General features: G+C 42.4%; 7 protein-coding genes across 12 annotated transcripts; 4 read left to right on the top strand and 3 right to left on the bottom strand.

The window, feature by feature from the left end:
- Positions 1-9781: 9781 nt before the first annotated feature.
- On the bottom strand, positions 9782-10327 carry LOC306929955 (malignant T-cell-amplified sequence 1-like; the record flags this gene model as incomplete). The annotated part of the gene is made up of 1 exon (XM_079510693.1): positions 9782-10327. One exon carries the CDS (start codon positions 10325-10327, stop codon positions 9782-9784), a length of 546 nt encoding a protein of 181 aa, XP_079366819.1.
- Positions 10328-11254: 927 nt separating this feature from the next.
- On the top strand, positions 11255-11647 carry LOC306929954 (cytochrome b5-like; the record flags this gene model as incomplete). Its single annotated transcript, XM_079510692.1, has 1 exon — positions 11255-11647. The coding sequence occupies one exon, from the start codon at positions 11255-11257 to the stop codon at positions 11645-11647; it is 393 nt and encodes a 130-aa protein (XP_079366818.1).
- A 21401-nt stretch (positions 11648-33048) lies between these two features.
- On the bottom strand, positions 33049-35779 carry btg2 (B-cell translocation gene 2). Its single transcript, XM_079510141.1, has 2 exons — positions 35292-35779; positions 33049-34559 (listed from the first exon to the last, which is right to left on the bottom strand). Exons 1-2 carry the CDS (start codon positions 35455-35457, stop codon positions 34210-34212), a joined length of 516 nt encoding a protein of 171 aa, XP_079366267.1. The 5' UTR covers positions 35458-35779; the 3' UTR covers positions 33049-34209.
- A 7005-nt stretch (positions 35780-42784) lies between these two features.
- Positions 42785-54770, top strand: LOC306929551 (LETM1 domain-containing protein LETM2, mitochondrial-like). Its single transcript, XM_079510126.1, has 12 exons — positions 42785-42943; positions 46535-46604; positions 47302-47592; positions 49103-49265; positions 49723-49866; positions 50097-50237; positions 50571-50774; positions 52013-52132; positions 52644-52763; positions 53044-53148; positions 53332-53409; positions 53553-54770. The coding sequence occupies exons 2-12, from the start codon at positions 46558-46560 to the stop codon at positions 53604-53606; spliced, it is 1467 nt and encodes a 488-aa protein (XP_079366252.1). The 5' UTR covers positions 42785-42943; positions 46535-46557; the 3' UTR covers positions 53607-54770.
- Positions 54771-60911: 6141 nt separating this feature from the next.
- Positions 60912-91171, top strand: LOC306929952 (alpha-2-macroglobulin-like; the record flags this gene model as incomplete). Its single annotated transcript, XM_079510690.1, has 26 exons — positions 60912-60981; positions 61181-61233; positions 64040-64207; positions 64342-64569; positions 68170-68233; positions 68415-68560; positions 68744-68893; positions 69561-69681; positions 69971-70067; positions 71879-72104; positions 72204-72330; positions 74793-74914; positions 75015-75066; positions 79920-80003; positions 82250-82426; positions 82602-82683; positions 83026-83182; positions 83468-83542; positions 84381-84549; positions 84733-84923; positions 85562-85774; positions 85886-86004; positions 86574-86664; positions 86799-86867; positions 88949-89054; positions 89910-91171. 26 exons carry the CDS (start codon positions 60912-60914, stop codon positions 89954-89956), a joined length of 3204 nt encoding a protein of 1067 aa, XP_079366816.1. The 3' UTR covers positions 89957-91171.
- Positions 91172-92747: 1576 nt separating this feature from the next.
- Positions 92748-105986, top strand: tctn1 (tectonic family member 1; the record flags this gene model as incomplete). Of its 2 annotated transcripts, none has more annotated exons than XM_079510121.1 (15): positions 92748-93001; positions 96131-96234; positions 96834-96954; positions 98806-98939; positions 100317-100453; positions 100532-100637; positions 100943-101055; positions 101164-101184; positions 102247-102381; positions 102608-102733; positions 103522-103610; positions 103849-103986; positions 104457-104610; positions 105292-105423; positions 105840-105986. In XM_079510121.1, the coding sequence occupies exons 1-15, from the start codon at positions 92796-92798 to the stop codon at positions 105984-105986; spliced, it is 1863 nt and encodes a 620-aa protein (XP_079366247.1). In that variant the 5' UTR covers positions 92748-92795. The 2 variants fall into 2 exon arrangements, with proteins under 2 accessions (XP_079366247.1, XP_079366246.1); XM_079510120.1 differs by having other exon boundaries at positions 96128-96234.
- Positions 105986-125799, bottom strand: hvcn1 (hydrogen voltage-gated channel 1). Of its 5 annotated transcripts, none has more exons than XM_079510132.1 (7): positions 125703-125799; positions 123107-123244; positions 122502-122701; positions 114463-114567; positions 112651-112882; positions 111895-112007; positions 105986-109758 (listed from the first exon to the last, which is right to left on the bottom strand). In XM_079510132.1, the coding sequence occupies exons 3-7, from the start codon at positions 122673-122675 to the stop codon at positions 109696-109698; spliced, it is 687 nt and encodes a 228-aa protein (XP_079366258.1). In that variant the 5' UTR covers positions 122676-122701; positions 123107-123244; positions 125703-125799; the 3' UTR covers positions 105986-109695. The 5 variants fall into 5 exon arrangements, with proteins under 5 accessions (XP_079366258.1, XP_079366262.1, XP_079366259.1 ...); XM_079510136.1 differs by having other exon boundaries at positions 123107-123275; positions 125703-125752; XM_079510133.1 differs by lacking the exon at positions 125703-125799 and adding an exon at positions 125234-125356.
- Between the last annotated feature and the right edge of the window lie 208 nt (positions 125800-126007).

The raw sequence follows: 126007 nt of genomic DNA, 5'->3' as shown, positions 1-126007 counted from the left end.
CTTTTCCCCTCACTGTATATGTTTCTTTTCCCTTTTTACCTCTATGATGAATTCCTGTTCTGACTATATAGAAGTGTCTATTTGTACGTCTCTAAAGGTTTTGATGAATTGAACATGGTGGACCCTCTTGTAAACAAGTGTAATGCTTAATTGGGTCGTCCACTCACAGTTAACAGTCTTTGTATTGAGTTTGTGCTTGAAATGTACTGTAATTCTGCAAACTGTTAATAAATATTTCAATCAATCAATCAATTCTTACATGTTCAAATATAATGCATAAATATACTCCTGTTGACCCCTGATGGTTTCCTGCTCACCAAAAGTGCCCCACTAATATGATTGGAACGCGCGCACACACACACACACACACACACACACACACACACACACACACACACACACACACACACACACACACACACACACACACACACACACACACACACACACACACACACACACACACACACGCCAATTGAGGAAAAAGTACATCTATTCGAAAAGATTTTGAGACTCCCATTCTTATGGGAGCAAAATGTGATAGTATATCATCACATTCAATTCAAGCGGGCCCCTTTATCCATATTTTATAGGTTGGCTATTCAAAAATAGCAGATATACAAGCTCACAGCGTATCACTTTGTCCTGCGCTCGGAGTGTGTACATCTGCTAGATTTGAAAAATCTTGAAAAAAGTTTTTTTTTTTTTAAATATTTGTTTTATTTTGCATTTGTTAACACAAATCTTCTCTTCTTGTGGCCCTTGTCATTTTTTTCATTTATATATTTGTGGCCAAATATATAATTATCATTTTTGGGGGTTCTTGACATGAAAGTTTGAGAACCACTGAGTTTGACAGTAGAATCGTTTGGATATAGGCCTACTGTAAAATAAACATGTTGATTTCAAATATAATTTATGCTAAAAAATTCACCAGTGTTTGAGTCAGCCAAGTCATCCTGATTCATTGTTGGGTGGGTGTGAGACATACAGTACAGCTTGGCCAATAGCTTAAAGCAGGGGTGGGCAACTGGCGGCCCGGGGGCCACATGTGGCCCCCACCTTCACTTAATGTGGCCCTCAGGTGAATGTCAGAATACTGATATAATATTGGTTTCAGCTGTTACAACATGCAAACATGACCTGCTTTAATTACTTCAGTCTAAATTAGTAGCTCATTGCTCAACACAAGTATAATTAAAGGCATTACATATTCCAATTCATACATTATACATTGCATATTCCAATTCAAAAATAGCAAAAGAAATATTCAAGATTTCAATTTGAATATAGCAAAAATAGCCGATCTACAAGCTCAAAACGCGTCGCAGCGCGACGCGTTTTGAGCTTGTAGATCGGCTATTTTTGCTACGACAGTAATGTATGGCCCTAGGGAGTGAGTGTGGAAATATAGTGGCCCTCTCCATCGTCAAAGTTGCCCACCCCTGGCTTAAAGCTTTACCATTCACATGTAATTCAGTCAGTAAAGTAGTGCATACGGATGGTGGCTACCATTCACATGTAATTCAGTCAGTAAAGTAGTGCATACGGATGGTGGCTACCATTCACATGTAATTCAGTCAGTAAAGTAGTGCATACGGATGGTGGCTACCATTCACATGTAATTCAGTCAGTAAAGTAGTGCATACGGATGGTGGCTTGTTGTCATCTTATTGTCATTAAAAGTGACTCATCTCTTTGTTTGAACACTATGTTGTCAACTGGACCGAAACTGGTTCTTGAGTGATGCCAATGCCATAGAAAAAACATGTTCGGTTCTAGAAAGAAGTCTAAGTTTGTGTGTGTGTGTGTGTGTGTGTGTGTGTGCGCGTGTGTGTGTTTTTGCGAGTGTGTCACAAGTGTGCTTATTATTGAGGCCCTCCTATATACAGGTTTAATGTTTGTTTTTAGTTCAATGTTATGCCATTGGCAATGAAGGGAACATGTATGTCATCTTGTCCCTAACACAAACATTAAATGCCATTAACAATAAAGAGAATTTAATGTTTGTTTTGTAACCGTTTGTTTTATATCACCATTACATCACCTAATCATAGCAACATGAGTTAGACTCATGTTGCCCCTCACTTCACACGGGTGTGATTTTTTTTAAATATCAAATCAACTATTGCGCATGAGTGGGATTGAACCCCAGTGTCACTCCACCTACTCTTATTTTTGAAGAAAGAGGGTGCCCAGGACCAGAGGAAAACATGTTTTGTTCTCTACTGCTCAAAAGGGTTCCACGCTGACTGTACCGGATTGACTGCAGCCGTTAAGTGAACAACGATAAAATTGCACGGACAAAACGTGCCCCTCCACTCCTGCTGTCGCCCGCAGATCTTATACATGACACTTCAGTGGTAATGTAGTTTAATGATGTTGTGATCATTATCTGGTTGTGTCCTGTATCCCACTGTCAATTGTTGTGTTTTCATTTGTGAGTCAACACTAGCCTAGTGTTGTATTGTTATACACAAAGTATTGTATATTTACATCATTACCATCCATCAATAGCCCAGTTAATTCATGTCATTCAGTCATTGTGAGTCTACATGCAGCAAACATCATGTGATTAGCATTATAACAGTCCATTCCGGCCCCATCAAGCACACCAGTGAAACGAATGAAGAACAGGCTACTTTGTTTCAACCAGTGGTGGAAGAATCACTCATCTTTTTGGAATGTGGCCTATATGAATAGCCTAATTTACATCTGGCAAAACCTATGTCAGCCAATGACAATGACCTCATTCTGGCGATGGGATGAGACAAGAATGAATACCACCACCACCTTATTTTTGGTTTTCTAGTCTTGATGATTGGTACAAAAAAATAATAATAATACCACATTGTTTTACTCCCACTATGAGGCCTAGGGTAGAGGGCCTAGGGTAGAGGCAAATCTAGTACCTCCCCCTTAGTTTCCGAGGCAAGAACACATCTTAAGTCAGTCTCTCACACCACCACAAATCACCACCACAAGCCAAGAAAATCCAACTAATAATGGATAAAAAGGCACTTGACGATGCTTACCTAGATGCTGAGGTGAACTTTATAAATGGCAAAATCGACCATCTCTCAGAGCAACACACCAGCAAGAAGCAGCTGTCGGGCAAGAATTCAAACTCCACCATTCGAATCAAGGGAGGGTCAGCCAAAAAGCGTATGGAAAACTGGTATAACCATTTTAAAAATCTTCTTGGTAAGGAGGCCAAACTTCCAGAAGACTGCACTCTTCCGAGTGTACAGGTTTCAGAGACGCTGAACATCAATACATCCCCATTTACCATCAATGAAGTTATAGCAGCCACCAAACAATTGAAGTCATCTAAAGCTTTTGGTCCGGATAATATTCCAGCATTGATCTGGATAAATAAGCAATTCCAATATCTATTGCTCAATCTCTGCAATCATACCTTCAACACATTCAAGGCACCGACTATATGGCATAAAAACCAGATCATCCCAACACCTAAGAAAGGAGACCTCTCAGCCAATAATTATAGAGGAATTTCCTTAATGCCAATTGCTGCAAAACTTTACAACAAACTCATCCTTAATCGTCTTATCCCCTTCGTTGAGCCTCTACTACGAAACAATCAAAACAGATTTAGATGTGGTAGATCCACTTTGAGTCAAATCCTATGCTTACGTAGGGTTTGTGATAGATTGTACTCGGTGTTCCATTAAGAGTACTGCACTGACTGTTATGTGATCGACTGCTCATGCCTGTGGATTCATTCTGATACGTTACCCAGTAAACTGAACCTGCAACTACAATCTACTCCAGTGTGTTGTCTGTGTATTATTATAAAGAACCCAACTCACGAAGTATAACATGGTGTTAGAAGTGGCTGAATCTTCACTCGATGCGCGCCGATCTCACAGAGAGTTATAAAGACCCAGCGGATCTGCGGAACGAGTGAGGAACACTGTTGTGTTTGTTGTTGTAAACGCTAGCCTAGCATTAGCATCTGAAGACGGGGCAGTGGAGCTAAAACTCCCGGGACAAGATGGAGCAGCTCAAACCACCGTCGTCTCTACTACTCACTGGAAACCTGGCTGAAAATTGGCGCAGGTGGGAACAGCGTTTTCAACTATATATGACAGCCACTGGAGCTATTGGAAAGGATGAGAAAATTAAAGTTGCCATACTGTTACACACTGTTGGTGAAGATGCTTTGGATGTGTTCAACACGTTCACATTTGATGACGGTGATGATAAGAAAATGGATACAATCCTCAAGGCATTTGAAACATATTGCAGCCCACAAAAAAATGTTGTTTTTGAAAGACACCAGTTCTGGTCTCATGCCATGGCAGATGGGATGCCAGTGGACAAGTTTGTCACAGAACTGCGCCAGAAGAGCAAAAGCTGTGAGTTTGGAATAAGTGACACTGACATGATAAGGGATAAACTGGTGTTCAGCTTGACTAATGCCTCTCTGAAAGAAAGGCTACTGAGCGTCAGAAGCTGCAAGGAGCCAGATGCAAGCCATGACAACACATGCTGTGGGTGAGTCACATGTGCAAGCCATGAATAGAGCCCCAGCTCACACAGAGAGGGGGAAATTCTACAATGACAGGAAGACGGAAAAGAGAAACAGAGAGTGGAGCGCGTACTGCAACAAGTGTGGGAGAACACATGAACCGTGTCCTGCGTATGGTGCGGTATGCCACAAGTGTAACAAGCAGAACCATTTTGCGAAGATGTGTGCCACACCAGCTGACAGGACGGGCACACCACCTAACAGAACAGTGACAATACGTGGTGTCCATGACCTTGAGACTGAGGTAGATGTACACTCGCTGTTTATAGGTACTGTGTCGTGTGTGGAAGTGAATGCAGTCACTAAAAGTAAAGACACCGCATGGTACACTATGGCCAGTCTTATGGATGTCCCGGTCAAATTCAAGATTGACACAGGGGCGGATGGAAACGTGCTGCCTATGTCTGGGACTGTGTCGCTGGTCTGTGAAACTGCTAAGGCTAAAGCCAAGCTTGATTTCTATGTGATCAACCAGTCAGCCGTGCCAATCATGGGCAGAGAAGCAAGTGAGGAACTGCGGCTTGTCAAAATAATCGATGCACTTGAGAAGAGACCTCCAGCACCTAAAGCGGAGCCGAGGAGAACGCCAGCCACAAGAGAGGAGTTGCTGGAGATGTTTCCATCAGTTTTCACTGGGCTGGGTGAGTTCCCGGGTGTACATCACATACACATTGACCCAGCAGTTACACCTGTGGTACATGGATGCAGGAAGATTCCTCTTGCTGTCATGGACAGGCTGAAGGTCACACTGCGACACCTAGTGGACGCAGATGTAATAACCCCTGTAAATGACCCAACAGAATGGGTGAGCAGTTTGATGGTCACAGAGAAGAAGAACGGATCACTGAGGGTGTGCTTGGACCCCCGTGACCTCAACAAGGCCATAAAGAGGCAACATTACTCCATTCCCACTCCAGAAGATGTCCGCTGCAAGCTAGCAGGGAAATCCATCTTCACCATTCTGGATGAGAAGGATGGATATTGGCAGGTGAAACTGGACGAGCTGTGTACATTCAACACACCATGGGGCCGGTACCGCTTTAAGAGACTGCCATTTGGCATTAAATCAGCCAGCGAAGTGTTTCAGCAGAAGAACTGTGAGACCTTTGGCAACATTGAAGGCGTAAATATCATAGCAGATGACATGATAATCGCTGCGTCATCAGACAGAGAGCATGCTGAAATCCTCCAGCAAGTCATGGAGAGGGCACAAGCTGCAAATGTCAAATTCAACAAGGACAAAGTCCAGTTCAAAGTCAACACAGTGAGATACAGGTGCCACATTATCACCCCAGAGGGCGTTAAGCCGGATGACGCAAAGGTGACAGCCATGGCCAACATGCCGGCACCAGAAGACAAGCAAGGTGTACAGAGACTGTTAGGCATGACAAGATACTTGGCCCAATACATTCCAGGGGAGGCTACGATAACGGCCCCTCTGCGACAGATGCTAAAGAAGGATGCTGCGTGGCAGTGGGCCCACGAACATGATGCAGCTCTGGAAAGCCTGAAGGTTGCTCTGATTCGGGCCCCAAGTCTCAAGTTCTATGACCAGCACAAACCCTTGACAATCCAGGCAGATGCATCAAAGGATGGACTGGGGGCGTGTCTTCTGCAGGAAGGCTGCCCGCTGAGCTATGCCTCCCGAGCACTGTCAGACACAGAGCAAAACTATGCTCAAATTGAAAAGGAACTGTTGGCGATTGTGTTTGCAGCCAAGCGGTTCCACCAGTACATATATGGGAAGACAGTGTCTGTGCAGTCGGATCATAAGCCCCTTGAGGTCATCTTTAAGAAGCATCTGAGCAAAGCACCAGCCAGACTACAGCGGATGCTTCTCCAGTTGCAGTGCTATGATCTTGAGATTACATACACCCCAGGAAAGGACATGCATGTTGCCGACACGCTCTCCCGGGCGGTGGTGAAAGGGCAAGTTGATGACCTCACTGAGAACCTGTTCGAGGAGAAAGTGGTGTACGCGATAGAGGCCACAGATGCTTTGAGTGAAAACATGCTCAAGCAACTCCAGGAAGCAACTGCAGCAGACAAAGTATTACAGGCAGTGTTACAAGCACACCAGAAGGGCTGGCCACAGAGAAGACAACGCTGTGACGGCATATTACACCAGTACTGGCCGATGCGTCACACAGTGTGCATCAAAGATGGTGTAGTAATGACAGCAGACAAGATCATCATTCCTCAAAGCATGAGAGCAGTCATCATGGATAAATTACACCTGGCGCACCAAGGTGCCCAGCGAATGAAAGCCCATGCCAGGAAGATCCTGTACTGGCCGGGAATGGGCCAAGACATAGAGAAGAAGGTAGAAATGTGTGCCACGTGTCAGCAAATGCAGCCACAAAACCAAAGAGAACCTCTCCAGTCACATGTGGTACCAGAACTGCCATGGTCGAAACTGGGGACTGACATATTTGAGCTGCATGGCCAATCCTATCTCGTGATTGTAGACTACTTGACTAAGTATCCGGAAGTGCTCAACCTGCCAGACAAGACTGCCCACTCAGTCATACAAAAGATGAAGTCGGTCTTTGCCAGACATGGGATCCCCAAGGAATTGGTGAGTGACCACGTTCCTTTTGCAAGCTATGAGATGCAGAAGTTTGCTGCAGAATGGGGCATCAAGCTCACACACTCTATCCCCGGATACCCACAGTCCAATGGACTTGCAGAGAATATGGTCAAAACTGTGAAACGTGCACTGAAGAAAGCAGCAACAACAGGGATTGACCAACATCTGGTTTTGCTGTCACTGAGAAACACACTGGTGACAGGCCTAGATGTCTCCCCAGCACAGATGTTAATGGGACGTGTCCTGAGAAGCCCGCTGCCGTGCACTAGCGCAGTGTTGCGACCATCCACCCCAAGAGACATCCACGACAGACTCAGGCACCTGCAGACACAACGGGAGCAGTACTACAATGTAGGAACTAAGCCGCTTCCTGAGCTGACTCCTGGAGATGCAGTACACATGAAGACGAGGCAAGGCTGGAAGCCTGCTGTCGTATTGAGCAAGAGAGTAGAGCCACGCTCTTACAGTGTGGAATCTCCGGCAGGCGTGATCTTCAGGAGGAACAGACGTCATCTGAGGACCATTCATCCGAGCCTGCTTGGAGATGCTGATGCTGAGTACGTCGACCACCCAGAGACTCTGTGGGACGTGCCACCTGCCCCTGAGGCCCAGCAGGGCCAGGCCGGCCGGTCCAGCACGAGCGACTCCCCTACAGGCCGCACCAGATCGGGGAGGGCCGTCGTTCCACCTGTACGGTACAGAGACTATGTCCTGAGCCAACGCTGAAGGTTGTGCTCCACCGGTGGGCCATGTTCTGGAACCTCTGGCCCCACGCAAAACACCAACCCGCTGACATACACATAAAGTTAATACAAGTGACTTACTCTTTTACCAAAGGTTTCTTTTGTTTTTTTTGCCAGATCCTCCTTTTCTTTTTTTTGTTTATTGTTGTTCTGCTAAGTTAAAAAAAAGAAAAAAAAAGAAAGAAAGTAAGGAAGTGGAATAACTGTTCTGATAAGAATTTGAATGTGAACTTCTTTGCTATCTTGTTCAGCATTAACAAAGTTAAGCTTCTCCTTAAGAAAGGGGGATGTGATAGATTGTACTCGGTGTTCCATTAAGAGTACTGCACTGACTGTTATGTGATCGACTGCTCATGCCTGTGGATTCATTCTGATACGTTACCCAGTAAACTGAACCTGCAACTACAATCTACTCCAGTGTGTTGTCTGTGTATTATTATAAAGAACCCAACTCACGAAGTATAACAGGGTTATTGAGGAATCACAGCTCTGCAACATCAATCTCGCACTAGTCTTTGTTGATTTCTCAAAGGCTTTTAATTCAGTGGACAGAGCCAAAATGTTTGAAATTCTTAAATTATATGGTATCCCCGACAAAATGATCAATGCCATACAAGTTCTATATACAAATACCTCAGCGATCATCCTTACTCTTGACGGAGAAACACCCTCATTCCCCATCGTTGCTGGCATTCTCCAAGGCGACACACTTGCCCTGTTTATATTTATTATTGTTGTTGATTATGTTCTTCGTATGTCAGTTGATACTATCAATGATAAGGGCTACCAACTAAACCCTAGGAGAAGCTCTCGTCATCCTGCTAAATACCTAACCGACACTGACTTCGCTGATGACATCGCGCTTATCAGTCAATCATTGGAATACGCTCAGGCTCTCCTTCAGTCTCTTGAGCAGGCCTCCAACTGTGTTGGTTTTTATCTCAACAAGAAGAAAACGGAATACGTAAAGATATGCAAATCCAACAATAACCACATTATAAAAACACTTAACAACACTCCTCTGAAACAGGTTGATGACTACAAGTATTTGGGTTCATATATATCTTCTTCCCAAAAGGACTTTCAAACTAGGAAGGGTATGGGCCTGGTCAGCCTGCAATGACATGCATAAGATATGGTCATCCCAGCTTAGTAAGATGTTAAAAGTAAAAATATTTAGGACGACCGTTGAGCCGATTCTACTCTATGGCTCCGAGATATGGGATGGCACTTACACCTGCCTTCTAATGAGAGCGCAAAATCTGTCTTGGAAGAGTCACCCATCGACTAATCTAATATACGGCAACCTTCCCTGTGTTTCTTCACTAGTCCGATCCAGAAGAACACAGTTTGCCGGCCACTGCTACAGAGCTGACAATGAGGTTATATCTTCCCTTCTTCTCTGGAGTCCTGCCTCAAAGCAGACCAGAGGTAGAAAACTGTTGTTCCCTGATGTCTTCGCTAGGGACACAGGCATCAGTAAGCAAGAACTGGGATGGCAATGAAGGAGCGGGAAGTCTGCCGTGTTATTGTGAAATCCACGATCTCGACCGCGGTCGAAAAATGATGATGATGATGATGAGGCCTAGCTGCAGGATTTCTGGAGGAACACCCTACTCGTGCGTGGCCACTTTTGGGGGGAAAACAGTGTAGTACGTAGTACACATTGCATGGGTCTTTCACGCACACCGCACAGACAAGGAAGCACAGTCAGCAAGAGCAGCCGACAAACTGAAGCAATCACATAATTGTGGCATCTTTTGAAGGGAATTTATGAAGGCAATTACAGTCAAATCGCATGGAGTATCCTTGGCCTACACCACAGGGAGCAAAGTTTTACACTGATCGGTCCAGCGGTGCCTGAGATTAGATGTTCAGTCTCAGACTATTGTCACATCAATTAGACATCTTCATGTGCCACAATCCGTCATTAAGATAGTGAACATTCTCAATTCCGATTCCCTTGTTGACTTTCTCGATGTTTTCCGCAGACATCTTCATCAGTCCAACACAGAGTGCATGCTGTTTGCCCTCCGCAGTGATGCCAACTACCGTGTCCACAGTGGCGGGCTGGAGTTTAGCTCCCGGGGATGTCAGTCCCGGGCACATAATGTTGGCTCCACTTAAGACAAATTTGATGGCCCCTTTGTCTACTTGCTGGTATGGAAGTATGAACGGATATTTATGCAGCAGTCTGAGAGTTGGGTAGAACGGTCCTTCCCTCTGTCTGAAGAAAAGCAGCTCCCCGTTCACTGTTAGGATTTCAATGTGTTCGTGGCATCTCACTATTTTGACCGGGTCCTTTTTTGGCATAATTTGGTTGAGCCATGCCTCGATTTTGGGGAACTGCTCCAACAGCTGGTTCTTGATCCCTTTGATAACTGATGACTTCAGCTGAATGCAGTTGGAAACGTTTTCCTTCTCATCAAACTTTTTAAACATCCTTGATCATGTTCAACACGGTTCAATGAACTCCCCCATGGCTTCATCACACTTATTAAGTCACGCTGACTGCAAGGAGAATCCATATTTGGTTACAAGAATCGTCCGGATGATGTGTCCGGAGTGTCCGGATTATGCCCAAATATGGACATATCTCATGTGACATTACAAATAGACTATTTATTGGCTGCGAGCTACCAATTGACGGTTACACATAGTTCTGATGCCCCCAAAAATCAGAATGCTCCCCTATATTCAGCTATTAGTGTCTATTTTTGTCCTACACAAACATCAACTTCCCATTGACAATGAATGGACAATTTTACATCATAGTGTCTGAGCAAATATACATCAGTGTCTATTTTAAATCATGATGCTGTACGATGATAAGAGCGCCCCTCACTTCACACGGGTGCGATTTTTTCTTTCCAAGTGAATGTGTGTGACTGGGTGAATGTGAAATACATACGTAAAAGTGCTTTGGAGACTTTGTCCATTTCCTCAACAGACAGACAGATGATTATCCTCTTCCAAAGTTATGCCATGGATGGATATGGATGTCTACACATCACAGTGACATCACGTCTACATCACGCCAAATCGTATAAAGGGAACACTTTTGTCTCTGGAGGATTAGCAGAAGACAGCCATCAATCTATCCGCTTAGGATAACCCTCTCAGCAGACAGCTGTACAAATTGGCTGATAATAGTATGCCGACTCTCGACAAGTGTTTGCTGCCACACTATATTGATCTAAACCTGAGGCCTACCCTACAGACGTTAGTAGTATACCACGACCACAAGTGAACTCAACTCATTTTTATTGTCACATGTTTAATGATAGTCAAAATTTGGTGGAATTCTTTGTCGTATGAGCGCAAAAACGTAATGTCAAAAACGTGTTAAGAACCGAGTTACACAGTGCGATGGGTCCAATCAACAGCATCAGCGGAAGTCGTGTAACTCGTTACACTCTCGAAGAAATTCGATCACACAACGCGAGCGATGATGCGTGGCTCGTCATCCATGACAAGGTGTATGACATCACAGACTTCCTTGAGGAGCATCCTGGGGGTAAGGAGGTTTTGCTGGAGCTGGCGGGCACGGATGCCACAGAGGGATTTGAGGATGTCGGTCATTCCACCGACGCTCGAGGGATGCTGGAGCAGTACTACGTTGGGGAGGTGCTTCGTACGGATGTCGAAAAGGACAAGCAGAGACCAGGAGAGTCCAGTATTAGTAGGAGCTCCTCCTGGTGGTTGATATCTGCTATCGTTGCAGCTGTTGTGGCGCTCATGTATGGCTATTACGCATGTTAGAACCACCGGTTCTCATCGTGGGGTTCGAGGACCTCCAGGGGTTCTTGATGGGGTTCCACGGGGATAAAGGTCCTTGCAGACTGGACACGTTTTTTCGGAAAACCGGCGGAAAAACGCTGCTAAAAATCAGAAAAACGCAGCAGCGTGCAAGGACCTTAAATGAATGATAGTTGGGAACCAAATGGACCCCTATCGGTACTGTAACTCTGAGAAACCCAAACCGAGGACATATTAATAAACAATATTTTTGTTGTTGTTTTGTTTTGTTTTGTTTCTCTTTTTTGTCTTTCTTTCTGTTTTGGATTGTCTTATGAACAGTGGTGGGAAGCAACTGGAAAATAATTGATAAAGTACGTTTAAAGTACTGTACTTAAGTAACATTTTTAGTTTTTTTCCCTTTACTGGAGTATTTCCAATTTCCAATACTTTTACTTCTTCATAACATCTCAGAGACAAATATTCTAGGCCTACTTTTAAATCTACTTTGTGTGTGTGTGTGTGTGTGTGTGTGTGTGTGTGTGTGTGTGTGTGTGTGTGTGTGTGTGTGTGTGTGTGTGTGTGTGTGTGTGTGTGTGTGTGTGTGTGTGTGTGTGGAGAGAGAGAGAGAGAAGTGCCCGGCTGTAGAGCACCGAGTCGTTACCAATGGAGGTTGGAGATCCATGCCCCAACCGGCCCCAATATGGAGTTCTGTGTCAGGCATGACCAAATATGAATCTCAATGTGACATCATGGAATCTATAGGGGAGGGGGATTAGGCTCATTACTGTATAGTTCCACTGGCAGAGCCATTTTTCCAGAGCATTTTGTGGTGCTTCTGGACAACTGTGTATCTGGCTGACTTGACACCAGGCACGAACTCTTCCCGAGTTACGTGGATTACAGACGTACGTACAGACAGGCAATTTTCAAAAGATTTTGAAAGGTGCCGATCATATTATCTCTCCTCCACAGGCCTCTCTGCACTGGCTCCAGGTTAAATACAGAAAATAATTTAAAATTCTCCTTGCCTTCAAAGCTCTCAATGGTGAGGCACCATGGCCTTTTAAAGAGCTCATCAAGCCTTAACAACCTGCCAGAACTGTAGCTAGATTGCTTTTCTTGGCACTCAAAGTCGCTTTACAAAAACAGAACAAAATATAAACATGTTTATTTGTTTGTGTGTGTGTGTGTGTGTGTGTGTGTGTGTGTGTGTGTGTGTGTGTGTGTGTGTGTGTGTGTGTGTGTGTGTGTGTGTGTGTGTGTGTGTGTGTGTGTGTGTGTGTGTGTGTGTGTTTGACGCGACTTGGCCTATTGTAGCGCCACCATGAGGCTGATTTGAAAACTGTCAAGTGGCATTTCTTCCTCAGCCTAGTAGTGGGAATAGGCCTGCACAGTTTCACCGCAATCAGACGCTGCGTTGCGGAGTTGTGGCAATTTGTACAAAACGGGTACAAAACGGGCTACTCCTGAAAACTTTAGAAGCCAATCGTAGCCAATCAGGATGGATAATTATGAGAAATCAAACAAATCACATGATCACATGACTATGGAGAGCATGTGTACCGATTTGCGTGAAATTTGGATAAAATCTGAAGGAGTAATATTAGAAAATGTGTTTTACATATGTCGGCCTCCTGGTGGCGCTATAAAGAGCAGATGTGAAAAATTCCAGGCAAAGGTTTTTCCTTGGCCTCTAGGTAGTGTGCATACATGGTTTTACACAGATCAGTGCAGTTATATAGGTAAAAACACAAATCGGCCAGTTATAGTGCCACCATGAGGCTGAGTTGAAAATATTCAAGTGGCATTTCTTCCTCGACCTAGTGGGAATGTGCGTGCAAAATTTCACGGAAATCACACCATGTGTTCATGATTTGCAGCATTTTGTTTGAAACGGAGCACTCCTGCGAACTTTGGAAGCCAATCTTAGCCAATCAGGATGGAGTCTGAAAAATCTGAAAGACCTGTTTCGTTGAATGGCTCTAGAGAGACTGTGTACCAATTTGCGTAATGTTTGGACAAAATCTGTAGGTGTACTGTCAAAACATTTGTTTTGCACAAAGCGGCCTCCTGGTGGCGCTATAACAGGCCAATGTGAAAACTTTGGCTCTGGCATTCAGGGAGTGTGTGTGCAGAGTATGGCTGCGATCAAGCCAACGGTGCCAGAGATTAGCTGTTCACAGACGGACGGACGGACGGACGGACACACGGACGGACACACGGACGGACGGACGGAGTGCAAAACATACTCTCTCCCGATGCCTTCGGCCTGGTGGAGACAAAAAGTGCCCCTCGGGGCACAGGTCTCCACCAGGGCAGGTCGGGTTGTGGCCTCCTGGTGGCGCTATAATAAGCCAATGTGAAAAGGGTGCCATTTCTTCTTACGCCTTTGATGGCAATTGGATGATTTGAGGCATTTTGTTCCAATAATAAGCCATAAGTCAATAAGCCATTGGCTTGTTATAGCCAGTGCTATAATAAGCCAATGTGAAAAGGGTGCCATTTCTTCTTATGCCTTTGATGGCAATTGGATGATTTGAGGCATTTTGTTCCAAAAATGTGTTTTGCAAAAATCCACCTGTTGGTGGTGCTATAACAGGCCAATGTGAAAAGGGTGGGATATATCCCTCAGCCTAGTAGGAACCATAGAGTATAAAGAAGGATAGAGACCGAACTGGAGCGTTAGCCCCGCCCCCCGCTATTCATTTCAGTGGAAGTTGCTCAGTTTTGAAGCACCCGGAAGACTTCCGGAAGTATAATTATAACTCAATGGCTCGAGCGAGCGGAAGTTTAGCCTAGCCCCGGACCTCAATTTTTGAGTGGTGTAAACCACTCCTACAACTGGCTTTGTTGTGCAGAAAAAATGAGCATGGTTGCTATGTTCACCCTGTTCACCCGGGTGTGATTTCATTACGTGAAATCACAGGGTGAACATAGCAACCATGCTCATTTTTTCTGCACTAACAAAGCCAGTTGTAGGAGTGGTTTACACCACTCCTACAACTGGCTTTGTTGTGCAGAAAAAATTAGCATGGTTGCTATGTTCACCCTGTTCACCCGGGTGTGATTTCATGGCTTTGTTAGTCTGTGCATAAAAAATGAGCATGGTTGCTATGTTCACCCTGTTCACCCGGGTGTGATTTCATTACGTCAGACATGATTTCATTACGTCAGACAGGCTATCTGCACGTGCCTGGTAACAACTGATGTGGTATTTAAGAAATTGAGTGCCCTCCAACCCCACAAGGCCACTGGCCATGACAATATTCCCTCCAAATTTCTCAGAGACTCAGCCATCTCTATAGCTCCAATCATCACCCACATAGTAAACCTCTCCATCAAACAGGGACAGGTCCCCCAAGATTTCAAACTGGCCAAAGTAACCCCCTTGCACAAGAAATGGAGTAAATTAGACCCCGGCAACTACCGCCCTATTTCTATTCTATAAGCTCCATCTCGAAAGTGATGGAAAAAATTGTCTATGAACAGGTTGAAAAGTATCTTGCCACAAATAAATTAATGTATGAGTTACAATCTGGCTTCAGAACATCCCACTCCACTGACACATGCCTTCTCTATTTGAGCGACCACATCAAACATGAGGTGGATGCTGGCAAATACTGCGGCATGGTCATGCTGGACCTCCAAAAGGCTTTTGACACCGTGAACCACTCCATACTGGTTAACAAGCTAAAAGCAATTGGTTTCGATAGCATCAGTGAGCTGGATGCAATCCTACCTGGAGGGGAGAGAACAGATGGTGGAGGTGAATGGAACACTGCCCCCCCCCCCCCCCCCCCCCCCCCTCCTAGTGAGCTGTGGCATTCCACAAGGAAGCATACTAGGGCCTTTACTGTTCCTAATATATGTAAACGACATGACATCAGCTTGTGACTGCAACTTGTTCCTGTCGCAGATGACTCGGCACTGCTAGTCTCAGACAGGAACAAACTGCAGGTTGAAAGGCCCTCAGCTCTGAACTCGGTAGAATCTGCACCTGGCTCGCTGATAACAAACTATCTTTACACCTGGGAAAAACTGAATCCATTCTCTTTGGATCTAATAGTAATCTCAGCAAGGCAAATGGCTTCTTGGTTAGAGTGGGTGACAATGTTATCACACGTAAAGATGAAATTACCTACCTCCATTCAGGTTCCATCCTGGAGGCCAATCTTTCCGGTGGCCACCAACGTAATCAAAAAAGTCAACCAAAGAACAAGATCTCCTCACTGGTCAACAGGGCTGGACTGGGACAAAAATTCGGCCCGGTCATTTTCGCGTGAATTTGGCCCAGACCGGCCCACCACAACCAGCGCGCAGATATCAGAAACTCTACCACCCACTCCGTCGAGGCACACACACACAAACAAGCCCTAATACCACCACTTTTACAGAACAACATAAATTATACAAACAGTGCCGGTTCTAGGCGTTTAGTGGCCCTAAGCAACATAATATTATGTGCCCCCTCCAGAAAAATCTGTACATTTCCCATGAAAATGCTTCAATCTGGTGCACTTTGAGATCAAAATTAAGAGGTTAGATCAGGCCGCCAGTTGATATTAACCTGTGGGCCGCATTAGGTGAAGGTGGGGGCCACATGTGGGGGCCCAGTGTGGAGGGATGGTATGACAGACTGACTGGTATAAACAGTGCCCCCAGTGGGGAGGGATGGTATGACAGAGAGACTGGTATAAACAGCGTCCCCAGTGGGGAGGGATGGTATAAACAGCACCCCCAGTGTAGAGTGATGGTATAAACAGCGCCCCCAGTGGGGAGGGATGGTATGACAGACTGACTGGTATAAACAGCGCCCCCAGTGGGGAGGGATGGTATGACAGAGAGACTGGTATAAACAGCGCCCCCAGTGGGGAGGGATGGTATGACAGAGAGACTGGTATAAACAGCGCCCCCAGTGGGGAGGGATGGTATGACAGACTGACTGGTATAAACAGTGCCCCCAGTGGGGAGGGATGGTATGACAGACTGACTGGTATAAACAGTGCCCCCCAGTGGGGAGGGATGGTATGACAGAGAGACTGGTATAAACAGCGTCCCCAGTGGGGAGGGATGGTATGACAGACTGACTGGTATAAACAGCGTCCCCAGTGGGGAGGGATGGTATGACAGACTGACTGGTATAAACAGCGTCCCCAGTGGGGAGGGATGGTATAAACAGCACCCCCAGTGTAGAGGGATGGTATAAACAGCGCCCCCAGTGTAGAGGGATGGTATAAACAGCGCCCCCAGTGTAGAGGGATGGTATAAACATCCCTCAACTGTAGACTGGGGGCCACATGTGGCCCCCAGCCTACAGTTGATATTAACCTGCGGGCTGCATTAAGTGAAGGTGGGGGCCACATGTGGCCCTCAGGCCGCCAGTAGCCCATGTATGGGATAGGGGATACATTAAAAAAAAAAAAAAAAATCTTCTCCCTGTGATGTGGCCCCCTCAGTGGTTGTGGCCCTAAGCGACCGATTATACCGCTTATGCCTAGAACCGGCCCTGGATACAAACCAACAGACAACTACACAACCCTTTGTAGAGGGTTTATTTGTCACTCACTGATACAGGTACAGTGAAATTATCATGATAGTACTGGCAGAATGGCAGCACGCCCGGACCTTTCCTGGTGGCCTGCCGCCTATTGGCCGGCCTGTTTTTTTTATTTATTTTTTAAAATCATGGCGGCCCCCTACGGTCGCGGCCCACCGGGAAAATGCCCGGTATGACCTGTGGCCAGTCCAGCCCTGCTGGTCAACAAAAACACCTTGAAGACCTTAACAGTAGCCCTCGTACAAGGTTTCTTTGACTATGCATGCACCTCCTGGTACCACAGCACTGGTCAGGCTCCTACTTGGCCTCACCCCCCGAACCCACCTCAACCCTGCCCACTTTGACAGGCTGGAATGGCTTAGGGTCGACGACAGAGTACAGCATCTTGCAATGGGTCTGGTCCACAAGATTCGATACACCACCAAGATACCCATGTACCTGTCTAGATACTTCCTTAATGTTAACGAAGTCCACACCCACAACACCAGAGGGAGTGCAACGAACCATGTACAAACCAGATTTGGCACAAACAAGGGACTAAATTATTTTCGCTCCTATGCCACCAAAATGTGGAACGCCCTACCAACAGTCATTAAGACATGCAAATCCCTTGACTCCTTCAAAACCGCTCTCAAAGGGCACCTACGGACGGCTGCAATTCGAAACTGGCCCCCGTAAAATCTGAATCCCCCCCACCGCCCACTCCTTTTTCCCCTCACTGTATAATGTTTCTTTTCCCTTTTTACCTCCTTTATGATGAATTCCTGTTCTGTTCTTTGACTATATAGAAGTGTCTATTTGTACGTCTCTAAATGTTTTGATGAATTGAAATAGGTGGACCCTCTTGTAAACAAGTGTAATGCTTAATTGGGTCGTCCACTCATAGTTAACAGTCTTTGTATTGAGTTTGTGCTTGAAATGTACTGTAATTCTGCAAACTGTTAATAAATATTTCAATCAATCAAAATTCAATCAATCAAGTGGCGTCATCTTTAAATGGTCCATTTTGAGGGCTTAGGGGGCATTTTTGAGCTTGGCATACAGCAGATTTGGATTCAGCACACCTTAATACCCCTAAAAAACATGTATGCCATATATTAACACGATTTGCCTTCAGCACATTTTCTGAAATCCTGCCTTTACTATAACGAGATATGGGCTTCACAGGCGGCTCCATTTATAAAGAATCTGCGTTGGCCGGGAATCGAACCCGGGTCAACTGCTTGGAAGGCAGCTATGCTCACCACTATACCACCAACGCTTGCCATTAGAGTCAGCATACAAGTTTGCTTAATAACATATCACCACGTATCTTGGGTTTATAAAATAGTTGTGGGTTCATATTAAAAAAAACAATCAATCCGCTGGTTTATTTTATAAACATGAACACATTAGTGATTGAAGATGGTTTGTACCGAGGTCAGGGTCAGGAATGTACTGATTACCACCGCTGGATGGCAGCATTATACGAGGTTAGTGATGTATCGATTCGTTACCACTCAGAGCCATGTTACCACCGCTAGGCGGCAGTACAGCACTGCACATCTTAGCTGTATTGTGAGGTTTAATATAGGGCAAAGCAAAAGGAAAGTCACAGTTTGTTTGTAGTGTATTATGTATAACTAATGTATCAGACTGATCGTATTCAAAGTAAGTGCACTTATTATTGTTATTGGTATGTATTGTCCCACCATATAGACGACCAACATGACATCACCACTTCCCAGGTAGATAACACTGGAGAGGAGACATCATTGATTGATTGATTGATTGAAGAATTTATTAACAGTTTGCAGAATTACAGTACATTTCAAGCACAAACTCAATACAAAGGCTGTTAACTGTGAGTGGACGACCCAATTAAGCATTACACTTGTTTCCAACAGGGTCCACCATGTTCAAATCATCAAAACATTTAGAGACGTACAAATAGACACTTCTATAGACAGAACAGGAATTCATCAAAAAGTTCATAAGTAACTGTGCGGCAGCATCGCATTTCTGGAAAAACTCTGATATTGTTATTGACTATTAGAACACTTGTATACTTTATAATATTGTGAAAACGTTCTACCCGGAAATATGTTTCTGATTAATTGAAAATGGTGGACCCTATTGTAAACAAGTGTAATGCTTTATGGTGTCGTCCCACGTACAGTAAACAGTTTTTGTATTGAGTTGTGCTTGAAATGTACTGTAATTCTGCAAACTGTTAATACATCATTCAATCAATCAATCAAACCTGTTTGTTTACAAACATTCAATCTGTCTGATGGTTTATATGGGGTGGGCTAGTAATATACACATGGACGACAGACAATCACGACATTATATTATATAAAGTCTGTCTGTCTGTAGCCTAGAAATACCAAGGCCTCTCTCTACCTACTGTCTTAAATGTTCTTGTAGAGTGTAGACTATAGGGATAACAGTGAAATAGGTGGAGAACTAGAAAGGTCGCAATTTAAAAAAATTGCAAAGTGTGGTTGCCGCAGTGGCTTACATATGCCCCTCCCACTGATATTTCCAGTCAATTACAATGTCGCGTCACCCCTGCGATCATGCATAAGTAATTCGGAGGGGATTTATCCCCCAAAAATCATGTTTTTGCGACAAACGGTTACATTTCTCGCATTTGCGGCGCCCCCTATGGATGGAAATGGAATTGCTTTTGGAACTTGGTTGATTGAACCACCCGCGACATGCGATTAAAATTTGGGACGACGACGATTTGGGACCCCTGCGATCATGCATAAGTAATTCGGAGGGGATTTATCCCCCAAAAATCATGTTTTTGCGACGACGATTACGGCCGAACGATACGAAGTACCAAAATTCTGCAGTTGGTATTTTAATTGGATGGGTCCGGAGATCATGTGTGCCGACTTTTGTGAGATTTGGACAAAATCTGTAGGAGGAGGAGCCAAAAGTGTGTTTTGGAGAAAATTCAAATTTGCAGGATTTTTTTCCCCAGGTCGAAAATGGGCGTGGCCTATATGTGGAAATGCATCATGACCCAAGGAATCCATGGAAAAATAAATTTAGATTTTACGACTTACGGTTCAAGAGTTATAGGGAAAAACGCAAAATCATGTTTCTGCAAGAAACGGTTACATTTTTCGCATTTGCGGCGCCCCCTATGGATGAAAATGGAATCGCTTTTGGCTTTTGGTTGATTAAACCACCCGCGACATCTGGACATTCCGTTTCTTGATTTTAGGCATTTTTTGTAAAATAGGCCCCTCCCACTAACTTCGGACGACGATTAAGGCCGAACGATACGGACAAAAAATTTTCAAAAAATCTGAAAAAAATTGAAACGCAGTCCGATAGGTCCAGAGATCATGTGTACCGATTTCTGTGAGATTCGGACAAAATCTGTAGAATCAGAAAATAAAAGTGTGTTTTGAAGAAAATTCAAAATGGCGGAACAATAATTTTGATTGTACAACCTATGGTTCAAGAGTTATACGCCAAAACATAAAGTGGGCTTCCCCATTATAAGTCTATGGAGAACTAATTAATTAATCATCAATTAAACTATACAACGGATCTCTTAGCAAAATACAAGCACACGATTCCCGATGAAGCCGGTCGATTTGACATATGGCTTGAGTGTGTGCGGCAAAAACTGTGGGAGGAGTAGTGCGTCAAAGTTTCCAAATGATCAATAACAATAGTCTGGTTGCCCTGTTAGGGCAACCACACTAATTAGGTGGAGACCCCCCCCACCCCCCCACACACACACACACACACACACACACACACACACACACACACACACACACACACACACACACACACACACACACATGGTCCCCTGGGGGGGTTCTCAACCCCACGTTGAGAACCACTGCCGGGTTTTTGGGTGGGTGATTTAAAAAAATACATACAGACAAGTTGGAGACAACAATAAGATCATAATCATGAATACAAAAAGAAACTGCCTGGTAAACAAAACATTGAATGAATGAATGGTTTATTTCGATCTTATGCAGTACATTACAAGATGAATGTTTTAAACTCATATGACATGATCGAAAAGGTATAGGCGGAAGCTGGGAGCTTATTAGTGCCTATCCTTAATACATTGTACAGTTGTAAGAGGAATTTAAAATGAAAACAAAAACAAAACAAAAAACAAAGACAAAGACAAACAAAAAACAAAAAAACAAAAACAAAAACAAAAACAAAAACAAAAAACAACAAAAAACAACTAACAAACAAACAGTCAGCGAAGAAGAAACACATTATTGAACACAGTAATCAAACAGTACAAAAATAAAACTCAAGCAGTTAAATCAATAATGCTTCATTCACTTTTGTATTTGTCCAATATAGCATTTTTGAGCCTTTTTTTGAATTGTATAATGTTTTTACTTTGTTTAATTGTATCCGGCAGGTCATTCCATAGTTTCACCCCGCGAACGGAGATACACATACTTTTCAGTGTGGTACTAACACTAGGTTGTTTGAAGTTTAGTACCCCTCTCAGCTCATACCTCCCGTCCCTATCCCTGAACCAATTTTGGATGTTATCTGGAAGAAGTTTCTGTCTGGCTTTATATAATATTTGTGCTGTTTTGTGGTCTATTAAATCAAAGAATTGTAATGTGTGTGAGTTCAAGAAGAGTTGATTGGTGTGTTCGTGAAATCCTACATTGTTGACTAATCTTATTGCTTTTTTCTGCATTATGTTTATTTGTTGAAGGTTACTTCTGTAAGTATTACCCCACACCTCCACACAATAGGTGAGATATGGTGTAATTAAGGTGCAGTACAGAGTGTTCATAGAGTCAAAGTTTAGAACGTGTCTTGTTTTGCCCAAGATACCAATGCTTCTCGCTAGTTTAGAGCGGATGTAAGTTATGTGAGGTTTCCAGGAAAACTTATGATCTATTATCACCCCTAAAAATTTGTTGTCAAATACTCTTTCTAATATAATACTATCGATCTTTAACTCAATATGCGTATTCATCAATGTTTTTTGATTGCCGAAGACCATGTATTTGGGTTTTTTTAGATTAAGTGAAAGTTTATTTTGATCAAACCATTTTTTGAATTTGTCCAGTTCAGTTGAGACCACCTCAAGTAGCTCTTGAATGTTCTCTCCTGAGCAAAATATATTAGTGTCATCAGCAAAAACGACGAATTTCATTATACTTGAAGCCCTACATATATCATTAATGTATAATATAAACAGTTTCGGCCCCAGTATTGAGCCCTGCGGCACCCCGCACGTGATAGGTGAGCAGTTTGATCTGTGCTCACCCATCTGAACATATTGTTGTCTATTTGTTATGTAACTTCTTAACCAATTTAGTCCTACCCCTCTAATTCCGTATCTCTCCATTTTTTTAATCATTATTTCGTGGTCAATCGTATCAAATGCCTTTTTGAGGTCAATGAACACTCCTACTGCATAGTTTTTGTTATCAACTGAGCTGGTTAGATCCTCTGTTAAATCAATTAGAGCCATTGATGTTGATCGATTTGTACGGAACCCATATTGACTATCCGTCAGTAACTGATGTTTGTCGATAAAGCTGTTTAACCGTACGTCAAAAAGTTTTTCGATAATTTTTGAGAATTGGGGCAGTTGTGCTTGAAATGTACTGTAATTCTGCAAACTGTTAATACATCATTCAATCAATCAATCAAACCTGTTTGTTTACAAACATTCAATCTGTCTGATGGTTTATATGGGGTGGGCTAGTAATATACACATGGACGACAGACAATCACGACATTATATTATATAAAGTCTGTCTGTCTGTAGCCTAGAAATACCAAGGCCTCTCTCTACCTACTGTCTTAAATGTTCTTGTAGAGTGTAGACTATAGGGATAACAGTGAAATAGGTGGAGAATTAGGTGGAGACCCCCCCCCCCCCCCCACACACACACACACACACACACACACACACACACACACACATGGTCCCCTGGGGGGGTTCTCAACCCCACGTTGAGAACCACTGCCGGGTTTTTGGGTGGGTGATTAAAAAAAATACATACAGACAAGTTGGAGACAACAATAAGATCATAATCATGAATACAAAAAGAAACTGCCTGGTAAACAAAACATTGACAGGACAAAGAATATCTCTAAATTCTTCACAATGTGTATGTACGTTAATTTAGTCAGGGAATTCTCTGCAGGGAATTGAATGCCAGTGGTGGAATAAATCTGAGAGGGCACATGATTTGGTACATTTGTACAGTCTCAGGGTTAAAGAACCGTTCCATCTAGGTGGGCCCCAGTGGGCCCCAAACCAGAAGTTGAGAAACAGTGGGTTACCACACACTACAAAGATAAGTAGCATGAGCTATAGGGGAGCTTTGTAAATAAAGACAGATAGGCAAGTCAACTCAAGCATGCAAGTCACAATGGTGTGTGAGGGCTTATACATCTCAAAGCTGCATGAGAAAGAAGACTAGGCTACTGATTGTGTGAAGATAGTGACAGGAAGCATAATAATGAATCTAAAGCTTACAATAGGCAGCAACAAGTCTCTCTTTGGATTCTAAAGAAATGCAAAAATTAAAAATTAAAATTCATTTACAATTTGAGAGCAAGTGACAAACAGTTGAGTGAATGAGTTTTTGATGAGTTTTTGATGAATTGAACATGGTGGACCCTCTTGTAAACAAGTGTAATGCTTAATTGGGTCGTCCACTCACAGTTAACAGTCTTTGTATTGAGTTTGTGCTTGAAATGTACTGTAATTCTGCAAACTGTTAATAAATATTTCAATCAATCAATCAATCAATGAGTATTGTTTTATACCTTTTAACCTACCCTACTTCTACGCCACTACAATTATGTTGCAGCTTTAGTTATTGGTTTGTTAAATCAAGCTAGCGCATATGGCGTCAAATCAACAGCAGTCCTGAGCTAGCCGGAATACATTCTAAAAGAGGATGAACAAATTGACACAGAGAACAGATATGCCTTTGCTCTTTAGTCCATGGCCGAGAGCAGTGTGTTTATTTTCACTTCCTTATATACACAGATCACACGATCACGTGACCGGTATCAGGTCACGTGCTCTCAATAAAGGTATACAGGCAATTAATGATCATACATTCCAACATGGTTACTTACAGATTTAGATCATTAGTACAAATCATACATCAAGTGATGTTTGAAAAATCAGTCCCACCTTTACATTCTGCACATTACAGACAGTTGAGTGATGAACACATTTACAATATTTACCTGTGAAATGGACCATTCTGGCTAATGAGTCATTTTACATGCTATGATGCTAGGCTACTGTAATTCATATTTTGATGCCAATATGTTTGTAATTTTACCCAAGTAGAATTTTGATGGCAGGGCATTTACTTTTAACAGAGTGTTTATTTAAGTAAAACATCCCAGTGCTGCTTTCAGCTCTGGACATTCATTCAAAATGAGACGCACTGATAAAAAGTCTGACAGTCAAACTTGCAAAGAGGCAAAGAAAACTGTGTTTTTCTCCTGTTGAATGGTCATAATTATTCTACTGCTGCCATGCTCCACCTCTCTGTTTTGTTTATGTGTGGGAGGGGGGGCACTCAGGCACTTGGGGGTCCCACCCTGCATGCCCCTGTTGGGCTCAAAGGAGGAGCAGATGGCAGGGTTAAGCCTGGTCTATATTTTGTCATACCATGGTGTCGCTCACCCCAAAGACTACAATCTCATGTGTGGCATCAAGTGGAGCCAGAGTTGCCATGTCCGCTTATTTAAGCGACTTTGGGCTCGTTTTTCTTTTGTAAATATTGGTAGTTGCGTGTTTTTTGGGCTTGTTTCTAAAGTGTAGTTGCTTATTTGGGCTTGCTTGTTTTTAAATTATTATTATATACCAGTGTATGTGTCCCTATACCCCATCTGAAAATATGTTGTACCAGGCCAGTAAGTGCTCCTGTGTCCTAGTAATTTATTTTGGGCTTGTTCTGGTTGCTTTTTTCTCTCACAAAATCTGGCAACACTGAGCAGAGTGGGTTGGGGAGAGGATGGGGGGGCAATAAAGTGTAAACATGTATAAAACCCACAGACAGACATAAACCACTTTCAACATGTGAGGTGGGTGTATAGTAGGGCTGTCTTTTTTATGTTAATCTTGCTTCTTGCCATATCCAACCTGGGAGAAACACCCTGGACAGGCCAGAGACATGACTAGCATAACACCAGTTATTTGTTGGGGTGACAACAGTTCGGTGTGACTTTACCTGCCACCAAAACAATGCTACTTTACTCTATGGGTTGAATGAATACTTCAGCCATTCACGTGGTGAATACACACATGAGCAGGAAATCACCTGAGACTGCACTCAAAAGACCAAATAAAAGTACCATTACATTTACGATTGAACTGCCAGACATGGAGAGAAGAGAACAATACATTTCCAATTCAACAGGTATTCTGTGAAGACTGCTCAGTGTGTCGCTCCTTTGTTATGTAAGCACGGCGGGTAGATATCTTTGTTTCAGTAGGTTCTGTGCAAAGTACAGACACACACTGTCCTGTATGCAGATCACCATTACTATCAGTGATGGACTCAACCCTGGTAAAAGTGTAGATACGTATTCCTGGTGAAATATGACTCAAGTTAAGGTACAGGTTAAGTACAGATTACATGCTTTTAGAGTTAGGGTGAAAATAGCATATCTACAAGACATAGATACGTGGTTAATTCAGAATGTATGTTTCCTCTTCTATAAATGTAGTGGAGTCTAAACTAAAATATCTCTCAATAGTCTAAAAAAAAATCACACCCGTGTGAACTGAGTGGTGCAACTACACATTTATTGTTATAGTTACTGTACATTAGAACCAGGAAAGCATGTGTCTGTGGATGTCAGTGACGTCACATACTAACCATAGCAACCATGCTCGTTTTTTTGGTTGCTAACCATATAGCGACCATGCTCGTTTTTTTGGTACGAACAAACACGGGTACACGGGTACACGGGTACACGGGTACAAAGCCAGTTGTTGGAGTGGTTTGCACCACTCAAAAATAGCCAGTGCAGGTGTTCTCAACCTGTATCGAGCTCTGAACCTTCTCCTGTCTCAAAGAGTCAGCTGAAGTACCCCCTATGACTTTAATTTCTGCACAATATGAATACATTGTGACAAAATAGCAGATAGGAAAATGACACCATAGTAGACTATATGATGTCTGTTTCCTCCTTTGTCTTTCCACAAATTAACTATGTTGTTAAGCACTTATATAACACTATAAACCATATAACATGTGTATGTCTGTAGTGAAAATAAAAGATCTACATACTCACAACACATTGTTTATAGTTTATATATCGTTTATGCAAAACTGATCTGTTTAACTGATTATAGTGGTTAATGTGTTATGTGATTTTTGTGGTACACTAATGTTTGTACATGTATTTGTAGCTAGTATAAGTAGGGACCTGCTAATCTACTAATTCTAATTCTACTCTACTATTCTACTCTATTCTAATTCTCATTCTACTAATACTCATTCTACTGCAGTTCTTACCTGCAAAGGTAAACATACAAGCTGAAGAATTGAGGTTTGTTTGTCACTACACAATGACAAGGATAAAAACCAAGATAAGACTAGAAAAAGTGCCCTTCTGGGCACAGGTCTCCACCAGGAGGATAGGAGTGTGTGTGATGTTTGGCAAAAAGAGTGATATAAACATGTTTGTTTGTTTTTTCATTGTGTTGAGGAAATGCAGAGTCAGATCACTCATAGCATCTCTGAGGATAGAATTCTGGATGAGCAGGACATGTGCAGAATTGCTCTGTTATAGCGCCACCATGAGGCTGGTTTGGAAAATAAATTGTGTCATGTCGTCCTCAGCCTAGTGGAAATGTGCGTGTATAATTTCACGGAAATTGCACACTGTGTTTGTGATTTGTGGCATTTTGTTCGAAACGGACCAATCATGTGAGCTTTGGAAGCGAATCTTAGCCAATCAGGAAGGAAGATGGGAAATGGTGCAGATCCGTGTTGATCACATGACTATGGAGATAGTGTATACCGAATTGTGTGATGTATGGATAAAATGTGTACGAGTAATCTACAGAAATGTGTTTTGCCTAAATCGGCCTCATGGTGGCGCTATAACAGGCCGTTGAGGAATATTTGGGGCAGAGGTTCGTCGTTGGCATCCACGGAGTGTGTGTGCAAAGTTTGGCATGGATCGGGGCAACGGTGACGGAGATTAGCTGGTAACAGACGGACGGAAGGAAGGAAGGAAGGAAGGAAGGACGGACGGACGGACGGACGGACGGACGGACGGACGGACGGACGCACACACACACACACACACACACACACACACGCGGACGGAGTGCAAAACATACTCTCTCCCCATGCCTTCGGCCTGGTGGAGACAATAAGAAGAAGCCTTCAGCAGTAGCAACATCTGCGTAACAATAAAAGGGAGCGGTAAAAACAAAACGTATGCTTATACGTATGGCATATAAATATGGCATAACCATAATGTGCAAGATACATTGTACATACTATAGCAGCAATGGCAACCGTTACCTTGTGTTAACGTATGTACTGTACTATAACAGCAGTGGTAACATCAACATTTAACAACATACAAAATTACTGTCATGATGAGCATGATATGTGCACCTATTCCTTGTATATGTAAAATGTACAATGAGCAGTCTGTACAGGAATGACTGCAGTTTATTGTGCCAAAATACAAATCTTGTTTATTTTTCCTGTCTTTGTTTGTTTAGTTTCTCTTTTAATAATAATAATAATAATAATAATAGTAATGTAAACGATATGGTGGATGTTGTAAATGTAAATGGACACTGGCATGGTCCTTTAAGGTCAATATGCTCAAGGGTCAACCAGCCGAGACCTTAATGTTTGTGGTTGTATATGTTTGGCTGGTCTGTGCGTGGCTTGGGGGGAGGGTGTAGAGGAGATTGTTTTGGTGCTAGGGGGGAGTCCCCTCCCCCTGCTGTGAGCTCATCTGAGGCAAATATTGTACTCTTTTACTCAACTACAATTATTTGAAAACATTAACTGCAAGATATGTTTTGTCCTAACAATAATCTTAACCTACAGTTAAGATTATTGTTAGGACAAAACATACACTCAAGTCCTATTTTATACTTTACTTCAATCTTGCATATTTGCACATTTTGCCAATACTACCATATTATCTTAGTTGACTTTTGTACTACTTACTCAAATGGCATTTTCTTCTTCCACCACTGGTTTGGGAGGTCGGTGGTTTGGAAGAGGGTGTAGTAGGGGTTGTAATCTATACCAGTGGTTCCCAAACCTTTTAGTTTGAGATCCAAAAAGAGAAATTCGACACCTCGCCCCCAGGACCCAAACTAGTGAAAATGGCACATATACAAGCTCAAAACTTGCCACGGATGTGATGCGTTGTGAGCTTATAGATTACTATCACTAAAATGTCTTTTAGGAAATGGGGGGGGTATTTACTCCCAGGACCCATAAAATGAGCCCACGTCACGACCCACAAATGGGCCCTCCTGACCCAGAGTGTTTGGGAAAACACTGGTCTGGAGGAGATTGTTTTGGTGGCTTGGGGGGAGGGGGAGGACGGAGTCCTCCTCCCTAGCAGCTGCTCCGAGACTACGGGAAGGGACAGAGGTCCCTCCCAGCATGCATCACACACACTGCAGACAATACCAGCTTTGTGGTGGGTCGGGAGGGGTGGCGGCGAGGGGGTGAGGGAGACGACTGATCAGAGATTTGGCAAACAGCTGCTAATAAATACCATAAAATGTCACCCACCGCCTGGTGTCACCTCTGTATGTGTGACACTTCCGCGTTTACAGCCATTGTCATATACCGACTGTACCAGCTACTGTAAAGAAGCTTTGAAGCTATTTCAACACTGTGTGTGTGTGTGTGTGTGTGTGTGTGTGTGTGTGTGTGTGTGCGCGCGCGCACGAACATGTCTGTGCTTTTTCAGGAAATATAGTTATTATTTCATTCATAAGCCCTAACCACTTTCAGCTTCAGCATTATTCAAAAATGGCATCTATGCATTGTGAGCTTGTAGACTGGCTATTTCTGTACGCTCAACCCTTAAGGGTCCATTTGGTTCCTATGAGGTCCCCCTGGAGCCTCCTCAAGGTCCCCTGGGGGTCCCTGGACCCCACATTCAGAACCGGTGCTTTTATAGTGTGTGAGTGCAGTGCATGTTTGAGCAGGATACGTTCAAGAAAGTTTTAATGAAACAAATACCAAAAAAATATTTCAGATTGTGTTGACATGGCCTGGGTTTTGATCCAATTTAAATACTCTTTTGGTAGGAGTGTGTGCGTGCCACTTTTGAGGGATTAGTTGGCTTATGTTGAGCAACAAGTGACAACACTGCAGGAAGTGTCACTGGCCCTGGGCGAGGGAAGGGCCAATGACAAAGAAATATAGATGAAGGAGGAGGGGCTGGTGGGGGAGGGGGTCTCTTCTTGCAAAATGCTGCTTCAGAGAGAGAGAAAGAGAGAGAGAGAGATTTTGTTGAGTTAAACGCAAGGCTTGTTGAATCAAGCCTTTCTAACGGTGCAGTTGAGTCAGCTCAACATTATGACATTAGAAAACACTACATCACATTGTTTATTCAGCATAAGCATATCAGTATGTAATATTGAATGCACAATTCCTTCAATAGTTTGAAGTAGCGATATGTTAGCAATATGTTTGAAGTACATGAGCTGCTTCCAAGTCATCTTGTCTAATCTCAAGTAGACAGTATTTAAACAGATTAAACATTCCATATTGTAGCTGTTGAAATAGTAGGCTACCCACTACTAGACAGATCCATGTACTGTATTTACTGTTTTTATGATATGATTTAGGCTTATGTGGTGTAAACCTTTATCTGTTATCTGTACCGATCCACTTTCATCAGCGTAAGCATACAAATATACTGCACCAGGGTTTCTGCTTTATCACTGTATGCCTAGTGATACCAGATGCAACTGTTGTTGACATAATGTTTTATTGTGTACTTACTCTTATCACACTCTGTTCCTTTTTATTCATTTACATTGAGACACACTTATCCTTTCAATATTAAAACCTTTTAACAATATAAAAATGCCAATCTACAAGCTCACGTGCCACGTTGTGACGCTTGTACTTCAAAGTACTTCATTTTTCCTTTCAGAAACTTATTTTGTGCAGTAGTTAAAAAGACAACAAAGATTCACAATACATAGATACACAGATGCTATAAAAGAGATAAAACCTACTTTTAAAACTAGTAAAAGCATATTAAAATCCATATGGAGCAATTCTATAAGTACTGTAGGATGGTGATGAAGTACTGTAGGTGATAACTTTGCATAAGTGTCACGTTGCTGCGCGTTGTGAGATCGGCTTTTACGCAACACTATTGTATAAGGTATTATTTTATGAAAAACATAAAATGTTAAATTATGAAGATACAAGGTCTTACAGCAGCGATATGTTAGCAGCAACCTGTTGAATAAATACTCATCTGTGTGCTAAAGTAAAAAAAGGCTATATATAAGTCATGTATATAGCCTATCCCTGATTTTCTCACTGCTGTAACTTGTAGCCCAAACAAAGTAGTATTTCCCTGTGGGAAATCAAGGGAGTGGAGGAGAGAGAAGAAAGTGAAGAGACAGTCTGCCTGGATACTGGGATCTTGCCGTCAACCAATCAGCTTGCAGGCTGCTCTCCAGTGTTTTGACAGTCTCTAGCAGCTGCCTGGGGGTCACAGAGCAGACCATTCATTGTCAATGGAGCATTTAACCCCCCCCCCCCCCCCCCCCCCCCCCCCCCAGCCCCAGACAAGCATGGCTGCCTGGCTGGCTGCTGGGGAAGTGATTTCTTTCTGTTTGTGGGGGATGTTCCATTCTACACAGAGGGGGGATGTGATTTTCTTTATTTTGGGGGGAAGTTCCATTCTACACAGAGGGGGGATGTGACGATACACTTCTTAGTTAGTGAACATTTAACTGAACAGCCATTGAAGAAGTACTCAATGTTTACTTAAGTAAAAGTAGCATTAATCCATCTAATCTGATCTAAATGCCTACTTAAATACCCAACGTACAAACAAAATGGATTGATTTATTGAATACTTTACTAACAGTTTGCGAAAAGTACAGAGGTACAGTTATACAAGGATGCTAAAAGGATTACACAAAAAGCCCAGGTGGCTTTTTTCCATTGTGGTCCTATGTATTCAATTGATTTCAAGTTTTTAATTTTTAATAGCTAAAATAATTTTAATAATTAATAATTTGAATAGCTAAAAACTCAAATACAGTGCCTGAATAAATGTTAGTTACTTTCTATTTAATTAATTTAGTTATTTTTATGTACTTTAATGTTTTACTATTTACTTTAAGCTGCTGTAGTTTTAGTTAGCTACTTTTTGTTACTTTAGTTTCAGTTCATTCTAGTTACTGTAGTTACTTTTAAGCTGCTGGTTGGTTTGCTTTCAGTGAATCAACCCTATGATTTTATCCCAACTTCACTGCTGACCCCCCACTGCTGGCCTCCAAATGCCCCCCATTACAGGATGAACCCCAGGGGCAGCCAGCAGGGCCTTTTTACACCTATTATTTTATACTCCAGTACCATGGTGTCGCTTGCCCACAGGGTTTGTTGATGCAAAAGTTACCCAAAACCTCTCAAGACAGATCCAAAAAGAAAAAAAGGGGGAAAATGTAATATTCATATCTGCTGTTGGGCAGAAACCAACTATGTTGAAAATATTAACCTCTCGGGAAGAAAAAAAAGCCTCATCAAAGTTAGCATTTAATATATATTGTCACTTGAATGACATATTATCATCACTTTACCCAAATACATCTCAAGTGGAGTTAGATGTTAGATGTTTTTCAGCCTCTAATGTGGAGATTGTTATTTTGTCCATTTATTAGAATTAATTTGAACGACAGTTTTAGGATCCAATGGCGTTAGGTTGTCATAAACGATTTTTTAATACTTTATTATTATTATTTATTATTTTGACTGTCTTGTTGTGAAGTCCCTTGAATAACAGTGTGGTTTCCATGTGGATCTGAGTTAGCCTCGCATAGCCAGCCTTCAATTTGCCGTTGCAATGCATATTGCCCCAAATATCCACGCAGTGATATTAGTATGGCTACGCGAGGCTTGATCCGAGTGTCATTTGTCGGTGACAGACATCATTCATCTATGATAGTGGTTCCCAAAGGGGTCATTGGGGGAGGAGGAGGGGGGTTCCAGGGGGTCCCAGCTAAATGATTGATAGCTAGGAACCAAATGGATTTGTAGGGACATGTCAGTAACTGAGTGTACAAATGGAACGCTCTCAAAAGTGAAGGGGTCCATGGCTTAATGCATACCAAAGTGGGGTCCTTGACATGTCATAACTTTGCTCTGGTAGAACTTGTTAACCCAACATGTCACCCAACAGTGAGGCTCAATGTAGTCTACACAACCTAAACCTGGCAGAAAAATCTACATTTACGCTTCTTGTGTATTTGAATTATCATGGCAATAACACAATTATGCTTTGTGTTTTGTAATATACATACTGAATTGTGAACAGAAAAAAGCTCGAGTAAACATTCACACGACTGCCAACACTGTAGACATGCATGTATTAAAAGGCAAGCGAGATACAATTTCATTATAGGATTTACTCAACTGTATCAGCATTCTTCCTAGTTAGGCATTTCGTCCTAAATGACCAAATGTTTGAGAGTTCAAGGGTTCTTATAACACTGATAATAATTAAACCTCGACATTCAAGTATGCAAAGATTCTAGCATTAAAATGAATGCAGGCATAGTTCTCAATATCAAATGAAATTCAACCATGTGCTTATTGTGGGAAATTAAGTCAAGCAAAACATTCAATTCACTTTCAATTCATATTCAGTTTATTGTAACAAAAACTGTAAAAAATAACTGTACAAGTCTATACAGAAACCCATTGCAAAAATGTACAATAAATGCATACTAACTCATTACAAAAATATACAATAAATGTATACCGAGCTTCAAACAGCTTACAAAACTAAAATGTTTTCAGTTCCTAGAAAGGTAAATGGACTGTTCAACAGGCCAGTTAAAATGCTACAAGGACTCAACACCCATCATATGATGTAGTATAAAGCCAGTATTTGAGACGATAGGCCAACAACACTGACCAACCCACCAACCACTTCAGACTTCAGTTAGAATATAAACCACCTTACCAGCCTCAACTGTGAAAATGGTTTGCTTTTAACATTGCTCAGCGAAATGAGCAGATCTTGTAGATCTGCAAATTTTGTTGAAATGTTCACCCTAGTGTTCATGTAGGAATTCAGATGGGAAAGTCCAAACCTGTGGGCATGTCCCATACAAAGTAGTACCCATACATCCCACTGTAAAACCCTCAGTGCTAGTTTATCAATTTGTACTCAGTCACAAATGTGATCTTGGAAATGTACCTGAACAAAACCCCAGTTCTGACTGGTTTTCAAAAACATTCACATCTGCCAAAAAGCTGTATTTCTATCATGGCGGTTATTGCACCTTGAGAACACCATTTTACACAGCCATGGCAGCTAGATTTAGTGCTCAAGTGCTCACATTACAGGACTGGTTCTCAATGTGGACCAGGGGGTCCACAGCTAAATGATGATAGCTAGGGACCAAATGGACACTCATGGAACCTTGACTTGGGTCTGTAACTGTTAAGTATAATAAGAATGGAACTAAATGTTCCCGTAAGGTCCATTTGTACACTCAAGAGTTAAAATAATTACAATTTCTAAACGTGTTAATCAAATGGAGGTCTGTGGCTTAATGCATATTAAAATGGGGGTCCTTGAAATGTAAAAACGGTTGAGGCTACATGTCCAGAGCCACTGGCAGTGCAAAGTAAGCCTGTAAAACAGCCAAACGTCTGAAAAGTCTTAAGTCTAGTGCCAGTCTCCAGTGCTACTAATCAAACAGGAGTAGGTAGGAGGTCAGAGGTCGTCAGAGGTGTCATGGTAGTGCAGTGACATTAGCCCGTTGGCCCGGCTCACGTTAGCTGGACACCTTTACCATCAGGTTCTTCGGGGGGCTATTGCGGCCACTCATCAGAAAGTGGTTCTTACAGTACGACAGGTCGGCCCGGAGGGCCGGTGGTGAGGGCGCTGGGCCGGACTCGTACAACACGCAGATGGAGCCGTCCTCGCCAATGCGATAGGAGACCTCGTTAGGGTCCACCCACAGCGTGAGTTCCCGGGGTAAGAGGTTGAATAGCTCCTCGACCGTGATTCCGATGTGGTGGGCGGCCCGGCCGATCAGGGGGTCCATTTCGTGGTTGATGCGAATGCAGCGGTAGCCGGAACCCTTCTGGGGTCTCTCTGGGAACCAGTGGTGCTGGTAGCGTTCTAAAAAAATACAACCAAAAAAAAAAAAACTATCAGCAAGTATTCTAAGTAGGCAACCAATTGCATTAGAATGAACACTTACAGAATGTCTCCAATTCATGCAAAACATTAAAGCTAGGTCACCAATCACAATTTGCATATGTTGAGGAGGGATGGCTAATGCAACATGGGGACTGGGGGGGCAATGTGTCCTTGAGGGGGTCCTATATGGACGGTGGGGGGGGGGGGGGCAGCTAAATGACATCACATAATGACAATAAAATTGGAGGTAATTCACATCAAAATGGTTTAAAGGGTTATCTGCCTACGTGCAAATGTGTTGCTGCAAAGTTGTTATTGGAATTTGGGCCTACTGTGTTGAGCTTGTAGATCCGTTTCAAATGGGGTTAAAATGATATTTTGAGGGGGGCCTCCAAAGGACCGACTGAACCCCGCATGAGAACCAATGCTTTAGAAATAACATACCAGGCAGTATGATATAAATGAATACCTAGGCCTACTGGTCTAGACAGAGAACCAATATGGGTCCATACCCAAATGGACCCCATGTAGATAAGACCCTGCCTTACCCTTTATACAAAGAACATTATAGTTGGGTAAAAGCTAAGGGCTAGCCTTTACCAAGCGATACGGTGTCGTATCAAATGGGGGTCCATGGCCTTTAATGACATTGGCATTGAAATAATCACTGCTACAAATTGAGCTTTTGGTGTCAGGGAACATTGTACCGACCTGAAAGTGAGTTCTGGAGACAGTCTTTGAAGACCTGCAGTTGGTTCTCGTTCAGACAACCTCTGGTCCTCAGCAGTCTGGACACGAAGCCTGCGGCCGCCGACACCTCCGGAACCATCTGGGTCCTACAAGATCCGGACGACGATCCTCCATCACGGTGCTCCATCGTCTGCTCCGTTTATAGTTCCGATCCAAACGTAGAAAAGGCCGCTTTGAGACGTCAACGACGTGATTGTTTTTCAGGCCGAAAGGAGCTGCTTGCTTGGGTAGATCCAGTTCCAGCCGACGACGATTGATATGTAATACCGGTAAATCAGTTGGAATCAAAAAGTCTAATTCTAAAGGAAACTGTCCTGCTTCTAAAATAAATTCGTATTTGGCTTGTGTTCCGTTCCGTCCACACTGTGGATGCGGGTCCGAATAAGAGCAGATGTGAGATGGTTGCCAGCCAGGCTGTTTATTTATAGGGCCTGAACGTCCTGTGGGCCGCAGGGGAGTTATTGTCTTCCCTCCCGTGAGCGACGGGCGATCGAGCCAATCCGCTTACTCCCTCTTTCATCACGCTGGTCCCGCCCCGTTCCGAGCACTTCCAAATATGGCAATTGACGTCAGCACTACTTGCTGCTATCGCCTAGGAACCCGTGACGTCAATGACCGAAAATGACTGCTAGTGCCTATCAATTGGGCTATAATGTTTTTGTCCCAACAATGGCCTGTAGCCTACTATATTGTATAACACATCTTATTTTGATTTGATTATATAAAACGGTGAATAGGCTACTTATTATCAACTGATTATATATTTTAATATATAAGACCAGCAGGTTTAGGTTTATAGTACCATTGTTTATCACTAGGACACCAATCTACACTGTCTGTCTATAAACGGCTCAGTCTTCCCTCTTATGTAGAACTAGAAATGGAACCAAATCGATGAGTTACATACTAGTCTCGAGACTAGTCTCTCAAGACAGACTGTTGACTAAGGAAAAGCGCCCTCTTTCCTTTGTTTCCTTTGTTTTGCCAATGGGTACCTTAGAGTAGGCTACTACCCATTGCTCGAGACAGACTGTTGACTATGGAAAATAGGGCGCTGTTTCTCCTTTTTTGCCGATGAGTCCCCGGACCCATCTTTGAGAACCAGTGACCAGTAATATAACCAACATTTACATTTGAACTATATTTATCTACATTTGCTAAGGCGTTATTGCAGGGACGAATAGTTTTCATAATCCTCATGGGGGCCCGTGCCGCCCCCATGAGATGCGGCACAAACGGGACGAACCGAGGCGAATATAATATTCATGTCCAATTCCTCATGGGGGCCGAGATCCCTGGTCCAATTCCTCATGGGGGCCCTGGCCCCCCGGCCCCCACAGACTCTACGTCACTGCCTTATTGAACTCGTACTTTATATTTGTATAACACACTTTACCAATATCCCAAAGCCATAAATACCTAAATATTTTGCGATGAATATTGAATACTGTAGGCCTATTTATTGAGTGGTGTAAACCACTCCTACAACTGGCTTTGTTAGTTTACGTGTCTGTCTGTTTGTCTGTCTGTCTGTTGGTTGCTATGGTCACCCAGTTCACACGGGTGTGATTTCATTACGTCACACATTAAGTCAGACCACAGCTGATCAGTCTATATAAGACCTTACACCACTCAGTTCACACGGGTGTGATTTTATTATTATTAACAACAATACCAATAATAATAATAATAATAATAATAATAATAATAATAATAATAATAATAATAATAGTAGAAAACGGAAAATATTAAAATAGTTTAAGACTTGATGCAATCCTACCTGGAGGGGAGGGAACAGATGGTGGAGGTGAATGGAACACTGTCCCCCCCCTCCCAGTGAGCTGTGGCGTTCCACAAGGGAGAATATTAGGTTGTTCTGTTCCTACTAGGTTGTTCTGTTCCTAATATATGTTAACGACATGACTTCAGTTTGTGACTGCAACTTGTTCCTGTTCGCAGATGACTCGGCACTGCTAGTCTCGGACAGGAACAAACTGCAGGTTGAAAAGGCCCTCAGCTCGGAACTCGGTAGAATCTGCACCTGGCTCGCTGATAACAAACTATCTTTACACCTGGGAAAAACTGAATCCATTCTCTTTGGCTCTAATAGTAATCTCAGCAAGGCAAATGGCTTCTTGGTTAGAGTGGGTGACAATGTTATCACACGTAAAGATGAAATTACCTACCTAGGTTCCATCCTGGAGGCTAATCTTTCCGGTGATAAAATGGCCACCAACGTAATCAAAAAGGTCAACCATAGAACAAGATTCCTTTACAGGATCTCCTCACTGGTGACAAAAACACCTTGAAGACCTTAACAGGAGCCCTTGTACAGGGTTTCTTTGACTATGCATGCACCTCCTGGTACCACAGCACCTCAAGGGCCCTTAAAACCAGGCTCCAGACTTCCCAAAACAAACTGGTCAGGCTCCTACTTGACCTCGCCCCCCGAACCCACCTCACCAGTACAGCATCTTGCAATGGGTCTGGTCCACAAGATTCGATACACCACCAAGATACCCATGTACCTGTCTAGATACTTCCTTAATGTTAACAAAGTCCACACCCACAACACCAGAGGGAGTGCAACGAACCATGTACAACCCAGATTCGGCACAAACAAGGGACTAAATTATTTTCGCTCCTATGCCACCAAAATGTGGAACGCCCTACCAACAGTCATTAAGACATGCGAATCCCTTGACTCCTTCAAAACCGCTCTCAAAGGGCACCTACGGACGGCTGCAATTCGAAACTGGCCCCTGTAAAATCGGAATCCCTCAAACACGGACGCAAGGACAACACAAGAGACGGTCGCGGCCACACAGCCAACTCAAGGTACAGCCACTGAGCCGACTTTTCCCTCACTGTATATGTTTCTTTTCCCTTTTTACCTCCTTTATGATGAATTCCTGTTCTGTCCTTTGTCTATATAGAAGTGTCTATTTGTACGTCTCTAAATGTTTTTGATGAATTGAACATTGTGGACCCTATTGGAAACAAGTGTAATGCTTAATTGGGTCGTCCACTCACAGTTAACAGCCTTTGTATTGAGTTTGTGCTTGAAATGTACTGTAATTCTGCAAACTGTTAATACATTTTTCAATCAATCAAAAGTGTATGTGAAGTTGAACTTCCCAGAAGTCCCCATAGCACTTAATTCGCAATACAACAGTGACACCTGGTGGTGGAGATGGAAAACACTATAAACCAAATAAAAATCTAAATGTAGGCTATAAAATATAAATAGAGCACTTCCCATCAAAGGTGTACAGATGAAAAGTATGTCACAAATAAACAAACAAACAAACAAACGGATGAAAGCAGATTCATATAGGGAATAAACTAGGGAGTAAAACAAGATAAAAACAATGGAAATGAAATGAAATGATTACTATATTTACCCAGGGTATCTGGGCTAAGCTCAAGAACTTGTTTCCAGCCAGGCCCTGCTCATAGAACATTTCATCGTAGTGGTTCAATGCCTTGTTCAAGGGCACTTCAGCGGTGGTAATTTTAACGTGTCGGACCGCTGATTCGAACTGGCGACCTTCCGGTATCTGAGCTTAGCCCAAATACCCTGGGTAAATATAGATTTCATTTCATTTCATTTCAAGACCGCTCCGCAATCCGTTCGGCCACCGCTGGAACAAATTAATTAGGAAATAGTTGCTTCGCCAGCAAGGGCCAGGTGGAAAGTAATTACTAACAAAGTACATGTACTCAAGTCAATTTGCAGATAGTATTTTCACTTTTTCTATGCCCGTATACTTTTACTTCTACTCAATATACATCTCAGAGGCAAATATTAGGCCTAAACATTTACTCCACTACAATTATTTGAAAACTTTAGTTACTTTTGTGGATTATTATTATTATTATTATTATTATTATTATTATTATTATTATTATTATTATTATTATTATTATTATTATTATTATTATTATTTATTTATTTTACTTTACAAAACATAGGCTACATGAACCACTTCAGCCCTATTTAAATGCTGGCTATTTGAAATTAACCAATCTACAAGCTCTGCACAACACATTGCGATGGGACTGCATACAGCCTGCTACTTTTAGTATAATTTGGACTCAGACTTGTAATGTGTGTTTCTACATTGCAGTATTGATACTTTTACTTAAGTAAAAAATGTGAGTACCTTTTCCACCACTGGCAAGAACCAACTGGACTTGTTCATATTCAGTTGCGTTTTATAATGTCCTCTTCTCGTTGTACACATACAAACAATGTACACATTGTATACATATTGAATGGTGTATTGTAAATTATTATATTGTATACATTTATTATTTTATATTCCCCACAAAATACCAACCTATATTTAATAGGGTTGGAAGAAAACATAATTATACTACCCAGTCCCATATCCACCCTCTGGACTCCGGAAGCCAACAGGCTTCTTTAGTTTAAAGAGGGACATTTGGTATATCGTTTTTTTTATTGGCCTAAAATAGTGTCTATATACTTAACTGTACATACATTCATGAATCCACTTGCTGACCGGCTGTCCGTATTGAGGAATTTTTTATATAGGGGATATACTGTGACCTTTAGAAGGCAAGATTTTCACATTTTCATTATGCTTTATGTAGCTCCCTGGATCAGCAAACACAGGAAGGCAGTTCAAACTTTGCCCCAAAACACCCTGGACAACACCCCAAGCATTCTACACTATTCTCTCTTCTGGCTCTCAAAGTGTGGATTGACCTCTGAGATTTCCCATTCCATCAGAACTTCACACTCAATCTCCATTTTCCACCACTGTCTGGCCTACCTCACCCCCCTAGCACTCACCTCTTTCCTGACACCTTATACTCTACCCCCCTCTGTAGGGACTACAGTTGTATCACTTCTTGTTGTCTATTTTGATGGCTCGTTATGCAGATGTATGTTGGTTACTTTTTCCACACCACACGTTATTTAGATAGACATGATTTAGGGCTCCATTTTCGTCACCACTAAACCCCTTATCCCTAAACTTCTTTGCCTTTTTTTTTTTTTTTTTTTACTATTTTGCAAAACATTTTTGAATAGTTAAAATGGCCAGTCTGCAAGCTCACAACGTGTCAATGTAGATTGGCTAGTTGAACGATTCAAAAATGTTTTTCAAAATAGGCAAAAAAGGCAAAGAAGTTTAGGGATAAGGGGTTTAGCAGTGACGAAAATGGAGCCCTTTTAGACTTTAGAAGTTTAGACAGATGCTAGGTTTGATGTTTACCTGGTATCCTAGTTAATTTGTAGTACACAATACTTTCCCTACGTTTTCTTTTTCAGAAGCATCTTGTCACATCACAGGTTTACACACAGGTATAAAGAATTGGGTGAAAAGAAGGGGAGGGCATGAGAGAGCAGGGAGAAAAGAAAGAAAAAACGAGAAAATGTCAAGGATAAGCAAAAATCTAAGATATATAAATATAGGCCTACTGTATCACACATACCAGTAGCATTATCAGGGCTGGTATATGTACATGACGTTAGAGAAGACATATTGGTGCATGAGGTCAGATACAAAGGTGGTGGCACCTTGGTAGGTACAGCAGCAGGTATTTACAACTTTGTTTTTTTTTCAACCAACTTTCACGTTTTAGGTTGTTATTAGAGAAAGTAAAAGATGAGTAGGCCTATATGTTTTTTTCATTTGACAGGGGGGCGGGGGCATATTCGAACATGGGGCTAAATACGTCTCTCTCTTTTTTTTTTTTTTCAAGATTTTACGCAGATTTCTTTATTAACATTTACTATAGTAGACCACAGGAAATTACATCTGGTCACAAAAGATCACAGCATCTACTGAATGTGAAGGTAGAGGTACGAGGGGGATGCCATACTGTGTGTCGTAGGCTCAATGTCAGTTTGTTACCTCACCCTTCATATTCAATAGATCCCGTGATCTTTTGTGGCCAGGTGTAATTTATTGGGGTCTAGTAGGACTATAGTAAAATATAAAAAAATAAATCACGATATTCTTTGGTAATAAAAATACATATTTAGCCCCATGTTCGAATAAATAGCTAAAATTGCTAAAACTAAAGAAAGCAGCAAATGAAAAAAAAGTAACACTCACTCATCTTCTACTTTCTCTAATAACCACCAAAAACATGAACCTTGTTTGAAAAAAACTAAAGTTGTCCTTTGGTGCAAAAGAGTATCAACGTATTTGTCAGGTTCAACCACATTTTTGATAGGATCCAAAAGGAAGCACGCACATTTCAGAAAGCTCTACAGGTTCTGAACAAAAAAATACGTACAATGAGAAAGAAGGGTTGTCTTCACACTGTGTATCTGCTCCCAGGAAACTTTTATTAAATAAACAACGTTTCGACCCTTCCGGGTCTTCGTCAGAGCAGGTGGCATACAGTACAGGTGGACGAAGACCCGGGAAGGGTCAAAACGTTGTTTATTTGATTGGGAGCACAGTGTGCAGACAACCCTTCTTTCTCAACCACATTTTTCACAGGTAAATCCACATGGTGATGGTACGAGCAGTAACTACCACAGGTAGGTTATCAATGACAGGGCCGGTGGTCAGGCCTGATTGATTCATACAGTAGGCTAGTATTGATTAGTAGGCCTACCGGTAGCTCTTTGTAGTTCTCTGTTGACCTGGGATAATTTATTCTGATCACATCAGACACACATCCCCTAGTTACCTAGTAGATCAGCACGATACAAAAACAGTGTTCACAAACGTGCATACCGGTAACTCCCCTGACTGATTTATTATTTGATTCATGCATACATTCCTTCAGTCATTTAATTTGACAAATTAAAATACCATACACAGATAATATGCATATGGTACCCTAGCCTAGTAAAGTCGCATTGCAGTCCTGCAGTCTTGGCTGCAGTGCAGAGGAGGCAGGAATAAGGTGTAGGCCTAGATCTGGCCTACTGTGTAGGTTGTAAAATGAGTGATGAAATGTAATATATCTTAATCAAAAAGTAAAAATCATAAAGTGTGAGTCTCTCAGTGCTCTAGTCTAGGATTAAAGGATTGTGATTTGTTTGTAGAATAGAATAGATGCTTCATTGCTTAGTATAGTTCAGTTGGATGCAACGTGACACCCTCCTGTATCAAGGGCAGACCCCACTCTGAGGAGGACCACGCCTACTGCCATTTTGATTGGCCGAGAGCGCTGTCTGTCATCCTTTACGTCCACACGTTTGCTCGCCGCACGAGACGCAGGGCGGGGTGTGTTCTAATTTATGATTCGACCGTACGATAGGAGGAGGGCGGGGTGGATTCTAATTTATGATTCGTCCGTACGACGGTGTCACGCGCCAAAACACAGCAGATCTACAAGTTCACAACGTGTTGCGTCCGCGACGCGTCGTGAGCTTGTAGATCTACTAAATTCGGAGCTGGTAGATCGGCTGTCATCGGTGGTGTTCGGCTGTTTTCGAATATAGGCGTGGTCTGTAGTCTGTTCCTTCGAGAAGTTGCTGTGTGACATTGTGCAGTGTGCGTTCATGACAGTAAAGGACGTGGTGGAAATTTACCGGCCAAAGTGAATACTAAAATTGGCTTTTCATGACGAATAAAACGCAACAAGTTTAAAAACAACAACCCGACAACGTTTCTTAGGTAAGTTGTGTTCATTTATTTGAGCAGTTTGATTTAAATCGCTTTACCGTTGTTTTCATATCAAAACGCAGGGTTGAATTGGGTTTTATGAAAGTTCACGGAGTTCGTCTTGAATTTATGTAATGGTTGATTGATTGCTCGTTCGTTACACAACGGGTTAAGTCGCGGTCGGTTGTGATTTAGTTGATTTTATTTATTTATTTATTATTTGTGGCATCAACAACAACAGGCACAGTGCATCGTGACAGGACGTTCACGTGTCTGTTTTTATTATTCAGTATATTCACGTAGCATAGAGCTTACACGTGAGCCGATATCTCGTGGACCTGTCGCCAATGGTGTGCATCCTCATGCCACCACCGGGGGCGCTGTTTCATAGTAATTCACACAGTATGCAGGGAGCCGCATGACAGACTGATTGATTCAATGAATGAATAGTATACATACTTTGCAAAAACTAAATGAACTGCCTAAACTGATTCATCGGGTTATTTGGTGTGGCTACCCATTGTGCAGAAAAAGAAAAAAATTGGTATGATTTGATTGAACTGTACTTGTACTGTAAGTGATATTCTTTGTAAAATGAGTGTTGGCTTCCCATAGTAATCTGTGTGATGGCGGGTCTCCCCATCCATTCTGGTGTACCTGAATTTACATCAGGAGAGAGAACTTTGACAGAATTCAGAATATAAGTGATTAAACAAAGACATGGGCAGACATTTTGGAATTGGAACTTTACTGACTGAAGATTGTGAAGAAATTGGTTTGACCCACCTGAAATTATATATATTTTGAGTTTATTGAAGAGCTGGTGAGACCCCTGCTAATGAACAAACACACACTTTGAATTGGCAAGAACTAAGTGAAACTGATTACTGATGGCAGATGCAACCTGTGGGGTTGGTGTGTGTGACACTGTGTGGTGGGTGAAAAATAAACAAATAGAATCCATGTGATGTGAGTGACTATTCTCACATGCTGTGACGCTTTTAATTGATTTGACAGCTTTATCCCCAATGTTGCACAGAGATGCACCCAATACAATCAACTATCACTTAATTTTAAAACCACTTAATGAAGGTGGTTTAACGTGCACGTTCATGCACACACATGTATACTGTATCTATTTTTTATCAGGATATGAGATAATTATTTTATTGCTAGGCAGGCACACGTGTTCTCATCGTGGTGCCCGGGGACCAGCAGGGGTCCAAATGGAACCGTTATGGGTCTATCTCAGTGTGCACAAATGGACCCTTGCAGGTTTTGTTGCATTGTTTTACACTCTCAGAGTTGCATTAACACTGAAGATTTTACAGTGTAGTTTTGGGTGTACACTGTAAAAAATAAATGGTATAAAATGGGAGTCTTTGGCCTAATGCGTATCAAACTGGGGGTGTGAACTGTGAAATTAAAAAGTAGACTCAATGGCTTAGCACACCTTTCAACAGAACATGATAAACGTCTATGTGGACATTTGAAAACAAATATTTTAATTGTGGTGAAACCTGGGACAGCTGTGTTTTACTGACAGACACAAAGCTTGTAACGGGGACAATCCTGAACGTCTGGTCTTCACACTTAAACCTGGTCCTGCTTTTTCAAAAATGGTTAAAAATGACCTGCCTTATAGGGACACAAGTCCTGTTGAAAGTGGTTAACATAGTTAACAGCTGCAGGTAGTAAAGGACAAGAAGTGGGCCACTGCCTTGCAGCCAAGTGTTGCTAGCACAGAGGGTGTGGTTTCACACTGCAGAACATTCTGTAATAATGACCTGCAAGGAATCTGGACTCCAGCCAACAGACTAGTCTGATCCTATTCCCGGCCAATGACAGCATACAATAGAGCACTACACTGAGGTATTGTATAATAGTAGTAAATTATACCGTAACATTTTTATAGCAATCTTTTCAATGGCGAATACACTAAAGTAAACATCATTCAGAAAACCAAACTTATGGGTATCAAATAGAGCCCGACCGATGCCAAATGTTTGATTCCTAGACCACATATTACAGATGTTTTGACTGATATATTGTCAGAAAATGTAATGTAAGTTAAGTTTCCAAATCTATTCGAAAAAACAAAACATGGATGTTTCTTTGCAAAACATATTATTTTATTTATTGTTCGTCAGAGCGGTCAGGTCACTGCTTCTCTTATTTGTATTTCTATTGCTTGCTGCTGGATATTGATACACTCCTAATTTGGGAATTTTAATGTGTTTTGTCACATTTATTAATCTGTACTCCTGAGTCCTGTTGCAATGCACAATCCATTGACAATAAATGAGATGTCTGTTTGTGTTATAGTTATACCTCTACTGGGTAGTTCTAGTAACATGGCAGTTCCAGTTTCTAAAAGACAAGTGTATGGTAAATGAAAGGTGATTTAAAAAAAAAAACATCGGGTCACATCTGTGAATTAATGACCGATTTAAAAATAAATACAAAAACAAGCAACAGAGCAAATCATTCCTGAGTTTCCTCATTCTCAGGTCCTTAAGATATTGTGACCATCTATTGATTTATTAACTCATCTTTTGATTAACTCATCTTGACACCACAATCTTTAACCTTCCGTTGGCCATCATAACAATTTACAATTAAAGTGCATAAGTGCTCTATAAACAAGGCAAAGGCACGTTCCCACCCATCCGAGGGGGGACTTTGCTGCTTCAGTGGTGTCACTCTGGCTTACATGTTGTAAACAAACAAACAAAGCCAGGTCATCTCCCTGCTTCCTGCCCTTCACAAACAACAAATTGACACCAGCAGCCAAACAAGACAAATGTACCAGTGGTACCACCGTACCACCAATCTTGTACATTTTCTGTACTGAATTTAGGCCATGAGTTGCCTATGGAGTATTGTATCACCCCTGGGGGAGGGGAAATTCCTCACACGGCAGATGATTCATTCAGAGATTAAGGGCAGTATTATGCATATCTTAAGTACCAGGTCTTATTACTTAACTTAAGACCTGGAGGCGTGATCAATGCCATTTGGCTATTCTGAGTGGCCAAACAGCATTGACCATGCCTCCAGGTCTTAAGTTAAGTAATAAGACCTGGTACTTAAGACACGCATAATACTGCCCTAAGTGTCTTGCTCAGGGACCCTTTAACTGTTAAAGGGTCCTGTTAAAGTTTAACACGTAGAAACCAGAAAAGCAGACAAACCTGTCTTACTTCTGCTGTATCATTCTGTTTTGTCTTGTTCTGAAGGTAGGCTACCGTAATTAAGGTAATTAGACTTGGGCGGAGGGGTGTCTTTTCTGTATTCAGCAAGCAGGCATTGCGGGTTAAGGGTTAAGTGTCTTGCTCAGGGGCACTTTGAGCCAAGGGTCAAACCGGTGACCTACTGATAATAACCAGATAGTGTCTCTGCACATTGCTATTGCACATTGCTGCCCAAAATAGATACATTGAATTTACAGCACAATCTATAGTGTTAGAGGATTATAACCCTTTTTATATTATGTGATACTTTTTGAAAAGGTTTTGTGTTTATGTTTTGTAATGTCAACCATAACATCAGACTGACAACGCATACTTGAACTGACTGTTATATGAATCTTTTAACCTCCAGGACCTTTAGACCTGCTCCCCACCATGGCTGTGTTTGGATCCCAAGTCCTGGTAGCTGTGAGTCGTTCAAGGTAAAAGACTTCAGCCACAACAGTAAAATCCTCAGAGTTAATTTAACTTGGAGTGTACAAACTATTTGCACAAGACTCAATGGTTGAATTAATATTCTCTGGTGTCCTGCATTTTGTTTTATAATTACATTTTGGGTCATGGGTGGGATGGCCGACTTGGAAGTATTAGAATTTTACACTGACTAGGTGCTGGTATGGTGTTGGGTAAATTCCAAGGGGAAATGCTTCTGAAGCGTTCTACTCCAAAATAAGTGCTAATAATGAGACAACACGTACTACTGGCTACACTGTAGCACTTTATTAGCTATGGCCAAATTGTCCATGCATATTTACTAGTAATAAATGATAGGTGGCATTTGGTGTTATCTGAAATGTACATTTCGTTTTGGTATGCAATGAATTATAATTATAGGGTTTAATGATTGTTTTACTTTTTTCTTCTTTCATTTGTTCTCCTAGTTTATTGGTTGAACTTGCATGAATGATGCTTGACATGTGGTGTCGTTAGCTGAACTAATGCTAACACTTGTTGCACGCCTGTGTCACGCACCGAAATCTCTGTGTGAATACACGTGTGTGTGTGTGTATATATATATATATATATATATATATATATAAACATATCGGCTATTTTTGGTGCATAACAAAGTATAACGGGGCTTTAATGCTTGTCTGTTTTTGTTTGTTTTTCTCACAGGGGGTCACATTTAATCTCCAGACACCAGCACCATGCGCGTCTCATGTCCGTGTCTCAAAGTGGTCCACTGTCTGAGACTATCACACAGCACCGTAGACCAGTTAACTGGACCGCACCACCTTCACAGAACCACAGACCTCAAGTGTTTGGACCCACCACTACAGAGGCTCATCGACATCATCTAGGCTACGCTCCAGTGCGCTTCTTCCACCGGTCATATGACAGGCTGGACGAGGCCAAGCCCACCCCCCCACAGACCGAAGCATCGGCCAGCAGCGGTGCCGTTGACAGGTAGGCCTGTGACAATTATCACAACAAAACCGTTATAGGTGAAGGCGCGCTCTACTCAGCGAGTCAAGTGGAGTCTCTGTAGCTGATGGGTGCAGATTCTTGAAGATCAATGGAAAAAGGGGAATATCCACACTCTCTTAATAAAGTTTGAGTTTCTTTATTTCATGAAATCACATGCAGCAGCAGTCCACCTAGAGAAACGAACACGTTTCGGCACACAGGCCTTCCTGTGTGCCGGAGTTTGAAACGCTGAGGAAGGCCTGCGTGCCGAAACGTGTTCGTTTCCACTGCTGCTGCATGTGATTTCATGAAATAAAGAAACTCAAACTTTATTAAGAGTGGGGATATTCCCCTTTTTCCTGTGACAATTATCCCCATTCTAAAAAGGCCTTCTAAATCAGTGTAGTTCTCACACGTTTTCATGCCAAAATGATTGCCAAATGTATTTGGCCATGGACCCCCATCTGAAAATGTGGTGTGCCGCAGGGACCCCCAGAAGAGAAGACGTGTGTTAAAAATGTGCAATTTTAGTTTGACAAGCAAAAGGCAAACAAGTAATTTAGACGTGTGTGTGTGTGTGTGTGTGTGTGTGTGTGTGTGTGTGTGTGTGTGTGTGTGTGTGTGTGTGTGTGTGTGTGTGTGTGTGTGTGTGTGTGTGTGTGTGTGTGTGTGTGTGTGTGTGTGTGTGTGTGTGTGTGTGTGTGTGTGTGTGTGTGTGTGTGTGTGTGTGTGTGTGTGTGTGTGTGTGTGTGTGTGTGCGATTAAACTGTGATATCGTTAATCTCAATAATTAGTCTCCACAGGAATCCGCGATTCTGCGCTCACGGAATTTACAGCTGATTTCAAAGCCGTCCGTGGAATTCTCGACCACCCGCGGAATAGTGGAATATAACATGACAAAGTTACTTATTACTACCAGTAGGTAGTCTAGGTACTATAATAGGGATTTGTACATGGTGAGGTGTCTGACAACACTTTATTATTTATGTGTTGTGTTTATTTATGTCCTGAGGGGACATAAATAAGGCGCGGACCGAAACGACGGTCCGTCCTCTAAAAGATTCCTTCTGAAACGGAATCTGTATAAATGGTTCCTACTGAATCCATGTCCTGACAATGACAAATTGACACTGCTAAAGCAGAAAAGAATAAATATTACACCCACATGAAGTATCCTCTAGTCTAAACTGTAGTTACTGTGGGCAGGGTTTGAATGACAACCTTTGCAACCAAAACAAATAAAACATGAATAATAATAATCGATCCCCAAAAATGATTATTGGAATCTTTGATTATTATGACTCATCCATAATTACAATTAATTGTATCTATTATCAAGAAATGGCTTGATAACTGGTCATTTTAGGTTAAATAAATTAATGTCCGGAATATTAACTAAGCCGCGGAATCAAGGATTGTTGTCTGCTGAATTAGGAATGTTCGCAGCGGAATCAAGACTTTTTTTCTGCGGATTCCTGTGGGGACTAAACAATACATTCCTTTTTGCCAGGCTGTTGGTGGAGGCCAGGAAGCCTTTGAGTAAGAGGATTGTGGAGGAGCTACAGCATTACTACAATGGCTTCAGACTGCTGGCTATAGACACCAAAATCGCATCCAGCATGGTCTGGAGGTTACTGCACGGACACAACCTCACCAGGAGAGAGCGTAGACGAGTAAGTAACACATTTTATTTATTAAATGCTATTTATTTTGGCAACCATAGAAATATGCACGTAGATACCTCATTGGAGCTGTGCAAGATCGTGACTGCCATATTGGTGCGGTCTATTGAAGCAGGGGGACTCTACACAATAAAATTCATAACTCACTGAACTGTCAACCGATTTTAATGCAGTTTGTTTTAACAAATGTCAGACGTGTAGTTTTATGAGGCAGCATTTTAACCGGAAACACATGTGACCCCTTCACATGTTTTTCCGGTTCAAATCTGCGGCTTAGTCAATCAAATTAATTTGAATAAAAACAGCGAACGGGGTATAATACCACCCTCTGAAGACTGGGACTGGAGTTGTGCCTTTTGACCCCGTCTGTTTGGTCAGAGTTAAAGTAGGAGTCATTTGGACAGGAACAGTAATGTCTTTAATGTCATTGTATTTTTTGTGTCTCCAGTTTATGAGGACCTGTGCAGATCTGTTCCGTCTGGTTCCCTTCACGGTCTTCATCATCGTTCCCTTCATGGAGTTCCTCCTGCCCGTCTTCCTCAAACTCTTCCCTGAAATGCTGCCGTCCACCTTTGAGACAGAGTCCAAGAAGGTATGTTGATCGCCAGGGGTCTGTACTTGGATCCCTCCTATTTTCCCCTCCTTGTCAAAAATCGCCAATCCACAAGCTCGCTACGCGCCGCAATGCGACGTGAGCTCGTAAATGGTCTATTTTGGCAGTATGTTCGGTTTGTTTGACATTCTGGCTGTATTTTGAAATCATAAATTAGGATCAGAATCTGAAATGAAACACTGGATTTGTGTTTGTCTTTGCATGGTCAGGAGGAGAAGCAGAAGAAGGGTCTGGCTGCTAAGCTGGAGCTGGCCAAGTTCCTCCAGGAGACCATCACTGAGATGGCCAGTAGGAACAAGGCCCAGGCGGTGGGAGACGAGACCAACCGCTTCTCCAGCTACGTCCAGAAGGTCAGTCTGCACCTGACTGTCTGCATATGAACACACACTACACCCAAAAAACAAACAAACCAAACCAAAAACATTATTTACCGAAAGTTACTTGTCTTTATGTCTCTCCCTGCTATTTGGATGACTTGAGCCTAATTTATACACTTGTATTCATACGACGGTGTGGCTTGCTGATGCAAATATAGATCTTATTTAATTGTGTAATCATACTGAAATTGCTAATAGATTTTCAAAAGACTTGAGTGTCCCAATATCATCAGGTACAGGGCAGATATGAGTCCCACACATGTACAACTGTAGACAAACTGTGTGTGTGTGTGTGTCATGTTCCAGGTGCGTCACACAGGGGAGCAGCCTTCCACCCGTGACATTGTGCAGTTCTCCAAGCTGTTTGAGGATGAGCTGACTCTGGAGCATCTGGAGCGCAGCCAGCTGGTGGTGCTGTGTAAGCTGCTGGAGCTGCAGCCCATAGGAACCAACAACCTGCTGCGCTTCCACCTGCTCATGAAGCTCAGGAGCATCAAGGCTGACGATGAGGTGAGAGCAACCACTCGGAACAGCTGCAGCAACACGTGTGAGCTTGTAGATCTGGTGTTTTTGACACGGGACAACTTGGCTGTACAACAGCCAGATGACCAGAGATCTCTTGCTCCTAATATTAACGTCTGGTGACATCTACATTTAATGAGTAAGCTATAACGTCACTGAACCAAGGGAATCTACCAACGCGCCTCAAGCCTGGAACTGTTGGTCTGGTGCATCACAGGAACAAGGAGTGGACACTGGAGCAGCGCAGACATTTTAAGCCTTTTATTAGGTGCTGGTATACAAAAACGACTAACGTGGGTTTGTTACGCTGGGTTTCTCCGTTGTCTGTACATTGAATTTGTATTCAATGTATCGTTAGATGGAGATCTCTGGTTGTCTGGCTCCACAAGTCTGCTTTTTGTAAAAAACAAAACAAAAAAGTCGGCTGTCTACTTTCACTGTGCTGGTACATAGTGTATCTCCTATGTGCACATAAACGTTGAGATGCACTTGTAAAGAACCTCACCCCAGAGGCTCTGTTTTCATTTTAAATGTGAAGCTTTGGTAGACTAGACTTAACAATTACGCACAATATCCTTAATCTTGATTTATACTTCCTTGTGTCTGTGTCGTTCGTAAATAGCAGCTCAACAAGCTCACAATGTAATGCATCGTGATAAATTGTGAGCTTGTAAATCGGCTATTGCTGTGGCGCGCATCCAAGTTTAAATCATTAACATTCATGTCTGCAGACGTAACCAAGAGGTAGAAAGGAACAAGGTGTTCTTTCTTGACTTGATACGGCACAGTTATATAACTCTGTGTAGTCTGTGTACTTGTAATACTATACATCGGAGGGACAAATGTCCCCACAAGACCCAAGAGTAGTAGAATTTCAGAAATAGACATTGTGAGGATCATTTTCCTGGACCTCTCAAAATAAATGGTTGTGTTAATGGTCATCAATGTTTAGAGTTAGGCTTACTTTTTCAAGTTATGGTTAGGATTCGACATTTAGAGGTTAGTTTTTAGGGGTTAGGGTTAGAATTATGCCTGATTTACACTAGGTGTGTCGCACCAGAAAACAATGTAGTTGTAGCTCTGCTATTTTCGGCTTTAAGGTTATGGTTAAAAATAGCTTTAACGTTTTGTAAAAAATAAATAAATGATGATATTCATTAAATTGCCATCCTAAGATATTGGATGTCCTCACAAGTATACTAATGCAAATGTGTGTGTTTCTCTAGATGATCGCTAAGGAGGGCGTGTCTGCACTGAGCGTGTCGGAGCTGCAGTCGGCGTGCCACAGCAGAGGAATGAGGTCACTGGGTCTGACAAACCAGCAGCTCCATGAGCAACTACATCAGGTACCGTACCATGTCTTGTTTTTGTTTTGTCTTGTTTTTCAACCCTCCTCAACCCCTTGAATCCATCCTTTCTTTTACAAAGATTCTTCTCATTTAGCTGAGACGGCTATGTTTCTCCAAAGAGCGGGTTTAGCCAGATCTTGATACTCAATCTTCCACCCACGCGTCCGCCACTCGCATCATTTCATTGTGCCGTAGCCCTGCATCTGTGTGAGGAGGAGAGGTGAGGACAGAGAAATCACTTGAGTTGCTTTAAGGAATGGGAACGGTCCTCGCTCAGTCAGCGTAATTTGAAGTGACGGCAGTTACTTGTCACACAGATGACCACTCTGGCGCCTCTCTCTCCTCTAAAAGCAAATTAACTTTTGGGATGCGATTTCCGAGTCACACTGGAGGACGTACTGTGGGAGGCGTGGAGGCAGAAATGTGAATACTGGGATTTTATTGTCTTTTAGTGTGTTCCTGGGTTTTTTGGTTGTCAGATAATCAATGAACCCTTGTATCTTTGCAGTGGTTGGATCTCCACCTGACAGAGAAGGTTCCTCCATCTCTGCTGCTGCTATCTCGTGCCATGTACCTGACTGAACTCAAACCCAAGACACCCATCATCCCTGCTGTGCCCAAACTAGAGGTATACACGATTCCACTATATTTCATATGTATACTTTATATATTGAGCCTGACTGATACATGAGTTTGTCCTTATTTGACTTTTCCGGCGACATTGCAGTCGGCAACATGCAGCCGATGTGTCCCGATTTTTAATCACTTTGGGCTAGTCATTGTAGGTGGAAGTTTCAAACGTTCTCCGACATGTTCCAAAATACCAGATTTACAATATCACAACTCGACCCACAGCTTAAAAAACGGAGAAAGAAACCGGTTTAATGTTTTCCACTGCTGTTTTGCAGAGCGTTACGGTGGTTCCTAAGGAGGATGAAGCTCCAGTGAAAGACGAGTCGTTTTCAGCCTCACAAGTCATGGTGGACCCTGCCCTGGTCCTCATGGACAGAAAGGTAGCACAACTCATCCTCGTAGAGGCTTCTTACTACTTTATGTAGGCCTCCATCTCAAACCTAATTTATACTCCATAGCATAGAGGTGTCGCTTGCCAAGCGACGCAGTCGTGTGATGAACAATTCACGAGGCTTTATTCAAACTTGGACCGTGTGAAACTGTTCAACTTGCTTGTTTTGTAGATGGAGCACATATTGGACCCGGCTAGGATTCTGGATGTCTCACAGGACATGCCATCCATGGAAGCCCAGCTGATCCATGTACGTTTCTATCACATGCTTGTCACTTTAAACGGTGCACAGAAATCGCACTCGACTTCAATATCTTATTCAAGGTTTCCTTTCTAAATCCAATCTAACATTTTTGTTTTGTTTGTTCTTATCTCTTTCTCCTCTCCCTCTAGGCCAAAGGTGCAGAATTGGCCCAACAAGCTCAGATGGCAGCTAAAGGAATGTGAAGTCTATAGTGATTTTCAGCTCATTGCGAGACCTGTGCAGGGGAACGGTTTACCATGTCAAATGTCTCCTAAATCCTGATCCAACATCACTGGAGCTGAGCTGTTCCACGTGAACGGTAACTCCATTCTTCACATAGGCTTCTTTTCATCCTGGAAGATCTGCTGCTTCAAGAACATACCAGAACCAAAGGTTCTTGTTTGGGAAGAGAACTTCACTGGGGGGAATTTTGCACTGTAACATATATATATTTGTAAATAGGATGTACAGACCAGTCCTGCTATTACTACTGGCATTACCTCATATGTACTGTAACAGATTACATTGGCTTCAGTGTGTTATGTACTGTATGTAAACAGAGACTGCATATAGAAGTGCCTTTTTATTTACACAGTAAATGTTGAGCTAGTGTTCTTTGCGGGTTTCCACCTACAAAGTATTTGTTTAGCAGAGGTTACTTGGACATTTACATGTCTGTAGAATGATTCTTTAAAGACCTGAAGCATTGGTCTGATTATTTGGAATCAGACAAGTGAATCATAAATCTTGATCATTCTGAGGCAGGGGTGGGCAACTGGCAGCCCGAGGGCCACATGCGGCCCCCACCTTCACTTAATGTGGCCCTCAGGTTGATGTCAGAATACTGATATAATATTGGTTTCAGCTGTTACTATTCCACAACATGCAAACATGACCCGCTTTTATTACTTCAGTCTAAATTAGTAGCTCATTGCTTCAACCCAAGTATAATTAAAGGCATTTGAAATTACATAAAAATGTTAATTTTCAGGATTCCAATTCAAAAATAGCAAAAATTCAAGATTCAAATTCGAATATAGCAAAAATAGCCGATCTACAAGCTCAAAACGCGTCGCGCTGCGACGCGGTTTGAGCTTGTAGATCGGCTATTTTTGCTACGACAGTAATATATGGCCCTAGGGAGTGAGAGTGGAACTATAGTGGCCCTCTGCATCGTCAAAGTTGCCCACCCCTGTTCTAAGGAGTGCAATTTAACGACCTTAACGACCTTAACGACCTGTCACTTGAACAAGTGCTGCTAAAGGGAGTAGTTGCTGTATTTTGCAGCCAGTGTATAAAGATTTCTATTGCAGTCGATATAATTTATTTATTTTTTGTAAATGAAAACATCTGGGGTAAAAACAAAAGAGAGGCAAGCCTTACTCCCAAGCCACTATGTCTTGATCCCTGGTATTAAATGAAATGGTTGAGAACTAGTATTGATTGGTCAAGAGAACTTAAGAAATGCTCTTCAGAGCTAATATCTGTATTGATTGTGGAGCACATCGTCCCTACTCTGGACAAAAGTAGCAGATGTACCAGCTCACAAGACAAAGACAATCGTTTTGCTATGTTTGGCAAAGAGATTTGGTGTAAAGGGAAAAAAGAGCAGTCAAAATCTTTTGAAAGCTCTACTAGCTCACACCTCATCACATTGTGAGCTTGCAGATCTGCTATTTTCAAATGGCCAAAGTCTAAAATAGGCATAACGTGGTTTAACCGATTGTGATGCCTACTATATCGAACTTTTTTTCCCACCCGTACCCCACTTTGACAACAACTGGTCTAAACCATACTATTTAGTAGTCAGTAGCAGAGGTGGTAGGATTTTCATAAATCATTGCATGGTGTGACTTGAAAGCTGGAGGCTTTTCTCCCTGTCCTCTTAACCAACATAAATATAATGACAATACAACTAAATGTTGCTTTTGCCTCTGCTGCTTTTGGATACAGAGCAGTTTATGTTATAAAATAGCCAATTCACAAGCGTCAACTTGCAATCCGTTGGCTATTTTCTAAATCTGGAAAATGAAACGGGTCTTGCTGGGGACCCCATGGAACTCCCTTAAGGACCTAGACCCCACGTTGAGAACCACTGACTGCTGGGGACCCCATGGAACTCCCTTAAGGACCTAGACCCCACTTTGAGAACCACTGACTTAGATGTCATCCTGTATTATATGTTTTAGAAACGTGCTGATTATTTCAATACGGCATGTAGTTCCCTGAAGTCTTTTGATATTGAGCCCAATCTCACAACTGACAATTATCTGATTTGTTTCAGAAGTGTAAATATAACCCTACTGACTTTATGGAATTGCATTGCGCCCAACAACCTGACATCATAAATGTAAAATTGCAGCATTCCTGCTGCTCTGCCCATGGAAATACTACTGTCCAAATGAAATATACTGTGAGGGTATTGATTATGAATTACTTTTTGTAATATGGTTCACACATCTGGAAAGAAAAGTAGCATTCTGCTCATTTCCAGCTCTGTGCTGGAGTAAAATAAATTGGTTATCCCATCAAATTGTGCTGGCCTGTGTTTCTTTTTAATATTTTCCCATCTCTCTCGATTTCATAATACACCACAAGTAAAAGTGAACATGATTTGAAACCCTATTGGTAACACTTTATATTAAGGTCGTCTTTATAATGCATTATAACACATTTATAATGCATTATAAATGTGCTTCTAAGGCATAACACTCGTTATAAATGTTTATAATCATGTATAACAACATAACCACCTTTAAACATATTATAATGCATTATGCTCAGTGGAACAGCACATTATAACTTGGTTATAAAGGCACATAGAGAAGTGCTGTAATGTCTGTCATAATGCATTATAACCATTTTGTTTATTCATTGGAATAATGTCTTATAAACATCTAATATGCTACAGCAGGACTTTGAGTAAAGTAAAGTGGCAACATTCTTTAATGGTTATTAGCAGTTGTATCATTTTATAATACCCTATAGCATGACTTTACAATTTAGGCATTTAGCAGACGCTCTTAATCCAGAGCGATTTACATTAAGCAAGAACAAAAAGCATGGGAATACATCACATATATAAAAAGCATTTTGTGTGACCTTAAGTAAAGTGACAACTTTCCATTATTCCATTTAATAAACACATTGGTTATAATGCATTATGACACAGACATTACAGCACTTCTCTGTGCCTTTATAACCACCTAAGTTATAGTTATAATGTGCTGTTCCACTGAGCATAATAATGCATTATGACCAGCACTTATAATATGTATATGTTATAAACGTGGTTATAAGTTGTTATACATGATTACAAACATTTATTACGAGTGTTATAATGCCTTTATAAGCACATTATAATGCATTATAAATGAGCTTATAAGGCATTATAAAGACGACCTTTATATAAAGTGTTACCAAGCTATTTTTAACACATTGGTGTATCTATGAGGGCTGCTGTAACACCTAATTTAACCTTGGGATGAATGAAGTACTTGCAATACAGTACCAGTGAATCATAAATCTTGATCATTCTAAGGAAAGGAGTGCAATTTAACAACTTGTCACTTGAACAAGTGCTGCTTAAAGGGATTCACAGTGGATTGAAGACAAGGTCATCCATTTTCAATTCATCAGAACATTTAAAGACATACAGATATACACTTCTATGCAAAAAGAAAATCATATACACTTAGAAAATAAGGGAAAATATGTACAGTAGGCTATAGAACAGGGGTGCCCGCACCTTTTTGACTTGAGAGCTACTTTCAAAATGACCAGCGCAACAAGGTCTACCCACCCAAAAAATATTATATCATTGCTGAAAATAGTTAAAAAATGTACCTGAAGGGGCTTTGGAATAGCGGCGCTGGTGTTACATAAGACAAACGCACTTGGAACGGGAAATAGCGGACGGAAATGGAATTGGTACTGTTTTGTCTTGAAAACAAAGTATTGCATTGTGGGTTTGAGCTGACAGGCCCCATTTGATGTTAATCAATTAAGTCACCTTAATTCAAGTGGCAGATGCCCTTTTCCTTTTTTAATTATATATATTTTAGGGCCATGTCATGCGATCTACCTGCAAAGCCTTTCTGATCTACTGGTAGATCACGATCTACCTTTTGGGCAGCCCTGCTATAGAAAAATGGGACGGGCTGTTAACTTAATTAGTTTGCAGGAGCCAGTTTCGAATTGTGTGCTCTGAGAGCTTTTTTTTATTGGCTTTTCTGCCTTTATTGATAGATACAAGTGGAGATTGACAGGAAAGAGGGAGAGAGACGGTGTGAGACATGCAGCAAAGGTCGGCATGAACAGGACTCGAACACGTGACGCGCTGTCAGGCTAGAGCGTATTATGTGGCCCAAGTGAGTCATTACAGAGTGTCTCTCCCAGGACCCTTACAATTATAATTCTGTCACAAAATTGCTTGCTATAGGTGGGATCTCTGTCGCGTCTCTGCTCTACCTGTAAAGTGTCTTGAGACAACTTGTTGTGACTTGACACTAATAAAATTAAATTGAATTTAAGAGATGGGTCAACAGAAAAAAAAAACGGAAAAAAAAAAACGTCTTGTTGGACACGGCTTCTAACCTTTCACCCCTGTTTGATCCTAAGTGGATACTGTATATCAATAGTTATGGATTGCTTTATCCTTGTGAATAAATTTTGGTTAACAGAGTTAACCAGAGAGATAAATGGGCTATGCAATAGACAATAGAGTCTAAAGACAAGGCAGCGATCCAAGCACTCAAAAGGTTAACCCTTTGAGTGCTCTGTTCGCCGCCTTGTCTTTAGTATTCCAGTCCCACCTTCTTTGAAGCACAAGCCTACTTTACATTATTATTTTTTGCCTGGTTGATTTTCTTTTTGTCGCTAGACAATAAGGTCTGTAATAGCATTTGTCGGTTCCAAACATTTCAATATTAGTCAACAAACCCACCCACTGATGCACTATAGACTTTTATTTGGTCTGGACTTTGGCAGGCGTAAAGAAAGTAAACAGAGGCTTTTTCACCGGTTCAGTTCTTTTTGGATCTTAGTTCATGAGCCAGAGCTCCAAAATTGGACAGTTAATTATGAATTGAATGTGCAAAACCATACCTATATTAAATTGTTATCACCATGAAACTTCCCCAGTTGATTACTTCAATTTAGACAATGATTTATTGTTATTACAATTTATTTTAATTTATATATGCAAATTAGGCATTATATAAGAAAATATGCAAACAATTGAAAATATGAAAAATCTATACCGTGGAAGAGTTATCATATATTAATTTACATATATTGATCCTATAAACAATTTAATGTGAGTATGGTTTTGCCCACTCAATTCATAATTAACGTTCCAATTTTGGAGGTCTGGCTCATGGACTAAGAACAAAAAAGAACTGAACCGGTTCCCAACCAGTGGAAAAGGGGCCAGTATGTCCATTGGTCCATGGGTCTACACTCCGGCCCCTAATTGTGCATAATTTATAAACACATTACTAAAATGTATTTCTAAAGAAACCATTAATAAACATTGGTATGTGGTATGTGTCATGTATGTAATCTTGACTGAATCTTCTCGATTGATGACACTGTAAACAGTTTACACGGAACATACAAAAAACAGTGAAGATGCTTTTCTATTGAATAGAAGTAAGTGTTTTAATTATCCATCATGTAAATCTTATCAGTATATGTAATCTTGACTGAATCATCACTGCAAACAGTGATGACACTTTTATCAGTCTTCAGCCTTCAATAGCAAACAGAGATTGTTGACAGTGCTGTGTACTGGTTTCTTCTTGCATAGAGGAAGGTGATGAGTCAGATCTGTACTATACTCCTCAGGTATCTTCTGCCTCTTGATCCTTTTATTTCTGGAACTCTGACATCTTCCTTTCTCCAGAGGCAGTTCTTCACTTGCTGATCATGAATCAGTCCAGTGCGTGTTTGCGGTCACCCACTGCAAACACACAGTCATCCAAGCATCACCAGGCCCAGTCCAGCTGTCATCATTCACAAGAGCCATCTCCAAACATGAGTCTCACATGAAGGGTCATCATAGCACCACATCTCCCTACTGGTTGAACCAGTTGAACCATCACAATGGATCCTGGAGCAAAAGAGGAAAGATTAGGGGCTCTATTTTCATCCATGCAAAACCCCTTATCCCTAAACCAGAGCCATAGAGTAACACAGAGTTACGCAAACTCCGTTCACTTCATGTGGTCAGTCCAATGGCGGCTCTACATAGACTTCTATTGAGAATGGGGACAACAAACAGGGACAAGTCCTGGACCGGTAGTAGGCAGAAATGCATTGGACTCAGGCAACAACCCAGCTTTAATGATCTTAAATCCCTTTATTTTAGATTGTTTTGTACAACATAAACATTACAGAGACTTTAGTTGTTACTGTACAATACTTTAAAAGTCTACTTTGTAAACTAAACTTACCCTCAAAGCATGTGACCTGGAACACCGCTGTTTTCTGCTGGGAAGTGTTTTGCACCTTGTCCCTGTGTGTGTGTGTGTGTGTGTGTGTGTGTGTGTGTGTGACTGTGTGTGTGTGTGTGTGTGCGTGCGTGCGTGCGTGCGTGCGTGCGTGTGGAGGAGGGCACTAGGCAGCAGTATATTTAATAGAGATGATCTCTGAGTGTGTTCCCCTACATTACAGTCATGTCTCTCTCCAGGGTTAAGATGTGGACATGGATTCTATCTGCCTGTTTAACCTGGATTTGTATCAGTCAAGCAGCAGCCATACCGTAAGTCTAGCTCCACAGCTCACAGCTTTAAAACAATAACAGCATGTAAAATGTACGTGTGCCGGTATTACCGGTAAGTCCACCCCATGGCTTCCTCATGCGGTTAGGTTTAGGGTTAGGGTTTGGGTATAGGCTTAGGCTTACTGTCGGATTATTGGGACGTATCACTGGATTTGAATTATTACTGGGTTGGATATTTTCTTGTTAGGAACTATTAAATTAGCCTATTATGAATTATAATTATGACAATTTAGGCATTTACAATTTAGGCATTTACTGTAGCAGATAATCACTAAATCCATGAACATGTTTATTTTTACAATCATAGGAAATACATGGTGACCATTCCTGCAGTAATCGAGGCAGGCTCTGAGGCCAGGTTCTGTGTGGATTTTAAAAAACCCAATGAGACTTCGACCATGACCATTCTGCTGGTCTCTCAAGAAATGAACAAAACAATCTTCCAGAAGACCTCTGACACACCATTCCTCCAATGTGGATTATTCCAGGTCACTTTGTTCAATCCCAATTCAACATCAGAAATACATTTTTAACGCATAAGTTCAGCTATTTGATATATTTCAATAGTTCAATATTGGTGGATTTTGCAACATAAATCTCTATATGTCAATGGTTACTTCTGTATCCATCACAGGCTCCAGCAGTACAGAATGAAATGATTCTTGATCTTGAGGTGGTGGTGCAAGGTCAAACATTCCTATATAGAGAAGCCATCAGGGAGATCATGTTCAAATCCTACAAACCCATGACATTCATCCAAACAGATAAACCAATCTACCTTCCTGGACAAACAGGTAACACTAGTATGACATCCTTAATATAACATGAAAGGAGGCTTCATTCAACAACAATCTTGGATTTCACAGAAATTATATAATGGAAGGGTTACATAAATCATCAGTTGTGCGTCAGTTCTATTTATCCATGCTGTTCATTCCTATCAATGTCTTTGTCGTAGATGATCTTTAACTAATCTAATGGCATTTATTGCAGTGAAATTCAGAGTTGTTACCATGGACACCAAGTTCACACCTGTCAACGAGATGGTGAGTTGTAGCTACTTAGATCATATTATCCACACACATGTAGGCTACTAGATGTAACTTTATACATTTTTGGAGCAGCTAACACTCAGTGATCATAATTAAAGCTGATGGTAACTTACAGTAAGTAATGGCAGATTAACCAAACCTGCAGCAGTGTGTTCTCTCGCCTAACCAAAATGTTTTAAGATTTTGTAGCTGATAAAGGGGTACTTTTATTTTTTAGTTTAAAATAGTCTACATTACAATACCCCAGAGAAAAATATACCCCAGAGAAAAGGTTTAGGTTTATATTATGGCAATATCTGTTATAACTATGAAACTTAATTAATTCCTGTGTAACACTAACTAACTAACACTAACCTTTTTGTTTGTTTTTTCTTCTTGCAGTACAATATTGAAATTGAGGTAAGACTCACACTGTATTCATTGAATATATGTACAGTAACAATATCCACAACACACTTATATTATACACCATCTGTTTAGTTGTGACCTAAACATGGATCATGTAATGTTCTGAATGGATTCTCCTACTGAAATTTTGTGATGTGATGTGTGATGAATTTTATCTTGAGTTATCTCCTCCTTAAAATGTATGTTTGAACAGGATCCTAATCGCAACCGGATTGGGCAGTGGGTGGACCAAACATCCAATAGAACGATTCTGCAGCTTTCTTACTCATTGAACCCTGAGGCCCGTGAAGGAACCTACAGAGTTATTGTTCATGTTGATGACAGGGAAATATATCATGACTTCAAGGTGGAGAAATATGGTAAGTGATCCTTATTTGGGAGAAATATTTATTCAGAGTGGCGGTGGCCAAACTGTATGCTTACAATTACAATATCACAGGTATAGTTTCAAAGGAGCAATCTGATTCCAGCCATCTACTTCCGCTGCAGGCATTTGGCCCCATCCTACATGTATGTGAAGGACTCCCCAATTCCCATGCACCCCCCCCACTATGGCCTTGACTTTTGCAAGGGACACAAACTAGTGAAATAAGAATTTTCACAAATTCTTATTTCTTTTTTTTTATTTGTTTTAATTGTCATGATATTTCTTACATTTATAAAAAAAATGAAAAAGATATATATATATTTTTTAAAATGGGAATTTACTCCAGTCGTGAGCCATAAAAATTGGTCCGTGACTCACAAATGGGTCCTGACACACTATTTTGGAAACAGTGGTCTAGACTATAAACTATACAATGCTAACACCTGTTAATTGTTCCCAGTTTTGCCAAAATTTGGTGTGAAAGTAGAAGCACATGATCAGATAAGCATCGGACAACAGGAATTCACAGCTGTAGTTTGTGCAACGTAAGTAAAGTATGACGCATCAACTTCTCTAGTGGAAATATACAGTTTATTTGGACTTTCTGTCTTGAGAGTTTTACATCAAACATTGATAAATGGCCAAAGATATACTTTAGAGAAGATACATTGGAGACATTTTGAGTAAATGTTTTGTAGATCATATCTTTATTGTATGGGTAAAAATTATAAAATGAAGGACATGAAAGGAGGACAAAGAATTTTTCATGAGGTCATGCCCCATGTTTACTCCTTATGTTATTAAGGTACACCTATGGACAGCCTGTGCCTGGTAAGGCAGAAGTGGAGCTGTGCCGACCTCTACAGCAGGATGTCCCTGAAATTATTGCACCATGTCATAAAGAGAGTAAACAGGTGACATAATGCACCAACTATTTAATCTCCTTGTGCAGTAAAATAAATGTGTGTGCGATGCAAGTATGTGTGACAAACACACACAAATTAAGGTTTTGACTATGGTATATTGATTTATTTTAGAAGTACCACTGAGAATACAATCAAGTCTGATTGGTTGGATGCTGTGCATTGTTTTCAGAAAGCCACACACCTTTAATGTAGCGGCCCCAACTTCTAAATTCATACACATGATAAAAGATATACTGTATTACTGTAACAGTCATTTAAAAAAAAAAAAGGCTCTGAACAGGCATACAATTGATGCTTATACACTTGAAGCTGGGTGCAGCAATTTCATGATATCGCCAAAACATATATGACCAATCAGAATGATTATAACGTAATTGCCTGCCCATTGAGTTGCATCAACACTAAAAGGAGTGAGGGGAAGCTGTCACTCAAATTGGACCCAATGCTTCACACTTTCTCGGACTCACACGCTTCAATAATAAATATAAATATACTGACACATAGGCCTACTATGGTTTCCAACTTAACCAATCTCAGTCAAATCTATAATGTATTATATGCGCATACATTCTTTTTCATTACCTATGGCTCATCATTAATGTCCCTCACATATTAAGCCCCCATTTTCTCTTTGTATGCTGTATAGATGAACAAGACAGGCTGTGCCACCTTTACTTTCAAAATGTCCGATTTTTCCACACTTACCCAAACGATTCTTACTGATGAACTGCATCTCAATGCTAAAGTCGAGGAAGATGGAACAGGCAAGTCTTCACACTGTTGGACCAATTTCAAGCAAAGCAATGAGATTCAGTTGCTCATCATCATTGTTATGAAATGTTTCACACTATGTGACATGGCGGGTTTTTCTCCACAGGTATTACACAGCCACAAGGGAAAGTGATCTTTCTCTCATATGTTATTGGAAAACTTTACTTTATTGAAAAACCCAAGGTGAATGAGGCCCAATCAGTGATTGAAGGAAAAGTAAGTAAAAAAATATATACATAGTTTTACAACTGCTTCAGTACAGTTCTACATATGTAACAATGGCCATATGCATTCTCTATAATGCTACAGTATTTTGTATTTCCGACAGGTCAAAGCACTTTACTTCAATAGCACACCTATTCCTGACATGTTGGTGTACATGTTTGAAGGTCGATGGTCATTACGTAACATACTGAACCTCACAACTGACAGTGATGGTGTGGCCAATTTTTCATTCAAGACATCATCCATATCTAAACGATACACCAAATTCAAAGTAAGTCTGAGTTTGTTGTGTTCAACCACCTGCGTACATGGAGCATGCATCGTTCCCGAGTATAAGGGCAACAGTCTAGTACAAAAAATTGTTAAAAATCACATATTTTTCCTTTCTTCTTTTCTGTGATAAAGGCTTGCGCAAACCCAGCGCCAGAATCCAGTTATTACAAAACACCACACTATGAGGAAGAGGAACATCATCTGTCCCTGGTCCAGGAAGCCACAGTTGACACCAAGACAGTGAGCTCACTAGAGGTGAAGAAGACAGAGAACCCACTGCTCTGCAATGGAGAAAACCACATCACCATCCACTACACTGTAGTTGGAGAGACTGCAGGCCCCGTGGACCTGATGTACCTGGTGAGACATACACACACGCACGCAGTGTCAACCTAGCCTACCTATTGAGATCAGATCTGGTAACAGTGCACACCTACTACAGCATTCTCTTATTGTATCCGCCAAACCGAAGGCGTGGCCGAGATTAGTTTTGCACCCTATCCATCCGTCCGTACATCTGTCCGTCCGTCCGTCCGTCCGTCTGTGGACAGCTTATTTCCGGCATCGTTGACCTGATCAAAACTCATGTACACACACATTCTTTGGATGCCAGAGCAGAATCTACAGAATGTTTTACATGGGCCTGTTATAGCGCCACCAGGATGCCGATTTTTGCATGATACATTTATACTCTATATAGTCATGTAATCAAGACAGATCTGTCCAATTCTTCATATTCCATCCTGATTGCTGAATTGGGATAGAATCCCATGGATAGAATATAGAGTGCAAAAAAGAACAAACAAAGAGTTAAAAAAGTGCATGTGCATGTTTTCCATGTAGCAGCAAAGTTAGGTGAACAACATCACAGTCCACTTGCCAGCATGGGTCCCCAGCACGTAGAAACTGCCGGATGCTAACATTCATATGTTGAGCAATTTTCATACTGTAATTGGCATAATATGTGACCATACCATTAACAACGTATAAGGAAATCCTGGTCTCTAATTTGCCTCCCAGCCGGGGCGCCTGATGGAGGGGAAAGGAACTGGTCGGAATAACATGTTCCTTCCACACGCTACATCCGGCCGGGGAAATTCCCCCCTGTCAGGTGAAAAGAAGCAGCTTGGACTCCTCATGCATAGAAGGAAGCATGAGGTCAGTTTGCTGTCCCCCCCCAGGTTGGCAGAGGAAGTGTAGCGCCCAGGATTACATTAGATAATTGACACTGGGTGAAAAGAAAATGGGTTGCAAAATTGTGAAAAAAAAGTCTACTTATTTTAACACGCCCAAGTCATGTAAAATAAAAGGAAAAACCCTGCCCATCCCCTCCCACATTTCTGTCAGAAGACGTTGAGGGTTGATTTCACCCAACACCATTTTAAGCTCCCGGCAGCCATCAAGGACGCCATCTTGAAAACTATGCCTTTCTAGTTGTTTGTTTTTCATAAAAAATAGTATGTTATGTAGATTGATTGATTGATTGATTGAAGAATTTATTAACAGTTTGCAGAATTACAGTACATTTCAAGCACAAACTCAATACAAAGGCTGTTAACTGTGAGTGGACGACCCAATTAAGCATTACACTTGTTTCCAATAGGGTCCACCATGTTCAAATCATCAAAACATTTAGAGACGTACAAATAGACACTTCTATAGACAGAACAGGAATTCATCAAAAAGGAGGTAAAAAGGGAAAAGAAATATATACAGTGAGGGGAAAAAAGGGGGGGGCGGGGGGGGGATTCAGATTTTACGGGGGCCAGTTTCGAATTGCAGCCATCCGTAGGTGCCCTTTGAGAGCGGTTTTGAAGGAGTCAAGGGATTCGCATGTCTTAATGACAGTTGGTAGGGCGTTCCACATTTTGGTGGCATAGGAGCGAAAAGAATTTAGTCCCTTGTTTGTGCCGAATCTGGGTTGTACATGGTTCGTTGCACTCCCTCTGGTGTTGTGGGTGTGGACTTCGTTAACATTAAGGAAGTATCTAGACAGGTACATGGGTATCTTGGTGGTGTATCGAATCTTGTGGACCAGACCCATTGCAAGATGCTGTACTCTGTCGTCGACCCTAAGCCATTCCAGCCTGTCGAAGTGGGCAGGGGTGAGGTGGGTTCGGGGGGCTAGATCAAGTAGGAGCCTGACCAGTTTGTTTTGGGAAGTCTGGAGCCTGGTTTTAAGGGCCTTTGAGGTGCTGTGGTACCAGGAGGTGCATGCATAGTCAAAGAAACCCTGTACAAGGGCTCCTGTTAAGGTCTTCAAGGTGTTTTTGTTGACCAGTGAGGAGATCCTGTAGAGGAATCTTGTTCTATGGTTGACTTTTTTGATTACGTTGGTGGCCATTTTATCACCGGAAAGATTAGCCTCCAGGATGGAACCTAGGTAGGTAATTTCATCTTTACGTGTGATAACATTGTCACCCACTCTAACCAAGAAGCCATTTGCCTTGCTGAGATTACTAATAGAGCCAAAGAGAATGGATTCAGTTTTTCCCAGGTGTAAAGATAGTTTGTTATCAGCGAGCCAGGTGCAGATTCTACCGAGTTCAGAGCTGAGGGCATTTTCAACCTGCAGTTTGTCCCTGTCCGAGACCAGCAGTGCTGAGTCATCTGCGAACAGGAACAAGTTGCAGTCACAGGCTGAAGTCATGTCGTTTACATATATTAGGAACAGTAGAGGCCCTAGTATGCTTCCTTGTGGAACGCCACAGCTCACTGGGAGGGGGGGGGACAGTGTTCCGTTCACTTCCACCATCTGTTCTCTCCCCTCCAGGTAGGATTGCATCCAGCTCACTGATGTGCTATCGAAACCAATTGCTTTTAGCTTGTTAACCAGTATGGAGTGGTTCACGGTGTCAAAAGCCTTTTGGAGGTCCAGCATGACCATGCCACAGTATTTGCCAGCGTCCACCTCTTGTTTGATGTGGTCGCTCAAATAGAGAAGGCATGTGTCAGTGGAGTGGGATGTTCTGAAGCCAGATTGGAACTCGTACAATAATTTATTAGTGGCAAGATACTTTTCAACCTGTTCATAGACTATTTTTTCCATCACTTTCGAGATGGAACTAAGAATAGAAATAGGGCGGTAGTTGCCGGGGTCTAATTTACTCCCTTTCTTGTGCAAGGGGGTTACTTTGGCCAGTTTGAAATCTTGGGGGACCTGTCCCTGTTTGATGGAGAGGTTTACTATGTGGGTGATGATTGGAGCTATAGAGATGGCTGAGTCTCTGAGAAATTTGGAGGGAATGTTGTCATGGCCTGTGGCCTTGTGGGGTTGGAGGGCACTCAGTTGTGGGGTTGGAGGGCACTCAGTTAGCACACCCAATAGTAACAGAATCCATTGTATAATCTATTCTATCAATTATTTGGGGTTTCAACCACATACTGACATATCTAATAGTGGTTTCATTGTGGTTTCATTGCAAACCGACCGGGGTTAGCCGAATTAGTTTGGGATGATTTTTGAAAACCTTATGCCCATACTAACACCATGACAAAATTCAAATAGTAGTTACCAAGTGCATAATTGTTATTTTGTTGTTATTTTTTACATATTGAATCCCAGTTTATAGGCATTTTAGCTCGTTTTAGCCACCGTGGACGGCATCTTGAAAACAATGCCTTTCTGGTTCGTTTTTCCTAAAATTTTAGTATGTTATTTAGCACACCCAATAGTAACAGAATAAAAAAAAATCTCTTATCAATTATTTTGGTTTTCAACCATACCTACCGGTATACGTATCTAATATTTGAGTCTGTGTAAACAGACCACTAGGGGGGCACGCCTAACGCGTTTTTGAGAACCTTTTGAAGACCTTATACCCATACCTAACACCACACCAAAATTCAAAAACTTGTCACAAAAAGCCAAATCTTGGTGATTTCTTACAAGTTCGCCCCCTGCTATGAAGAGTTTTCCATTCTCCTCTCCTCATTATTCTGTCCATTCTATCTCAATAGATTTTATCCAGAGCAGCTATTATCAAGGAAGGACTTGTAAGTGTTCAAGTGCTGGATTCTCCAGGTAAGTAAACAACAAGAGCCCTGATTATCTACTGTATGTCCAGTGTATAATTTATAATAAATAAACACATAAATAAAAGTAAAATAAATGGGTTTATTGAGCACCTAAAAGGTGTCTGGTCATTCAGCTTCAGAAAAGTGTGTTTGTCTGCTCTGCTCTTCAAACTGATGTGTGGTTCCAGTCACAGAGGGTGAGATCTTCTTCAAGTTGGATGTCACCCCAGAAATGGCCCCATTGCTCCAGGTGCTTGTGTACACCGTCCTCCCCAGTGAGACGGTCATTGCTCACAGCGCAGACTTCACCACAAAGAAATGCTTCCGTAATAAGGTCAGTTCAAGTCTGGCCTCTAGCTGCTCTCTATATTGTGCCAATGTTCATGTGATCTCAAGCGATCACAATAACATTGTCTGGTGACTGTGGAAGATGAGGTGTCAGAAGAACGGTTAAATGTGAGTGGGGCTAACAGGTGTCAGGTCTGTGTTTATGGTGATGTTTTGTTTTACGTGTCAGGTGTTTCTGAAGTTCTCTCCATCCACGGCCATCCCCGGAGAGAAGAATACACTGCAGGTGTCAGCCATGCCAGGCTCGCTGTGTGGTGTCAGTGCCATCGACCAAAGTGTTCGTATCAAGGAGCCAGGGAAGCAGCTCAATGCAGACAAGGTAAGTACCTTCCATTAAATGCAGACACGGTAAGACCTTCCACATAGTTAAAAAGGTCCTTCTGCACACCTACTTCAAGGACAGGTGTGTAGAAGCAGACAGCCAAAGTCAATGCATGAAAAAAGGGGTGCGGGATGCACACTGTCTTCACTTACAGCAAAAGTATTTATTTTGTCAATGGTCGCACTGACCTTCATTGGGGCAGATCTTCCACCAGGCAACATTTCTCATTTTCTGCTTTTTTCTGCTGTGTCTACTTTTGTGTGCTCAATCTACCATGAAAATATCGCCCAGCGGATTAATGTATTTTTTTTATCTGATATTTATATCTTGTGTTATTCTATCTTAGGGGCGGCGGTGGCTCAGGGGTAGAGTGGTTGGATGGTAACCGCAAGGTTGCCAGCTCGAACCCGGGCTCCCCCAGAGTTAGTGTCGAAGTGTCCTTGAGCAAGACGCTGAACCCCTAATTGCTCCCGATGTGCTGATTGGTGCCTTGCATGGTTTCTGCTGCCATCTGTGTATGAATGTATGTGTGAATGGGTGAATGTAATGCACAATCTATGTAAAGCGCCTTGGATAAATGCGCTATATAAATGCACCATTTACCATTTATCTTCAGAACCATCACTACAATCATCGTACCATCATGACATTTTTCTTTCAACAGATGTTTGACCTGTTGCCAGTCAAGAAAGCACAACTTCATGATGAATGTTCTAAGGATGACATCACTTACACAGTGTTTAAGGTGCTTGAGGAATTTCTGTTCCTCAATTTACTCATAATCAGTTGAATTGTCACCATGGAATATATATTACTTTATACTATATGTTGATTTATCTAGAATCTAGGACTGAAGATGGCAACAAATTTGCTTACAAACATACCGGTATCTGCCTGTATCTATGATGAGGAGGGATCCTCATCCCCTATGTATTACTACTACGACTCCGGAAGTAAGATCCAGATAAGTATTATGTAACAAGCATGAATTTAGCTGATTTTAGTGTATTATCATTGTCTAATACTGTGTGAATGTGTGTGCTCGAATAGCCTCGAATCTCGAATCTGCTGCAGGTGACAACTTTGCAAGCGGTCCTTCAGTTCCGCCACCCATACAGACGATCCGCTCCTTCTTCCCAGAGACATGGATATGGGACCTGGTGGAGGTGGGGTGAGTGCACAGAGCTACAACATGACTCATGGGCATTACACATCCTATTTTCTAAAGGCAGGTCAAATTATGTTACTTTATTGAGTTTAAGGTTTTTAGAGACAGAATATTAGCCAGCTTGTAAATGATGTCCTTTCTGAAAGGTTAATCATCATAGAATTCATTATATACAGTAAGTGTAGTGTCAGATAGAGGTGTCATCAGACATGATTGGGCAACAAACACTCTCTTCATAAGAAGATTGACCCCTTCTCCTCAGTGGATGGAGTTTGCACACAATCTGAATTTGAACATGAGAAATGACAATGAATCCTGGGAGTGTTATTGCTTATAGGCAATATAATACACGTCACCGTAAAAGTGTATAAATAACAAAAGTAAAGGTATGTCATATATGTTCCCGAATGGGTTTCTAACTAATAATCGTAAATAATAATTTTAGTAGTGACCGTAAAAGTGAGGACGCCAGTATAAAGGAAATGGAAGTTTTTTTCAAAATGGACTGAACGTTGCATAATGGCTGTGCCACGTGGGGACACCAGTTATATATCTATGTGGCAGATATTCCGTAGGTACAGCATATCCCCAAACGGGCATGAACCACCAAACAAAAAAATCACACCCGTGTGAAGTGAGGGGCGCTCTTATCATCTTACAACATCAATTACAACATACTGTTTGTTTAAGCAACGGGTGCTAATGTTTGTTTTAGTCCTCAAAACATACTAATATCCCTCAACCACAACCACACTAATTAAATGTTGTCTATGGCATTTTCTTAAACAAGCATCGTTGAAAAACAAACGCAAAAGCTGTATATAGGAGGGGCTAGCGCCCCTCATTAGTGAACGCAAAATTATCATGTATGCCAGCAAAATTGAGGACGGAAATTGGCGTTGTGATACACTGACACCACGCTAGACAGGAACGCCCAAAAACGTCATATCCGGTTTTAGCCTGGGGTAAGAATTTTCTATGGCTGCCAATGCAACTTGGTCCAATCCTTAATCACATACGGACAAACATCTATGCCGATGCTATCTAACTTGCGGAGGTAGCGTGCCTTGCAACAGATCTTTCAACGTATGGCATTGCAAATACGTTTGATAATCGCTACTCTGCTCAATATTGTTTTGAAAATGCCGCAAATTGCATTGCAGTGAACGAGCGCAAATCACAACTTCCCCCGGTTGTGGGCGGAGTCACAGTTTGAGGCGCTGTTTACGCGCCGTGGTGTCAGTGTATTGGCCGTTGTGATGGGCTGGAAGGTGTGCCATTCTGCACTGTGATTGGCTGAGCATCGCATAACGTGGGTGCCGCACAGCGACACCCGTTGAGTGGCAGATATTCCGTGCTCAAAATTTGAGGACGGAATTGGCGTTGAAATGTGTACGTAGGTTAATGTATCTACACTCCGATTGCCCGGGGTTATTTAATCCATTAAATCATAGCGCCCAAGCGATTTATAGCAACGGGGCACTTTTACCGACGGACCGAAAGTTATACCGGATGTGGCTGGAGCAGCTAAATGTAGCCAAAACACTCGACTGATCGATAACAATGGGATGCATGATTAAATCTAACGCGACTAGCGACTGGACAGCGGGGAGCTGTCTAACACAGGATCTTTTCTTAGAATTGGACGGGATGATTTAGATCGCGAGTTATTAACGTTTTATGATTTTCGTTGGCTAAACAGGGGGGGAACATGACAACATGCATACATGCTACATACGTGATGTAGTTTATGAACTACATCATACGTGATGTAGTTTAATATTTGCCTGTCTGTCCATCATCCATCCATCCAGGGATTCAGGAAGAGAGGACGTGTCCCTCACTGTCCCAGACACCATCACCACATGGGAGACGGAGGCTTTCTGCTTGTCCTCAAGCGGCTTTGGTCTCGCTCCTCCCAAGAAGCTCAAAGTCTTCCAGCCTTTCTTCCTGGAGATCAGCCTGCCTTACTCCATCGTCAGGGGAGAGAGATTTGTTCTGAAGGCTACTGTCTTCAACTACCTGTCCAGATGCATCATGGTACTCTGTCTGTCTGTCTGTCTGTCTGTCTGCGTGCGTGTGCATGTTTTGTGCATTTGTTGTCCCTCCATTCATTCAACCATTGTCTCTCTTGCTCAGGTGAGTGTGACTCCCAGCCCCTCATCAGATTACACTCTCACACCCAACCTTGATGAAGAGTACTCCTCCTGTGTCTGTGCCAACGGACGCAAGACCTTCCACTGGACTATGGATGCCTCTGTCCTAGGTGAGACCTAAACTCCCTTATTATAGGGATTATATTATATACCAAAGTTTAGAATTTAATTGGCTTTGTGTTATTTGGGACATGCCTCAAACCCCACATGACGCAAGTTTTTTTATTTCAATTTCTAAGCTACCTTTTCTTTCTAAAGCACTAGAGAAAGTGGTTTACTCACAACTTTTAACCTTTATGAATAATAACTCACTTTTTGAAATGTTTCAGTCCGGTTTTAGATCTAATCACAGTACAGAAACTGCACTTCTGAAAGTTCTGAATGACATTAGGATGAACTCAGATGCTGGCTGTTGCACGGTATTTATGTTGCTTGACCTTTCGGCTGCATTTGATACTATCGACCACAATATTTTAGTAGACGGGTTAGAAAACTGGGTAGGTGTAACTGGGACTGCACTCGATTGGTTTAGGTCCTACCTGAGTGACAGAACCTTCTCAGTCTCACTTGGGAATGCGTCCTCTGGCCTCGCTGGCATCACGTGCGGGGTCCCCCAAGGGTCAATCCTTGGTCCACTTTTATTTTGTATTCATCTACTTCCTTTAGGCCTAGTTATTCGCAATTTTAATGTTTCTTTCCATTTTTATGCGGACGATACTCAAATTTATTTTTGCATTGATCCCTCGGACCCAGCCACAGTTTCTCCAGTTTCCCCTTTGATTGACTGCCTTACTGCCATAAAGTCTTGGATGTCGAATAACTTTCTTATGTTAAATAATGATAAAACTGAAATTGTTGTATTTGGACCAAAATCCCACGGAGAGAACCAAATCCAGTTTTTAAATTCACATGGCTTACAGTGCTCCCCTGAGGCTAGAAATCTGTGAGTTTTATTTGATTCTGATCTAAACTTTTCAAAGCACTTCACTAACATCACGAAAACAGCCATCTACCAAATCAGGAATATTGCAAAAATCAGATCATTTCTTTCATTCAGCGATGCACAAACCCTTATTCATGCCTTTGTCACAAACCATCTGGACTACTGTAATTCTCTTTTTTTCTGGACTCCCAAAAAAATCTATCAATCGCCTTCAACTAGTTCAAAACACAGCAGCTAGAGTTCTTACAAAAAACAGGAGATATGACCATATTACTCCTGTTCTCGCCTCACTGCATTGGCTACCAGTCGTTTTTAGAATTGATTTTAAACTTAACTTGTTTGTTTTTAAATCACTAAACGGACTGGCACCTGGGTATATTTCTGACCTCTTGTCCCCGCACATACCTTCCCGTAACCTTAGATCAGCAGGCAAACTCTTACTTGACCCCCCCAACACAAAGCTGGTGACGCAAGGTGGCAGAGCCTTTGCTGCTAGGGCTCCACTGCTGTGGAACCAACTACCACTGGAAATTAGACAGACCACTTCAGTGTCCACTTTTAAAAAACTCTTAAAAACCCACTATTACAGAAAGGCTTTTAATGAGTTTGAATGAACACCCAGTTTCTGCTTTCTCTTTTTATCTTGTCTTTCATTATTTTAGTATTTTGTATTTTATTCATTTCCATTGTTGATTTGAATTGCCTGTTTATGTATTGTATGTGAAGCACTTTGTAAACTTGTTTTTAAAAAGCGCTATACAAATAAAGTTATTATTATAAGTATTACAGCTTCCAGTAATTCCATAGCATCCAGTTCAATGTCTCGTTTTTACAAGATGATTTATGAACTATTTGCGACCGAAGGTCACAGTTAACTATGGAATCGTGCGTTTTTTGTCCGTCAGTGTATCACTCAAAATCCCCATACATGGGGAAAGCCCCCATATATTGTGCCCAGGTCTCGTGACATCACTATGACATCATCAGGGATGATAGTAAATCAGGGATCATATAGTAAATAAGACCCGGGCACAAACATTGCTCTCAAACTCTCCCAGCACAAATTGTGCCCTCTTAGAGGGATATATCAAATTAATTACAGACATATAGAAACATTATTCTTTTGAAATGAAAAAAAGTTAAGAAAAAACACTTTTGTTCCTGTTTCATATGTTGATCCTTCCCCATCCATCCTTCCTCTTTGATGTCTCCCTTTTGACACGCCCATTTCCTACACCAGAGAACTGGTGTGGCCAATCGGGACACGGTATGCAATATGGGCGGGCTTTGGTACAGTGACATTCAATGCTTGAGACCTTTGACTGACAGTACCTCTAACCAATTGCGTCAAAGAGAAAATGTTTGAACCCGCCCCCCGGGAAACAAGATCCATACACAGCATCTCCAGACTCAAATACCACACGACAGTGTGATTTGAGTCTGGCTTATTAGCCAGGCTAGCCCTTCTCACCTTCAGGCGTCTTACTCGTATAGTGTAGGACTGAGGGTTAAGAAAGACACTATAGAAATATACTAGTATTAAACAATGTTACAGAGCACACACCGATTATTGTCAGAGATAGTTGACAATGCATTATTTACTTGACTGTTGTTTATGGATGTTTCCAGAGGTTGTCAATGTGACTGTGAGTGCTGAGGCAGTAGCATCCCAAGCATCATGTGGCAACGACATAGTCAGCGTGCCAGAGAGAGGTCGCATCGATGTCGTCACGCGCTCTCTGATAATCAAGGTAGGCCTGAGTTGTGATTGTTCTGACATTTTCATTTAGTTTTTGTTTCCGTTTTATTTAACAGAAATTTAAAAAGAAAAATGCTTTTTACCCCTTTCAGGCAGAGGGCACAGAAGTGACTAAGACGTACAACTGGTTGCTGTGTCCAAAAGGTGAGTGTGGACTGTGGAGTGTACAGTACATGAAGGGTGCTCAATTCTTTTCAACGTGGAGGATGAAAAATGACACAGGTGGACGGCTTCAGGCAAAGAAAATGTAACACATCTAAAAGGCTAAGCCCCACTAGCTAGCAGCCCTTAAGGCCCTCATTTATCAATGGAGTGTAAATTCAGCCTCAAATTCGAGCATGGGTTTTAAGCCCTAACCACACCAAAGGGTCACCATGCAACTCCTTGGGTCCAAACGGTTGCTAGGAGTTAACGCTAAAACCGCCATTGAATTCCATGCGTTGAATCACTAGGGTCAACGTCGGTCAACGAACGTGCAAGAAGACATATCACACCGCAGGGATAACGCTAAAACCGTCTTGACCCTTTGGTGTGGTTAGGGCTTTAGGGTACGCTCTCGTCGGCACAGCATTTATGAAGTGATCGCAAACAGCTGATCCTTGTGTAATTTTGGTCGTTGTGTTGATAAATGTGACGGCTGAAATCAATCTGGCACACCCTATGAAATCAAGCCTCGCCCTTGTTTTTGCGACATGCTTGCCTGTCAATCTGTCATGTCCACGCACGCACGCATGCATGCACCTATGCAAGTGTGCATTTTGGCACACTGGAAAGAAACGCCAGTAGGCTTATTCCGTGAGGCTACAACCTTTGTCAAGTATAGGCTACATTTAATCACATACTGTATCACAGTTACATTGTCATGAATGGAATAGGTTTGTACTTTGGATTAGGATATTTATTTAACGGTTAAATAAATATCCTATCCTTAAATTGTAACCCATTCTTTAGAAGTGCGCAGTGCACTGCATGTAGTAAAGCACTGTTTGATTAAGCATCTAATTTAACATGTTATATTGTCTTTAATTGCTTGTACATTTGGAAATATCCTAATTTCATATTACACATCGTCGATGTACAAAAAAAATCACATACATTATTTATTCGTTTTATATCTATTAGGAGTGAATACATAACTTTAGATGCCTGTCAGCAGTTCAGACAATGCTCCTCCCCTTGTCTACGACAGAAAAACAGGAGCAGACAAAGTCAACGACAGCTCCCGACCTGACGTGAATTTAGGCTTGGTGTAGGCCAAAGTTCAAGTTCACGCTGGAATGATAAATGCCGAAATTTGCGGTGATTCTGGCGTACGGCCATTTTTGGGTGTACGCCGTGTTGATAAATGAGGGCCTTAGACTTAGGGCCCCATTTTGAACTTCATATAATATGACAGATTTTAAGAGATGGAGGCGTGGCCAATGTCATTTTGCAATTATGAGCACGGTAAGAATTAGTCATGGGTGTGTTTAGGGCGTCACCTCCTTCAACCCAATCAGCATGGCGGGTACCATTCCCTTTAACAGTGAGCTGATCCCCGGTATGATATGCGCAAATTCGGCTTTGCTTTAATAGCGTGCGAGTGGTATTACATTTCTGCAGGCAGGCACCATAGACATGACATGAGTTGGGCAATTAGTTGGGCAAATCTGGGGGTCCTTGACATGGGAATGTCACTGTGTGAGGATCACTGGTTTAAACAACATTAGGAGAAAAGCCCAAATAAGCACTTTAGAAACAAGAAAAGCAACCACAACTACCAATATTTACAAACAACTTTACAGAAAAAGAAGCCCAAAGTCGCTTATAATAAACAGACATGGCAACACTGCTGAGCAGCGCACAGATAGCTCTTGTGTAAAATCAAACATTGCTTTTTGCATTTAAGAGGTGGTCAGACCCAGGTTTAATCGGTATGCACGTGTTTTTAGGTCAAGGGGCTTAATAGCAAATTGCGCAAAGCGAATATAATTAACATAATGGACACCCCCCCAATGCTAAAATATGCAGGAACGTGGTATGCCATATGTGTGTGCGTTCAGCACGGCTTCCATAATATGAAAGGGCGCAAAGCGAGGCCATGGTTTGAGCAAATTCTGTAATACCGCATGGGTTTTGGACGGGGGGCATGAAAGTTACTTCTCTTTTCATCGATAGCCATGTTGTAATTAGGGACCAAGAAGTCACGCAGTGACTTTGGTCACTACTTGTTTTTGTGTTTATTTTTCTTCTTCTTCTTCTTCTTCTTCTCCTTCTTCCGCCAAAAATAGCTGTTCTGACTGAATGGTGCAGTCGGTTTTCGCGAAACGCGGTAATCTAGTAGAGGGCCATGCCAAACGGTGAATATGCGACGCCCAAGACGATTGGCCAAATGGTGGCGCTATAGCGCTCAATTGAAAATGCTAACTTTGAACGTGCATAGCTCATGAACCGTTTGACCGTTGGCAATGACACTTTGATACCCATATGCGTATCCTCGTGCTGAACAACTTTCGTGTTCTGACTTTTGACCTCTGACCTTTAGATCACCCGCCATTTTGAATTATATGATCAGTACTTTATTTTATTCTCCTTCTGCCAAAAATAGCTGTTCTGACTGAACCGTGCAGTCGGTTTGCGCAAAACTTGTCAACATGATAGAGGACCATGCCAAACGGTGACTATGTGAAGCCCATCATGATTGGCCAAATGGTGGCGCTATAGCACTCAATTGATGCAAAACTTGCAAAACTTGCAAACTTTGAACGTGCATATCTCATGAACCGTTTGACCGTTGGCAATGACACTTTGATACACATATGTGTCTCCTCATGCCGAACAACTTCCGAGTTCTGACTTTTGACCTCTGACCTTTAGATCACCCGCCATTTTGAATTATTTGAAAAACAGTTCAAATGTAACTCCTCCCAGAATCTTTGCTCAAAATGCACGAAAACTTCTACACGTGAACTTTGGACCTATACGGACAAATAATCGTAGCACATTTTTGTTAAGTGAAAAAATGAAGTTTTTATGAGCCAATGAAAATTGCTGTTTTGTGAAAATTATTCTTCTGCCTCTAATACACACACATGCTTATGTCACTTTACTATGCGAATCCCATCACGATTGGCCAAATGGTGGCGCTATAACACTCAATTGATGCAAAACTTGCAAACTTGCAAACTTTGAACGTGCATATCTCATGAACCGTTTGACCGTTGGCAATGACACTTTGATACACATATGTGTCTCCTCATGCCGAACAACTTTCGTGTTCTGACTTTTGACCTCTGACCTTTAGATCACCCGCCATTTTTAATTATATGAAAAACAGTTAAAATGTAACGTCTCCCAGAATCTTTGCTCAAAATGCACGAAAACTTCTACACGTGAACTTTGGACATATACGGACAAATAATCGTAGCACATTTTTTCTAAGTGAAAAAATGAAGTTTTTATGAGCCAATGAAAATTGCGCGCGCACGCACACACACACACACACACACACTAAAGTTTATACTGAATGATGTTACTGTTTAGAATGAGTCAACTGACTGTGTCTGCATAGCTCAGTTGGTAGAGCTCTCGCCGTTGGACCACAAGGTTGTGTGTTCAAATCCCGGTAAAGACAACTCAGTGTATCCATTGTGTGCTGCAAGATTTGTGATGACTCAACTATATAAATATTGAAGTAGATTACATTTGACCCATCAGGCACTAGGACATGGCATCACAATAATAGAGATACTAGTAACTGCAATAGTGTAATAAGTCTCATAGTGTAATAAGTGTAATAGTGTAATTGTGTAATATTGAAATAGTGTATTGAGTCAAATTTTTTAATAGTGTAATAAGTGTATTTAGTGTAATAGTGTAATAGTGTAATAGTAGTGTAATAGTGTAATAAGTGCAATGTGTAATACCGTACTGTACTGTACCATACTGTGCTGTACCGTATTGTACCATATGGTACTGTACTGTACTGTACTGTACTGTACTGCACCGTACTGTACTGTACTGCACCATACTGTACTGTACTGTACTGTACTGTACCATACTGTACCATACTGTACCGTACTGTACCGTACCGTACCGTACCGGGACATGTTATGAGCATGTAGATCTGCTAATTTCTAAAAGTCTGAGTACTTATGCTGAACTAACACTGAATGATTTTCCTGTTAACAATGGAGTAACTGATTGTCTCCGTGTAGCTCAGTCAGTCGAGCTCTTGCCCTTGGACCGCAAGGTTGTTGGTTCAAATCCAGGTACCAACAACTCAGCCTGTGAGTCTCATTTGTGCATATTGTTGAACGCCCTGTGGGCCATATCAGTGAGATCAATAACTTTAAAGACTGGTGTGATAATAGCCACCTTATGTTAAACACCACAAAAACTAAAGAGATGATCTTCAATCCAAATCCATGGTTATGAACGATTGTCTGCCTAACACACGCACGCACGCACGCACGCACGCACACACACACACACACACAAAGAGAAGTTTGCACGCACGCACGCACGCACGCGCACACACACACACAAAGAGAAGTTTGTACGCACGCACGCACGCACGCACGCACGCACGCACGCAGGCAGGCAGGCAGGCAGGCAGGCAGGCAGGCAGGCAGGCACACACACACACACACACACTTTAACTGTGCGTGAAAACACACTGTAGTAATGGATAAAGACATGCCCAAAATGAGGACACACCTTCTTGTTACCAAATCAGTAAATGGTTTTACAGTTTACAATGTATTCACTGATTGTCTCTGTGTAGGTCAGTCAGTAGAGCTCCCGCCTTCGGTCCACAAGGTTGTGAGTTCAAATCCCGGTACCGACAACTCGGCTCGTCGGTCTCATTTGTGCGTGTTGTTCTTATTGCGCATTGTTCTTCTTCTATCTTGGTCCCGCTTTATCGCTGCTTGCAGCTATATTTGACCATGAGTTTATGTGACTAAGGTGATAGTTTGATGTCTCTGCTACTCATGTTCATGTGTTTCTCTGTCTAGGAGAGACTTTGACAGAGGACATCCAGTTACAACTCCCTGATAATGTGATTTTTGGATCTGCCCGTTCTTCTGTATCCGTCCTGGGTAAATAGCCTTGTATTTCTTTTTGTTCTTTTGTATTTAGTGCATTTCATCTTTATCACACTTAAAGGAGCATTCAGTGATTTGGGTGATTTGGAAAACCACCCAGTCCGCCCCGGTAACAAAATGTGTACATGCACACGCTCTACAGTGGGGGGAAGTGCAACAGCATGTGCACCAAGGCCCGCCCCCACACATGATTGGAGGAAGGCCCCTCTCATCCTGATTGGATGAAGGCTTTGCCACCCGCCACCAAAACTGAAACTAGGGTTTTTTGACCCCAGGGGCTCACTGGGGACAGGGAGGAACTCCTTATATGATCAGCACACTCTATAGTAGGGAGGATTATCAAAAAAAAAAAGTGATATTTGAATGAAGCGAAATCACTGAATATACCTTTAAGTGGGAAGACAGGATATAGGAGATAATCTCATTAATCTGTGATGCAAGCAGCATTCAAAACCATGCCATTGCTATTACGTATACAGCCGCAATTTACAACACTATTTTTTGTTTAGAATGGGATGCATCTAGAGTTGCAATACCCTCTATTAACATCCCGTTGATCCAAAATGCATTTCCGATCTGCTTGTAGTAAACAACGTTAAACTCACCAACATTGCAGCTGTAGGGAACGCTTGAATAATCCTCTTTCAAACTGCAAAGCGTTTGTTTCCACCGTAGACATGTTATGAGCTACTTTCTGTCAAGAAATTCTGTGCCGTGATTCTGTGAGTTTGGAAGCACTCGTTTTTATTAACGGGTTGTGCTGCTGCCTCCTGCATTATGTGCAAATTCGAGTCAGGTGGTACGCAAGACCGTTCAGTGACTTCGACGACAGAAAGTAGCGCATATGCCTACGGTGGATTTTTATGAAACAAACGCTTTGCCGTTTGAAAGAGGATAATTCAAGCTTGCCCTGCAGCTGCAATGTTGGAGAGTTTAACGTTGTTTAATACAAGCAGATCGGAAATGCAATTTGGATCAATTGGATGTCAATGGAGGGTATTGCAACTCTAGATTCATCAAAAACCTAGTGTTGCTAATTGTGGCTCGCAATTTGACTATTCCCTACTGTCATTTCACTCCTACGCTCATCCTTCCTACTGTCTGGCTTTTTACATCTTTCTGCTGACTTATCATCCTACACTTTCTCTTTCTCACAGCTTCCTGTGCTCAGCTTTACATGCTGTTTGTCTCTCCTACACTGTCTGTTTGTCACTTTCCTGCTATCTGTCTCAACAAGCTGATCTTTATTATAATTAAAAATCATACCCGTGTGAAGTTAGGGGCGCTATATTAAAGTCTAACTCATGTTGCTATGATTAGGTGATGTAATGGTGATGTAAAACAAACATGCACAAAACAAACATTAAATTCTCTTTATTGTCAATGGCATTTAATGTTTGTTAGGGACAAGATGACATACATTTCCCATCATTGTCAATGGCTTGTTTGTTTAAGGAAAAACAAACATTAAACCTGTATAGGCCCCTCAAACCCATGTGAAGTGAAGTTATCATTATACATCATCTCATGAACAACTGAATTTATGTGATTGGTCAGCCGATTTGCTCGTCTACATGATATGATGTAAATTTTCCCTTCATTGTCAATGGCATTTAATGTTTGTGTTGCCACAAATTTACATCATATTTGGAGAGAGAGAGAGTGCATTTTCCGGCAGCTGCCGCGGCACACCCGCGGCAGTCTGTATTGTTTCTCGGCGGCATCAGTCCGACACTCGACGCAACGCATGGCATCAGCCGCAGAACACCAGCGGCAGGCGCCAGTATTTGTCGGTGGCATCAGTCCGACACTCTACCCCAAGCCCTTACCCTAACCATAACCGCAAGCACGATGCAATGCATGTCGGACCAAATGCACTGCCGCGGAAGCGAGCGGCAGTCGAGTGTCATAATCCCCACAGTTTCCCCCAGGCAAATGCCGCCCCTCACCCCAGCAGCGCCACGGCTATTACCGGCAGTTTACCAGCGTCCACGAGATGGAGCGACAGTGGAGTGACATAATCCCCCGGCACATGCCGGTCCTCCCCCCGGCAGTGCCGCATCTCATGCCGTTGCCGGATTATGCACTCGCTGCTTCTGGATATTTGAGGCACATATGACCTAATTTCTCCTTTCATTGTCAATGGAAAATATGAGACAAATATGTGGGGACAAAAGCTGTATAGTGCCAATCCAAAGAACAGTTTCCGTCTAACAGCCTCTCTTTCTCTTTGACAACAGGCGACATCCTGGGCCGTGCCCTGAAGAACCTGGATGGACTACTGAGGATGCCCTATGGATGTGGGGAACAGAATATGGCGCTCTTAGCTCCCAACATCTACATCCTGGAATACCTGAAGAACACAAACCAGCTGACAGTGGCCATCAAAGAGAAGGCCTTTCCCTTCCTGGTCAGCGGTGAGTCAAACTGTTGAATTGTTTTAATTTAATTATGGAAAAATGTTTCAACTGTGAAATTACTTCCAGAGTGTGATGTCAGCAATCCATGTCCAACCTTAGGATCACCGTCCAACCTTCACCAATGCTGTGATTCCTTCTGTATTTTACATGATATCATAATAACCATGTGCAGGATACCAGAGGCAGTTAAACTACAAGCACAGTGATGGTGCCTACAGCACATTTGGAGCTGGAAACTCACTGGAAAACACTTGGTAAGAATAAACTTATTTATAATGATAGAAAAGTATACATAATTGTGTGTGTGTGTGTGTGTGTGTGTGTGTGTGTGTGTGTGTGTGTGTGTGTGTGTGTGTGTGTGTGTGTGTGTGTGTCTGTGTGTCTGTGTGTGTGTGTGTGTGTGTGTGTGTGTGTGTGTGTGTACGCGCGTGCGTGCGTGCGTGCGTGCGTGCGTGCGTGCGTGCGTGCGTGCGTGCGCGCGTGATTATATTTGGGCATAATCCACCTGTCCACCACAGACAGACAGCACTTCTCTTGTGGAACAGGCTAACATGAACAAGAAATCAGTTGATGTTGTTTTTTGTTTTCATCATCAGGCTGACTGCATTTGTCCTGAGAGCTTTTGTCCAAGCAAAGTCTTTCGTCTTCATCGACCAGTCGACCATAGAACAAGCAAAGAATTGGCTGAAGAGTAAACAGAAGAGTAATGGCTGTTTTGAACAATCTGGAAAACTCTTCCACAACAGAATGAAGGTACGAGAGAGGAGAGATTTACTGAGTAAAGAAGTACAGCATATCACCTCTATCGCCTTTACATCATACGTTTCTAAAATCAATTTCAAAGTGTGTGTGTGTGTGTGTGTGTGTGTGTGTGTGTGTGTGTGTGTGTGTGTGTGTGTGTGTGTGTGTGTGTGTGTGTGTGTGTGTGTGTGTGTGTGTGTGTGTGTGTGTGTGTGTGTGTGTGTGTGTGTGTGTGTGTGTGTGTGTGTGTGTGTGTGTGTGTGTGTGTGTGTGTGTGTGTGTGATTCCTTTCTGCAGGGTGGAGTGTCAGATGAAGTGACTCTCAGTGCTTACATCACTGCTTCGTTACTGGAGATGAAATTGTTACCTTCAGTGAGTCGCCTCTCCAGCATTTTAGAAGATCATGCAGAGGTGGCATGGAGCTAGTAGAGTAGAGAGATGAGGAAGAAAATTGTGTAGAACAGTAGAAACGGTGTGGGACTGACATAAAAGGCACATAATATCCTATTTCCGAGGGGCGTATGCTATCCCCTCTTATGCCCTTCTTTCCGGGTTTGTGTGAACACAAACATTAGGCTTGTGATTGGCTGATCACCCCATATCCATGATTTGATTGGCTGAGCAAAGTACATGCTGAGTGAGGGCAGAAAAGTGAAGATGAAAAGTGATTGGTTGTGATTATTTGATTGGGTGATGGGATGTATGATGATGAATGATGAAAAGAGCGCCCCTCACTTCACACGGGTTCTGATTCTTTACTTTACCCCTTGATGTCCCAAATAGTTCTGTCTACATGTATGTTAAAGGGTCCTACGTAGGTCCAGGCTTAACACATACATCACACATCCTCTGTCCTCATATGTACCGAATAACTTAATACGTCTGCTACTTTGTTAAGTGTGGTATTGTGTTGCTGTATTTGTTTTCATGTGCTTTGACTGCTCATATAGTTGTCTGTCTGTCTGTCTGTCTGTCTGTCTGTCTGTCTAGCAACACCTCACCAATAATGCTGGATGGCACTGTTGAGCAGCGACACACACACACACACACACACACACACACACACACACACACACACACACACACACACACACACACACACACACACACACACAGAGGCCAGTGAGGAGGCCTATAGTACGTACTACAGTATAGTTGCACCGCAATAAATGTGTTTCTGGTTGTAAAGCCTGTTTGTTTCTCTCTGTAGGATCTTGTGTTGAAAAAGAGTCTGTCTTGTTTGAGAAAGGCCATCGATGAGTCCATGAAGACCAACACCTACACTACAGCTCTGCTGGCCTACGTCTTCTCTCTGGCGAGAGACACAGAGACACGTGCACTACTACTACAACACCTGGACAAGATTGCATCACAAGAGGGTGAGATAGAAAGACAGACTATACATTTAAATCACATACAATGTTGCTAGCTCATTAGCGTAAGTGTTTTTTGTTTTCTTGTATTTTCATAGTTTTAAGTATCTGACCTTAGTTTACTTCTGTATTGTTACTGTGCATAAATGTTAATTTGATGAATGCTCGTTTTGTTTGTTGGATTCCCAGGAGATGTCCTGCATTGGTCTCAGACCTCCGCCGACACTTCGGCCTCTCTGTCTGTAGAGATCAGCTCCTATGTGCTGCTGGCCAAGCTTACCAGCCCTGAACCTAGCGCTGCAGACCTGGGTTATGCTGTTCGCATCGTGAGGTGGTTGGCCCACCAGCAGAACTCCTATGGTGGCTTCTCCTCCACACAGGTAGGGCGGCCGTAGGCCTACTGTACTGCTCAAATATCTGTTCTATCTGAGACACTGACAACCCCATAGACATAATGAACAAAATATGCGTACAATTAGATTTGATACTAATGCACTCATACAAGTGTTTCCACAAGCACTGTCTGATTCATTCTTCTTCTAAACTGAATGTGTTCATTAGGTACACAGAAACTCGCATCTGCTCTGAGACTGCTGTACGTGGCAGAAAACATGCGTGACACTGACTCCACAGTGTCAAACCTCAAACAATAAAAGTTTATGTGCCCAATATTTGTGAAAATAATCAAGGTTCAAACTTCAAAGTTGTCTTTGTTTGTCTCCCTAAGGAGAAATTTGTCTTGGAGACGGAGTCACAGCTGCATACAAATAACATATACACATTCACAGAAGGAAAAAATAAAATATATTCCGAGCTTGTCTTATCACTGCTTGTTGTGGCAACACAAATATATTAATATGTTTTGTGTATTGTGGCAGACTGTAGTCTCCTCAAGGCTCTAGTCTGTCTTGATTATATTCTGTTGCATGGGAACATCACCAGACAGCACAGTTTTCAGCTGGTCAACAAGCTCTGTATGTGGAAGACTGATGTCAGAGGTGGTCTGTGTGCTTTGTAGGACACAGTAGTGGCTCTTCAGGCCCTGGCTCGCTACTCTACTCTGGTCTTCACCCAAGAGGGCTCCAGCACTGTGACGGTCAAATCCTCAGAGGGTGACGAAGTCTTCCATGTGGATCAGAGCAACAGACTGCTTTACCAGGAGAGGGCGCTGCAGGATGTGATGGGAAAGTACAGCCTGGAGGTTAATGGCACTGCATGTGTCTCAGCGCAGGTCAGCTCCTACTGTATCTGTTCTAAAAATACAGTACAGTACTTAGAACTTATTCGTCATGCCTTGTACTTGTAATGATGTAAGAAAAGGGCTTTACTTCTGTTTCCTCAGATGTCTCTTAACTACAACATCCCAACACCAGTTGAGGAAAGCAGTTTGTCCATCAAGGTCACACCTGAGGCCAACTGCAACTCTCTGAGACAGAAAATTACTCTGAAACTTCAAAGCCTGTAAGGTTCACCTGTAGACACAGAAATACGGCTATGTCAATGATACATTTCATACACAACAAACTCAATGTGCCGCACAGAAAAAATAAATCTACACTAAATCTAAAAAAATCACACCTGTGTGAAGTGAGTGCTCTTATCATTATACATCTTCATACATACATCATCTCATGAACAACTGAATTCATGTGATTGGTTAGCCAATTTGCTCGTCTACATATGACGTAAATTGTCCCTTCATTGTCAATGGCATTTAATGTTTGTTGCCACAAATTTACGCCATATTTGGTGGACATTTGACCTAATTTCTCCTTTCATTGTCAATGGCAAATATTGAGACGTGTGGGGACAAAAACTAGCGCCCCTCAAAAAAGAACCATATTTGGCTGCTATTCGATTTGTGTTAAAGGTGTTCTTAACAAACATTAAAAGGCCATAGACTTGGCTGCCATATGACATAATTTCAAGTTAGGCTAGTGCATATTTTACAGAATGTAGGCTACCAAAGATATTGGAAATAGATTTTGTGAATTCTTGTAGATAATGTTTCAAATATTTTATATCTACAGATATAGTGGAAATGAAGCAACAACAAACATGGTGTTAGTTGATGTAACGATGCTTTCTGGATTCATCCCAGACCCAGAGTCTTTGAGAAAGGTGAGTTATTGTACACCTTTTTTTTAAACTTTTTTTCCTGAGTGAGAAAACCTTTTAACTTTATTTTGTAGACGTTAACATTGGAGTACAGCTAGTTCACAGATAACCAGTTCAATATGATGGTTTCTTCACAGCTGAAAGAGGCGCTGCTGGTGGATCGTGTAGAGCAAAAGGATGACCATGTCATTATTTATATCAAAGAGGTGAGAGACTGGTTCACACCACATGTTCAATAGAAATCAGACTCCAAGGGTAAAAAATCTAACCTTAATTTACACCGTTTTTTATGTTTTTATAACAGATTTGTTGACTATCACTATAAAGCGGGTTTTCACACTTTTCCTAAACGGGCACACCGTCTCCAACATGTAGCTTTGTCTGTCTGTCTGTCTGTCTGTCTGTCTGTCTGTCTGTCTGTCTGTCTGTCTGTCTGTCTGTCTGTCCCTCCCTATGTCTGTTTAGAGTACCAACAGGTGAGAAAGTGGCGCTGTTGAGCTTCACACTGTGCACAGCCTACATGTGCATGATTGGAAGCTGAGTTTTTAGTGTAACACCAGTCTTTTTCAGCACGAGTGTCTGTCTGTACAGGAGTTCAGTACAGTATAACAATTATTACAGTATAGTTCCACCGCTCACTTCACACAGGTGTTTTTTTTAATATCTATGGCTTTGGGTGTGGCTTCAGTTCAGGTGGATCATCACCACCCACCAGGCAAACCAGGCATACTTAATGAACTGGTGGGCATGTCCACATAAAAACATCATTTTAACAAATACTGTACACTTTTTTGAAAAAACTTGTCCTCCTTATATAATAATAATACCTGATGATCATGTTTTAGAGTGGAAAAAAATCACGGGACTCAAACGAAACACACCTCCTAATAGTAATAATAATAATAATAAATAAATAAACTAGTGAAAGTGCATCTCGGAGCACAGGTTTCCAGGTCAGGAACGTTTGTGATATTTGGACAAAATGTCACAAATGTATTTTTTATTGTGCCTATAATAGGGTGATGTTAAAATGGTGCCGTTAATTGTTCCTCAACGTAGTGGAAATATGCGTGCAAAGTTTCACAGCAATTGGACGCTGCGCTGCGTTCATGATTTGAGGCATTTTTGTTCTAAACGGGCAAGTCGTGCAAACATTCTGTCAGTCGTAGCCAATCAGGATGGAATATAAAAAATCAAACAGATCTGTGTTGATCACATGACTTTAGAGATAATGTATACCGATTTGCTTGATGTACGTATGGATAAAATCTGTACGAGTAATATAAAGAAATGTGTTTGGCAAAAATCTGCCTCATGGTTGCGCGGCTGTAACAGATCGTTTTGGAAAATCTGGGGCAGAGGTTCGTTGTTGGCATCCAGAAAGTGTATGTGCACAGTTTGGCATCGACCGGGCCAACAGTGCCGGAGATTAGCTGTACACAGACGGACAGGCACGCACGCACGCACACGCGCACACGCACACACGCACACACGGACAGACAGACGGGCGGACGGACGGACAGAGTGCAAAACATACTCTCCCCATGCCTTAGGCCTGGTGGAGACAGTTACTGCAAGAGAACAACAGACTGATATTGTGCTTATTGTGTTAAGAGTTTGGGAAATGTGCCGACAAAACTGAAAAAGTTGATAGATTTTTGATAGCAATTAAAACAAAAACAGTAGTACGGCAGTAGGGAATGAAGAGAGTCAACATGGAGTCCCTGGTCTGAAATACCGTTTAACTGCAAGTGACCAGTTCAACTTGTAGCAGCTGTAGCTACTCAAATCATTGTTTACGACCAGAGTTCATGTTTAGATGGACATGATGTATACTGGTTTGGGAAATTGGTAGAGATAAATGCCAAAATTAAAAAGTTTATAGTTAATTCTACCAGGAAGATGGTTGCATTAACTTTGCATCCTTTTCATCCTGTGTTCCTGTCTAACCAGGGACCTGGGGAAACAGATAGGGTAGGACAGAAAACAGGCAGTACTAGGAGGTCCTGCTAGCATACAAAACCAGCAATACTAGGGGTCTCAGTAGGATAGAAATCAATCAGTACTGGTCCTATCATGCTACAGAACCAGTAGTACTTTCTGTAGGTTTCCTGGATAAAAAAAAAATCATAATCGGTCCAGAAGAAAGAAATTAAACAAAAAAGACGTCCTAGGTGTCTTGGTAGGATAGAAAGGACCACGGATTAAGATTGGGAACCACTGGAAGTACAATGACAGCATATAGCTGTAGAAACATACTCTTGATAATCTACATTTCTGCAAACAGTTAACAAAAGGCATACCGATCGACCACGTCTTAGAGCTCACACAGGAAGTCCAAGTTCAGAACCTGAAGCCAGCACTGCTCAAGATCTATGATTACTACCAGCCAAGTGAGTACATGTAAACAACCTCTCCTATGGCTATCTGTAGAAACCTCTGATGTAAAACAAAAGAAACGGCCGCCCCGGACACTAGTATTGGGCTCCAGTTGAAAAACTATATATTTTTTTTAATTGCACGTGAGTGCTGCTGTAACCTTTCGAGCTTGGCTCTTGATAACGATAAACTCAAAACGTCACTGCAACATTTCGAGCTTAGGCTCTTCGCAAGCTCGAAACGTCACTCGCAGTAGCACTCGGGGGAAATAAAAAAATGATCAGATCACAAATCAGCACACAAAGGTCAAGGTTGCACATCACTCTCTGGTTCTTCAACCACACAGGGCACAGCTAGTAACTTGCTATTCATAGATTCAGATTGGACATGGAAGATCTTGTTTATTAAAGTGTTGAATGAAATTAAGAGAGAAAGAAAGCAGTGTCCCCATGAATTGCATTCACATTGCAGTAGGGTCAAAATATTAATAACAAAGATCAATGTGTTTTATTTACCTATGTTCAGACACTTGCATTTGTACTTACCATGAGCACTGACCAAAGAAAACAGGAAAAAGACAGAAGAGGGTATTTTAATCGTTTTACATTCAAAATTGAGGAAAAACGGCAAACAGAAGTTGTGCTGTCTTGGTATAATAATTATAATGAAAAAGTATAGCTGCTAGTGTTTTTACACCTGGCGTTGCCAGGGTTGTTGCTCAGCGTTTTCAGATTTCTGTCACCAGCATTGGTCAGGTTATTGGGTGGGTGAAATAGTCTCTCTCTCCCTCTCTTGCTTACGCTGACATTGGGCATGTCCATATTTCCTGTTGCTCCAAACACACTAACAGGTTTCTTTGTTTTACGTAGGTGACAACCAGGAGACAGAATACAGCTATCCTTGTGATACACAGTAATGGCCAATTGGCCTTGCACGATGTCACATAGCCAGCAGTTCAGCAGGTCACCATGTGAAAAATTGTCTCATTGTCACTTGTTGTATTCATTGAGGAATACTGTCTCCTTTTCTTTTTAATGTTTATATGAATGATTTATCATTGTTTTTAAATGCACGTGGTACAGGGTGTAGTGACTTGTTAATTAATCACCTGTTGTATGCAGATTATTTGTAGATATATCTTTAGTCCTTATAGTGCTGGTCTCCAACAGCTTGCAGTGTATGCTCACAGTATGGTCTTGATTTTAATATAAAATGCAATGCTAGAAAGATTGTCTGAATTATAGGGAAGACAGACAATGAACCTTTCCTGACTTCTATCTGGCTGGCACTCCCCTTAGTGTATGCAGTGACTGAGATTACTTATTTGAGTCATATTATCTCCAATGACCTTTCAGATGACAAGGACATCTATAGACAGCGGCGGAAGTTGTATGCCCAAGCGAACATGCTGTGTCGCACATTTAGCACGTGCTCAGTACCTGTGAAGATCCTACTGTACACCGCTGTATACTGCACACCTGTGGTGTCGCTACAGACAAGGCAGCATCAGATGACTCACAGTGGCCTATAATGACTGCATGAGGCTGCTGAGAGCTCCAAGAAGCTCCAGTTAGTACAAGCCAGATGTTTGTTAGTGTCATGGTACCCGCCTGCTCTACGTGCTACGTAACCTTATGTAGAGGTTCATGTGTAAGGCATCTGAGTCAGTAAATTACATCACCACTGTCATAACAGACCCTACAAGCAGTTCGGTCAAGTTCTCATCTAGACTATGGAACCATTGGCACACATGTTTGTATACAGTAACTGAACAATGTGGTAAATGTATTTTTTACTTTCTGTATTATTTGTGTTGTGTTTTATAATTGTGATATGGATCTCCCTGGGTCTGAAATAAGTATTAATTGATTTTTCTTGCTCTTTTGTGCAGTGAGGATTGGAGGTGATTATTGAGAGATTTCTACAAGTGTATCTAAACTTCACTAGATGTTCGCCTATTCATGAAGTCATATTTGTGTACCATTGTTCCTTGTTGACCTAGCCTTGCCTCATTGAGTTTCATTGTTGTAAGTTTATAATAAGTGTGCATGTGTGAGATAGTACAAGTACAAACCACAGATTCAAGTGCCTTTTAGATTACCTGTGTGTGTAATAAAGTAACATTTCAATACTATAGCCTACCACTGTGTAATATTGCATGAGGACTGTAATTATTCAAATGATGCTGTGCCCACATATAACATTTGATCGGGTGATGTAACTGAGTTTATATACATGAAATACATTTAGATATACATGAAAATCCAAATGGGCCTACACAGAAAAAAGGGAGGAAGGGAATACGTGAACAGTATAGAAAAATAGAGGGGCCGGGGGACTTATATCTTAGGTCACATTCCCACCTAATACTTCGGTAGACTCGATGCGAATGGGCGGAGTAGTTGGGATTCTTGCATATTTAATTTGCTGCGGATTGCATTCCCACCTGCACCGAATCGAAATCAAGTGCGATTGGAAGCGAAGCCCCCGTTTTTGGGCGGAGTAGAATGCGGTTCTTTGCTGTGCATTAGGATTCGAATGAGCCTTCACACCTGCCAAACGAAGCACATTTTCTGACAATGCGCAGCAGGATTCGTTTTAATCGCAGCAAAGCTTTCTGGTGTGAATGTGACCTTAGTGGTGTAGCGAATTTTGTAGACCAGGCCCATTGCAAGTTGCTGTACTCTGTTGTCAACTCTAAGCCATTCAAGTTCCAGCCTATCAAAACGGGCAGGGGTGAGGTGGGTTCTGGGAGTAATGCCAAGTAGTAGCCTTACCAGTTTGTTTTCCTGTAGGCCTACAGGAATCTTGTTCTTTGGTTGACTTTTTTTGGACCCATAAATGGGTTCCATTTATACACTTACTCGTTCAAAATGACACTCTAAAGCCCGGGCTCCTGGTGGTCCGGGCATACTGCAATGCCAGCCTGACAGCGTGTCGCGGGTTTGAATCCCGTTGGCCTTTGCTGGGTGTCACTCCCCAACTCTCCCCATTTCCTGTCCGTCTACTGTCCTATCAATAAAGGCATAAAAGCCCCAAAATAAATCTTAAAAAACACACACACGTGCGCGTGCACAACTGCACACACACACACACACTAAAATCTCGAATATGGGCCTACGGGTCTATTTGGTTCCATACTAGAGACTAAAGTACATTAGATATTAGAATTAAATTAAAGATTTTTACAGTGTAGATTGGGTTCCCAACTGCCCATATGCTTCATCAAACTGGGGGTCCACATTAAAAACATTGAGAATCATTGCTTTATTCTATCCACATGCATGTCATGCAACTGCAGTGTCTCTAGATTGCACACACGAGGCACCAGGGGGCACAGTTTTTCAACATTTGGAGCTGAATAGTATTGCTACTGTATTGGAATCACATGAGTTCCCATATACAAACGGGAGAGGAGAGGAAAAGTAACCTAGAGGTTCCAAATAGAAAGAAATAACATCACTTACACTATAAAGAAAGAAAGAAAGAAAGAAGCCGCAAAATAAATCATCTATGCCTATACCAAAGTGGTAATTTAAGGCTCGTTAGAGCCTGACAGCGAGCTCAGCCACGCCCACGGGTTCGATTCCCGAGCCTAGTACTAGTCTTCTTTTTCGCAGTTAAGTGAGCCTGGGACCGAGGCTAAGTACTAGTAGTATTTCAATTTCATAATCCATTCGTTCATTGGATTCAGTGACGTATGCGGAGGTTCCCAGAATGCAGCAGCGCGTCTCTCTCTGCCATAGCAACGGAACATGGCGTCTGTTTTGTCTTGGTGTGTTTTATGTAGTTTGTTGTTTTCCAGTCTCGCTTCCGCGACATCAGCGCAAAACTCAACGGATTTCAACTTCATAGACAATAATTCAACGGTTCAACCCACAGCTGATTCCATCACGCCCTCTGACGCCAGCGGCACGTCGGAGAACCCGGGAATCGAACCATACAGTCAGGACTGGAATAAGTAGGCTACTGCGATTTATTTTACTTAAGTAAAAATTGCAGTAGCCTACAGTACCACAATGAAGAAATACAAATACTCTATATTCAGTGTTGGGCAGTAACGAGTTTGTGGAACGCCCTACCATTAAGTTACCTACGGACGGCTGCAACGGGCACTCACAGTTAACAGTTTTTGTATTGAGTGCCTAGCCCATCTCCGGACCCCCCGGGTTGAGCTCCTTTGGACCCCTGTAAAGTCATCAAAATGTCAGAAACTTTAACGTAGGGTTCCGAAAGGAGCTATGAGTAGCCTAGTGTAAGTATAGTGTAAGCCAAGGATTACTTGCCCAAAAACAGTAATATTATAGGCTATAGCCTACATTACTATGTAAAAATAGTATTAGTAGTATATTACTAACGTTTTGTTGGCTGCCTTTTCAAAACATTTCGTTTAAAATTGCTGCATGCTTTATTTAGGCCTATAGATATTCGACTCCACGCCCTGGCTCTGTTCTTTTCAAGTGCTCATAGGGTATCTATCTGACAAAGTACTCATTATAAATGGAGCATTTATTTACACATACAAAATATACAATAGCCTATATAAAATATCTGCAGTAGCACTGTAGGCCTACTGTAAAATACCCTTTTTTACCTCTGAGATATGTGGGGTAGTATAGGCTATCGATATTGACATACTCAAGTAAAAAGTACCTCAGAATTGTTGCGACCATAGGTCGCAGATAAAACCCGTCTGTCGCTCAATCGCTCTGTCACGCCTCCATATATTGATTGATTGATTGAAGAATTTATTAACAGTTTGCAGAATTACAGTACATTTCAAGCACAAACTCAATACAAAGGCTGTTAACTGTGAGTGGACGACCCAATTAAGCATTACACTTGTTTCCAATAGGGTCCACCATGTTCAAATCATCAAAACATTTAGAGACGTACAAATAGACACTTCTATAGACAGAACAGGAATTCATCATAAAGGAGGTAAAAAGGGAAAAGAAATATATACAGTGAGGGGAAAAAAGGGGGGGGCGGTGGGGGGGGATTCAGATTTTACGGGGGCCAGTTTCGAATTGCAGCCATCCGTAGGTGCCCTTTGAGAGCGGTTTTGAAGGAGTCAAGGGATTCGCATGTCTTAATGACAGTTGGTAGGGTGTTCCACATTTTGGTGGCATAGGAGCGAAAAGAATTTAGTCCCTTGTTTGTGCCGAATCTGGGTTGTACATGGTTCGTTGCACTCCCTCTGGTGTTGTGGGTGTGGACTTCGTTAACATTAAGGAAGTATCTAGACAGGTACATGGGTATCTTGGTGGTGTATCGAATCTTGTGGACCAGACCCATTGCAAGATGCTGTACTCTGTCGTCGACCCTAAGCCATTCCAGCCTGTCGAAGTGGGCAGGGGTGAGGTGGGTTCGGGGGGCTAGATCAAGTAGGAGCCTGACCAGTTTGTTTTGGGAAGTCTGGAGCCTGGTTTTAAGGGCCTTTGAGGTGCTGTGGTACCAGGAGGTGCATGCATAGTCAAAGAAACCCTGTACAAGGGCTCCTGTTAAGGTCTTCAAGGTGTTTTTGTTGACCAGTGAGGAGATCCTGTAGAGCAGGGGTGCCCAGAAGGTAGATCGCGATCTACCAGTAGATCACAAAGGCTTTGCAGGTAGATCACATGACATGCCCCAAAATATATATCATTAAAAATATGTATATTTTGCCATCTGCTACTTGAATTAAGGTGAGCTCAAACACACAATGCAATAATTTGCTTTCAATAGTTCTGCACACAAACATAGCATTACAAAGTAATATACAAATAACTACGAATTCCATTTTCTTCTCTCTATTTCCCATTCCAAGTGTGTTTGTTATGTAAGGCCAGTGCTGCTATTTTCAGCAATGGGATAATACTTTTTTGGGTGGGTAGATCTTGTTGAGCTGGTCCTTTTGATAGTAGCCCTCAAGTCGAAAAGGTGTGGGCACCCCTGCTGTAGAGGAATCTTGTTCTATGGTTGACTTTTTTGATTACGTTGGTGGCCATTTTATCACCGGAAAGATTAGCCTCCAGGATGGAACCTAGGTAGGTAATTTCATCTTTACGTGTGATAACATTGTCACCCACTCTAACCAAGAAGCCATTTGCCTTGCTGAGATTACTAATAGAGCCAAAGAGAATGGATTCAGTTTTTCCCAGGTGTAAAGATAGTTTGTTATCAGCGAGCCAGGTGCAGATTCTACCGAGTTCAGAGCTGAGGGCATTTTCAACCTGCAGTTTGTCCCTGTCCGAGACCAGCAGTGCTGAGTCATCTGCGAACAGGAACAAGTTGCAGTCACAAGCTGAAGTCATGTCGTTTACATATATTAGGAACAGTAGAGGCCCTAGTATGCTTCCTTGTGGAACGCCACAGCTCACTGGGAGGGGGGGGGACAGTGTTCCGTTCACTTCCACCATCTGTTCTCTCCCCTCCAGGTAGGATTGCATCCAGCTCACTGATGTGCTATCGAAACCAATTGCTTTTAGCTTGTTAACCAGTATGGAGTGGTTCACGGTGTCAAAAGCCTTTTGGAGGTCCAGCATGACCATGCCGCAGTATTTGCCAGCGTCCACCTCTTGTTTGATGTGGTCGCTCAAATAGAGAAGGCATGTGTCAGTGGAGTGGGATGTTCTGAAGCCAGATTGGAACTCGTACAATAATTTATTAGTGGCAAGATACTTTTCAACCTGTTCATAGACTATTTTTTCCATCACTTTCGAGATGGAACTAAGAATAGAAATAGGGCGGTAGTTGCCGGGGTCTAATTTACTCCCTTTCTTGTGCAAGGGGGTTACTTTGGCCAGTTTGAAATCTTGGGGGACCTGTCCCTGTTTGATGGAGAGGTTTACTCTCTGTCAGTCCATCACGCCTACTGACATCACGCCTCATGACACACTCAAGACACGCTCCATATATGGCCAGTACAGAATTCATTCCATATGTTGATCTGACGAATGCCAAAGCGCCAGCGCTCGCCCAGCAGTCTGCAGTCACCCAGGCGGATGCGTGCACGCAACCTCGCACCTTCTCGCCCTCAGGGCGTCTTACTGGTACTAAGCCTACTTGAGTATATGCATTTATAGTTACTTTCCACCACTGCCTACAGCAGCACGCCAGACACTCCGGGAATCGAACCCCTGCCCACTGAACCGGTGCCACCATCCGCTGAACCCCTGCCTCTGTCTGGGCGCCTTCTCTCTCCACTTACAGATGGTACACATTTAAAACCCCTCAATGTTCATATCAAAATGCAATGCAGGGCAGATGCAGCTAGTATTAAGTGCTTAGTGTTAAAGTGTAGCTCTTGATAGTAATGTGTGTTTGTTAGTTCCGTAACAGTGTTAAATAGCTCTATATTCTGATTGCTATAGTGTGTTTGTTCAGTAGCAGGCCAGGGTGTCTCCTCGTCTTTCATAAACCGAAAACACATTTCGGGTGGGTTTCCAATTTCAGCCAATCAGGAGAGAGTATACCCATTTATCTGCTTAAAATGTATATAGGGTTCCAGTTCCAATTTTGTGTGTTCACTTTTGTGTCATCAATTCCAATTTAACTTGCTTACCCTGTATCCTGCAGGACGCTGCAGGATACTGCATTGGATAAAAATGGTATCCAACTAAAATGGTATCCTTAACTAAAGGGCTGGAGAGACAGGGGAGACCCCTGTTGCTGCTGAACATACACCATGTAGCAATGATTACTATCACAATATAGAGCTAATTGAACACTTTAATTTGAACAAAAAAACCTTTTAATTGTACATGTTTGCAGCATCCCATTATGATGCCATTGTGTGTTTGTCGTGGTTCTAGTTGCCGTCGTCTGTCCCTGTGATGAGCAGCGTGACGTGTGTGACATCAACTGCTGTTGTGACATCGTGGACTGTAGTGACCAAGTGGCTCTGTTCACCGCATGCTCTGTGACACATGTCAGGTAAGTGACACCGCTCTTTGTGCTTGTAGTTCAGGTATATTAGACGTGTGTGTGTGTGTGTGTGTGTGTGTGTGTGTGTGTGTGTGTGTGTGTGTGTGTGTGTGTGTGTGTGTGTGTGTGTGTGTGTGTGTGTGTGTGTGTGTGTGTGTGTGTGTGTGTGTGTGTGTGTGTGTGTGTGTGTGTGTGTGTGTGCATAATACATACACGCATGCGCACGCGCGCGCATGTATGTTTAGGGTACCAACAGGTGCCAAAGTGGCGCTGTTGAGCTAGAAACAGAGAGAGAGAGTTGCACTGTTGCCTGCTAATTACAATGTGGAGCGTGCGTGCATGTGAGAGATGGAGAGAGAATACCACTCTCTTACTTGTGTGTGAGAGAGAGAGTGTTGTCTGCAGTCGCTGTCAGGCGCTAGAGAAGCGCCTGACAGCGACTGACTTTAACAGCTTTTTTGGTTTTGTATTGATTAAATAGAAAAAACATCTTGAGTTGGGTTACCAATCTCAGCCAACCAGGAGAGAGTACCCATTTATCATCATTAATCATCTCTAAAATTGCAGTTGTTTATCCTGTATCCTCACTATCCTGTATGAGTTCTCTCTCATACAGGATGTATGAGAGATAATACAAATGTATTTTATTTTTGAGTGGTGTAAACCACTCCAACAACTGGCTTTGTACCGTGTCTGTTCGTACCAAAAAAATCACACCCGTGTGAACTGAGTGGTGTAAGGTCTTATATAGCCTGATCAGCTGTGGTCTGACGTAATGTCTGACGTAATGAAATCACACCCGGGTGAACTGGGTGACCGTAGCAACCATGCTCATTTTTTGAGCACAGACAGACAGACAGACAGACACGTAAACTAACAAAGCCAGTCGTAGGAGTGGTTTACACCACTCAAAAAGCGATGTACCCGTGTCTGTTCATACCAAAAAAATCACACCCGTGTGAACTGAGTGGTGTAAGGTCTTATATAGACTGATCAGCTGTGGTCTGACGTAATGTCTGACGTAATGAAATCACACCCGTGTGAACTGGGTGACCATAGCAACCATGCTAATTTTTTGAGCACAGACAGACAGACTAACAAAGCCAGTTGTAGGAGTGGTTTACACCACAGCACCACTCAACTAACAAAGCCAGTTGTAGGAGTGGTTTACACCACTCAAAAAGCTATGTACCCGTGTCTGTCCGTACCAAAAATAAAAAAATCACACCCGTGTGAACTGAGTGGTGTAAGGTCTTATATAGCCTGATCAGCTCTGATCTGACGTAATGTCTGATGTAACTTTCTGCACAGACAGACAGACAGACAGACAGACAGACAGACTAACAAAGCCAGTTGTAGGAGTGGTTTACACCACTCAAAAATGAGCACGGTTGCTATGGTTAGTGGTCACTCAATTCACACAGGTGTGATTTCATTATGTCAGACATTACGTCAGACCACAGCTGATCAGTCTATATAAGACCTTACACCACTCAGTTCACACGGGTGTGATTTTTACAAAATCGCTGGGGAAACAGGGAGACCCCGGTTACTGAACAAACACTCTGCAATTATTACTTATCAGCATGTAGCTACTTTTTTGAGTGGTGTAAACCACTCCTACAACTGGCTTTGTTAGTCTGTCTGTGCAGAAAAAATGAGCATGGTTGCTAAGGTCACCCAGTTCACCCGGGTGTGATTTCATTACGTCAGACATTACGTCAGACCACAGCTGATCAGGCTATATAAGACCTTACACCACTCAGTTCACACGGGTGTGATTTTTATTTTTTTATTTTAACACAAATATCTCACTTACTGCACGTGTTTATTAAATGTAGTGTGCTTTTGTCTTTCCAGTGAGAGCCAGAAGAAATGCAGTCGGCTCACAGCGTCTTATTCTTTGGGTACCAGCGTGGATGGTTTCTCCGTTCCACTCAATACCCTCCAGACACGCTTTAACTACGACATATTCTGCCTTCAAACACACAACCGTAAGTCAAGTTAACACATTAAAGGGCCTTGCAAACGGGGAGCGATAAAACGTGCCTATAGTTCATTTTCAATGACTCACCAGACCTGGATACTGTTTAGCTTTTTTTTTACGCTTGCATTGTCGTGCCCCTCTTGAGCAGACCTGTAGCAGACCTGTCGTTGATCCAGGCGACAACGCCTGCGTTCCTCGCTTCCCGTTTGAAAGGAAAATAACACTTTCAAGATTTACAAGCTTGCAGCACGGCACGAAGTGACACACTGTGAGCTTGGTATATGCTATTTTTGAATAGCCAACGCTAAAATCTAAAATGACAGCCACGGTTTTTAAAACAGCTGCTTCCAAACGTTTTAGCTCGAGAACCAAATGTCATGTCTTCCCGGGACCCAAACTAGTGAAATGAGCTGATCTGCTATTTTCACCACATATTCAATGTTTTAAAGAAAAAAATCACACCTGTGTGAAGTGAGGGGCACTCTTAGCATTGTACATCATCAGACATCATCTCAAGCACGGAGCAGCGCATGTCGGACCATCGCATTTTCGCATCGCATCACATGTTTCCGTGCGTCGGACCTTTGGTATGTCGGCTCTGCGTGTGCACTCTGGCCTCTAAGCCAATGGGAGACGACTAGCCCTATACGGCCAATGGGATATTTCTGGCAGAAGCCCTTGTTTTTACATTATGTTTTAATTTTTAAATATTAATGTTATATTAACATATTAAAAAATATTTGGGGGCTCTTGTGGAATTCTGGATCAATCAGTAAGTGATTGTTGAGGCGTCGAAGACACTATTAGATGGTGATGGTTATGCTTTAACCATGATATCATGGGGAGAAGCACACTCAGGTCGGTGGTACTGTATGCCTTGTATGGTATAGTCCTGTCAACGAGCACAGGAAACAATCAAAAAACTTTCACTATATTCTGATAGTAATCATTGCTATAGAGTGTTTGTTCAGTAGCATCTGAGTCTCCCTGTCTCTTCAGCTCTTTAATAAACAGAAAATACATTTTCTGGTTTGTAGCCATTTATAAGCTTGATTTGTATAGTGTTCCAGTTCCAATTTTGTCTGCTCATTTCTTTGTGCCATCACTTACAATTCCACGTGTTTAATCTGTATCCTGACTGCGTTCTCTATCCTGATTGGATACAATGAGTACTTTACAATATAGAGCTTTTTAATGCTTATTTTAACCAAGGAAACTCACTTACCCTACCTTTAATATACTCTAGCTGCTACAAGGACAAACTGAACCATAACATAACAAGACAGTCTGTAACAAAACATTAGCTACCAGGCCTAAATTCTTCCTCAGGGCCCACTTGCAATATCCTCATCATAGTCCTGGTATTTGTTTGTGTGTCTTCTAGGTGTTGAAGGTTTATCATATTCCTGGCCTGCTCTTCCAACTGTCGGGAGTTTTGATTCCCTCTTTGAGCAGTTTGCAGACACGAGCTTCAGTGTTTTATCAGCTAAGACAGAGAACCAGGACTCAAACACATATCTGGTGAGTCTCAGACCCTGTTCACAAGGCTGTTTTAATACTAAATACTACGTTATACGACATTTATTTTTTACTTTGCAGTTTGGGGACGTCATAACCACGGTGGAACAGAGTGGAGACGAGGGTGTTTTGTGGCTGCCTGTGCCGGGCGTGAGCGCCCACTACTGTTTAGACAAAAATCCTGCAGGTTGGTACCAGCGAGACATCACATTCTCTGGTGGTGTTTATCTGCAGAAACACATTGTCCTCTTGCTGTATTTTGTTGTTTTCACCAGTTTGTTCTGGTAGACCAAAAACGTCCCTGTCTACCTAAACAAACAGTGAAAACACCAAAATACAGTGAGAGGGCAGTGTGTTTCTGCAGGAAACACAGTGGTGTATTCTACCATTATTATTATTATTATTATTATTATTATTAACAATGTGCCACAGTTTTAGCTTGTAGAACACTAGTGTGATTGATTTAAATCAACAAGATTTGTGTCTCCCCAGCGTTCTTAAAGCAACAGAGCAGTCGTTGTTCTCGGAGGATTGTTGTAGAGAAGGACTGCACCACTCTGCCTGCTCTGAACGTCTATACTTATACTGACCTCCAGCTACGCTCTGTGAGTCCTCACAATACTGTGTTTACATGCACGCACGCACACACGCACGCACACAAGCAAGTTAAAGTTGTCATGTTGTGATAACTATTTCTATTTTCTGCTTCACAGATGAAGAGTAAAGATGCAGAGGTGAGTATTTAATCACTTTAGTTTAAATGAACAAAACACATCCTGAGTGTGAATATAAAAGTCAAGGAGTGCAGTGCAAACCATAATACATGACAAAAGATATAGCTACATTGTTAAAGATTCAATTAATTGTTCTGGATAATAACTAGACTGGTAAGCCATCCCGGTCGGCTGAATTCACATTATCGTGTGTCTTCTGTAGACCGGCCTGGCCCCAATCGCTGGGTGGGCGTCTTACCAGGCTAGATAACATGAGCGGACCCACGGTTCTCCAGAACCACCACAAAAGGCTCTAGTCAGGCTCTGCCAGTGGGCCTAATCAGCCTAAATCCCCGCCAATTGATTACCATGGCAACCCCACACTTTCCAATTGATTATTAACCAGTCCACTTTCCAGTCAGTTTGCAATCTTCAGACACAGGCAGACAGACAGATACAGAGATCTCCATGTGGGACACAGACAGACAGACAGATACAGAGATCTCCATGTGGGACACAGACAGACAGACAGATACAGAGATCTCCATGTGGGACACAGGCAGACAGACAGATACAGAGATCTCCATGTGGGACACAGACAGACAGACAGATACAGAGATCTCCATGTGGGACACAGACAGACAGTTAAAATGGGTGGTATGACAACAGGTATTGTATACTACAGAGATCTCCATATACAGTATGGGCACAAAAGGGACAGATGGGGTATGACAACGGGTATTATTAGGTTCCCAAGTTGCATCGTTCCCAAGTATGCCGGTGGCCGACGGGCACGTACAGGTTTAGTGAGCTAAATGTTGACAATGTAACATGCAAAATGTAAATGCCGAATTGACACAGGTAGTGTCAACACCAGTCCACGACACTAAAGCAATATTAAATTGGGCATGACCAATGTTATGAGTGACAGCTGTCACTTTGGGCCAACATGTGTGTCGTGTGTAGCTGGCATGCCGGTTCAGAACACCCACGGCCAGAGCTGTACTGGTTGTTTATGTTTGTGTTGTGTGTGTACGTGTGTGCCTGCGTGGGTGTGCGTGCGGGCATGGTTGTGTGTTCTAGGTTGTGGGTGTGGAGTTGTCATCAGTTGTATACAGGTCTCTGGAAGGTTCTGTGACTGAAGTGGAGCTGAGTGAGATGAAGAACCTCAGTCCAGTTCTACTGAGCCCACTGCTCTGCACTGCTGTGGTGCTAAAGGTACATGAATGAATGAATGAATGATGATCTACTGAAACCACCAACCAGGAAATGGGGAGAGAGAGTCAGAGAGAGAGAGAAGAGGGAGGGAGACCACAGTCACAATCCATGGACACGTTCAATCTGTAACTGGAAGCCTGAATGTTTTTGTTCCATATTGTATGTAGAACTAGTTTTATTACAGTGTCATAATGTGTTAATATTCTATTTTCTTTTCTCACCTCAGGTGGACTTCGTGGTGAAATACACCCCTGCTGGTGAAATAGTGAACTGCAGTGCGTCCGTGACGCTTGGATCCGTCCGTGGACTTGCACTGACCATGGAGCAGCAATTTACTATTTCATTTGTCCAAGTAATACATTTTATAGTAACTTTTATTTTCCAATTATAATACTAGTCTCATGAATATCAATATTGGATCTGAAGAGCTGTGATATATACGCAACAAATGATAAAATTAGCTGAATATGGATAGTCTTTACGTGTACATTGCTAATAAGAGCTGTAGTCTCTGAAGCCTGACAAGTATTCCACAATCTAAGAACGCTACATACAGTAGATACATGTCAAAGTGTTCCTAGGCAAGACACTGAATGCCACATTGCCTCCAATCGGTGCCTCACATGGTAGCTTGCCACCATTGGTGTGTGAATGTGTGAAGTGAGGACACTGGCATCGACTGTTCGCCGCTTCACCTCCCAATGTATGAATGAATGGTGGACCATTGTAAAGCGCTTTGAGTGCTCAGAAAAGCCATATAAAAATGCAATCCATTATTATTATTAGAGTGTCACTAACTACGCCTCCTGGAAGCAGCGCACAGAAAGCTGTCATCTGTTCTTTCTTTTCTGCATGTAAATGTCTTTAAAATATATTTTTTTGAATGTCCACTTCTGCTAAACAGCAAGCTATATGCTTTGACTAATTTGATTTACAGCAGGACATAGTTTTTCGAATGCAACAGCATTTTCAGCGCTTCCATCGCACAGACCGTATGGCGCCTTTAGCCAACAACAATCTCTCAAAAGACTAGTCAGCAAGCAACAGCATTGTGTGATAGAGAATCGATTAGAATTTAGATCCAGTTTTCAGTGGACACTCAAGTGTGAAATCTTGATTTGTCATTTCTCTGTTTCACAGGAAGGTGTGGACCAAGGCATTCTGCCCTACAGTGGAAATCCAGGTTATGTGGTGGGACTCCCCCTTGTGGCTGGAACAAAAACTACAGAATATCCTTTATTTGCTGAGGATGAGCTCAGTAACCAATGTGTTGCTGGAGCAGAGCTGGATTAAGGCTCAGATTGCAGGCAAATCTGAGGTGTTTCTCAAAATATGATCTTTAAGGACTGTCTGTCCACACTGATATTGACAACTGATCATGTTCACACTGACACGACCAAGACAAAGGCGGTCGTCGTTATAGGCCTATTTTTTCCACCGGTTCAAATCCTTAACAGATGTCTTCACTGGGATGGTTCAGAGCAGTGATAGGAGGGGCATGCTGACTGTGTTGCAGGGTTCAGGACAGCAGGGCTGTCTTCAAGGACCTCACCAGCGCTCCCCTGTGCTGTTTGGTGTGGACACACTGTCTGGATGCACACTAAGGTGAGTTGATGAGCTGTGTCAAATAACATGAACCGTAATCAACATAATGTGATACTCTGTTACAAGTAAAAGTCCTGAATTAAAAATGTACTTGAGTAAAAGTACAAAAGTATTGGCATCAAAATGTACCTAAATTACCAAGAGTAAAAGTACTCATAATGAGTACTTTTACTCTTGGTAATTGTCCCATTTCAAGTTTTCAAGGCAGAGCTTGTAGATCGGCTATTTTCAAATAGTCGAAATGTAAGCTGAAGTGGTCAATGCATGTTTTGTAATAATAATCAAAATCTACAAAGTAACTCAATTTTTTAAATAAATGTAGTGGAGTAAAAGTACACTATTTGCCTCTGAGATGTAGTGGAAATTTGAAATACTCAAGTACAAATACCTCAACATTTTACTTAAGTACAGCACTTAAGTAAATGTACGAACCAGTAACCAACAACACACATGTGTATGTGTGTGTGCAGCCTGGAGGAGGCAGCTAACTGCTCCTGGGTGTCCCAGGTTCTTCTGGATGTTCTGAGAGGACAAAGCTTCCCTCAGTACGTCTCTTCGTTTGGGAACTCTGCAGCCAACAGCCCCCTGGACTGGGTCCCCATCAGGGACTTCTACAAGCCCACGGTGAGCTTTGTTTACACAGTGTCGCTTCAACTCGCTTGGCAAGCGACACCAGCATACTACAGGGAATAAATGTGACTTCGCAAGAAGATTAAGCGCACAGCAGAGGCTGGCCGCTTATTTTATACCTTTTTTGTATGACTGTGCCGTGCATTTATAGTGAAAATAGTGAGCTTGAGTGTTTGCAATCTTTGCTGAATGTTCACCCCAGAATAGGGACGCTAGGATTCATGTGGTCAATACAGCCCAAAGTGGGATACTATTATACCATAGGGATCACGCCCAGAGGTACTATTACTACAGCCCAAAGTGGGATACTATTATACCATGGGGATCACGCCAAGAGGTACTATTACTTTTGCATGCTATGAAGACAACCTGTGGTTGCTTGGTTTTTGTTCCTGATGTTTTTTGCAGGAATTTTATGTTAAAAGACAAGTCATGCCACAAAACAAAAAGAGTTGTAAGTATCATTTGTAAATTGTTATGTATTGAAATTGAAAAACATATTCAAAGTTTAAGTGTAGTTTTTAAGTTATGGGGTACTATCATAACCTGACTCTGCCAGATGGGGCAGCAGAGAGTACACTGGGTTCCCCCCCAAGTCAGATCACCCCTGGGGTGGGATACATGGATGGATGCTGTTAGGAGCTACTGAAGTGTGGGCTGTTGTGATTGCTCTAGGATGCCCAGGGCTGCAGCATCCCTCTGTCTCTGAACCTGGAGGTTCAGTGGACCCGCTACGGATCTTTACATAACGCTCAAGCACAGATCGTCAGCATCACAAAGACCCTCCACACTAACACCAGTGACTTGGTAAGATCGGCACCATTTGATCTCGTTCTGGACTAAAGTAAAACCACTGTCTTTTTCCCCCATTACAAACGTCCTCATATTCCAACCCAGTGGTTCTCAATCTTTTCTGGATCGAGACACACGCTTGAAAGCATCCGCGACCAGCACACATGACCACATAGGTGTTTTATTGATAATTTCACCCTTCTTTTTTTTTAATTGTTCTATCAATATTGAATAAAACCAGACAACTACACCATATGGACACAAAACATTTCTGAATACTAAGCTAAACTTAATCTAAAGAATGAGATGTTGTTTCTCACTGGTTGTTTACGTGAATGATCTTGCCTCTCATTGGTTGTTCATGTGAATAATCCTGTATCTCATTGGTTGGTTCCATGCGAATGATCTCGTTTCTGATTGTTGTTCCTCAGGCGTTGCTCTCTGGAGGCAGCAGGGTCATAGAGGTCACGACCACGGTGACCTTCACCCCGGTGTCTGCGGAGGCGGTCCCAGGCTTCAGGGCCCCGCCCACCCTGGACGCCAAACTACCCTTCCACTTCTTCTTCCCTTTCGTGTAAAAGGAGCCATCACACTGCAAAGAACCGGAGTATTCTTTAAAGGAGCCGTCACACTGCAAAGAACCTGAGTATTCTTTAAAGGAGCCATCACACTGCAAAGAACCTGAGTATTCTTTAAAGGAGCCGTCACACTGCAAAGAACCTGAGTATTCTTTAAAGGAGCCGTCACACTGCAAAGAACCTGAGTATTCTTTAAAGGAGCCGTCACACTGCAAAGAACCTGAGTATTCTTTAAAGGAGCCGTCACACTGCAAAGAACCTGAGTATTCTTTAAAGGAGCCGTCACACTGCAAAGAACCTGAGTATTCTTTAAAGGAGCCGTCACACTGCAAAGAACCTGAGTATTCTTTAAAGGAGCCGTCACACTGCAAAGAACCTGAGTATTCTTTAAAGGAGCCGTCACACTGCAAAGAACCGGAGTATTATTTTAACTCTACGAGTTAAATTGACACCTTTGTCTTTAATAGGTCACTGTTTTTCCAGGGACCTAATGAATACCAACTCTGAGAGTTACTGACCTGTTGATAATTTGGAACCAAATGTAAGGGTCCATTTGGTTCCAAACTATCAATAGTTTTTCTGTGTAATAATAATAATATTAATAATAATAATAATAATAAGAAGAACAATACATGTTATTTATATTGCACTTTACACTTTACACTTGAAAGAGCAAAGAAGACCTAGGGGTTAAAACCTGAATGGCTAACTGAATGCTTTATTAAAAAGGAAAGTCTTTAGTGGGCTTGGAGGTGGTTAGTGTTTCCAGAGCGGAGGTTGTGGCTCCAGCAGTTCCTTAAGGTAATAGGGACTGATACTATTCTGCTTCTTTACACAATGTGGTGTATTAAAGTGATATTTATTTGTTGTTAAATTGTGTTATATAGCTCTATATTGTGATGGCAATCAATGCTAGAGTGTTTGTTCAGTAACAGTCTTCTCAACAGAAAATGCATTTTCCAGTTGGGATACCAAGTCTATTCTATTCAAAATTGTAACTGAAACACACGCTGATAAATTATCTTTGGGTGATGGTCTCTGACTCATGATTGGATATAATTGGTATCCTGAACTGTTTATTTCCTGTTGAGTTGTATAGACTTCTTTAAAGCCCAAACCAAACCAATTGCAACTCCTTGTAACAGAACAGTTTTAAGGTCAAACTCCTTGCAAGTTGCAACTGCCATTGGGGGATAATGGTTGCAAGTAGTTGCATGGCAAATAATTGAGTGCAGTTTGGGCTTTAGTGAACACACACTCCACAACAATATAGAGTTTTAACTTTTTATAGAAAATCATGTACATGGGATGTACATTACTTTCAAAGCAAAGAATATATTTTGTTAAATATTTTGAATTAAATGCAACAGATGCATAATTTTCTTTTTTTATAATACACTCAAAAGAATAATACTCAAGCAAGTTCACAAACATCTTTACATATAATCCAAAGCAAAGGAATGCGTTTTTACATTTGTCTGACAGCAGTATGTGATCTTTATATCAATGCTATATTTGCTAGCATAGATGTGAGCGACAATATGTATAATGAATAATACATATCCATATACAAGCTATTTTTTATAATAATTATATTCAAAACCCACAGACGGACTTAAAAGACAGTTCACCTATCAACTAGTCTTCATATAATTATTAGTCATGATAAAAAAATGATCTGTTTCACAGGAAGGATGTACACTTCAGAAATGATTGTTACATCATTGATGCATGTTTCTTCTCTCCAAACAAGGCTATTTTTGCTACTTTTGTGTGACACTGTAGTATGAAGAAGTGTGGTGTTAATTTATGACAAAAGTTTAAATATGGAGCTACAAGGGTTCTGCCCAATGATTTACTAGCATAGATGTGAGGACATCGCCCGGCACAAAGTTCATGTCCATACATTATGGAACATAAAAATAAACTGTAATAAACTATACAAATATCAACCATTAAATGATGAAAACACAATGCTGCTGAAAAAAGAAAACAACAGCAAAAAAATGATGGTTGCTGGTTTATCTGGTCTTAAATGGACTTTGGCTGTTTTAACTGGGCTTAGGCTGGTTTAGCTGGTCTTAACTGGACTTAGGCTGCTTTACCAGGCTGGTCTTGCTGGTTTGTCGGTCAGCTGGTCACCCAGTCATTCTAAGCTAAATTCTGCTGGTCAAGCTGGTCGGCCAGCTGCCTTGACCAGCAAAGCCAAACTACACCAGCAGGTGGCCTAGTATACAGTACATACAAGGATATGGATGTAGAAAATGTTTAACTCTGTTACACATAGTAGCCCGAGTGTCAGGCTACTATAAAGTAGCCTGCTGGTTATGTTGAGCGTCTATGGAAGCACAACTTTAACATTTTCACGTCAAATACATGTGTTACATGTGATATTAATGTGTTGTAATCATGTGTTACTAATGTATGTTGTGAGATCAACATACATAGAAGGTTGATAGAAACACATCTCAATGTCAGGGTGACCTCATTCATGACCAGAGCAAGTTAATCACGTTATATTTCTATACAGTCAATGGTGCAACCATTGAAAGCTTTGGACATTTTAAATTACATATTTACATTGATTACATTTCTAACTAATAGTAAGACTGGCCATGGAAGGTTATGTTAAAAAGCCCTGATGAAGAGGCTTGTCTGGAGTCCATCACCATTCTGTAGCTTCTAATAGTCTGCACCTCACACTACTAGCTGTATTCTCCTTTACCCAGTAAAAGCGGTGTTTAGCCACTTTAACCATTATTTTATACTGCTATTCAAAAATAGCAGCTATACAAGCTCATAGTGCGCCACTTTGTGCTGCGCTATGAGCTTCAACCTTGTACATCTGCTATTTTTGATAAGAAAAATCATGAACATTTGTGCAAACTTTGATTATACATATTCTTTTTGGGGGTCCCTGGAACAACACATTTTCAGATGGGGCCAAATACATATCTTAGGGGTCCTCGACATGAAAACGTTTGAGAACCACTGACTTACGTTGTTCAGAAAACTGATTTAGAAGGCATTTGTACAATCGGCCTCAGGCCGTAATGGGTTAAGTCTAAAGCCCAAACCGCACCAATGATTCGCCATGCAAGTCCTTGCAACATGCAACTACTTGCAACCATTAACGCCAAAGGCAGTTGCAAGGAAGTTGACCTTAAAAACTGTTTTGTTGCAAGGAGTTGCGACTAGTTGCGTTGGTGAGGTTTGGGCTTAATGTACACTCCATAGTACAACAGTGTCTCTCACTTAACAGATCTTCAGGGTAACAACGATGCTTTGTTAACGTAATGATTGGAGAGCATCAGCATCATGCAATAGTTATTTTCTAAAGGTAGTTGCTTAATCTTTCTGTTGATTTAACATCGAATTAATGTGGACAGTAATGATTGTGACATGAAACGTGTGAGATATACAGCATAACTGCTCCTTATGGTATAATGTCACTACCAAGGCAGAAACCTTGTAGGCCTATTGCTGCGTTCAGACAGGCAGATGCAAAGATACAGTCTACCATTCATTGTCAATGAAGCCAGTGACGTGAAGCTACAAGGCAAATGCGACGTTTGTAGCTGCTACAAAAGATACAAAGATGACAAAAACTACAAATTGAAGTTGAGCTGGGTTCAACCCTACATCAAATAGGAGATACAAGGTTTCTGCAGTTTCCTATAGTGACAAAATGCAACATAGCGCCCAACGTTCACACTTTGACGTCGATGCCGTGCTGCTTTAGGAGGCCATGAAGTTTACTGTTCTCTTGTTCCTAGGAGACAAGAGAGAAGAATCAAATATACTTCACAGACAATGAACGTTAAAGTACTAAAGACATATTTTTTTTATTTTTGAGGGGCGCTAGCCCCTCCTATTTCCAGCTTTTAGTGTGTCCACAAACTTTGTCCTACACAAGTCCGGTAGCTTAGCGAAATTATGTGGACGCGGCGGACAAAAGCGCCAACATTTTTCCACATGCTCTCCATAACCATATGTTTCATTTTGGAAGGGGGGCCACGTTATCAAGATGTCAGGAGGCGGCCATCTTGGCGTTCAAAGATGGCCGCCATGTAATATATATAAGTGCCACTATCTCGGCTTCTAAGCCACTTAGAACACACTGGTGTCAAAATATACATTATCTGGGTCAAGGAATGCAATAAGGTCATTTGTGCCAATATTGAATAGATACGGTCATTCTAGCAACATATTTACATTAGTACAGCAAATAATAGGAACGATCTTTCACTTGGTGATACAAGCATGAAATTTGGCGGGAGGGAGGGAGGGAGGGATAAATTGATTTGTACCAATTGGCTAGACAGTAGTGTAACAGGTTAAGGTGAGTATAGAGATGGAAATGTTCTAGCAAGCGAAGCCAGCTATTGAGAAAATGGGACATGTGTTTTCAGAAGTTATTTGTGACAAAAGGCTACCAGTGAGAGGGAAGATGTATAACATGGTAGTGAGACCAGCCATGCTGGTGGCACTGATGAAAAGGAGGCACAGCTGGAGGTGTCAAAATTAATGATGCTATGGTTCTCATTAGGAGTGAAAAGGAAGGACATTATTAGATATGACTAAATTAGAGGATCAGCCCAGGTTAGAAGGTTTGGGGATAAAGCAAGAGAGGTGAGGTTGAGATGGTTTAGACATGTGAAAAGGAGGGATGAGTACAGTACAGTATGGTACAGTATGATGTCGTACAGTATTGTGACCACAGATGCCCAACACTTTCAGTTTCTTGAGCACTTTACAGTCATCATGTATGACAAAACAAGTGATTTGGAATCTGTCAATGAAGCACGGTGAGAATTGTTCTGCCAGAAGAACAAAGCGATGGAACACATTCCACCAACGCAAGATGCACTGCTGCAGCACGTGAAGCGAGTTGTCTACCAGTCTGGGATCTGGGCCACGTCTGATCTGGCCCAGCAGCCAACACCCAGTCCAGAAGGATGGGGAGGGACATTGGATGTGGACAACCAGGTCTGGCTTCCTGTGTGGAGCACTCTACCAGTTCATTGCAGGCTTTTGACGCCATAGATAAAGTGCGGTTGTAAAAGTGGTTGTGGTGCAAGGTGCTCATGTAAGAAGGCACACTGGAATTGCACAGCTCTTTGCAGATGTAAATGTGACAGATAATTTGAATGTTGTTATCCTGTGAAGCTAATAATGTTCCATTCACTTCATGCTCCATCGAGTTGAAGATGATGTAAATATGTTGCTAGAATGACCGTATTTATTCAATATTGGCACAAATAAACGTCTACTGATATTCTCAATGGCCTTATTGCATTCCTTGACCTAGATAATGTATATTTAGACACCAAGATTGACCTTCTAAGTGGCTTAGAAGCCGAGATAGTGGCACGTAAAGATATTACATGGCAGCCATCTTTGAACACCAAGATGGCCGCCTTCTGACATCTTGATGACGTGGCCCCCCTTCCAAAATGAAACGTATGGTTATGGAGAGCATGTGGAAAAAATGTGGCGCTTTTGTCCGCCGCGTCCACATTTTGCTAAAATATGGCCTTAAGCTGCCTCACTATTAAATGTGAATGGAGAATCTTACGTCAGTGTACATTTTACATCATAGTCAAATTACGTCAAATTTTACGTCATAGTGTCTGACAGCAGTATGTGATCTTTATATCAATGCTATATTTGCAAACATTGATGACGAAGGTGAGGACGCAAATTATGATTGGCCGGAAGGAGATGATGTATGATAATGTACAATGATAAGAGCCCCTCACTTCACACGGGTGTGATTTTCTTTTTTACTGTAAACATACTATTTAATACTAGAAATGTGGCATTTGGAAAGATTTTATATGCAAGTTACACAGTCCAGGTGCAATGTGAGTGTAAAATACATTAATTAAAGATGAAGTAGACTCACCAGCTTGTCTGTGTGTTCTTGCAGCTCGTTGACTCTTTTGACGAGGTGGTCGTAACTTTCCTTCAGCTTGTGGACCTTCTGGTCAGAACGGTTCTTTACAGACACCAGGACTCCTGTGGTCACAAAATAAACACTTTGGTATGACCTCACAAATATATGGATTATTTGAGCTTGCACACCATTTTCCTAATGACCGAGGTTAGATCCACAAATAGTAAGCGACTAGATAGGGTTTGCATTAGAGGAAAGGCCACAGGATCACTAAAATGATTGTTCTTCCTGCAATTTGCCTATTTCATTCGTTACAGCAAATTATAACATAGGTTTTTTAAATAATAGGTCTATTTGAACAATCAGCATTTAAAATGATCTGTTGGCCTGCCTTCACCGGGATCTGGAACCGGATCCAATATTGAGGAACCGGAATCGGTGCATCCCATTTGGAACCGTTTCCGGAACCTGATTATCACACTGTCCGAACTGTGGACTTCACACATATCTGCTATACATTACGAACGTTTTAATTTCAAGGACCGTCATGACTCTCAGAGTTACAGACATGTAAGTGTCTATTTGGAACCCCGTCAGTAACCCAGAGCGTCCCTGGACCTTACTTTGAGAACCACTAATATAATGTGTATGCAATACTGTATGTAGGGAGCCGTTAAGGAATCAGACCACTGAGAGGGAATCATTAAGGAACCACAATCGTTAAAATCCTAAAGCATCCCAACCCTAACGGCAGAATGAACCCACCGTTGATGATCCTGGCCACCCTCCAGAGCCGCAGCAGAATGAGCAGGCCCGTCCCATCGAAAGCATTCGCCAGAGAGATGGAAGCGATGTCCAACGCAAACGATATGATCACAATCAGCCCGTCAAACACCTCAAAGTAATGCTGGAAGAACTCCAGACGGAAGGTGAAGAGCTTTGCTATCAGCTCCACCACGAAGAATGTGAGCACCGCCAGACTGAGGTAGTGAAACACCTGGACCAAAAAAAAGAAGAGCATTTTAGAGTTAATCAGGGAAATTTAACCACTTGAACCCCTAAAATCCATTATTCTGGGGTGAATATTCTGCAGAAATAGCGAGTGAAATAAGAGTGAAAACAGTAGAGGGCCTAGTATAGAGCATTGGGAGACTGCAAGTATACAGGGTTTAAGTGGTTAACACTACAACACAGGGAATGTAAGTAATATTTATGTGTTAGAATAAGTGTTACAAAGCTCTATTTCATGACACTCAATTCTATAGAGTTGTAGAGATGTAAGGCCCTGTCACATCAGGAACCTCTCACAGCACCGTGTGACATCCCTGTGACACGTGATTCTATTCTACGTCCGAGCATAGACACGGTAACGCCCCGCCTGCCTCTGATTGGCCTACCGACACTGCCGGCCTTACCAGAGTTTCCTCCGAGGTGGATCTGCCGCGAGGTTACTCCTTGGTGGGAAATAAATAAATAATACAAGTATGATATAATACAAGCCGTTTGATTGAACACGTACGCCGTAATATGATTTGATTTGGGTGTGTAATTTTTTCTAATGTGTTTGTGTTGATTATTGTGTAATTTATTTCTATACATGTGTAAACTTGAAACATTATTGTACTGTAAAAAGGTCTCTTTTCCCTTGAACTTTATCCTTTTTTAGTATAATAGTATTAGTTCAATCAAAGCAAACAGCATAAACAATATTAGTTTGCCTCTTCTACAAAAAAATTAAAGTTACAAGTTACTGTCACGCTGCTCGAGCATGCCAAGCTGTCATTCTCTTGTACTTGTATTACCAGTATTTCCCAACACGGAATAACATCGCATCTCGGAGGACAGTCTGGTGAGACCATGGGGGCAAGACGGGCAGTGTCGGTAGGCCAATCAGAGGCAGGCGGGGCGTTACCATGTCTATGCTCGGACATATAGAATTACGCCCCTGTAACAGGGCTGATTACATGTTACCGTTTTAACATGGTAACAGGGCCGTGACATCCCTATGACAGGGCTGGTAAGCTGTTAGCAGGGCCTTATAATCGTAAAAGCCTTTTTTGAGCAGCGCTACCCGCTCCAAAGTGTGGCTTTGTGTGTCCATTCCTTGTTATTCTTCCCCCGTGATGTCATGTGGGTCAATAGTCAATACATCATCATCAGACATCCTACGTGCTACATACTAATTCCTATACGGGTTGTGTTTATAACCACGCCCCCGGGCAAGTTAAGTTTACCGAGGTTAAGCTGACACGTTTGAGCTTGTAGATCGGCTATTTTCAGAGCGTAACACCCGAGCGCAACCAAGCATAAAATGACTTGTCTTTTAGTTCTACTACTGGATCTCTTCTCCACTAGTCCCTCTCCCTAACAATTTAGTCTAGTTTTGATTTGTTGATGAAATTGTCAATATATTTAGTCTTGGCTTTAGTCATGATAGCTAGGTTTTTATTCAGTTTTTGACAGTGAAAAAAGGTAATCGACGATACGACAAACATGTTTCGTCATGGTTTCAGTCGGTACTGATGTAAACGGAGTGTAACATGATGTATGTAAACACTAAAGAGACTGTAGGTTGACCTCGGCTGCCTCGTGGCCGTGCTCCAGCTCCAGGATCTCTATGTCGATCAGGAGCTCCACCAGCACAAACAGAGCGTCCAGGATGACCAGAATGACCACCGCAATCTGAGAATAAAACACAAAAATACCCTATGTAAAGACCACCTTGAAATACAGTCGTAGGAAAAAAACATATTTGTCTCCACCAGGCCGAAGGCCGAAGAACAACAACAAAAACACAAGAACATAAGTTGTATTATATAGAAATTTCACGAAATACCTTTCGTTTATGGGTAGGTTTCCTTCAAAACCTAGCTGCAGAACATTATTTTATGTACTCCCAGGACAGAAAATTCTAGAATTTTCGCTGTCCTGGGCTCTAAGGGTGACGTAGGAAGCCACGCCTATCCCGTATAGATACCTGCGTGGCTACGTCAGCCCTCATTCAACTTTTCTTCTGCTAAGCTGCGAGAACGAACTTTAACATTCCAGTGTGTGCAGGGTAATATATCTCGCAAACTCGGCCGAGAGATTAATTCTTTAGGACCGTGAGATCTCTGGCACACTCTCGAAGCAAACAGAAGGATACTTCTCGAGAAAAAAAGCCGAACTTTGACACAAGTGAGTTCTAGGCAACTTGTTGCTACGCTAGCTTGTCGAAAAAAACAGCTCGCGCCTCTTTTTCTCTCTCGCTAAAGCTAGCGTTTGTTAGCTTAAAGCTATCGATAGTTAGCTTAGCGCTACTAGGCAGATACGCCTGTGGTCTACTATTACACGCCACGAGGAAGATAAACCTGTGGCTGTTAAGCACTCGGACTCCTCTCTCTACAAGCAACCATGTCGCTGACGAGGGAGACCCAGCCCGGGGAAAGACGCCATCGAGGACAGCCGGTGCCCGCCGACTGTCAAGAAGGCCAAGGGATACCTTCGCACCGCGCCGCTCTTCCCCAGCTCCACGTGCTCGACAACACGTCGTGCAGGCCACCATTGAGTGCCCGCCCAGACATACAGCTAGACGCAGACAGCCTGCCGTTGCACCCAGCTATATGGTGGACCGCCTGGACCTTTCCCCAGACCGCGCAATGTCTCCCGGTGGGGAGCATTGGACTACCAGGGAGGAAGGGGAGCTTCGTGATGACGAGCTCCCTTCCTTCCAGGAGCAACTCCAGGACTACCACGTCCTGGACGAGGCCTACGCGGACGAGCGAGATGGCCATGATGACCTCTCCCCCGGGGACTACGTCAGCACCACTCGTCGCCCCTTCGACGACCTGGATGCCATGGACATACAGGAGCACCAGCAAGCCAGGGCTCCTGTCCCCCCGCCTCCTGTACCCCCCATGGATGACTCCAATATTTACGAGATATACAGGAAGGCTAGTGCACGTTGTAACCACACATGGCCTAAGTCAACTGTCAAGGTACTACCATGGGAAGGCAGGACTGATGAGTCCGCCCCCCCCCCTGCACCTAGAAGACAGAAGCTCCCTATGGCACAGGGCTTCGAGGAGGCCATGATGCACGCCTGGGACGAACCCCTCCTGAAGGTGGATTTTCCCAAGGCCAGCGCCAAGGGGCCCAACGACATACCAGATAAACAAACCCTCGCCATAGACTTCATGCCAGCTATGGACAAGGCTATAGCGGCCTACCTGGCCAACCCTGCAGCTCCTAGAGTGGATCACCACGTAAAGGAACCGCAGCTCCTGTCCAGCAGCGTGAGGGAAGCCTCAAAACTGAACAAGTGGCAGTATGCACACATGTCCTTCGTGGCGAAGGCCCTCAATGCAGGAGCACTTCTCCAGGGTTCCATGAAGAGCCTCCTCATTGAGATGGGACAGAAGTCCATTAAAGTCCAGCTAGCGGAACTGCCAGAAGACCTGGCCGAGTTACGCCGCCTGAATCACGAGATGGCCACCCTCCAGAGGGACTCCACTCTCCACAACGCCAAGGCAATGGCATGTTCCATCCTCCAGGAGAGATGGCGTTGGGTCGATCAGACCAGCGCCATCTCCCTGGAGACAAAGAAAGAGTTTGTGGCTGGAAATATCCACCCAGACAGTATGTTTAAGGACGCTCTGGCCAAGATGTCAGAGACCATCCAACAGCTCGAGTCCTCCACCAAGACGATGAAGGCGCTCGAACCGCTGGCCAACCAGGCCGCCCCGGTAGGCCGCCCCAAGGCTAAGAAGGCACCCTGGAAGGCCAAGACCGATGACAAACCCAGGTCCCAGGACCGGAGCGGAGATAGACAGCGACAGCCTGCAGGCCGAGGCAGAGCAGACCGCCGCACCTCTCCGCCGCCCTACAAGGCCAGGAGCGCTCCCAGAGGCCGAGGCCAGGGGAAGCGCAAATGACCTGCCCGGGCCGGGTCATCTTCCCCACCACACTCAGAGTTCAAGGCCAGAGGTGGGGATCACAGATCTCACCTCAGAGCCTGCGCTGAAGCGCTTAAGGGGGCCTGTACACAGTGCTGTGAGCACCGTTGTACAGACCCCCAAAATTGTTATGTGCAATTCACATGTGTATGTTTTTCCACGTTGTTCAATAAAGAAAACAAAAAAACAAAAAACAATAAAACCAACTCTGAAGGGCATAGGCCCAGTGGGAAAGATAACCCACACTGTGACAGCTTTAGCTGTCACAGGCCAAAAACTCCACGCCAATTTTTTCCAAACTCAATACCGAAAAAATTCACTAGAGGGAGACATTTCACACAAAGTAAGTCTTCCCCTAGGCAGGCCATGCACCACGCTGACAAGCGCAGGGAACCCTTTGTCACGTCATCTGTCACAATGGCGGATATCCGGGGCTTCCCCGTGGATAATCCGTACAATTCAGACAGGATACAGGCTACAGTTCGCCTCGAAACCGCCCACTTCCAGGAAAATTATTTTCTCAGAAGCGAGCGGGCAAAAGGCCGCCATTCTGCAAGAGGAAATCAATTCATTAATGCAGAAAGGCGCCATCACAGAGGTGGCCCTCGACCAATCAATGAACGGTTTTTACTCCCGCTATTTCTTGGTAAAGAAAAAGGGGGGCGGACTCCGTCCCATTCTAGACCTGAGGGCATTGAATCGTCACTTAAAAAAGCTGCGATTCAAAATGCTTACTCCACCAGTCCTCCTACGCCTAATTCGCGAAGGGGACTGGTTTACGTCAATAGACCTGCAAGACGCATATTTCCACATTCCGATTTACCCGCCGCACAGAAAATTTCTGCGCTTCGGGTTCAGAGGAAAATTGTACGAGTACACAGTCCTTCCCTTCGGAATGTCACTGAGTCCCAGAGTCTTCATAAAGTGCACCGCGGCAGCTATCGCTCCGCTCCGACAGCAAGGGATCCGTCTCGCTACATACGTAGACGACTGGATCCTACTTGCAGACTCTCCACGAGAAGCACTGTCGCACACACATCGTGTGCTCAGCCACCTCGACTCGCTTGGGTTTATAATAAACCACGAGAAGAGCATGCTTATGCCAACACAGTCAATAGACTTTATAGGCATAACACTGAACTCAATCTCTTACACGGCCCGCCTGAGCCAAGAGAGAATAGACGCAACACTGCAGTGCGTGGCGTCATTCAAAAGGGGACGCTCGATTCCTTTTCATGCATGCCTCCGGATGGCGGGGTTAATGGCCTCTGCGGTCTATTTAATCCGCCTAGCAAGGCTACATATGAGACCTTTCCAACGATGGATAGGCTCTCTACATGTACCAATGCACCGTCGGCACCAGAAGGTAACAGTAACATCACAATGCATACTAGCCCTTCAATGGTGGTCAGACAGGAAAACCCTCTCAGAGGGCGTCCCCATGGGAAAGCCTCTGATCAGGAAAGTCATCACTACAGACGCCAGCATGACAGGCTGGGGAGCCACGATGGAAGGACTCACAGCCAGAGGTTTATGGTTGGGGCCACTACGTGCCCTTCACATAAATTACTTAGAGCTCATGGCAGTCTTCCTCGCCCTGAAACACTTCGAGCAGCGCATCCTGGGTTGCCATGTCCTAGTCAGGACAGACAACACCACGGCCATGTGCTACATCAACAGACAAGGTGGACTCAGGTCCCCTCGTCTTCATCAACTGGCTCAGAAACTGATCCTGTGGTGCAACACACGCGTCCTCTCAATAGTAGCGTGTCACGTCCCAGGTCTTCTGAACACAGGGGCAGACCTGCTGTCCAGAGGACCTCTCCGCTACTCAGACTGGTCACTACACCCTCATGCAGTGGCCCAGGTCTGGAGCAGGTTTGGGAAATCCAAGGTGGATCTCTTTGCCACAGAGGAGAACACGAAGTGTCCCCTCTTCTTCGCAATCAGGGGACCATCAACGTTGGGGCTAGACGCTCTGTCACACCAATGGCCCAAAACCCTTCTCTACGCCTTTCCCCCGCTATCCCTCATCAGCCCCACTCTGGACAGAGTGAGGACTCAGGGTCTGAAGGTGCTCCTAATAGCCCCGTCGTGGGGGGTCTGGAGGTCGGAAATAACCCCTCTCCTCTACGACCAGCCGTGGAGAATTCCCCTTCGAGCGGATCTCCTCTCTCAAGCGAGGGGGGAGATCTTCCACCCTCACCCCCAGGACCTAGACCTATGGGTCTGGCCCGTCAAAGGGTGATGTTGACTGCCGTGGGTCTACCTCCGAACGTAATCGAAACGATTCAGAAAGGCAGAGCCCAGTCAACAAGGGACCGTTACGACACAGCCTGGCGCGTCTTCGAGCATTGGTGCTCACGAAGACCAGACCAAACAGTCCCCTACCAGGCCTCAGTGATCGACGTCCTGTCATTCCTGCAGGAGCTCCTAGACAGCGGCCTAGGCCTCTCCTCAGTCAAGGTCCACTTGGCGGCAATCTCTGCCTGCCACCCAGGCTTTGATAACCAGACGGTGTGGAAGCACCCGCTGGTAAAACAATTCATGAAGGGTGTACGCAGGGAACATAGGACATGCAGATCCCTCGTTCCCTCGTGGGATTTGTCCCTGGTTCTAAAGGCTCTGGCTACAGCACCCTTTGAACCACTACAAACCGTGAGCCTCAAGCTCCTAACCCTGAAGGTGGCTCTCCTGATCGCACTCACGACAGCAAAAAGGGTCAGCGACCTACATGCGCTCTCGATCTCTCCAGACTGCATGAGGTTCGATGAGGGGTCGACCAAGGTCACCCTAAAGGCAAACCCCGCCTTCATTCCCAAAAATGCTCTCTCAGTGTGTGTGCCAGTGAACCTACAGGCTTTCCATCCCCCGCCGTTCTCCTCTGACGAAGACAGCAGGCTTAATTGCCTCTGCCCAGTCAGAGCTTTACGCATATACGCGGATAGACTGGCTCCCTTCAGACAAGGAAGCCAACTCTTTGTGTCCTGGGGTGCCAGGACCAAAGGAAAGCCCGTCACGAAGGTCACTATCTCTAACTGGATAGTGGAAGCCATCCGTCTGGCCTACACTAGCCAAGGCGTGGATTCCCCTCAAGCCCTGAGGGCCCACTCCACAAGAGGTGTGGCAGCTTCCTGGGCACTCTACAAGGGTGTCTCCATTCAGGAAGTCTGCACAGCAGCAAGCTGGTCTACACCCTCGACTTTCGCCACATACTATAACCTAGATGTGGCAGCGCCTTCGCTAGCGCACGCGGTCTTGGGGGCCGCTGCTCAGTAAAGCATCAGGGCAGCATAGCGCTGCCTCCTGCTCTCCACAAGGACTAGGTTCTGGACCCAAAAGGGTCCGAGCCCCTCCCAAAAGGTTTACCTGGGACCCACTGGAAGTTCAGGTCACGGGAGTTCATAAAGTCCCATAAACGAAAGGTATTTCGTGAAATTTCTATATAATACAACGTTAAAGGTTACTTTAGTAACCACGGTTGTATATATAAATTGAACGAAATACCTTTCGTGGAACGCCCTTCTGTTCTCTAAAGCAGAAGAAAAGTTCCGAATGAGGGCTGACGTAGCCACGCAGGTATCTATACGGGATAGGCGTGGCTTCCTACGTCACCCTTAGAGCCCAGGACAGCGAAAATTCTAGAATTTTCTGTCCTGGGAGTACATAAAATAATGTTCTGCAGCTAGGTTTTGAAGGAAACCTACCCATAAACGAAAGGTATTTCGTTCAATTTATATATACAACCGTGGTTACTAAAGTAACCTTTAACGTTACTGTATTACCGGTAGTCAGATTAGTATTAATATACTATGTGTAAAATATTTAATTTTATTTATCACAATTTACCAATAGAGAATATATCATTTCGTCTAACTTAGCATAATTGCATACATGGTCAAAAAGGAGAAGGAAGAAGAAACCTCTTACTATTATATGCCCCCATATCAGTCCGGTTCTATTATGTAAGTGTAAGTTAGGTATGTTGTTTGATTATACTACAGTATGTATATACTGTAAGTGGTTAGTATGTTTATACAGTACTATGTATGTCAGTACATATTCTGGACGCTGGACATACTTTTGCACACTAAACGTGACTAAATGTACTCTAAATGTCCTAAATCAATTCATTCTAATCTTGTCTGGTCTCATCATACAGTAGCTCCTCACAGAGGAAGGAGTCTTGTGGAAGTATGTTTACATCACATCCCTTCAGAGGATTTCCACACATTTAAGGTTTAAAAAAAAAGGTTTAAACACTGTAACACTCTGTATTTTTCATAACACGACATTACAACATGTGTGGCTTTTCTGAATTAAAGCTGACAAAGAACCAAGCAGCCGAAACATGTCCTGACTGCTGCTGCGCGAAATAAAATAAGATAAAAGCTAATTTTGTGAGTGCTGATTGTTCCTTAAATCAGTGGTTCTCACAAGAGGGGTCCTTGAAGGGTTCCAGGGGGTCCCAAGCATAATTTGTTAATATAGCATCAATAACACATCATATACAGAAATGTTATACTTTGGCTATTAAGAAATATGAAATATTTTTGAAATATTTGGAAAAATCTTGAAAAGATGTGAAGAATTGTAATAATTTAGAGGTCTTCTCTTCTAGGGGTCCCTGGCACAAAATATCTTCAGATGGGGGTCCACATCCAAATTCATCATTCTGGGGGTCCTTATCATGCAAATGTTTGAGAACCACTCACTGCCTTAAATGAGACTGTTGAGAGTCTGTGTCTCTAATAGTTCAGTCTTGCACGCAAAGCATTGGTTGGACTATTTTCACTGTGTTACATCCACCACCAACCACAACCAGCATGTGTGACAATAGCATAAGATAGAGCTGTAATGTATATTATCATTAGTCTGAATGAATAATTATCTGTGTCTCCACCACGAAGAGGAACAGAGTTATCTGGAAGTGACTGGAGGGCTGGGTAACATGGACAAAATATGACGATATTTTTGACCAAATACCTCAATATCAATATTGTAACAGTAATATCGTCAAAATGTAAAAATAAATAAATAAAAAAGTAGATCTAGAAGCTCACAGCACAACATGATGCAACTAGAGATGGGCGTCTAGTAGATATGCCCTTTTTTCCACACAAAGAAATGGGCAGTTTTTTAAATAATGAAATAGGGTTAAAGTAATGGCAGTTAAGTAACGGAAGGGCAGGTTGGTACCTTCACTGCCTTGCATGGTTTCCTCTGCTCTGTGTGTAAATGTGTGTGTGTGAATGGGTGAATGCAATGCATTTTACTAAAAGATAACACTAATATCATATCACATTGTCACAATATTGATATATTGCCCAGTCCTAAGCAATGGAATATTGAGCTTTAAGTTGCTTTAATTCACTGTCTGCCTGTATGTTCTCAATGTAATTACAACTTTTCTTCTTATTTTTGACAGTGTGAACGCCGCAAGGAATATTACTGCCCTCCACTTTCTAACTTGTCATACATCATTTATTATCCAATAATCATTTTAGAGCTCAGGGAGTGCTGCGTGGGTTTGTGATTATCAGCAACTAAAACAGGTGGTCTTTGGAGAGTGTTCAATTAACAGGTCTAAATGGGGTTATCATAAAACATAATCAATAGAATAATCGCAAAGAACATAATCGATACTTTGCAGCCCTATGATGGGAGTATGTTTCTGTGTACCTGGAACCGGTCAGAGGTGAAGAGTCTTTTGAGAACATCTCTGAGGGTCAGTTTGACAGGGCCTGTGGCTGGAGCCAGCTCACCACTGCCCACATGCAGCTCCTCTTCCAGTTCCTCCCATTGCCCAGGCTGTTTATCACCCACCGCTGTGAAATGCCTCAAATACTTGTCCATGATGTACAACTCTGTACACTGTACACCTTATACAGAGAGAGAGAGAGAGAGAGAGAGAGAGAGAGAGAACAGACAGACAGACAGACAGACAGACAGACAGACAGACAGACAGACGTCAGATGTTAGGGAATGCGCCTATGTGATACGTCTTCAAAAACAATTGTAGATGACTTTGTTAAAAAACAAATTGTTCCATAAATACAAATTTCACCACTTAGTTGATTTAAACATGCATTAGGCCTACCTAATTTATATAAACAAAGGTGTACAACATACATACATACATACATACATACATACATACATACATACATACATACATACATACATACATACATACATACATACATACATACATACATACATACATACATACATAGTTTTAAAAGTAATTATATAAATGTAGGTCTACCATAGGAATGCCAACTTACTTGCAGTGGTGTTGAGTGTCTGGTAGTTACTAGTCAGCTGTGCGATTTGGGAGACTTGTGTATTTCAGCATTTCAGTGCAGATTTCTCCATGTGTTGAACAATCCAACGGTTACTTCTCCTTTTGAAGAGTAATCCTCCTGCATGTGAACAAACCAAACCCAACCATTCCTAATGAAAATAAATAAATACATAATAATAATAATAATTACTACAGTTTGGTTACAACAATAATAATAACTAGAAAAGGATCGCTGCAAGCAGCGATAAGGCAGGACCAAGCAGGAAGGCAATAAGAATAATATGCACAAGAAACATGGAAGACTAAACTTGAGAAAGAGACCATGGAATTGTGACAGGGTCGGTTTTTTATAGTGGGGGCAGTTTCGAATTGCAGCCGTCCGTAGGTGCCCTTTGAGAGCGGTTTTGAAGGAGTCAAGGGATTCGCATGTCTTGATTGATTGATTGATTGAAGAATTTATTAACAGTTTGCAGAATTACAGTACATTTCAAGCACAAACTCAATACAAAGGCTGTTAACTGTGAGTGGACGACCCAATTAAGCATTACACTTGTTTCCAATAGGGTCCACCATGTTCAAATCATCAAAACATTTAGAGACGTACAAATAGACACTTCTATAGACAGAACAGGAATTCATCATTAATGACTGTTGGTAGGGGTAGGGCGTTCCACATTTTGGTGGCATAGGAGAGAAAATAATTTAGTCCCTTGTTTGTGCCGAATCTGGGTTGTAGCCTACATGGTTTGTTGCACTCCCTCTGGTGTTGTGGGTGTGGACTTCGTTAACATTAAGGAAGTATTTAGACAGGTACATGGGTATCTTGGTGGTGTATCGAATCTTGTGGACCAGACCCATTGCAAGATGCTGTACTCTGTCGTCGACCCTAAGCTAAGTTAATGTTATTGTTCACCAATATTACATTATTACATTACAGACATAGAGGCGAGAACACAGACTACAACCATGAACCATATGTCTATTGATAAGGGTTTCACTGTTATCTAGTAGCTACCTAGATAGATAGATAGATAGATAGATAGATAGATAGATAGATAGATAGATAGATAGATAGATAGATAGATAGATAGATAGATAGATAGATAGATAGATAGATAGATAGATAGATATAGAGTAGGCTACACCGACAGAATAAAGGAATTCTTGACCAAATCATGTCTAACAAACTATATTGATCGTGGTCTATTGCATATGCATATATTATAGGGAGCCTTTGAATTAAAAGGGTTGAGAATAACTTGACTGATGCGTAGCCTGCATAGTGCAGCTTAGACCTAGAATGCCTGTGATAGGTGCTGGGTAATTAATCACACCACCTGCCAATTGTGTGACCCAAACTTTTGTGTTTCCCTTGTCAATTGGTGATGACGTCTAAAAACAGTTCATCGATCATTCCAGTCCCCCCTCGCCGGAGAGAAAGAAGTCCGTGTGCATCTCTTGAAAAAGTGGAGATAATTTACTAAATACACGTTTTGTGCCAGAACTTTCACATGGATATAAAACTAGAGGACCATATTTCCCTCCACGTTTTTGGAATTATTTAATGGGTGAGTACAAACGGAGCATTTATCACATTCAGGCCGCACACTATTGAAATCGACCAGGGACAGTAGCGACCGTTCTATGCCTCTGATACATGAAAATTTACGAAGTTAATTAAATGATCACAGGCATTCTAGGTCTAAGTGCAGCTGTGGTCATATACAACTTCTGTCCTATTAATAGTTTTGAATTTATTTGAGCAGTGTAGCAGACTATAGCAGTCTGCAGTCACAAAAGTAGGTTACTTTCTAAAATACCTCAAAGTCTTGCATATCCATAATCCACTGCAGAAAATAATGCAATTGATGTAGATTCTATCCTAAAATAAGGCTAGCACGATTTACAGTAGTCAGTAAGTCAGATCAATCCCACATCTCAGCTCACGTGAACTCGTGATCATAACAGTGATTTCTGCCTGCAAAGCACTTTCTGTCACAATCTCTTTTTATAGAATATTAAAATATTAGGAAAATAGCAGCACCAACCACGCTAGATCTCTTTGCCCATGTGTCGCTTTTGGAAATTGTTGCACATAGCGGCTCACCTTTATTCCAAAATATCTTGTTTTTTAGAACGCTGTGTTAGAATAAACACAATGTAAACTCCGCCTCTGAGTCCAAAGCATTTCCTAAAGGAAGTTGTACAGAGAGATCCTCCACATTCCTGTTCATTTCCTCTGCGTCAACATACAACATTCAGCCACTAGATGTCGCATTACACCCGTCTTGTTTTTAAGTGTGCACCTCTTATGCTGACAGCTGACCTATGCGTTGACATTTGTGAATGACGCATGTTTGTTATGGAAGAACTTTTGTGCCACATTTAAAGTGAGTGAGTGAGTGAGTGAGTGAGTGAGTGAGTGAGTGAGTGGAATCTGCACCTGGCTTGCTGCATGATAACAAACTATCATTAGGAAAAACTGAATCCATTCTCTTTGGATCAAATAGTAATCTCAGCAAGGCCAACAGCTTCTCAGTGGGTGACAATATTATCACACAAAAAGATGACATTACCTATAGGTTCCATCCTGGAGGCAAATCTTTCCTTTGATTAATGGCCAATGTAATAAAAAAAGTCAAGGTTTCTTCGACTATGCATGCACCGGCTCAAAGGCCCCTAAAACAAGGCTCCAGACTTCCCAAAACAAACTGGTCAGGCTACTACTTGGCCTCCCAGAACCCACCTCACCCCTGTCCATTTTGATAGGCTAGAATGGTTTAGGGTTGACAAGAGTAGGCCTACCTCATCTTGCAATGAGCCTGCAAGATTCGGTACACCACCAAGATACCCATGTACCTGTCTAAATACTTCCTTAATG

The sequence above is a fragment of the Electrona antarctica genome (assembly GCF_951216825.1).
Source record: "Electrona antarctica genome assembly, chromosome: 9".
NCBI lineage: Eukaryota > Metazoa > Chordata > Actinopteri > Myctophiformes > Myctophidae > Electrona > Electrona antarctica.
Note: the sequence above shows the minus strand (reverse complement) of the source record. Positions and strands in the feature narration are given on the sequence as shown.

Bases quoted from the DNA above. Each gene is read 5' to 3' on its own strand.
- btg2 (XM_079510141.1), bottom strand. From the start codon at position 35,457: ATGGAGCACCGTGATGGAGGATCGTCGTCCGGATCTTGTAGGACCCAG. The intron at 34,560-35,291 runs GTCGGTACAATG...GTATTTTTTTAG, and splicing joins TCTCCAGAACTCACTTTCAG to AACGCTACCAGCACCACTGG.
- LOC306929551 (XM_079510126.1), top strand. From the start codon at position 46,558: ATGGCTGTGTTTGGATCCCAAGTCCTGGTAGCTGTGAGTCGTTCAAG. The intron at 50,238-50,570 runs GTCAGTCTGCAC...GTCATGTTCCAG, and splicing joins TCTCCAGCTACGTCCAGAAG to GTGCGTCACACAGGGGAGCA. The intron at 53,149-53,331 runs GTAGCACAACTC...CTTGTTTTGTAG, and splicing joins TGGTCCTCATGGACAGAAAG to ATGGAGCACATATTGGACCC.
- hvcn1 (XM_079510132.1), bottom strand. From the start codon at position 122,675: ATGGACAAGTATTTGAGGCATTTCACAGCGGTGGGTGATAAACAGCCT. The intron at 114,568-122,501 runs GTACACAGAAAC...TTTTATTCTCAG, and splicing joins TCACCTCTGACCGGTTCCAG to ATTGCGGTGGTCATTCTGGT. The intron at 112,008-112,650 runs GTGGGTTCATTC...TTGTGACCACAG, and splicing joins GGTGGCCAGGATCATCAACG to GAGTCCTGGTGTCTGTAAAG.